The sequence below is a fragment of the Moschus berezovskii genome, chromosome X (assembly GCF_049115385.1).
Source record: "Moschus berezovskii isolate FMDL1 chromosome X, NW_MosBer_1.0, whole genome shotgun sequence".
Classification (NCBI taxonomy): Eukaryota; Metazoa; Chordata; class Mammalia; order Artiodactyla; family Moschidae; genus Moschus; species Moschus berezovskii.
This window is the reverse complement of record NC_142488.1, coordinates 136,201,560-136,345,738: the sequence shown is the minus strand read 5'-3', so window position 1 is coordinate 136,345,738 and position 144,179 is coordinate 136,201,560.

The following is a 144,179-nucleotide window of genomic DNA, read 5'->3' as shown; positions in this document are numbered from 1 at the left end:
AAACCTCTGACAAAGCAACCCAAAAGCAGAGATAAATAATGTACTAGGTAAAGAGTCTGAAGAATTAGTAATAATAATGCTAACTGAACTAGAAAAAAATAGAGAAAAACAGTGAAAATTCTAAGAAGAAATGAGAAAATATAAAAAACAACCAGACAGAGCTGAAGAATACAGTAACTAATATGAAAAACACACAAGAATAAAGAGCAGACAGGATAATACGCATGACCCAGAGGGATGATATGGGGATGGAGGTGGGAGGGGTGCTCAAGATGGGGAACACAAATACACCCGGGGCAGATTCATGTCAATGTATGGCAAAACCAATACAATATTGTAAAGTAATTAGCTTCCAATTAAAATTAATAAATTTAAAAAAAGAATGCATAATATTGGAAATCACTCAATCAGAACAGCTAAAAGAAAAACAAAGATTAAAACAGTTTAAGAGATCTATGGATAACATTCAGCATATCAGAATTCATATTATCAGAATCTAGAACAAAATAGAAAGAAGATGGTAAAATGTGTTTGATGAAATTATGGCTGAAAACTTCCCAAACTGGAAGAAGGAAACATTTCCATGAACACAAAGCACCAAACAAGATGAACCAAAACAAACCCATACTAAGATACAGTAAAATTAAAATGACAGAGGTTAGAAATCAAAAGAGGATTCTAAAGTCAGCAAGAGACACCACAGAATCACATAAAAAGGAACTCCTTTAAGGCTATCTGATTTTTGTACAGAAATTTTGCAGGCCAGAAGGGAGGGCATGATATATTGATATTTAAAGTGTTGAAAGAGAATTAGTTACAAACTGGAAAATCTATCCAGTAAGATTATCATTCAGAATTGAAAAGGAAACTAAGAAATTCTCAGACAAGCAAAGATTATTAGAGTTCATCAATATTAAACCAACCCTGAAAGAAATGTTAAAGGATCTTCTCTAAAGAGAAAAGAAGTAAGAATTGGTAGGAAAGGAAAAATTCTACTAGTAAAGATACTAGCCAAAATATGGAAGCAAACCAATTGCCCATCAACAGATAAATGGATACAGAACCAGTATTAAATACACAGACACGTGCACACACATGCAATGAGATATTACTCAGCCACAAGAAAAGAATGGAAATATGCTATTTTCAACAACATGGATGGACTGGTGAGGAATTTTCTTTAGCAAAATAAATAAATTAAGGAAAGACAAACTGTAATATCATTTACATGTGGAATCCAAAAATACACCAAACTAGTGAATGTAGCAAAGAAGAAGCTGGCTTAAAACTCAACATTTAAAAAATGAAGATATAGGCATCTGGTCCCATCATTTCCTAGCAAATAAATGGGGAAAAAATGGAAACAGTGACAGACGTTATTTTCTTGGACTCAGATCACTGCTGATGGTGTCTGCCACCATGAATTTAAAAGACCTATGCTCCTTGAAAGAAAAGCTATGACAAACCTATAAAATGTATTAAAAAGCAGAGATATTACTTTGACGACAAAGGTCTCTTTAGTCAAAGCTGTAGTTTTTCCTGCAGTCATGTATGGTTGTGAGAGTTGGACCATAAAGAAAACTAAACACTGAAGAACTGATGCTTCTGAACCGTCGTGTTGGAGAAGACTCTTGGTAGTCCCTTGGACTGAAAGGAGATCAAACCTGTCAATCCTAAAGAAAATCAGTCCTGAATATTCATTTTAAGGACTGATGCTGGAGCTGAACTTCGAGTACTTTGGTCACCTGATTCAAAGAACTGACTCATTGGAAAATATCCTGATTCTGGGAAAGATTGAAGGCTGAGGAGAAGGGGACAACAGAGGATGAGATAGTTGGATGGCATCACCAATTCAATAGACTTGAGTTTGAGCAAGTTCCAGGAGTTGGTGATGGACAGGAAAGCCTGGCATACTGCAACCCATGGGGTCACAGTGAGTCAGACATGACTGAAAAACTGAACTGAACTGATGGTGATACAGAGAATACTAGGAGTACAAGTTGTTCACATGTCTCAAAGTAGAACAGAAAGAGTTGTTGCTTTTACATGAAAGGATAAGCAGGGCAAACAGAAACTCTGTGTGTGTGTGTGTGTGTGTGTGAGATGGGACAAGTGGTGGGGATGAATGAGCAGACAGTATGACGGAGTAGTTTAACAGCAAGTGTTTTCCTCTGTAGTAAGTTGATTCTCAAAATGAGCTGTTAAGGGAGAGAGAAATGTCTGAATCTTAGTGCTTACGCCCAGCCCCGGCAAACCTTCATCTAGAAGAAGGGGCTTGTTTTGGAACCCATCTTCACAAGTGCATCAGGCCTTGAAGGAAACACAGGCATTCACACGTGTTCCTACCATGGCTATTCTTTACTGTTGCTCAAACGTGGTGAAAGGCTGAAGCTCAAATGACAGACGTTTGGATAAAGTTTAGCCAAGCCAAGTCAGTGGGTATCTTATGGATAATTGTGAGCACTTGGCCAGTCTCTGCTGTTGTTTAAAAGAGGCAACATCTGTCCTTAGACAGTACTATTGTTGCTGAAATGGCAAGTACATGTGCCTGACTCAGAGTGAGGCCGGTCTAACTAAACGTTAGCCTTTGGAACAGGGAAAGATTTATTACAGATTCATTCAAGGAGATGGGTGGCTAATGCCCTACAAACCCAAAGATACTGAAAGTTTTCAACAAATTCCTTTAAAAGCAATTGTAAGAGATGGGTGTGGTTAGTTGTTGCAGGCTTCTTGGTTTCAGACCCTTTGTTCTTAAGGTCAGGTCATAGTCAGGTAATGATTTTCCTGTAAATCTCTACCAGATGAATGTTATTTTCTGTCCTGACAAGAATGGGCAGTTTCAAGGCTCAGCTTTCAGCCTGCAATGTTCCAGTCCTGGTTAAAGGGAAGCAGATCTCAGTTGGCAGCTCTTTCAGGGCCAGGTTCCCACATTCTGCCCAGCTGTCATCCCTGATGGAGCCAGGACCTCAACCCAATAGGTCTTCAGTCTCCTCAGGATGCCCAAACGGGGAGACTAGTTCTCACAGACTGAGACCCACACTGTTAGTAGGTCCAGAGACAGGTATGGGGGAGAGGTTCACTGCTCCTCAAGGACTGGGCCAAAGCTAGTGGAGGACCTGAATGAGGGCTCTGGAATGCTACAGGATGTAGTCCCCAGGCTGTTCCCTCTGCCCTTCAACTCACCCCCTGGCCCAAGGCTGGGTGAGCTCCAGGGCCTCCAGAAGAAGTCCCATATCTGCCTCTTTTCTCACTCTCCACCTGATGACATCCACACCACCCTTGACTCAATCACTTCCACAATGGTTGCTCACTGATAGTAATTTGTGAGCAGGGCTCTCTGTGGTGCTGACCAATAGCTGAGCAGGACAATTAATGGTCACTCATTGACAATTTGTTCCTTGTGGATGGGGCTCTCTCAAGCATCAAGCAAGGCTGAGCAACACCTGTTACCTAGGAACAGGGTGTAGAGAAATGAAGCACCCAATGGCTACCTGTTAAGGGCTGTGCTCATCCTGCTCTCTTACACTGTGAATAGAATAAGAATCACTGTGAGGTTAAGATTGGTCAAAATAGTTTTCAAGGTGGGCTGGCCTTCACATTCTTGTTGGCTTTTAACTATTAACTATACTATATGCTGAGCATGTGGTCAAGTGACAGCTGTTGGAATGGCATAGAGACAAGCACTGGTGACAGGTATGCTTGGGTATACAGTGAAAAGAATCAGCAAAAGATAAATAAGCGTGCAAAATCAAAATTATGAGGTTTGAAAGGAGTCAATCAAAATGATTCCAGCACACTGGACCCAAAACATCAATGCGTAACAGCACAATGAGCATAGCCCTTAGCAGGTGGACCTTGGTGTGCTTTATTACTCTGCATCCTGTTACTAGGCAACAGGTCTTGCTCAGCCATTGGTCAGTGCTTCACGGGGCCTGGCCCACAAGCAACCAACTATCAATGAGGAATCTACTGGTATTTGTCCTCCTCAGCTGTTGGTCAGCACTGCAGTGTGCCTGGTCTACTGGTAGCTGTCAATGAGGGACCATTGTGAAAATGATTCAATCAAGAGTTAGAAATGTGATAGTGACCCCCTTTCATTGTCCCCTTAATATATATATATTTTTTAATTAAAAGGAATACATTTCTGGTAGTGGGGTAAGTTGAGTTTCTCTGTCCATCACCAACCCATGGAGCTTGTTCAAACTCATGTCCATCGAGTCGGTGATGCAATCCAACCATCTCATCTTCTGTCATCCCCTTCTCCTCTGGCCTTCATTCTTTCCCAGCATCAGGGACTTTTTAAATGAGTCCATTCTTTGCATTGAGTGGCCAAAGTATTGGAGCTTCATCCTCAGAATCACTCCTTCCAATGAATGTTCAGGACTGCCATCCTTTAGGATTGACTAGTTTGATCTCCTTGCAGTCCAAGGGACTCTCAAGAGTCTTCTCCAACACCACAGTTCAAAAGCATCTTCAGCCCTCAGCTTTCTTTATAGTCCAACTCTCATATCCACACAGGACTATGTGAAAAACTTTAGCTTTGACTAGATGGACATTTGTTGGCAAAGTAATGTCTCTGCTTTTTAATATGCTGTCTAGTTTGGTCATAGTTTTTCTCCCAAGGAGCAAGTGTTTAGATTTTCTTCCAAGGAGCAAGCGTCTTTTAATTCATGGCTTCAGTGACCATCTGCAGTGATTATGGAGCCCAAGAAATAATCTGTCACTGTTTCCATTGTTTCCACATCTATTTGCCATGAAGTGATGGGACCGGATGCCATGATCTTAGTTTTCTCAATGTTGAGTTTTAAGCCAAGTATTTCACACTCCTTTTTCACTGTCATCAAGAAGCTCTGTAGTTCTTCTTCCCTTTCTGCCATAAGGGTGGTGTAATCTGCACATCTGGGGTTATTGATATTTCTCCCCGCAGTCTTGATTCCAACTTGTGCTTCTTCCAGTATTCTGCATGATGTACTCTGCATATAAGTTAAACAAGGCTGACAGTATACAGTCTTGACATACTCCTTTCCCAATTTGGAACTAGCCCATTGTTCCATGTCTGGTTTAACTGTTGCTTCTTGACCTGCATGCACATTTCTTAGCAGGCAGGTAAGGTGTTCTGTTATTCCCATCTCTAAGAATTTTTCAAAGTTTGTTGTGATCCACACTATCAAAGGCTTTGACGCAGTCAATAAAGCAGAAGTAGATGTTTTCTTTGGAACTCTCTTGCTTTTTTTTTTTTATTATCCATTGGATGTTGACAATTTGATCTCTAGTTCCTCTGTCTTTTCTAAACCCAGCTTGAACATCTGGAAGTTCACGGTTCAGGTACAGAAGCCTGGCTTGGAGGTATCGCCCCCCCCCCACCACGGTAATGTAATTGGAGATTCATTCCCTATTGATTTAAACTCCAAGATGTTACTAGGAAGACAATTAAGGGAGGATGCTTGGCCCTACCAAGACCTTGTATCTCTCGTTTCTGAAGAAGTCAGGACACCTCCCTCCACTACACATGCACAGAAAAGGCTCTTTACAGGCTGAAAGAGGAATAATGTCAAGGGATGCTCTCTCTACTCAGACGCATTTTAAGTAAAATCCATATTGGCTAAGAGAAGCGTACATACACTTGGGAGGATCCTGAGATATACCAAAAGGTACTGTGAATCAGGCAAACCAGAATGATTGGCTCAAAGGAAACCCAGAAGAAATGCCCCATAAAAGTAATTCAAACTACCATGAGGGCACAAACTCAGGAACACTCCTTCTGTGTCTGCTTTGTGCACGTCCACACATACTCTATGCTTTTCCTCTTAATCTGCATTCGAGTCACTCTTTAACAACTGAGCCACGTGGGAAGCCCAGATACATGTACATGTAAAGCTGAATCCCTTTGCTGTACCTCTGAAACTAACTTAACATGGTAAATCTACTATACTCCATAAGAAAAAGAAAAAAAAAAAGGAAGGAACAAGATGCTGGAGGAGTAGGTGAACAAGGAGTACATCTCTCTCCAGAGATACATCAGGAATACACCTTCAGACACAGAAGTGATTGTAGAACACTAGCAGAGGGCAGGCAGGAGTACCCAACCACTGGAAAAGAATATATAGAGCCACACAAACTTTGGTAGGAGGAAGGAACTAGGGAGGAAAACAGGAGTGTTAGTAGGACTGGACCTGTTCCCCCATGTGTTACCTTAGCAGGTGGGGGAACTGTAGCAGGGGTCTGATCCTCAAATGAAGGCAATTTTGTGGGTCAGAGGAGAAATATTTGAGTCTGAGAATGAAACAGCTGATCTGTGACAGCATAAATGGAATGAGAATCAGACAGTTCTTACAGCAGACATATATATATATATATCAGGCAGGGACCCAGGAACTCTAGAAGGCACAACAGCTGGGAGCTGGAGTGTAGGGATTGTGGAGCAATCCCAGGGCAAGAGCTGCTGCTGACTTCTGGAAGTTGGACCAAGGGGATGTGAGGGCGGAGACTATGGAGGGAAATGCCTGTATAGGAAAGTCAGTGAGCAAGGAAAACATGGTCATACTTCTGAGTCATGTAGGGGGTTGGAGCCAACACCATAGCCACTCTCTCCTCACGTGCTAGCACAGGCAGCTGAACAATAGAGAGGCTGGCCCACCAAGTGCCTGAGACAGATTAGGACCCCACCCAGGATGTCCCTTTAAGTGTCTGAGGTGCAGAACAGCAGAGTAGTATCCCAGCAAGGGGGGGAATCACTTTATGTTCCTGACATGCCAAACGACAGAGAAGGACCCCAGGCAGTGAAACCCTCTTAAATTCCTGAATGGGCGGAGCTACCGAGTAAGATGTTAGCAAGTAAGTAAGTAAGCAAGGCCAAAGAGGCCTGCTGATCACCAGCTGCCAGGGGATTAAAAAGACTCTAATAGGGCCATAACTCCTGTGGCTGAGGCAGTCTGTGTCCCTGTACACTCGGTGTCACAAGGTTCCCCACGACGCAAGTAGATATGATACCTTCACACTCAACCCTCACTTGGGCAGAGCTGCCACAGGCAAAAAAAGCCTTGCATCTATGCACCCAGGATCACTTCTGTCATGTTCAACTCTTTGAGACCCTGTGGACTCTGGCCAGCCAGGTTTATCTGTCAGAGGAGTTCTCCAGGCAAGAATACTTGAGTGTATTGGCCAATACTGATTGCCATACCCTTCTAGAGCACTCTATTTCCTGCTGCCCTAGCTGCCATCTCCCCGGAGTACTTGGTGGTGCCAGAACCCCTGCGACCCAAGCAGCTGCACCACCTCCAAACCTGGCCCTCACTGGGGCAGACCCAAGTCCTCCAGGGCAGCCTCAGAAGAAAACCCCAGTGGACAACCCACATGCAGAGGTAGAGATAAAACCACAATTGAAACCCAGGGGCAGTGTGGCTAAGGAAGAGGACCCAAAACCTTCCCACCAGCTGTACAAGCTGCAGATTAAATCCACAAGATCAGCCAGACAGACTCTGTGTCTATGGAATATATAGAAGGACACTGAGAGCTCCGACAAAAGCAAACACACTAGTTCTGACAGCTGTGGACATTGGAGGCAAGAACACACAGGAGTAGGACCAGATTAGAGTGTGAGCTGCCCCCGCAGCAGAGCCAGAGTCCAGCGCATGTTGGAAAGCATCCTAGGGAGTTAAGGTGGACTATGACTCCCAGCGAGGGAAAGGGCACTGACAGCAGAGACTCAAGTAAAACATGTATTATTCATATATTTTGACTTGCTCTGTAGTTTCTTTGGATCTTTTATTAATTAATTTATTTATTTCATTCTTTTTTTCTCCCTCCAACACTCTGTTGTACTTCTCGATTTTATTAGCACTATGAAAACTATTTAAGATTTTGAGATTTTTTTTTTTTTTTTTTTGTCGAATCACATTTTTTATTATGTTATAAACTTCTACCCCGAGTTTGGCCTTTTGCAGTTCTGTAGAGTTTTCCTTTTTTCTTTTTTCTTTTCTTTTATTTATTTATTTTTATTGGAGGCTAATTATTTTACAATATTATATTGGTTGGTTTTGCCATACATTGACATGAATCCTCCCTGGGTGTACATGAGTTCCTCTTCCTGAACCCCCCTCCCACCTCCCTCCTCCCTTTATCCTCCCTCTGGGTCATCCCCACACACCAGCCCCGAGCATCCTGTAACATGCAATGACCCTGAACTGGCGATTCGTTTCACATATGACAACATACATGTTTCAATGCCATTCTCCCAAATCATCCCACCCTCACCCTCTCCCACAGAGTCCCAAAGACTGTTCTACACATCTGTGTCTCTTTTGCTGTCTCGTATACAGGGTTATCATTTGCATCTTTCTAAATTCCATATATATGCGTTAGTATATTGTATTGGTGTTTTTCTTTCTGGCTTACTTCACTCTGTATAATAGGCTCCAGTTTAATCCACCTCATTAGAACTGGTTCAAATGTATTCTTTTTAACCGCTGAGTAATACTCCATTGTGTATATGTACCAAAGCTTTCTTATCCATTCGTCTGCAGATGGACATCTAGGTTGCTTCCATGTCCTGGCTATTATAAACAGTGCTGCAATGAACATTGGAGTACATGTGTCTCTTTCAATTCTTGTTTCCTCGGTGTGTATGCCCAGGAGTGGGATTGCTGGATCATATGGCAGTTCTATTTCCAGTTTTTTGAGGAATCTCCACACTGTTCTCCATAGTGGCTGTACTAGTTTGCATTCCCACCAATAGTGTAAGAGGGTTCCCTTTTCTCCACACCCTCTCCAGCATTTATAGCATGTAGACTTTTGGATAGCAGCCGTTCTGACTGGTGTGAAATGGTATCTCATTGTGGTTTTGCTTTGCATTTCTCTGATTATGAGGGATGTTGAGCATTTTTTCATGTGTTTGTTAGCCATCTTTATGTCTTCTTTGGAGAAATGTCTGTTTAGTTCTTTGGCCCATTTTTTGATTGCGTCATTTATTTTTCTGGAATTGAGCTGCAGGAGCTGCTTGTATATTTTGGAGATTAATCCTTTATTAGTTGCTTCATTTGATATTACTTTCCCCCATTCTGCAGGCTGTCTTTTCACCTTGCTTATAGTTTCCTTTGCTGTGCAGAAGCTTTTGATTTTAATTGGGTCCCATTTGTTTATTTTTGCTTTTATTTCCAACATTCTGGGAGGTGGGTCTTGGAGGATCCTGCTGTGATTTATGTCGGAGAGTGTTTTGCCTACGTTCTCCTTTAGGAGTTTTATAGAATCTGGTCTTACATTTAGCTCTCTAATCACTCGCTCCCCCACAAATTCATCTAAAGAACATTTGAACGCAGAGTAAAGTCCACAAAATAACTTCTGAATGCTGGCAGAGGTCATCAGGCACCCAGAAAGGCAGCCCATTGTCTTCGAAAGCAGGCAGGAAAAAACATAAAAGATAAAATGAGAGACAAAAGAAGTAAGGATGGAGCTCCGTCCCGGGATGGGAGGCTTTAAAAAGAGTGAAGTTTCCGAAGACCAGGAAACACTCTCACTGACGAATCTGTGGTGAGCCTTGGAACCTCAGAGGGTCACATAACTGGGAGGACAACGAAAGAAATAATTAAAACCCACAGATTACCCGCCAAACAGTAACTCCCAGTGGAGAAGCAGTGCAGACTCCTGCATCCGCCATTAGCAAGTGGGGGCTGGGCAGGGAGGAGCCGGCTGAACTGCTTAGAGAGAGCACTGGGCTTGAATGCTGCAAGAACAATCTGAGAGATCTAACAGGGGATAGCAAAGCAGACTGGGATAGATTCCCCACGAAAAGGCGGAAAGCTCTAACCTAAGACTCCGCCAGCCCTGCTCACAAAACAAAGGACTGAGCGAGCCAACTGCAGTCGGCCCATCCCCCATCCCCTGCTGAGACAGACAAGGGAGGGCAGCTAGAGCTGGAGCGGCCAACCACGGCCCCAGAAAGGCATCCAACACCAAACTGCAAACAGGCTTCATTGCTAATCAAGACTTCTTGGGCTCGGGCCGGTCGATATCCGCCTGAGAAGGTGTGCCAGTTGTACACCCAGGAAACCGAGTGGCAGGGACTGGGGAGGCGATAAGTCACAGCGATCCCGCTCGCCAAACACCTGGTCACCTGAGCTGCTCGGACCGGGGAAGGCACAAAACACAGGCCTAACCAAGTCTGCGCCTTTGTGGAGTACCCAAGAACCTGAACTTGAGCTGCTCAGACCTGGGAAGTGCATACAACCCAGCGCCAGGCTCGGATAGTCCCTGGCAGAGCAACCTAGAGCCTGTGCAGTATAGACTGGGACAACACACGTGCTGTGAGCGGGGGCAAACCCAGTGTGGCCAAGACACTGCGAGCACTCCCCACAGACACCAGAGATATTTGTCTGCAGTGTTCCTCACTTCCCAGAACAGGACTGAAAAACTGAGCCTTTAAAAAGTCTCCTCGCGCACCCTGGTGTCAGGGCAGAAATTAGACACTGAAGAGACCAGCAAACAGAAGCTAAAACAGAGGGAACCACCTTGGAAATGACAGATAGAGAAGTCTAAACGCTACTCCAAGAATAAGACCAAAAACCAGAGGCAAGAGGCTTAAACCCAAATCCTGAGAGCACCAGAGAACTCCTGACTCCAGAGAACATTTTCTCTTTTTTAAACTTTAATTTTTAAAATTTTAACTTATTATTAATTTTTCTAAGCTGATTTCTTTGTTTGCTTTTCCTACTCTTGTTTTCCCCTTGTACTTAATCTTTAATATATGTAAATCTTTATCTACCACTATTTAACTTTGTATTTCTATTCTTTCTTTTCTTCCTTTCCTTTCTTTTTCTCATGATATTTGTTAGTTTTTTTTCATTGTTTTTTTCCCCAGTTGGTACCTTATTTTAGTTTTGTTTTCCAGTTTGTACTTTAGTTAGTTTTGTTCTTAACTGGTGGATATCATTTTGGTTTCCTTTGTTCACCAGATCAAACTACTGTACTTTATTTTCATTAGACTATTTTCATTTTGCTTATGGGTGTATGTGTATGTGCATATATTACATTATTTTAATTATAATTTTCCTGATTTTGTAATTGCCATTTGTCTGGAGTTCATCTTTGGTTTCTCATTTTTGGGTATTTGTTTTGATTTAATGCCAGAACAAATCACCTGTGGAATCTCCTTCCAGGACAGAGATCAAGCCCTGAACCTGTGGAGTAGGAGCACTGACTCCAAGACCCTAGACTATCAGAGAATTCCTAACCCTAGGGAGTATCAAATAGTGAGAATTCCCACAAAGGCAACCACTTGTATACAAGACCCAGCATCATCCAACTACCAGTAGCACACTGTGCAGGATGCCTCATCCAAACAACAAAAGGACAAAAATACAAACCCAAACATCAGCAGATAGTGTTACCATCTCACTCAGCCCTGCCCATCAAAGGTGGGGGGGGAAGCTAACCTCCTCCCACCTGAATGCAAGAACAAGTCACACCGTACATGAAGCTTACACAAACCACTTTATCAAACTTATGAGGGAAGAAAACAAAAGAGAGAAAGAATTCAACTTTGAAAGCTGGGGAAAGGAGACCTCAAACACCATAAGTTTAAAAGAAATAATGAAAAGGCAGGGAAATGCTGCACAAATGAAAGAACAAACTAGAAATGCACAAGTCCAAATAAGTGAAGAGGAAATAGGCAAACTACCTGAAAAAGACTTCAGAATAATGATAGAGAAGATGATCCAGAACCTTGAAAATAAAATGGAGAAAATGGAAGAATCAATTAACCAAAACCTAGAATAATTAAAGAATCATACAAACAACACAATTACTGAAATTAAAAATACTCTAGAAGGAATCAATAGAAGAATATCTCAACCAGAAGAATGGATCATTGAGCTGGAAGATAAAGCGGTGAAAATAACTGCTGAAGAGCAGAATAAAGTAAAATGAATGTAAAGAACTGAGGATAGATAGTCTCAGAGACCTCTGGAAAAATATTAAATGCAAAAAAAATCAAATTATAGGGTTTCCAGAAGAAGAGAGAAAGAAAGGGTATGAGAAAATTTTTGAGGAAATGATAGTTGAAAATTTCCCCAACATGGAAAAGGAAATAGTCAATCAAATTCAAGAGGTGCAAAGAGTCCCATACAGGATAAACCAAAGGAGAAACATGCCAAAACACATATTAATCAAACTAACAAAGACTAAACACAAAGAAAGAATATTAAAACCAGCAAGGGAAAAGCAACAAGTAACATACAAGGGGAATCCCATATGTTTAGAACCTGTTCTTTCAGCTGAAACTCTGCAGGCCAGTAAGGAATATCATGGTATATTTAAAGTCCTGAAAGGGAAAAGTATACAACCAAAATTACTCTACCCTGCAAGGATCTCATTCAAAACTCGTGGTGAAATAAAAATGTTTACAGACAAGCAAAAGTTAAGAGAACTCACTACCAACAAACCAGCTTACAGCAAATGTTAAAGGGACTTATATAGTCAGGAAACGCAGGAGAAGAAAATTATCTACAAAAACAAACCTTAAACAATTAACAAAATGGCAAAAGGAACATATATATCAATAATTACTTTAAATGTAAGTGGATTAAATGTTCAAACCAAAAGACACAACCTGACTTAATAAATACCAAAAAGACCCATATATATGCTGTCTACAAGAAGCCCATTTCAGACCTAAAGACACTATAGACTGAAAGTTAGAGGATGGAAAAATATATTCTATGAAAAGGGGAAGCAAAATAAACCTGGAGTAGACATCCTCATATCAGAAAAAATAGACATTAAAATAAAGAAGATTATAAGAGTTAAGGAAGGATACTACATAATGATCAAGGGATCAATCCAAGAGGAAGACATAACAATTGTGAATATCTATGCATCCAACATAGGAACACCTCAATACCTAAGAAAGGACTAACAAATATAAGAGGAGAAGTTGAGGGTAACACAATAATAGAAGGAGACTTTAGCATTTCACTCACACCAATGGGCTGATCATCAAAAGAGAAAATTCATAAGGAAACAGAAGTTTTAAATGATACATTAGAAGAGATGGATCTCACTAATATCTTCAGGATGTTCCTTCCAAATGCAGTAGGATACACATTATTCTCAAGTGCACATGGAGTATTCTGCAGGATAGATCACATCTTGGGTCCCAAAGCAAACCTCAGCAAATTTAACAAAATGCGAATCACATCAGGCATCTTTTCTGACTGCAACACTGAGACTAGACATCAATTACAAGAAAAAAACAAAAAACTGTAAAAAGCCACAAAAACATGGAGATTAAGCAATATGTTTCTAAATAATGAACAGGCTACTGAAGAAATCAAAAGGTAAATCAAAAAATTCCTAGAAACAAATGAGAATGAAAGCACGACAACTCAAAACCTACCAAGCACTTCAGTTCAGTCGGTCAGTCGTGTCTGACTCTGCGATCCCATGAATCACAGTACACCAGGCAAATTTGGCTTATTTTTTAATTTGTATTGATATCCATCACAGTGTGTAGTCAACATACTATTATCTAATTCTCTCCCCAAAGAGGAAAATTATAGAAAAATAGAGATACAGTTATCTGTATACTAACAAGCTGTGTAATTCTTAAATACTCATTTGTTGCATAGCTTCAAAGGGATGGATTGTGGTGCTTCCCCGGTGGCACAGTGGTAAAGAATATGTTTCCAATGCAGGAGATTCAAGAGATGCGGATTCGATCGCTGGGTTGGAAAGATGCCCTGGAGAAGGAAACAGCAACTCACTCTTGCCTGGAGGATCCCATGGACAGAGAAGCCTGGCGGTCTACAGTCCATGGGATCACCAAGTGTTCAGGCACAACTGAGCACACATATATATGAAGGGATAGATTATTAGAACAACTGTTTTCTGATTAGAACATGACCTTACATGATAAGAAGATGCATTGCTTTATTTCATTCTCATATATTTTGTCCCTATGGGCTTTTCTCTTATGATTTAAGATGAACTACAAAGATTCATCTATTTATGTTAGGATCTCTGTAAACAAAGCCCCACATAAAATACCGGATGTAAGTACCTGAAGCATTCTGACTCTTATACAAATTCCAGCATCTAAGATGATATATTTGCCCTTAAATACTGGAAGAGTAAAGAAGATTTCTATTAAATCTTTCATTGCCTATTAAATCCTAAAAAATTGAACAGGCAGGACTGTGGCTCTGCTTGGTCATTTTCCCATTTGCTTTTAGAAATTTTCTTCACTAAAATATAGCATCATCATTCCTGTAACAAGAACAATGCCTTTTCCTGACATTATCCAGAAAGTCAAACAGAAAATTAGGTTATAAACTTGGCCGAGCTTTCTCTTAGACATATGATATTCGCAAGTCATTTGACTGCTCTAGGGCTCAGTTCCTTATGTAAAATAATTTTAAAATATATAATTATCAAGAGGATTAAGTAAAAGTCTGTTGCATAACATGTAAGATATTAACTCTCTGCAACACAGTTCCACAATACCAGGAGTTATTCTCTATTGATCCGATTGATGTGCCCAGGAGAATCTTTGGCACAAAGTACGTAATCAATAAATATGTCTGGAATAGATGAATTAAGTTGATATTATTTAACCTGACTTTAACATCTTTCAAGTTGCAAACTAAACAAAAAGCAAAAAAAAAAAAGACATACAGAAAAATGTTTACATCAATAAAAATAGTTAAAACTATTTCATTGTAGACATGAGATCACAATATCGTAATTTTGAATGGGAAACACAAATCAGACCAAGTAGAAAATCTTAAAATATGAAAAAGAGGAAACACTCTGTATCATAATTTCTATTCATCTCAGTTTTTAAATAAGCTTACAGTAAGAAACAAAAACAAAATGAACTTTCACCAGGAGGTAGGAGTTTTGAATATTTTTAATGCATTCTTATGTGTAGTCTCTGAACTGTCTACTCTCTTCAATTAGTTTCATAAGCTAACACCAAGTTTTGCCATTACCAAGTATGTCCCACCCTCAACTATGCCACCTGTGGTCACTGTGCTGCTGGTGTTTTTAATGAAGAAGGCTTAAATGTTAGGACCATTCTTTTTATGAATGAATGTTGCAAATAGGTCTATAGTTTCTGTGTATCAGACTGGAGATTCCCACATTATTTTACAAATCTCTTTCCCTTTCCATAAATTGACTTCTTTTCCACTTGCTTTTGGTTAAACATTAGCTGCATGTTCTTTTTAAAATGCCTCTATGTTTTAGTGATTCAAATATTTTACCCTGAATTAATTTCAACTTTTCCTCATCCACTGAAGTCTAATACACTTCCTGAATAATTTAGTGGTTGCCAAAGAGTCTGCAATATAAATTTACTACTGATCCAATTCACCTTTCAAATAACACTATAGCATTCCGTGGATAAAGAAGGTAGCATAACAGATGTAACATTTTTCGTTCTTGCCCCTTATAACATTGCTGTTATTCATTTCACTTATCTGTATGCTATAAGCACCTAATACATTGTTAGCATTATTTCTTTGAGTAGTTATATAGAAGATCAATGAAGAAGAAGGAAAATGTTTTGTTTTCTCTTCATGTATTCTTTCTCTGATGGTTGCTTTCCTTCAGTTCAGTTCAGTTCAGTAACTCAGTCGTATTTGATTCTTAACGTTCATGGGGTTCTCAAGGCAAGAATATGGAAGTAGTTTGCCATTCCCTTCTCCAGTGTATCACATTTTGTCAGAACTCTCCACCATGACCCATTCGTTTTGGGTGGCCCTGCACAGCATGGCTCATTGTTTCATTGAGTTAGACAAGCTTGTGGCCCATGTGACCAGATTAGTTAGTTTTCTGTGATTGTGGTTAAGCACAATGAAGGCCAACTCTTAAGGATGTTTTGTTATTAATATTTTCCCTATTTATTCCCTCAGCAACCTGAACAAGCAAAACAAAACCTGCATTTTTGCTTTTGTCATGCCACATTCCCTGCACACACACACATTCACACACAAAAATGCCAAAATGAGGGCAAGTGGGACAAGGGCTGTTTTAGCTGGAACTCTCTTCAAAGACATGACATTTGAACAGAGTCTGGAAGGACGCAAGAGGGAGTCCATTGTGAGATCTGCTGATGGTGTCCCAGGTAAAGAGAACTCCAATGGCAAAGGCTGGGATAAGGGGAAGTGCTTGGCACATTCAACTCTGTGCCTAGGAGGCAGAAGGCAAGGGGACAAGAGAAGGAGGCGTGGCCAGAGGTGGTCCCCCAGGACACAGCATCAATCACTGACTGAGCACCTGGTTTGAACCATGCTTTTCCTGAATATGAGCTCACATTCCAAATTCAGAGACAGATCATCCATAGGATCTAAGCAAATGACCAAGAGAATCCTGATGACAACAGAATAAGAGTAAGGCAGGAGAGACTGGGGGCGATTTTCTACAGGGTAACCAGGGTACTCATGCGAAATGCAAGGCTGGATGAAGCACAAGCTGGAATCAAGACTGCCAGGAGAAATATCAATAACCTCAGATACGCATTGACACCACCCTTATGGCAAAAAGCGAAGAAGAACTAAAGAGCCTCTTGATGAAAGTGAAAGAGGAGAATGAAAAAGTTGGCCTAAAACTCAACATTGAGAAAACTAAGATCATGGCATCTGGTCCTATCACTTCATGGCAAATAGATGGGGAAACAATAGAAACAGTGACAGACTTTATTTTCTTGGGCTCAAAAACCACTGCATATGATGACTGCAGCCATGAAATTAAAAGACACTTGCTCCTTGGAAGAACAACCTAAACAGCATATATAAAGCAGAGACATTACTTTGCCAACAAAGATATGTTTAGTCAAAGCTATGTTTTTTTCAGTAGTAATGTATGGATGTGACAGTTGGACTATAAAGAAAGCTGAGTGCCGAAGAATTGATGTTTTAGAACTGTGGTGTTGGAGAGGACTCGAGAATCCCTTGGATTGCAACGAGATCCAACCAGTCAATCCTAAAGGAAATCAGTCCTAAATATTCATTTTAAGGGCAGATGCTGAAGCTGAAACTCCAATACTTTGGCCAACTTATGTGAAGACCTGACTCATTTGAAAAGACCCTGATGTTGGGAAAGATTGAAGGCAGAAGGAGAAGGGAATGACAGAGAATGACATGGTTGGATAGCATCACTGACTCAATGGATGTGAGTTTGAGTAAGCTCTGGGAGATGGTGAAGGACAGGGAAGCCTGGGGTGCTGCAGTCCATGGGGTCGCAAAGAGTCAAACATGATTGATCGACTGAACTGAACTGAACTGAACTGAGGAAGGCTTCTCCAAGGGGGAAACATTGGAGTGAGCCTGGAAAAAAGTGAAGGATGAAACCATGTGGAAAACTAATGAAAAAAAAAAAAAAGAGGGAGAGTAATTCCTGATTTCCATCAGGGTTGTGGTCAGATTAAACGAGATGACTGAGACTGGTGTATGTGTACATCCAAAGGGACACTTGGCTTCATATTATAGCTTCATGAACTTGCAGAGTACATCATGAGGAACGCTGGGCTGGAAGAAGCACAAGCTGGAATCAAGATTGCTGGGAGAAATATCAATAACCTCAGATATGCAGATGACACTACCCTTATGGCAGAAAGTGAAGAGGAACTCAAAAGCCTCTTGATGAAAGTGAAAGAGGAGAGTGAAAAGGTTGGCTTGAAGCTCAACATTCAGAAAACAAAGATCATGGCATCTGGTCCCATCACTTCATGGGAAATAGATGGAAAAACAGTGGAAACAGTGTCAGACTTTGTTTTTTTGGGCTCCAAAATCACTGCAGATGCTGATTGCAGCCATGAAATTAAAAGACGCTTGCTCCTTGGAAGGAAAGTTATGACCAACCTTGATAGTATATTAAAAAGCAGAGACATTACTTTGCCGACCAAGGTCCGTCTAGTCAAGGCAATGGTTTTTCCCGTGGTCATGTATGGATGTGAGAGTTGGACTGTGAAGAAAGCTGATCGCCGAAGAATCGATGCTTTTGAACTGTGGTGTTGGAGAAGACTCTTGAGAGTCCCTTATACTGCAAGGAGATCCAACCAGTCCATTCTAAAGGAGATCAATCCTGGATGTTCATTGGAGGGACTGATGCTAAAGCTGAAACTCCAATACTTTGGCCACCTCATGAGACGAGTTGACTCACTGGAAAAGACTCTGATGCTGGGAAAGGTTGGGGGCGGGAGGAGAAGGGGACGACGGAGAATGAGATGGCTGGATGGCATCACCGACTCTGTGGACATGAGTTTGAGTGTACTCCGGGAGTTGGTGATGGACAGGGAGGCCTGGCGTGCTGTGATTCATGGGGTCGCGGAGAGTCGGACACGACTGAGCGACTGAACTGAACTGAACTGAACTGAACTTGCATAAGGACTCAATCTCTCAGTCCCCTTTGGGGACTGTGCCTCAAAGTCCTCCTCTGTCTAATGGGTATAAAAATAGTACCCATCTTATAGGGCTGTTGTTGGTTTGAAACATGTACATGGCAAGTGCTAAATATCAGCTTTTATTGTCCACAGGATTAGCACTTTGGTGAATGCTTTTGGTGTGAATAAGGTAATGAACTTTTGAAAATGTGGGTGGCTTTCTTACTTTTTACGAGTTTAAATGAATGTGGTATTTCAGACTTTTGATTTTATTTAAATATTTATAGGTACGGTAACTTTTCCAACCGTTACTAAGAATTTGCCTACATTTAACTAGTTAAATCCATAAGCTTTAAATATCTTTTGTGTGTTTTTGCCTTAGAGAAATGTTTAAAGAAGCAATTATTTCATAAGTAAATTCTGGAGAATGTGTCTGAACAGGCCAGTGGGACACTAACTCTTTTAGCACTGCTGATGGCCTGGTGCATGTTCATCCCCAAATGTCAGCCCACTCAAGGAAATTTCCATCGGAACACTAGATCACTAATCCTGCCAAGGGGCTTGTTGTGGTGGAGGAGCTGACACACTAATCTGGCCTGGCTGATGCTTCTCTTGTTCCCAGGGAGTAGATTCACTGTCTTACTGAGTCCACACGGCAATGAACATAGACCATTCCCTAGCTCCGGCTCCTGACACACGTGGGCCTCGCTTCCCTCAGGTAACAGCCAGAAGCACTGGGACTGAGGGCCCCTCCCTCCTGGTGGCAGTTTTGGGGCTGCCCACCTGAGGTATCTAACCTTCAGTCCTTCCGTCACTTCAGGCCCACTTGAAATAACCTTAAGATCCCCTCCCCTAAATCTGATCCCCTGACTGTGCCGAGGTCCGCATCTAAAATTCTCTGAATATCTCCAGCCTAGACCCCTGCTAAAACTGCAGACGTGCTTGTCCAGGTGTCTATGTGACACACACACACACACACTTTTGAACATCTCAGAATCACCACATCCAAAATTCAACCTCTGACCCTCCAACACACAACCAGCTCCCTCCACCCAACTTCTCCATCTCCATTCTCCCAGAAGTTCAGGGGGAAAAAATAAAGGAAGAGAAAGAAAAAGAAACAAATAGAAAACAATCTTCGGATGGTCCTTTACTCCCTTCCTTCTTCCTTCACAGTATCTGATACAGCAGGGAACCCTGAAGGCTTGGCTCTCCTCCCTGCCATCACTTTGGCCTGGCCCAGCCAAACTGCCAGCAGCCTCCTCTTTGGTTTCCCTGCCTCCAACTTGATTACTGCTCCCTCCACCTCCCTATCTTCCCTGAGCAACTCTTGGAAACTTTGAAAATATTAACCCAGATTGTGTCCCTTTTCTGGTCACAACTCCCTAGGGCCTGCAGAGCCCTAGGAATGAAGGTTCCAGATGTGACTCCTCCCCTCACGCTTAATTCCTTGCAGAAGGCACACGGATCCTAGGTTTGCCAGATGCTCCCAACTCAGTCACACAGCCAACCCTTTGCACATGCTGGTCCCTCTGCTTGCAGCTGTCCCACATCTTTTCTCACTGGCTGTCAGGAGGGGATATCACTCACGAGCACTGCTCTGTACTGGACACGGTCGCCTGCACTTCAGTGACCTGAGCAGGCACTTTCATCTAGGTGCATTAGGATTTGGGTGATGATATGGGAATGGCAGCACCCACCTGAACTGGTCCATCAGCGCAGAGGCCGCCACCAGAGCCAGCAGAGGCAAGTGAAAAGGGTAGCGAACCAGGATTTGTAGTTCCCAGTCCGGGACATGGGCAGCAATGCTGCCAAGCCTCAGACCCGCCTCTGTGCAGTGCAGGCCATGTTTTCTCTTCCGCCACCTTGGCTGTGACACTGCTTGGGAACCTCTAAGCCCTGGGACCAAGCCAAGAACAGATAAACCACCTGGAGAACTCAGCCAGAAGCCCAGCCCCAAAGTGGCCCAAAAGGCACAGAAACATCCCTCCCCGGCCTCCTCATTGGTTGAACTATGCTCAGGTGCAGCCCTTTCTGGGTGATATAGTTCCCACAGCACCAGGCTTAGGCCTTTGGTCTGGAATTCACAGACCAATACGCATAATCCTAAGGGTGAGAGTTTTGTGAAGTTCAGTATTTTCAGTCAGTGCAAAAAGACTACAGACAGGACCGTGGTGGTGAATATGGAGGAGGTGTAGACGAAGAAAAACACACAACCTAAAATTTGTGAGTTATGTTTTGACTGTACTAGAGCTCAGGAAGCAGCCTCTCAGAGGGCTCTGAGGAACTGTTCAAAGAGGCAAGGGAGGAGCCAGGGTATATAGGAATTTTTGGTGGAATTAAGAAAGCATGTAATGGAACAAGAAAATGTTACCACTAAGCACAAAACGAACATCCCTGGTTAAGTAATTTAGCGCTTTTCTTTCTATGGAAAGATTCAAAAGCCTGGGTTCATGGAAATCATTCCTTTAATGTTCATCTCAGCGACCTAGGGCCAGAAACACGGTGTTTCCCACCCTGGGTCCTTCAGTGTGTACCTTCAGGGACGGTTTCAGTGGCTGCTGACTGGCTGGCCAAAACATCCTTTGTTGGCTGAATTGGCAGGTGAGGTTGTTTGTCCACAGAGGCATGCTAAGTCTTCCTGAAGCTGGTAGGCAAAGGCAGCTCCTGCCTCTGCTTCCGTCAAAAAATAAAATCTCCCCTGTATAATTGTAAATTGTGTCGCACACCAGCGAACAATACTGTTGTATCCAGGTACAATTCTTTTTAGGAATATGAGAACTATCTCGGAAAAAAAGTGACTTACCAAGTGCCATTTCCTGTGGGGATAGTGGCTGCACTGGTCACAGTCAACAGGTATGGAAAGCGGCCATTTGAGCCCTGAGTAAAAGTTGGGGACACCACAATCTCACTCCCTTTCTGGAAAGTGATTATAATTTCCCCTGATATTTTAGTGATAGTGTCGGTGTTGTGTAGGGAACTGAGATTATCTCAGAAAAACGGTTGTGAAATAGCTGCTTATTTAACACTAATTAGGTAGTTCGTCTAAGACAGTAGCAGAAAGAGCTCTGGGTAAACATGTTAGTGATATTTGTAAAGGTTAAGATCTCAGTGAAGTTTGACCAGGGAACTCTGAAGCCTGAGAAGCTGAGGTCATGGTTACACTGGAAACTTGGCTATCCTGAGGCTTTGACTTTCTAAAGTTGATGTTTTTATCATTCTTGAGCTCACTGAGCAATACTGTTTAAGAAACCAGTAATCGAGAAACCAAATAACACACTTGGAGAGTTGGAGAACTCAGATTTATTATGCCAGCAGGCCCAGAGGAGTTAACACTCCAGCTCTGAGACCTGAACAAAGGGGTTATAGGGTTTTTATAGACAGACTATAGTGGGCAACACTGCCTGTTAACAGAATAGTTTAAACTAAGGGGTTTCATGTGCATGGGAACAGTGGTCAAGATGAGGAGGGGGATGCCTGGCCTGGACAGGCATGATTAAGCAGGTTTGCTGGGGCTGGATGATTGCAAAGAGCAGGCCAAGGGTGAGTGAGATAAACTCCAGTTCCTAGTATTGCAAGTACCCACTTTCTGAGACTACATGACCTACGTGATCCAGACTTTGCAAGGAGCAAGCTGAGTTACAGAGGCAGAACAAGCAGGAGGTTACGTGAAATTTTAATTTTTCCTCTTCATTGCCAACATCAAGAGAGAGGCAAAGTGGGAATTCAGAAAGAGTTTTCGAAACAGTAATGTCTCACAGTTAGTTTCTCAGATCTTACCCATTGGTTTGTCTACTAAAAAATGCACAATGCGAAAATTGAGAATTATGTTTTATTTGCTGGACAAAACTGAAGATTTAGGCCCCGGAGACATCCTCTGAGATGGCTCTAAGGGACTGCTCCAAAGAGGTAAGGGAGGAGCCAGGATATATAGGAGTTGTGCAACGAAAACCAGGTAGCCAGAACATCAAAAGATGACTGTTAATTAAAGAAAACCAGACATCTCAAGTTAATAAATGTAGCACTTTTCTGTGTATAGGCAGATGCAAGAGTCTGTGCTCGTTGAAGTCATTGAAATCATTCTTTTGAATGCATCTTAACTATCTAGGGTCAGAATCATGCTTTTCTCCCTCTCGAATCACCTCAGGGTGCACAGCGTTGGGAGGGTTTGGCTGCTGGCTTAATGGCTGCTGCATCCTTTGTTTACTGATGCAGCTGCCAAGTTTTCATCCACAGGTTTGACCAAATGTTATTCAGGCTTCTCTCCACAGACCCCACATTTTGGCTCACCCTCAAGCTTAAGCAAGCACTAAGATGCAGCTCACGGCTGGCTGTCCACAAGACAAACATTTCCTGTTAAACTTCCCTACTCATGCTGCCTTCTCACCCCCCAAATCCCCTCACATTCCAGCAAAGTTCCTGCTAGCCCTACTTATCCCTCTTAAAAAAAAAAAAAGCAAAAACAAAAACAAACAAACAAAAAAAACCTTTTCTGTTTGATTTTGAGATGCCCCTGGATTTTGTGGTCAGTGGACTTTCCCTATTACAATTGTCTTTTTGACTGAAGTCTTTCTGACTTAAGTCTGGATTTTTTTTTTTTTTTGTCAGTTTCATATGGCCAGGAGTTGGCTCAGGATTGGACTTTCCATATGGAACTCTGTCATTCCTGCCCAGATACTAACTGCACCTTGAAGATCCTTTGAACTCATTTGTTAATGACTTTGGGAATCCAAAGAGTGCTGTGGAAGTCATGTCTGTTACAACATAATAAGGAGCTATTTTGATTCTTTTGAATAAAGAAGTTTTTCTCTGGCATTTTAAGTGGAGGCTCATTCCTTAACTCTTGACCAGGAAACTTTCCCTACTCTTCAGTATGAAGACTCTAGTGGTTTTCCTTGACTCACCTAATGGGAATTGGGGGAGGAAATATTTTTGTCACTTCAGACAGGGACTGTACAAAGAAATAATCGAGAGGACTTTTTCCAGGCTCCTTTAAGGTCTTATCTCTGATTAGATTAATAAATCTGATCTCTGGTAGCCTGGGCCTGCAATAACTTGAAGTGGGGCTTTGGTTCCCAGCTAGAGATTGAGGCCAGGTCACAGATGTGAGAGTACCAGATCCTAGCCAGTAGATCAGTGGTCAGTGACAAGGGCCTGGCCCTTAGGCTGTGAAGAAAATAATTCCCATAAAGACAAAAATTAGTAAAACATGTAAATTAATTATTAACAGCAAAAATATAGCGTATGTGTGGATAGGCACAAAGGCAGACACAGAGGGAGAGTTCCTGAGTTTGTGCCCTCATGGTAGTTTGAATTACTTTTATGAGGCATTGCTTCTAGGTTTCCTTTGGGCCAGTCATTCTGATTTTCCTGGTTCACAGTCCATTTTGGTATATCTCAGGATCCTCTCACGTGTGCACACACGTCTCTTAACCAAGTGCACTTTACCAAAAAGGAATCTGGGTAGAGAGATCGTCCCTTGATATTGTTCCCCATTCAGCCTGCAAGGAGCCTTTTCTGTGCCTGTGTCGCAAAGGGAGGTCTCCTGATTTCTTCAAGAATGGGAGATATATGGTCTGGGCAGGGCCCAGCCTCCTCCCTTAATTGTCTTCCTATTATCCTCTTGAAGTTTAATTCAATAGGGAATTAATCTCCAATTGCTTTACCCTAGGAGGCCCATCAATACGAACAAAGCTAGTGGACGTGATGGAATACCAGTTGAGCTATTTCAAATCCTGAAAGATGATACTGTGTAAGTGCTGCACTCAATATGCCAGCAAATTTGGAAAACTCAGCAGTGGCCACAGGACTAGAAAAAGTCAGTCTTCATTCCAATTCCAAAGAAAGGCAATGCCAGAGAATGCTTAAACTACCGCAAAATTGCACTCATCTCACACGCTAGTAAAGTCATACTCAAAATTCTCCAAGCCAGGCTTCAGCAATATGTGAACCATGAACTTCTAGATGTTCAAGCAGGCTTGAGAAATGGTAGAGGCACCAGTGATCAAATTGTCAACATCTGCTAGATCATGGAGAAAGCAAGAGAGTTCCAGAAAAACATCTATTTCTGCTTCATTGACTATGCCAAAGCCTTTGACTGTGTGGATCACAATAAACTGTGGAACATTCTGAAAGATATGGGAATCCCAGACCACCTGACCTGCCTCTTGAGAAACCTGTATGCAGGTCAGGAAGCAACATTTAGAACTGGACATGGAACAGACTGGTTCCAAATAGGAAAAGGAGTAAGTCAAGGTTGTATATTGTCACCCTGCTTATTTAACTTATATGCAGAGTACATCATGAGGAACGCTGGGCTGGAAGAAGCACAAGCTGGAATCAAGATTGCCAGGATAAATATAAATAACCTCAGATATGCAGATGACACCACCCTTATGGCAGAAAGTGAAGAGGAATTAAAAATACTCTTGATGAAAGTGAAAGAAGAGAGTGAAAAGGTTGGCTTGAAGCTCAACATTCAGAAAACAAAGATCATGGCATCTAGTCCCATCATCTTCATGGGAAATAGATGGGGAAACAGTGGAAACAGTGTCAGACTATTTTTTTTTTTTTGGACTCCCAAATCACTGCAGATGTTGACTGCAGCATGAAATTAAAAGATGCTTACTCCTTGGAAGGAAAGTTATGACCAACCTAGATAGTATGTTAAAAAGCAGAGACATTACTTTGCCAACAAATATCCACCTAGTCAAGGCTATGGTTTTTCCCGTGGTCATGTATGGATGTGAGAGTTGGACTGTGAAGAAAGCTGATCGCCGATGAATTGATGCTTTTGAACTGTGGTGCTGGAGAAGACTCTTGAGAGTCCCTTGGACTGAAAGAAGATGCAACCAGTCCATTCTAAAGGAGATCGATCCTGGGTGTTCATTGAAAGGACTGATGCTAAAGGTGAAAGTCCAATTCTTTGGCCACCTCATGTGAAGAGCTGACTCACTGGAAAAGACTCTGATGCTGGGAAAGTTTGGGGCGAGAGGAGAAGGGGACGACAGAGAATGAGATCGCTGGATGGCATCACCGACTCGATGGACATGAGTTTCAGTGAACTCCGGAAGTTGGTGATGGACAGGGAGGCCTGGCATGCTGTGATTCATGGGGTCGCAAAGAGTCGGTCACTACTGAGTGACTTCACTGAACTGAACTGAACTGAGGAGGCCCATCAACCTCCTGACTCAAATCCTGGTGGCAAATCCTTACTCTATTCTCTTTGCTCCCTTTTGTTTCTCTGCTCTACCAGTATGCCCTTAAGTCAGTTGAAAATCTTTAAAAAGTGGCAAAAGGTTTTGCTAAAGACAATTTAGAATTCCGTTGGCCTGGACTGTCTGAGGAGACTGAGGACCTATTGGGTAGGGCGCCTGGATCCGTCAGGCATTATAGCTGGGCAGAATGTGAGAAATGGCCCTGAAGGAGCCGCTGACTGAGATCTGATTCCTCTTAACCAGGACTGGGATATTGCTGGGTGAAAACTGTGGCTTGAGATTTCCCTTTCTTGTCAAAACAAAGAATAACATTCATCTAATAGAGATTTACAGGAACATCATTACCTGACCATGACCTGACCTTAAGAACAAAGGATCTGACACCAAGAAGTCTGCAACAAGTAACTATGCCCCACTCTCACACCTGCTTTTGAAGGGACTTGCTGAAACTTTGGGTTCTTAGGGCATGAGCCACCCTACTCCATGTAGGCATCTGTAATAAGCCTTTCCCTGTTCCAAACTCTACTGTTTAGTTTTCATGGGTCTCACTCTGTGTCAGGCACATAGACTTGTGATTTCAGTAACAACAATTGTGTCTAAGGACAGACATTGCCTCTCTTAAATAGCAGCAGAGACTGGCCAGTTCAGTTCAGTTCAGTCGCTCAGTTGTGAATGACTCTTTGTAACACCATGGACTGTAGCACGCCAGGCTTCCTTGTCCATCACCAACTCCCAGAGACTGCTCAAGCTTATGTCCATCAAGTCGGTGATGCCATCCAATCATCTCATCCTCTGTTGTCCCCTTCTGCTCAGACTTCAGTCTTTCCAGCATCAGGGTCACTTACAATCAGTCAGTGCTTTGCATGAGTTGGCCAAAGTACTAGAGCTTCAGCTTCGGTCCTTCGAGTGAATATTCAGGACTGATTTCCTTTAGGATGGACTGGTTGGATCTCCTTGCTGTCCAAGGTACTCTCAAGAGTCTTCCCCAACACCACCGTTTAAATCCATCAATTCTTTGGTGTTCAGATTTCTTTATGCTACAACTCTTGCATTCATACATGACTACTGGAAAAAACATAACTTTGACTATATGGAGCTTTGTTGGCAAAGTAATGTCTCTTTAATATATTGTCTAGGTTTGTTCTATTTTTTCTTCTATGGAGCATGTGTCTTCTAATTTCATGGCTGTAGACATCATACGCAGTGATTTTGAGCCCAAGAAAATAAATTTTCTCACTGTTTCCTTTGTTTCCACATCTATTAGCCATGAAGTGATGGGACCAGATGCAATGATCTTCATTTTTTGACTGTTGAGTTTTAAGCCAGCTTCTTTTTTGTTACATTCACTAGTTTGTTGCATTTTTAGATTCCACATACTGATGATATTAAAGAGTATTTGTCTTTCTCTTTCTCTAATTTGACTTATTTTACTAAGGAAAATTCCTCACAAGTCCAACCAGTTCAGTTCATTTCAGTCACTCAGTCGTGTCCGACTCTTTGTGACCCCATGAATCACAGCATGCCCGGCCTCCCTGTCCATCACCAACTCCCGGAGTTCACTCAAACGCACATCCATCGAGTCGGTGATGCCTTCCAGCCATCTCATTCTCTGTCGTCCCTTTCTACTCCTGCCCCCAATCCCTCCCAGCATCAGAGTCTTTTCCAGTGAGTCAACTCTTCGCATGAGGTGGCCAAAGTATTGGAGCTTCAGCTTTAGCATCAGTCCTTCCAATGAATACCCAGGACTGATCTCCTTTAGAATGTACTGGTTGGACCTCCTTGCAGTACAAGGGACTCTCAAGAGTCTTCTCCAGCACCACAGTACAAAAGCATCAATTCTTCAGCGACCATCTTTCTTCACAGTCCAAGTCTCACATCATACATGACCACGGGAAAAGCCATAGACTTGACTAGACGGACCTTGGTTGGCAAAGTAATGTCTCTGCTTTTTAATAGGCTATCTAGGTTGGTCATAATTTTCCTTCCAAGGAGTAAGTGTCTTTTAATTTCATGGCTGCAATCAGCATCCGCAGTGATTTTGGAGCCCCCCAAAATTAAGTCTGACACTGTTTCCACTGTTTTCCCATCTATTTCCCATGAAGTGATGGGACCAGATGCCATGATCTTAATTTTCTGAATGTTGAGCTTCAATCCAACTTTTTCACTCTCCTCTTTCACTTTCATCAAGAGGCTTTTTTGTTCCTCTTCACTTTCTGCCATAAGGGTGGTGTCATCTGCATATCTGAGGTTATTGATATTTCTACCGGCAATCTTGATTCCAGCTTGTGCTTCTTCCAGCCCAGCGTTCCTCATGATGTACTCTGCATATAAGTTAAATAAGCAAGGTGACAATATACAACCTTGATGTACTCCTTTTCTTATTTGGAACCAGTCTATTTTTCCATGTCCAGTTCTTACTGTTGCTTCCTGACCTGCATACAGGTTTCTCAAGAGGCAAGTCAGGTCCATCCATGTTTTTGCAAGTAGCAAATTTTCATTCTTTTTTGTGACTGAGTAATATCCCATTGTGTGTGTGTGTGTGCATGCAGCTGTGTATACAACATTGCTTCTTTATTCATTTATCTGTTTATGAGCATTTGGTTTGCTTTCATATCTTGGCTAGTGTCTTTACTAGTGGGATTTTTTTCTCTCCCACAAATTCTTTCTTCTTTTCTATTTAGAGAAGATCGTCAAACATTTATTTCAGGGTTAGTTTAGTATTGAGGAACTCTTTTAATTTTTGCTTGTCTGAGAAGCACTTTATCTCTCTTTCAATTCTGAATGATAATCTTACTGGGTATATATTCAGGTCTTAAGTATTTATCTTTCAACACTTTAAATTTCAATATATATTGTCACTCCCTCTGGCCTGCAAGGTTTCTACACAAAATTTAGCAGATAGCCTTACGGGATTTCCCTTATATGTGATTCTGTGATTTATCTTGCTGCATTTAGAATCCTCTGTTTATTTCTAACTCCTGCCATTTTTATTATACTGTATATTAGTGTGGGGTTGTTTTGGTTTATCTTGTTTGGTGCCCTGTGTGATTTCTGTACTATCTTCTTGTTTGGGAAGTATTCAGCCATAATTTCACCAAATACAATTTACCATCTTCTCTCTCTTTTGTCCTTTTGAGACATCTATAATATGATTGCTAATAAGTTATGACCAGCCTAGATAGCATATTAAAACTCAGAGACATTACTTTGCCAACCAAGGTCCGTCTAGTCAAGGCTATGGTTTTTCCCATGGTCATGTATGGATGTGAGAGTTGGACTGTGAAGAAAGCTGATAGCCGAAGAATTGATGCTTTTGAACTGCGGTGCTGGAGAAGACTCTTGAGAGTCCCTTGGACTACAAGGAAATCCAACCAGTACATTCTAAAGGAGATCAATCCTGGGTGTTCATTGGAAGGACTGATGCTAAAGCTGAAACTGCAATACTTTGGCCATCTCATGCGACGAGTTGACTCACTGGAAAAGAGTCTGATGCTGGGAGAGATTGGGGGTGGGAGTAGAAAGGGACGACAGAGAATGAGATGGCTGGATGACATCGCCGACTCGGTGGACATGAGTTTGAGTGGACTCCGGGAGTTGGTGGTGGACAGGGAGGCCTGGCGTGCTGTGGTTCATGGGGTCTCAGGGAGTCGGACACGACTGAGCGACTGAGCGACTGAACTGAACTGAACTGAACTGAACTGAATAAGCTTAATGTTCTCCATAGGTCTCTTAAACTGCTCTCATTTTTTTCGGGGGAGGTTTCTTTTAGCTATTCTGATTGGATATTTCCATTATTATTCACTCCTGTGTTGGTCTGTGGTTAATTCTTGTTTGTTTTTCATTTCTGTTAGTGTATTTTTCAGCTCTGTCTGGTTCTTTTTATATTTTCTGGTTCCTTGTTAGAATTTTCACTCCGTTTGCCTATATTTTCTAGTTCAATTAGCATTATTATTACTAATTCTTTGGACTCTTTACCTAGTTAATTACTTATCTCTGTTATTTAGTTGTTTGGTCAGAGGTTCATACTATAGCAAAACTGCACTCATCTCACATGCTAGTAAAGTAATGTTCAAAATTCTCCAAGAGAGGTTTCAGCAATACATGAACCGTGAACTTCCAGATGTTCAAGCTGATTTTAGAAAAGGCAGAGGAACCAGAGATCAAATTGCCAACAACCACTGGATCATGGAGAAAGCAAGAGAGTTCCAGAAATACATCTTTTTCTGCTTCATTGACTATGCCAAAGCCTTTGACTGTGTGGATGACAATAAACTCTGGAAAATTCTGAAAGATATGGGAATACCAGACCACCTGCCATGCCTCTTGAGAAATCTGTATTCAGGTCAGGAAGCAACAGTTAGAACAGGACATGTAACAACATACTGGTTCCAAATAGGAAAAGGAGTACATCAAGGCTGCATTTAGTCACCCTACTTATTTAACTTATACGCAGAACACATCATGAGAAACTCTGGGCTGGAGGAAGCACAAGCTGGTGTCAATATATTGCTGGGAGAAATATCAATAACCTCAGATATGCAGATGCCACACCCCTTATGGCAGAAAGTGAAGAAGAACTGAAGAGCCTCTTGATGAAAGTGAAAGAAGAGAGTGAAAATGTTGGCTTAAAAACTAAGACCATGGCAACTTGTCCCATCACTTCATGACAAATAGATGGGGAAACAGTGGAAACAGTGGCTGACTTTCTTTTTCTTGGCTCCAAAATCACTGCAGATGGTGACTACAGCCATGAAATTAAAGGAAGCTTACTCCTTGGAAGGAGAGTTTTGACCAACCTAGAGAGCACATTAAAAAGCAGAGACATTACTTTGCCAACAAAGGTCCATCTAGTCAAGGCTATGGCTTTTCCAGTGGTCATGTATGGATGTGAGAGTTGGACTATAAAGAAAGCTGAGCATCAAAGAATTGATGCTTTTAAACTGTGGAGTTCGGGAAGACTCTTGAGAGTCCCTTGGACTGCAAGGAGATTCAACCAGTCCATCCTAAAGGAGATCAGTCCTGGGTGTTCGTTGGAAGGACGGATGTCGAAACTGAAAGTCCAATATTTTAGCCAACTTATGCAAAGAGCTAACTTATTGTAAAAGACCCTGATGCTGGGAAAGACTGAGGGCAAGAGGAGAAGGGGACGACAGAGTATGAGGTGGTTGGATGGCGTCACCAACTCAATGGACATGGGTTTGGGGGGACTCCAGGTGTTGGTGATGGACAGGGAGGCCTGGCATGCTGCGGTTCATGGGGTTGCAAAGAATCAGACATGACTGAGGGGCTGAACTGTCTTTCTCTCAGTCTTTCAATGGAGACCAGTCCTTCTGTCTTCCCATTTATCTCTGCCTCTCTGAATTTAAATGCATCACTTATCTATTATGGTCTTGAAGGGGTGATCTTCTGTGGGATAGTCACTGTACAGTCTGTACCATACTCAGGGTGTGGTGGGGGAGGGGTGGAGTTGGATTTGATGGACCACAAGTCATGTCTTTCCTTAGGGTGTGCCAGCAGCTATCGCCTGGGGAGTTCGGTGGTGCCAGGTCTGCAGCCAGATGTGAGGGAGAGTTCCTTTTTCTCAGTGGCTTTCACTGTCCTATTGGGGGCAGGGCGGGGTTCCAAGTTTCTGGAGCATAAACCCTGATTGCCAGGCCAGATCTGGCTGTGTTCCCTCAAGTATACACACGCCCCTCTCCCAGCACTGCAACCCTTGCCACAGAGGGACAAGAAGAGCATGTTCTGGTTAGAAAAACCGGATCAAATCTACAGGCTGGCTGCTTACAGAGGTCCACGCTACCTCCAACTCACCATCTGTGCCAGCACCAGCAGTAGTGTCTCCTCCCCTGCTTAAACATAGCTTCTTGTCTAAGACCCCTTGGTCCCTCAGAGCTGATCACTTCCCCCAGCCTCTGCTATCCCTGCCCTGTTGAAGAGGGGTGCTATTGGGCAGGTGAGGCCCTCATGGTCTCCGGGCACATACTGGGTCATCTTCTGTGGCAGTCATCAGAGATCAGGACTTCTCCTGATGCGCTGCCTATGTAAGTGCCCTCCATGAGCATGGCCCTCGCTGTCCCACCCTGATGCTGCCCTGTGCCAGATGCACCTCTGTTTCCCACATCTCAGCTCTCTGCCTCGTCATGGCAGTCCCTGCTCCAGTGCAGATCAGCCACACAAAGTAAGCAGGGCGTGTATAGGGGTGGGTAGTTGTGGGGGAAACAGGCATCCACAAATGCGGTCTCAATATTTCCTCTTCATTGTGGCTTGGGAGCAAGCCCCTGAGCACATGCTCCTGGAGGGGAGAGTCCAGGCTTCCCACAGCCCTCCTGTTGGGCCACATGGCCCTGCAACCAGCTAAGGGTGTTTGTCTTCCCTGTGTCAGACCCCAGAACTGGTGTGTCCAATATATGGCTCGAACCACTCACAGCCAGGGCATATCTCCAGCCGTGTAATCTTCCTTATATTCTGAGTCCTCTCCCATGGGCACAGTTCAGGACTTGAATGATCCTTGTCCCTTCCTACCCTATTCCCCGTGGATCTTTATTTGAGCCTAGGTTTAGGAATATTTCTGCATTTTCTGATTAGTTTTTTGAGCTAATTGTTCTACACGTTGATGTATCCTTTTTATTTTTTTTATTATTGGAGTATATTTGATTTACTATGTTTTGTTAGTTTCAAGTGTACAGTAAAATGATTCAACTTTACATATACATGTATTTGGGCTTCCCACTTGGCTCAGTTGTTAAAGAATCACCCTGCAATGAAGGAGATTTGGGTTCAATCCCTGGGTTAGGAAGATATGCTCACAGGGTCATGACAAGCCACTCCAGTATTCTTGCCTGGAGAATCTCATGGACAGAGGAGCCTAGCAGGCTAGAGTCCATAGGGTCACAAAGAGTAGGGCACATCTGAAGCAACTGAGCTTGCGCAGGCACACATACATATACCTATTACTTTACAAATTCTTTTCCCATTTATGTTGTTACAGAATATCTAGCAGAGTTGCCTGTGGTTTGTAGTAGGCCCTTGTTGGTTATCTATTTTATATATAGTGGTGTCTATATGTTAATCCCCAACTCCCAACTTATTCCTCCCCCCTACAACTTCCCATTTGGTAACCATCAGTTCAGTTCAGTCGCTCAGTCGTGTCCGACTCTCCACGACCCCATGAATCACAGCACGCCAGGCCTCCCTGTCCATCACCAACTCCCGGAGTTCACTCAAACTCATGTCCACAGAGTCGGTGATGCCATCCAGCCATCTCATTCTCTGTCGTCCCCTTGTCCTCCCACCCCCAATCCTTCCCAGCATCAGAGTCTTTTCCAGTGAGTCAACTCGTCTCATGAGGTGGCCAAAGTATTGCAGTTTCAGCTTCAGCATCAGTCCTGCCAATGAACACCCTGGATTGATCTCCTTTAGAATGGACTGGTTGGATCTCCTTGCAGTAAAAGGGACTCTCAAGAGTCTTCTCCAACACCACAGTTCAAAAGCATCGATTCTTCGGTGATCAGCTTTCTTCATAGTCCAACTCTCACATCCATACATGAGCACGGGAAAAACCATAGCCTTGACTAGACGGACCTTTGTTGGCAAAGTAATGTCTCTGCTTTTTAATACACTATCAAGGTTGGTCATAACTTTCCTTCCAAGGAGCAAGTGTCTTTTAATTTCATGGCTGCAATCAGCATCTGCAGTGATTTTGGAGCCCAAAAAAATAAAGTCTGACACTGTTTCCTCATCTATTTCCCATGAAGTGATGGGACCAGATGCCATGATCTTTGTTTTCTGAATGTTGAGCTTCAAGCCAACCTTTTCACTCTCCTCTTTCACTTTCATCAAGAGGCTTTTGAGTTCCTCTTCACTTCATCAGTTTGGCTTTTATGTAGATGTGTTTTTGATGTTCTTTGGGGGAGGCAGTTTAATTATTTGATTTAGTCCTACTTTTCTAATTTTGCATTTGTTGCCTATGCTTTTGGTGTCACATACATAAAATCACTTCTAAGTCCAATGTTTACAACTTCTCCAGTATGTTTTCTTCTGGTAGATTTATAGTTTCAGATATTACATTGAAATCTTTAATCAACTTTGAGTTTAGTATTTTATATGATATAATGTAAGGGTCCAATTTCAGTCTTTTGCATTCAGATTTCTAGTTGCCCACTGCGATTAATTGAAGAGATGGCAAGGTGAAATTTAATCATGATCATCTCAAGGCAGAAATGGGTGACAAAGCTTTAGGAAAGGCACTGGAGTGAGGGACCTGGCCAGGAGCATGTAAAGCTTGGGGACTCCTACTGAGAAGTGGATGTGATCCTGGGCAGATGGGTTCTGACTCTTGGCACATAGATTTACTCTTGACCTATGCCAAGCAAGAGAAGCCTCTGGGTCATCAGTATTGTGTGCTTATCATGAGTCCAGGGGCACTGCTTTGGCTTTTGCATTTGGTGTCATGCAACTGGGTGTTGTTAATACAAAGACTTAGAGTTCCTCTTGACTACTGATGAAAGAAGCTTCTCATTTAAGTTCCTTTAACTTCTTATCCACTCTCTAGTTTATGGTTTTTACTATATTTTCAAACAGATTCTTAGACATACTTGGCAGAAGAGAGTGCTTCTCTCCCTTACAGTCTTAGATAATTCAACTTCTGATAATATTTTATATCACCACACTGTTGATTTCTGATCCATTTACCTCTCTGGCATGCATTTCTGATAAGATACATACTAAAAAACTATCATCCGAGCTGCATGCAATAAACAGCATGTGATTAGAGAATGTGAAAAAAATTAAAATTCAAGAGAATGATTAAGAAAATTTATTTAGGAGGTGACCATTAGACTGAACTCAGATGGTTGCTAGTTTCTGAGACACAGAAGATAGGATAGACACAGGCATAGAGGAAAGCAGAAGGTCTTAGGGAAATCATTGTATTAGTGAATGGAGATTGTTATGGACACAGCTAGAGAGGTCAGTTGGAAACTATGCTAATGAGCAAACAACGCTGCTCGACATAAAACACAGCTTTTGCAATAGGACTTCACCTGTCTGAGTCACAATATACTGTCCTTTTCCAGTAGAGCTACAAGCGTCTGATATTGATTTATTGCTGTTGATCTACTTGGATATACCCTTTCTCAAGTCGTGACTTATTATTTATGCTTTTATTTTTTAACCCAAGTGTCTTTAGATCCTTTTTAAACTCTATACATCCTCACGTCTCTCTGCAAGGTGGAAGTCTATCCATGGATATTTAAATATGTACTCACGCTACTTTAGGGAACATCCACTTTTGGTCCACCTCAGGCCTTCCCTGGTAACTCAGTTGGGAAAGATTCTGCCTGCAATGCTGGAGACATTAGTTCAGTTCCTGGATAGGGAAGATCTGCTGCAGATGGGATAAGCTACCCACTCCAGTATTCTTTGGCTTCCTTTGTGGCTCAGCTGGTGAAGAATATGCCTGCAATGTGGGTTTGATCCCTGGGTTGGGAAGATCCCCCAGAGAAAGGAAAGGCTACCCACTCCAGTATTCTGGACTGGAGAATTCCATGGACTGTATAGTCCATGGGGTCACTAACAGTCAGACACGACAGAGCAACTTTCACTTTCAGCTCTTCAGGCCTAGAAATTTGTTACCTTCCCCTAACAGCAAGTATTTCAGTGAGTCCTACAACGGGGCATTAAAGTGTGATAGAGTTAAATGGTGATAATATATACAGATCTGGAATCACAGCACTGACCTATATAGACATAAGGTCTCTCTGTCCATAACATCCTGGTAGCTGCTTTAGCTGATTAATTTTCGGCAGGCAGGGATGATAGTTCTCCCACTTCCATTGAAAGGACAGCAAACCCAGGGTGTTCATTCTTACTGATTTTAAATCACATTCAGTGACTGACTTTGGTCATCAACTGTGTCTCTCAGGAGTTAAAGTACCAGAAAAATTTAATTGGGGAGCTGCAGTCCAGATGAAAAATACCATATCATTGACTTAAAATCTGAACTTAACTCTTGATGCTGATGTTGAAACTGTGTTTTAGTTGTTTCTAAAATGTTTTCTGAAGACACCTGGGATTCCTCTGGTAGAGACTCTGCCTTATAAATTTCCATATTTGATTGATTACTCCTTGAATATTTTTAAATATTTCAAAATGAAAGTTAACACCAAATTAAATATTCCATACTCTTGCTTTTAAACCACGAAAATTAGCAGAACTTGGACTAACAAAATACTTTATTGGGGAAGAATGATTTACGACTTCAGTTACTTAGAAATACTAGTGGATGGTGATAAATAAAAGATGAGATTTCACTCAGTTTTATATTAATACTTGTACCAAATGTCTCTGTCCTGACTTCTCTTTCTGTCCAGTGGTTAGGAATCCATGCTTTCACTAGAAGGGGAACCGATTCAATCCCTGGTCAGGGAACTAAGATCCCACAAACTGCATGGTGCCCCCGACCCAAGAAAATTATCTGTCTGTGGTGATCCTGTTTGCCATATGCACCGGGATTGGGCCAGCTCCACTGCCCTGCCCTTGGGAACACACTGCTCCCACCAATTTCTTAGGATAACAGTGGACTAATTGATATTTGGTCTGTCCCCCCAAACATTATTTTAATCTTTGGGAGTGCTAGCTGTGGGTTTTAGTTGTTTCAGCATTTTGTGCCTCCTGAGCACCTTTAGCTGACAGCATAGGCGAGTAATTCAACAAAGCCCATTATGACATAGGTGGCCAGGAGTTGATTTCTGCCTGCTTTACTCAGGGGAAGTATGACATTCACCATTCCCATGTGAAACCCTCTTCCCATCTGGGTTCTGGCAATCCAGACCCTAGTGTCATTCACACCCCCAAACAAAGGCAGTAACACCACACCACTAATCCTTGCCGCTGAGATCATTTTTTAAGCAGGGTTGTCCATCTTCAGTGCAGACTCCTGACCCAGTCCAGACCTCTAATCTCTGGCTAACTGGGGGCCTGAGGGTCTGTTCCCCAATCTCCCGGGACTCCACACCCCTCCCCACTCAGGTGCCCACCTCTTCTCTCCCTTCCCTCCCTTCCCATCAGAAAATTCACACACACACACACACACACACAGACACAGATATCATTTTTACACCATTTGATGTTTATTTTAATGGCAGCCATCAGCTTAAGATGTTAGTGTAAGAGTCAGTCTTTTCCTGGTTGGCCATTTGTAAGAAAGCAGACCTCTGGAGACACAATCCTAAACTGTCTGACCTTTGATATTCAGTTACTGGCTACCCAGGTTGTACTTCTCCAGGGTCTCTCATTCTTGGGCAGCTGAGCTTATCTTCTCTGTCTATTCTGCCTCCTTCATGGACTCTGCCTCATATTTTGGTACATTTTTCGGCATTGATTCAGTGTCTAACGTGCATAGGAACCGAAAAAACAGATTGGTTTTCTTGTTTTCTTGACCTTCTTCGACTGAGTGGCATATGACCGGATTTTCTTTCTCAATGTCCCTTGTAGAGGTCTTCTGACCATCATGGTCATATTTCGTGCCTGGAAAGAAAAGAGAAGGGTATTAGTTTTGAGGAAAGAGTTTAACAACTGAGTTGGAAGGGAGATTTCATGGAAAGGGATGTGGACTGATTAGAGCTTTTGTGCCAGGCAAGGGTAGTGTAGAGGTCTTGGGCAGCAAATTCAATGGAGAACATGGGGAGAATAGATGGAGTCATCTTACCTTCACACTGACTCAGTATCTCCATTGACAAAGGGTCGTCTTTCTTCCTTTCATCCTTGAAGCAAACCACATTGCAACTCTTCTTGGTTTCTGTGGCTTCCTGGTTACCTTAGTCATGATGATACCATGAAGTGTCCTAACCCAGAATCTCTGTCTATGGCACCCTATATATACCTCCTCAAGACAATGAAGAGCCACACCCTTCAATCTGATTGGTGAGCTAGGCACTCCCCCAGCCAAAGGTGGCCTTGGGGTCTTAGACATCACAATGTACCACTTTGCCCATCAACATGGGCTAGTGGATACTGAGGGAGGCCATGATACAACTTACCCACTGCTGACACCTCTGTTTGTCTGATTCTGGGGAGTGGTGATTCAGGGGCATGGTGTTTCTGCTCATGACCTTCAGACTTTCCTTCAATACCCTTTCTTCTTTGACTTATATGCCCCCCTTCAACACTCCTGCCTCTTCCATCCCCGTATGAAGACTTTTCATCCTATTTCAGCACTTCAGAGTCCTCTAGTCACTTCATCTCTAGACCACCCTCTTCCTATTGGGGGTTATTGAGGGACTTAAGGAACTTAAGAGCAAGCACTTAACAAGGAAAAAGGTAACTAAGAATATTTTGTATGTTTTTTCTACTCCAATGAGCTTTAGATACCCCAAGATTTGGTGAATCCTCAGTCTGTTGCTCCAAGGTCAATACACCGTCTCCATAAGATTACACATCAGAGCAAGTGAAGTGAAGTGAATTGAACTCGCTCAGTTTTGTCCAACTCTTTGCGATCCCATGGACTGTAGTCTACCAGGCCTCTCTGTCCATGGGATTTTCCAAGCAAGAATACTGGAGTGGGTTGCCATTTCCTTCTACAGGGGATCTTCCTGACCCAGGGATCAAACCCAGGTCTCCTGTATTGCAGGCAGAGGCTTTACCCTCTGAGCCACTAGGGAAGCCCCGACACATCAGAGCAAAGGAAGTGTTAAATGTTTCCTCCACTAATATTGTTGGGGACACTTCAACTCTCATATTGAGTAGGGAACCTCAACTTGCCCCATCTACCAGAAATGCATTCCTGATTTTAAAAAAAAAAGGAAAAAAAATGTAAAAAAAAAAAAGTAAGGTGGCCAAAGGCAAGAGTCACATGACCACTGCACCACTGACTCGACTGAATCACTTCCCCAGTGGTCCCTCACTAACAGTTATCCTCAGGTAGGGCCCACTTTGTAGCTGACCAATAACTGAGCAGGAGACATACCAGTAGGTACCTCATTGATAGTTGGTTGCTTATGGGCGGGGCCCAGGGATGCACTGTCCAATTTCTGAGCAAGAGCTGTTGCTTAGTAACAGGATGGGGAGTAAAAAGGCACAGAATGGCTATCTACTAAGGGCTGTGCTCATGCTGCTCTGTTACATAAGGATACTTTGGGTCCAGTATGCTGGAATCATTTTGATTGACTCCTCTCTAACCTCAAATTTTGATTTCCCATGCTTGTTTAACTTTTGTACAGCATTCTTTTCATTGCATTCCCAGGCATGCCTGTCAGCAGTGCTTATCTATATGCCCCTCCAACAGCTGCCCCTTGATCACATGTTCCGCATATCAGTTCAGTTCAGTTCAGTTCAGTCGCTCAGTCGTGTCCGACTCTTTGCGACCCCATGAATCACAGCATGCCAGGCCTCCCTGTCCATCATGAACTCCTGGAATACACTCAAACTCATGTCCATGTAGACAGTGACGCCATCCAGCCATCTCATTCTCTGTCGTGCCCTCCTCCTCCAGCCCCCAATCCTTCCCATCACCTGAGTCTTTTCCAGTGAGTCAACTCGTAACATGAAGTGGCCAAAGTATTTCAGTTTCAGCTTTAGCATCAGTCCTTCCAATGAACACCCAGCATTGATCTCCTTTAGAATGGACTGGTTGGATCTCCTTGCAGTCCAAGGGACTCTCAAGAGTCTTCTCCAACACCACAGTTCAAAAGCATCAATTCTTCGGTGATCAGCTTTCTCCACTGTCCAACTCTCACATCCGTATATGACCACGGGAAAAACCATAGCTTTGACTAGACGGACTTTGTTTGGCAAATTTATATCTCTGCTTTTTAATATGCTATCTACGTTGGTCATAACTTTCCTTCCAAGGAGTAAGCGTCTTTTAATTTCATGGCTGCAATCAGCATCTGCAGTGATTTTGCAGCCCAAAAATATACAGTCTGACACTGTTTCCACTGTTTCCCCATCTATTTCCCATGAAGTGATGGGACCAGGTGCGATGATCTCTGTTTTCTGAATATTAAGCTTCAAGCCAACATTTTCACTGTCCTCTTTCACTTTCATCAAGAGGCTTTTGAGTTCCTCTTCACTTTCTGCCATAAGGGTGGTGTCATCTGCATATCTGAGGTTATTGATATTTCTCCCGGCAATCTTGATTACAGCCTGTGCTTCTTCCAGCCCAGCATTCCTCATGATGTACTCTGCATGTAAGTTAAATAAGTAGGGTGACAGTATACAGCCTTGACGTACTCTTTTTCAGTCTGTTATAGTATAGCTAATATTTAAAACCCAACAAGAATGTGAAGGCCAGCCAACATTGAGAACTACTTTGACAAACCTTAACATCACTCTGATTGTTATTCTACTCACAGTATAACAGAACATGATAATTTAAATTCAAAAAGCATAAAAATGAAATTAGAGGACACCAATAACTATGTCAATATACACTGTTAATATTTTATCTTTGGTGTTCTATCTAAATGTTTATGTATTATATATATTAAAATATATAATGTATATATTATACGTTATATATATTAATTATATATTATAAATATATTTATATATTTTAATATTTATAATGTATTTTAATATTATAGTAGATTATGTATATTGTATTTTATAATGTATATTATATTTTAAATATATTTATATAATAAATGTATTATATTTTTGTAATATTTTTATTATATATAATTATTTATTTTATTTATTATATGTATTATATAATGCTAGAATATATAATACACATATATTTGGATGAGCATATATACAGCAGTGAATTTTATTTTTAATTTATAGAAATTGACTCAAACTTCATGCACTATTGTTGCCCTCGTTTTCTATACAATATGCTGGAAACATTTTTCCATCTCAACGAACATGTGTCTGCCATTATTTCTAAGGATTACTATAGTGTTTAAATGCTTGCTTATCCCATAATTCATGAAAGTGCTTTGAAGACAGGAATCATGTGTGCTTTGTTCACTAGTTGCTTCCATATCTTTTCTATTGTAAATAGGCTGTAATAAACATTGGAGTTTATGTATCTTCTCAAATTAGTGTTCATTGACTTCTGATATATACCTCGGAGTGGAATTCCTGGGTCAATTGGTAGTTCTTTTTCTTAGTTTTTTGAGAAACTTTCATGATGTTTTCCATAGTGACTGTGAAGATTTACATTCCCACCAATTAATTACAAAGGCTTCCTTTTCTTCACATCCTTGCTAACCTTTGTTATTTTCAGACTTTGATTTGATGATAGCCATTATGATGAGTGTGAGGAGATATCTCCTTGTGATTTTGGTTTTAATTTCTCTGAAAATTAGTGATGTTCAGCATTTATTCATGTGCCTATTAGCCATCTGTATATCTTCTTTGGAGAAAATCAGAGATCTTCCCATTGTTTTTTTTTTTTTTTAATATCAAGTTGAATAATTTCTTTTTATAGTTTGGATATTAACCCCTTATACTCACATCATTTGCAAATACTTCAGTAGGTTGTCTTTTCATTTTGTCAGTGTTTTCCTTTGCTGTGCAAAAGCTTTTAAGTTTAATTAGATCTCATTTTTTTCCTTTGCTTCCGGAGACAGGTGAAAAAAATGTTGCTATGAATTATGTCAAAGAGTGTTCATCCTACATTTACTTCCAGGGGTTTCATAGTTTCCTGTCTTTCATTTAGGGTTTTAATTCATATTGATTTCATTTGTTTAATCATTTTTTGTGGTGGTTTATAGCTTTCTGTATAGAATATCATGTCAACTGCAAGTAGTGACAGTTTTACTTCTTCCTTTCAATTTGGATGACTTTTATTTATTTTCCTTGAATGACTGCTGTGCCTAGTACTTCTAGTATTTAGAAGTGGCAAGAGTGGGCATCTGTGTCTTGTTCCTGATTTGGAGGTAAAGCTTTCAGCTTTTTGCCACTGAATATGATATCATCACTGGAAAAGACTCTGATGCTAGGAAAGTTTGGGGGCGGAGGGAGAAGGGGACGACAGAGAATGAGATGCTGGATGGCATCACTGACTCTGTGGACATGAGTTTGAGTGAACTCCAGGAGTTGGTGATGGACAGGGAGGCCTGGCATGCTGTGATTCATGGGGTCGTGGAGAGTCAGACACGACTGAGCGATTGAACTAAACTGAACTGAACTGATGATATCATCTCTGTTTGTTATAAATCACCTTTATTATTTTCAGATGACCACATGGACTATACAGTCCATGGAATTCTCCAGACCAGAATATTGGAGTAGGCACAGTATGACTTCCACTTTCACTTTCATTATGTTCAGATATATTCCCTCCATATCAGATATGGGGAGAGTTTTTGAATTGAATGAAGGTTGAATTTTGCCAAATGCTTTTACAGCATGTCTTCAAATGATCATGTGATTTTTGTCCTTCTCTTTCCTAAAGTGGTGTACCACATTGACTAATTTGCAGATATTGAACCATCCTTGTATCCCTGGAATAAGTCCATCTTGATCATGCTATATCATGATTTCAATGAGGTGTTGAATTTGGTTCTCTAATAATTTGTTAAGAACTTTCACATCTATATTCAGAAATATTGGCATTTAGTTTTCTTTTTTGTGGTGTCTTTGTCTGGTTTTGGTCTTAGGAAAATAATAGCTTCATAAAATAATTTGGGAGTACTCCATTTTCTCAATTTTTTGGAATAGTTTGAGGATGTTAGGTATAAGCTATTCTATATATGTTTGTAAAAATTCTTCTGTGAAGCTGTGTGGTTCTGAACTTTATTTTAGTAAGAGATTTTTTATATAAACTCAATTTCACTACTAGTGTTTCAACAATTCAGATTATACATTCCTTCCTGATTCAGTTTTGAAAGATTGTATGTTCCTAGAGATTTGTCAGTTTCTTTTAGGTTGTCCAATTGTTTGGCATATAATTATTTGTAGTATCCTCTTATTATTTTTTCCTATTACTGTGATGTTGGCAGTAATGTCTCCTTTGCATTTGTTTATTTGAGTCATCTATCTTTTATTTTTGATGAACCTGGCTAAAGACTTAATTATTTTGTTTATCTTTTCAAAAAATATTTTTTCACTCAACTGATATTTTTTTACTTCAGGAAAGGGGAAGTCTCAATTTTATTAATGTCCTCTCTGATCTTTATTTTTGCCTTCATTGTGAGTATTTGGAGCTTTATTTATTCTTCTTTTTCTAATTCATTTATAAAGTAAGTTAAGCTGTTTATTTCAGTTCCCCCCCCCCCCTTGAGGGAAGCATCTATCACTATACAATTTCCCCTAGAACTGTTTTGCTAAATCCAAAATATTTTGGAAAGTTGGTGTTTTTATTAGTCTCAAAGTACTTTGAGATTCCCTTTTTGATTTCTTCATTAGCTCATTAGTAGCATGCTGTTTAGTCTCCATATGTTTGTGTTTGTCCCATATTCCCCTCCTGTAATTGATTTCTTATTTTGTACCATTCTGGTCAGAAAAAGTGCTTGATGTAATCTCTTGTCTTCTCAAATGTGTTGAGACTTGTTTTGTGGCCTAGAATTTGATCATTCCTGGAAAAATGTCCTGTGCGTACTTAAAGGTGTGTGTTCTGCTATTTTGGGATAGACTATGAAGGTGACTGAGAGGTAAAGAATCTGCCTGCAACGCAGAAGATGCAGATTTGATCCCTAGATCAGCAAGATCCCCTGGAAAAGGAAATGCAATAAACTCAAGTGTACTTGCCTGGGAAATCCCATGGACAGAGGAGCCTGGAGGGCTACAGTCCATGGGCTTTCAAAAGAGTCAGACAACTTAGTAAATGAAGAACAACAACAAATGCTGTAGGCATCTATTAAGTTCAAATACTCTAACCTGTAATTTAAGACTACAGTTTTCTTATTGATTTTCTATCAGGATGCTCTGTCCATTGATGTAATAGGGTGTTTAATGTTGCTAGCGTTTAATTTGTAATTCATTTGTCTTTTAATTTTCATACTAGATTATCTACTTGGTTGATCCACAGCCTTTCTTATGTGTTTGTGTGTACTGGTGGGAATTTTTCCCTTCTCTGTAGATTTTTACTTCTTTTTCCACTTAGAGAAGACTCTTTAATATTTCTTTCCGGGTTGGTTTAGTATGGATAAGCTCTTAGTTTTTGCTTATCTGAGAAGTTCATCTCTCTAATTCTGGAGGCTAATCTTTCTGGGTAGAGTATTATAGGTTGCAAGTTTTTCCCTTTCAGCACGTGAAATATATATTTTTGACCCCTTTTCTCTCTCTTTTCCTTCTACGACACCAATAAAGTGAATGTTAGCATACTTGATATTGTCTAGAAGTCTCTTAAACTGTTCTCCCTTTTAACTTGCTTTTCATTTTGTTTTTCCTATTGGATGATTTCCATAATTTTACTTTCCAGACTAATTTTGCTTCTTATGTACTGGCAACTCTCACTTTGGTGAGAGGTGGGGCTAGAGATAGAGGGGCCAGAACCAGTGCCAGGTATGAGCCCGGATTTCTCCTGTGCTCAGTAGCCAAACCTGCCTATTGGGGAATTAGGTTGGGTATCCAGTTGATGGTACAGAAGCCCTGAGTTTCAGGTCCATGCTGATTCCATTTCATGTAAGTGTGTGCTGTATCCCCTTCGAGCATTGGAAATTTTGCCCCAAAAGAAAGAAGTGCTGGAGCAAGAAGGGGTGCCCAATATGGGCTTGGGTGCATACTAGGACAGTCCCAGCACACCAGTCAGTGTTCCAGATACTCCCAATGTGCTGGCTCCATTCCTGGCACCTGTACATTCTTCTCAGCCATGGAAGCCTTTGCCATACTTGTGGGAAGGGTGTTCTATGAAATAAGAGGGGCTGGACGAGGCATTCAGAGTGGGTTAGGTCATCACCTGGCATTGTTATGGGGAAAGAGCCAGCATCCTGTGTAATTTCAACATGTTTCCTCTGCCTTGTTTTGTGAGTAAACAAACATGTGGTTGCCTCCACACACTCTTCACATATAGAGTCTAGATTTCTTACAGCCTTCTTGTTAGTTCCAGTGGTTTTCAAATCAGCTAAGGGCACTCATTTTCCCAGTTTCCGACTCCAGGGTGGGATTTCCAAGATGTAATTTGAACTGCTCACGCCCCAGGAGTTTCTCTGAGCCTGTGAAGTCTCCCACTCCTATGCATCCCCTCCCAGGAGTGCAGATCCTAAGCTGATGGCTTCTTTTCCCTTCCTACCCAACTCCTTGTAGACCTTCTTCTATAGCCTTGGTTGTCTAAGTTTCTACCTGTCAGACTCCAGGTTTTCAGTGAGCATAGATATGTTTGATGTGTCATGGTGGGAAGTGAGCTCAGTATCCACCAAATTCATCATCTTGCTTTCTTCACGTGTATGTTATTTCTAAGACTTTTAATATGAATTGCCAAACCATCTTTCAGAAAATATTTTATTTCCAATTAGCAGTCTAACAAAAAATAGATGAGAATGTAATTTTCCTCAATATTTGCCAACCCAAAATATCAATTTCTGCAAATGATATGTGAAAAGTTAATCTCATGTTAAAACATGTATATATGTGATAACTTGTTGTTATTCAGTCACTCAGTCAAGTCCCACTCTTTGTGAGCTCATGGACTGCACCATGCCAGGCTTCCCTGTCCATCACTATCTCCCATAATTTGTTAAAACTCATGTTCATTGAATCGGTGATGCCACCCAACCGTCTCAACCTCTGTCACCCCCTTCTTCTCCTGCCTTTAATCTTTGCCAGAATTAGGAACTTTTCCAATGAGTCAGTTCTTAGCACGTGGTGGCCAAAATATTGGAGCTATAGCATCAGTCCTTCCAATCAATATTCAGGCTTGATACCCTTTTGGATTGAAAGAGAAAAATATTTTGATATTTTATTGACATTTATCACTTGTGCTTTTTTTCTTTTGTGAATTACTTGATCACATCCTTTGCTATTTGTCATTTTGCTTTTGTCTTTATCTTTTTTATAATAGCCTTTTATTTTTTATTTTTTTCATATTTGAACCAACTATTTTTAAATTTCTATTACACAGTAAATTAAAATAAAAGCCATTATATATTTATTCAGCATTCCAATTTCTATAGACTTTCTAATTAGGTTATTTCTATTAACTGAATGGATTTTTAATGAACAATAAATTTATCTCAGGGAACAGATAGTTATCAAATGACTTTATTCCTAAATTTTTTTTTTCTTATAAATCATATTTTAATATATTTACCTTGAGTTTTATTTCTAGCCCTAGTTTTACCACACAGGAAAATTTGGGGTATTGTATGAATGAGAATCCATTTTTATCTGTTATTTTATTCTTATACTTTAATGATTTGGATAAGCTCAGCCTGAGAAACAAGGTACCTTGGCATTTCCCCTAGTCCTCATATCTTCTTTTATTTTAATTTTTTTTAAATGTATTTATTTTAATTGGAGGCTAATTACTTTACATTATTGTATTGGTTTTGCCATACATTGACGTGAATCTGCCCCAGGTGTACATATGTTCCCATCTTGAGCTCCCCTCCCACCTCCCTCCCCATCCCATCCCTCTGGTTCATCCCAGTACACGAGCCCCGAGCATCTTGTATCATGCATCGAGCTTGGACTGGTGATTCATTTCACATATGATAATATACATGCTTCATAAAAGAAATTATTGTCTGGTTTTCTAGGCAGCAAATATTGGAGTTGCTTCTACAGCATTAATTTTACCCTGTCCAAATTGTATAGCATTTACATGATTTCAAACTGATTAGTCCCACACCCAGTTCCAGTAATAGACCTGGATTGTCCTAAACTATAAGGAATAATTCCATTGTCTTTCCTCAGTGATTAGTCCAGGAACTGGTACCTAACTGAGCCCAAAGAGAATCAGTGATTTGTTCAGAGGTGGCAAGTAGCACTCCCATGGAAGAACACTAAACTAAGGAAATTGGGGTAATTCCATGGTATAGTCCACAGGGATAGGCATTCAGTTCAGTTCAGTTCGGTTCATTCGCTCAATCATGTCTGACTCTTGCAACCTCTTGAATCAGAGCACGCCAGGCCTCCCTGTCCATCACCAACTCCCAGAGTTCACTAAAACTCATGTCCATCGAATCGGTGATGCCATCCAGCCATCTCATTCTCTGCCGTCCCCTTCTCCTCCCGCCCCCAATCCTTCCCAGCATCAGTCTTTTCCAATGAGTCAACGTTTCACATGAGGTTGCCAAAGTATTGGAGTTTCAGCTTTAGCATCAGTATTTCCAAAGAACACCCAGGACTCATCTCCTTTAGAATGGACTGGTTGGATTTCCTTGCAGTCCAAGGGACTCTCCAGAGTCTTCTCCAACACCACAGTTCTAAAGCATTAATTCTTCAGCGATCATCTTTCTTCACAGTCCAACTCTCACATCCATATGTGACCACTGGAAAAACTGTAGCCTTGACTAGACGGACCTTTGTTGGCAAAGTAATGTCTTTGCTTTTGAATATGCTATCTAGGTTGGTCAAAACTTTCCTTCCAAGGAGTAAGTGTCTTTTAATTTCATGGCTGCAATCAGCATCCGCAGTCATTTTGGAACCCAAAAATTAAGTCTGACATTGTTCCTACAGTTTCTCCATCTATTTCCCATGAAGTGATCGGACCAGATGCCATGATCTTAGTTTTCTGAATCTTGAGCTTCAAGCCAAATTTTTCACTCTCCTCTTTCACTTTCTTCAAGAGGCTTTTTAGTTCCTCTTCACTATCTGCCATAAGGATAGGTATTAGCTCAGGCTTAATGTGGAGGAATAACTACAGAATGAGTGAAGAGATGGAGCCAAAGCAAAAGCAACACCCAGTTGTGGATGTGACTGGTGATAAAAGCAAGGTCTGATGCTTTAAAGAGCAATATTGCATCAGAACCTGGAATCATATGTCCATGAATCAAGGCAAAATGGAATGGGTCAAACAGGAGATGCCAACAGAGAACGTGGATATTTTACCAATCAGTGAACTAAAATGGACTGGAACAGGTGAATTTAACTCAGATGACGATTATATCTACTACTGTGGGCAAGAATCCCTTAGTAGAAATGGAGTAGCCCTCATAGTCAACAAAAGAGTCCAAAATGCAGTCCTTGGATGCAATCTCATAAATAACAGAATGATCTCTGATCATTTCCAAGGCAAACCATTTAATATCATGGTAATCCAAGTCTATGCCCGGACCAGTAATGTGGAAGAAGCTGAAGTTGAAGGGTTCTATGAAGATGTAGAAGAACTTTTAGAACAAACACCCCCCAAAAAGATGTCCTTTTCATTATAGGGGACTGGAATGCAAAAGTAGGAAGTCAAGAAACACCAAGAGTAATTGCAAAATTTGGCCTTGGAGTACAGAATGAAGCAGGGCAAAGGCTGATAGAGTTTTCCCAAGAGAACACACTGGTCATAGCAAACAGCTTCTTCCAACAACACAAGAGAAGACTCTACACATGAACATCACCAGATGGCCAACATCAAAATAAGACTGATTATATTCTATGCAGCCAAATATGGAGAAGCTCTATATAGTCAACAAAAATAAGACTGGGAGCTGATCATGAAAGCCTTATTGTCAAATTCAGACTTAAATTGAAGAAAATAAGGAAAACCACTAGACCATTCAGGGGTGACCTAAATCAAATCCCTTATAATTATACAGTGGAAGAGAGAAACAGATTTAAGGGACTAAATCTGATAGAGAGAGTGCCTGAAGAACTATGGACTGAGGTTCATGACACTGTAAAGGAGACAAGGATCAAAACCATCCCCAGGGAAAAGAAATGCAAAAAAGCAAAATGGCTGTCTGAGGAGGACTTACAAATAGCTGTGAAAAGAAGAGAAGTGAAAAACAAAGGAGAAAAGGAAAAACATACCCATTTGAATGCAGAGTTCCAAAGAATAGCAAAGAGATAATACAATCTTCCTCAGTGATCAGTAAAAAGAAATAGAGGAAAACAATAGAATGGAAAAGACTAGAGATCTCTTTAAGAAAATAAGAGATACCAAGGGTACATTTCATGTAAAAATAGGCTTAATAAAGGACAGAAATTGTATGGACCTAACAAGCAGAAGATATTAAGAAGAGGTGGCAAGAATACACAGAAGAACTGTACAAAAAAGATCTTCAAACCCCAGATAATCACAACGGTGTGATCACTCACCTAGAGCCAGACATCCTGGAATGTGAAGTCAAGTGGGCCTTAGGAAGCATCACTACGAACAAAGCTAGTGGAGGTGATGGAATTCCAGTTGAGCTATTTCAAATCTTGAAAGAGGATTCTGTGAAAGTGCTGAACTCGGTAAGACAGCAAATTTGGAAAACTGAGCAGTGGCCACAGGACTGGAAAAAGTCTGTTTTCATTCCAATCCCAAAGAAAGACAATTCAAACATTCCTCAACCTACCTGACAGTTGCACTCATCACCCTCACGAGTAAAGTAATGCTAAAAATTCTCCAAGTCAGGCTTCAGCAATATGTGAACGGTGAACTTTCAGATGTTCAAGCTGGTTTTAGAAAAGACAGAGGAACCAGAGGTCAAATTGGCAACATCCACTGGATCATCGAAAAAGCAAGAGAGTTCCAGAAAAACATCTATTTCTGCTTTATTGACTACACCAAAGCCGTTGACTGTCTGGATCACCATAAACTGTGGAAAACTCTGAAAGAGATGGGAATACCAGACCCCTAGACCTGCCTCCTGAGAAATCTGTATGCAGGTCAGGAAGCAACAGTTAGAACTGGACATGGAACAACAGACTGGCTACAAATAGGAAAAGGAGTACTTTAGGACTTCCCTGGTATTCCAGTGGAAAAGGAGTACGTCAAGGCTGTATATTGTCAGCCTGCTTATTTAATTGCATTCAGAGTACATCATGAGAAATGCTGGACTAGATGAAGCACAAACTAGAATCAAGATTGCTGGGAGAAATAGCAATAACCTCAAATATACAGATGACACCACCCTTATGGAAGAAAGTGAAGAAGAACTAAAGAGCATCTTGATGAAAGTAAAAGAGGAGAGTGAAAAAGTTGGATTAAAGCTCAATATTTATAAAACTAAGATCGTGGCATGTGGTCCCATCACTTCATGGAAATAGTTGGGGAAACAGTGAAAAGAGTGTCATACTTTATTTTCTGGGTCTGGAAAATCACTGCAGATTGTGACTGCAGCCATAAAATTAAAAGATGCTTGCCCTTGTAGGCAAGTTATGACCAACCTAGGCAGCATATTAAAAAACAGAGGCATTACTTTGCCAGCAAAGGTCCATCTAGTCAAGGCTATGGTTTTGCTAGTAGTCATATACGGATGTGAGAGTTGGAGTATAAAGAAAGCTGAGAGCTGAAAATTTGATGCTTTTGAACTGTGGTGTTGGAGAAGTCTCTTGAGAGTCCCTTGGACTGCGAGGAGAACCAACCAGTCCATCCTAAAGGAGACCAGTCCTGAGTGTTTATTGGAAGGACTGATTTTGAAGCTGAAACTCCAATCCTTTGGCCACTGATGTGAAGAACTGACTCATTTGAAAAGACTCTGATCCTGGGAAAGATTGCAGGCGGGAGGAGAAGTGGACGACAGAGGATGAGATGGTTGATGTCATCACTGACACAATGGACATGTGTTTGGGTAAATTCCGATGGACAGGGAGGCCTTGTGTCCTGTGGTCCATGGGGTCACAAAGAGTCAGACACGACTGAACAACTGAACTGAACTGAACTGAAGTGAAACAGGTGATGGAAATAGCCCCTGAACAGAGTGTTTGAATTTAAGAGTGATCTAATCAGAACTAATATTAGGTTGTTTTTTTTGATAGTTATGAGAAATAGAATATTTTTTCCTCTTGGAATAAAAATGGGATAATACAGCCCCAGTTGCCAGTCACAAACATCTTATGATTTTGAAAGAAGCCAAATTGAGGACGAAGCCAACACTAGAAATTTTATGGAATCGAGAAAAATGATTAGACCCAGAGCTGGGATATAACCATGCTAGCAATCTCCTCAAACTTAGAAAATATAATTAAAAAAAATATTTTAAAGCAGTGTAATTTGTGCTGTCACTCATAACTAAAACCACCTGATTGTTGTAATCTTATAATTTTCATTTTATAAGTTCTTCTTTGTCACTTTGTTCATGATAATTTCTTAATGTTTTACCATTTATTCAAATATATTATTTTTGGTGTATTTTTAAAACTATGACATTTGTCCTAGTTGTCATACAAAGTCAGTGCTAAGTCTCAAGACCCACACAACATTTCAAGGTGTCATTTTTTTATTACCATTCTACGCATACCGAAATGTATAATATTTATTTCTCAGGATTCATGTCCTTTACCCAATAGAAGTCATATGATCTCCATATATCCTTACTTTTCTAATTCTGTGGCTTTTATTTTATGATTCCCATTAAAGAACTTTGACTGTGGACTTCTTTTGAGACATTGTTGGCCCCTTGAGTGAGACAGAATACACTTTCTAAATACTATTAATTTTCCAAATTGCAATTTTGTGTATAATTGTTGCTGTTATTTTAAGAACATATTCTAAAATTGAACAACATATTGTGAACATCAGAGCTACTGAATTATTTTTGATGTTTCAGAAGGTTTTATTGACAATCATTCACATTCAAGTTGTATACTATACAGGCAACTTCTGATATATTTCTGTTTTAATTTTGATTTTTTAACATCAAAATCAGTTTGTATTGGGGTATACATGATTAACAATGTTGTGGTAATTTTAGGTGAAGAGTGAAGCAACTCAGTTATATATATATACCTGTATTCATTCTTCCCTCATTTCTTCTTTTTTAAAAATTATTTTATTTATTGAAGGATGATTGCTTTAAGAATTTTGCTGTTTTCTGTCAAACCTCAGCAAGAATCAGCCATAGATATACATATATCCCCTCACTTTTGAAACTTCCTCCCTCCTCACTTTTGAAATCACCTCTCTAGTTTGCTACAGAGCCCCTGTTTCAGTTTCCTGAGCCATATAGCAAATTCCCATTGGCATTTATTTTACATATGGTGATGTAAGTTTCCATTTTACTTTTTCCATACATCTCGCCCTGTCCTCCCCTCTCCCCATGTCTATAAGTCCATTCTCTATGTCTGTTTCTCCATCGTTTTCCTGTAAATAAATTCTTCAGTACCACTTTTCAAGATTCTGTATATATGTGTTAGGATACGATATTTATCTTTCTCTTTCTGACTCACTTCACTCTGTATAATAGGTTCTAGTTTCATCCACCTCATTATAACTAACTCAAATGCATTCCTTTCTATGGCTGAGTAATATTCCATTGTGTATATGTACCAAAACTTCTTTATCCATTCATCTGTTGATGGACATCTACGTTGGTTCCATATTGTAGCTACTGTAAAGAGTGCTGCAATGAAAAATGGAATACGAGTGTCTCTTTCAATTTTTGATTCCTCAGGGTATATGCCTAGGAGTGGGAATGCTGGGGCAAATGGTGGTTCTATTCCTAGTTTTTTTTGTTTTTTTTTGTTTTTTAAGGAATCTCCATACTGTCTTCCATAGTGCCTGTATCAATTTACATTGCCACCAACAGTGCAAGTGGGTTGTCTTTTCTCCACACCCTTTCCAGCATTTATTGTTTGTGGACTTTTTGATGATGGCCATTCTGATTGGTATGAGATGATATCTCATTGTATTTTTGATTTGCATTTCTCTAATAATAAGCGATGTAGAGCATCCTTTCATGTGTTTGATAGCCATCTGTATATCTGCTTTGGAGAAAGTGGGTTTAGATATTTCTCCCACTTTCTCATTGGGTTGTTTGTTTATCTGGTCCTGAGTTGTATGAACTGCTTGTATATTTTGGAAATTAGTCCTTTGTTAGTTATATCATTTGCTACTTATTTCTCCCATTAGGAGGGTTGTCTTTTCGCCTTGCTTATAGTTTCCTTTGTTGTGCAAAAGCTTTTCAGTTTAATGAGGTCCTGCTTGTTTACTTTTGTTTTTGTTTCCATTACTCCATGACGTGGGTCATAGAGGATCTTGCTTTGATTTATGTCATTGAGTGTTCTGCTGATGTTTTCCTCCAAGAGTTTTATACTTTCTGGTCGTACATTTATGTCTTTAGTCCATTTTGGGTTTATCTTTGTGTATGGTGGTAAGAAGAGTTCTAATTTCATTCATTTCCATGTAGTTGTCCGGTTTTCCCAGCACCATTGATTGAAGAGGCTGTCTTAGGCCCATTGTATATTCTTGAATCCTTTGTCAAAAATAAGGTACCCATAGGTGCATGGGTTTATTTCTGGGCTTTCTATGTCATTCCATTGTTCTATCTTTCTGTTTTTGTGCCAGTACCATACTTTCTTGATGGCTGTACCTTTGTAGTATAATATGGAGTCAGGACGGTTGATTCCTTTCTTCTTTCCCAGGATTATTTTGGCTATTCAGGGTCTTTTGTGTTTTCATATGAATTGTGAAATATTTAGTCCTAGAACTGTTAAGAATGCCATTGGTAATTTGATTGGGATCAGATTGAATACGTAGATCGCATTTGGTAACATAGTCATTTTTACAATATTGATTTTTCCTACCCAGGAACATAGAATATTTCTCCATTTGTTTATGTCATCTTTGATTTCTTTCATTAGTGTCTTATAATTTTCTGTGTAAGTTTTTATCATTCAGTTCAGTTCAGTCGCTCAGTAGTGTCTGACTCTTTGCGACCCAATGAATCACAACACGTCAGGCCTCCCTGTCCATCACCAACTCCCGGAGTTCACTCAAACTCATGTCCATGGAGTCGGTGATGCCATCCAGCCATCTCATTCTCTGTCGTCCCCTTCTCCTCCTGACTGCAATCCCTCCCAGCATCAGAGTCTTTTCCCTTTGCATGAGGTGGCCAAAGTATTGGAGTTTCAGCTTTAGCATCAGTCCTTCGAATGAATACCCAGGACTGATCTACTTTCAAATGGACTGGTTGGTCTCCTTGCAGTCCAAAGGACTCTCAAGAGTCTTCTCCAACAGCACAGTTCAAAAGCAGCAGTTCTTCGGTGATCTGCTTTCTACACAGTCCAACTCTCACATCCATACATGACCACTGGAAAAACCATATCCTTGACTAGACGGACTTTGGTTGACAAAGAAATGTCTCTTCTTTTTATCCTTAGGTATGTTTATACCTAGATACTTAATTCTTTTTGTTGCAATTGTTATTGGGATTGATTCCTTAATTTCTCTTTCTGATTTTTCATTGTTAATATATAGGAATGCAAGTAATTTCTGTGTATTGATTTTGTATCCTGCAGCTTTGCTAAATTCACTGATTAGCTCTAGTAATTTTCTCATAGTATCTTTAGGGTTTTCCATGTACAGTATCATGTCATCTGCACACAGTGAGAGCTTTACTACTTTTCCCATCTGGATTCTTTTCATTCATTTTTCTTCTCTGATTGCTGTAGCTAGGACTTCCAGAACTATGTGGAATATTAGTGACAAAAGCGGACATGTTTGTCTTGTTGCTGATCTTAGGGGGAATGCTTTCACTTTTTCACCACTGAGAATATTGTTTGCTGTAGGCTTATCATACATGTCCTTTAATCTGTTGAGGTAGGTTCCTTCAATGCCATTTTTTGAAGAGTTTTAATCAAAAGTGGGTGCTGAATTTTGTCAAAAGCTTTTTGTGCATATATTGGGATTATCATATGGTTTTTATCTTTTAATTTCTTGATATCACGTTGTTTGATTTGTGTATATTGAACAATCCTTGCATCACTGGAATAAACCCAACTTGATCATTTTGCATGAGCTTTTCATGTGTTGTTGAATTCTCTTTGCTAAAATATTGTTGAGGACTTTTGCATCTATTTCCATCAGTGATATTGGCCTGTAGTTTTCTTTTGGTGTGGTGTCTTTGTCTGGTCTTGTTATCAGGGTGGTGGTGGCTTTGTAGAATGAATTTGGAAGTGATTCTTCCTCTGCAATTTTTTTCAAAGAATTTTAGAAGAATAGGCATTAGCTTTTCTCTAGATATTTGATAGAATTCTCCTGTGAAACCACCTGGTCCTGTTTGTTTTTAGGGGATTTATAATCACAGCTTCAATTTCAGTGCTTGTATTTGGGTTGTTCATAATTTCAACTTCTTCCTGCTTCAGTCTTGGAAGACTGAGGTTTTCTAAGAATCTGTTCATTTCTTTCAGGTTATCTATTTTATTACCATATAATTTTTCTAAATAGCCTCTTAAAATCTTTTGTTTTTCTATGTTATCTATTGTAAACTCTTTTTCACTTCTAATTTTGTTGATTTGATTCTTCTCTCTATTACTTGATGAGTCTGGCTAAAGATTTGTCAGTTTTGTTTACCTTCTCAAGCTTGATTTCTTTATCCTCAGATAATTATGATTTCTTTCATTCTACTAATTTTGAGGTTTTGTTGTTCTTTTTCCAGTTGTTTTAGGTGTAAACTTAGGTTGTCTGTTCTGTGTTTATCTTGTTTCTTTAAGTAGGATTGTATTGCTATAAACTTCCTTCTTAGAACTGCTTTTGCTGCATCCCCTAGCTTTTGAGTTGTCGTGTTTTCATTGTCATTTTTTTTTCCAGAAATATTTTGATTTCCCTTTGGATTTCTTCATTAACCTGTTGGTTATTTAGAAACATGTTGTTTGTCTCCATGTGTTTGTGTTTCTTATACTTCTTTTTTCTTGTAATTGATATCTAGTCTCGTAGTATGTGATAGAAGATGCTTAATATTATTTCAATTTTCTTAAATTTACTGAGGCTTGATTTGTGACCCAAGATGTGATCTAGCCTAGAGAATGTTCCCTGTACACTTGAGAAGATGTATTCTTCTGCATTTGGATGGAGTGTCCTGAAGATATCAATGAGATCCATCTCATCTAATATATCATTTAAGACTTGTGTTTCTTTATTAATTTTCTGTTTTTATGATCTGTCCTTTTGTATGAGTGGGGTGTTAAAGTCTCCTACTATTTTTGTGTTACTGTCAACTTCTCCTTTTATGTCTGCTAGTGTTTTCCTTATGTATTGAGGTGTTCCTATGTTGGGTTCACAGATATTTACAATTGCTATGGCTTCCTCTTGGATTGATCCCATGATCATTATGTAGTATCCTTCCTTATCACTTGTAATTAATCTTCATTATTTTAAGGTCTATTTTTTGTGATATGAGGACTGCTATTCCAGCTTTCTTTTGCTTACCATTTGTATGGAATATAGTTTTCCATCCTCTCACTTTCAGTTTATATGTGTCTTGAGGTCTGAAATGGGTTTCTTGTAGACAGCATACATAAGGCTCTTGTTTTTGCTTCCGTTCAGCCAGTGAGTGTCTTTTGCTTCTAGCATTTAATTCATTTACATTTAATGTAATTATTGATATATATGTTCATATTGCCATTTTTTACTTTCTTGGGGTTGATTTTGTAGATCTTTTTCCTTCTCTTGTATTTCTTCACTCTATAAGGCCCTTTAACATTTGCTGTAAAGCTGGTTTTAGTGGTACTGAATTCTTTCAACTTTTGCTTGTCTGAAAAGCTTTTTATTTCTCCCTCAATTTTGAATGAGATCCTTGCTGGGTACATTAATCTTGGTTGCAGATTTTTCCCTTTCAGTACTTTAAATATATCCTGCCATTCCATTCTGGCCTGCAGATTTGCTGCTGAAAGATCAGTTGCTGAGTATATGGGGTTTCCCTTGTATGTTACTTGTTGATTCTCTGTTGCTGCTTTTAATATTCTTTCTTTGTGTTTCGTCTATTTTTAGTTTGATTAGTATGTGCTTTGGTGTGTTTCTCCTTGCGTTTATCCTATATGGACTTGATTGACTATTTGTTTTCCCATATTGGGGAAATTTTCTACTATAATCTATTCAAAAATTTTCTCATACCCCTTGTTTTTCTCTTCTTCTTCTGGAACCCCTATAATTTGAATGTTGGTGTGTTTGATATGGTCCCAGAGGTTCCTGAGACTGTCCTCAGCTCTTTTCATTCTTTTTACTTTATTCTGCTCTTTAGAATTTATTTTCACCTTTTAATCTTCCAGCTCACTGGTTCTTTCTTCTGCTTCAGATATTTCTGCTATTGATTCCTTCTAGAGTATTTTAATTCAAATAATGGTGTTTTATGTGTTGCATTGTGTGATTATTCCTTAACTCTTCTGGGTTTTTGTTAACTGATTCTTGCATTTCTCCATTTTGCTTTCAAGGTTTTTGATCATCTTCAGTTCGGTTCAGTTCAGTTCAGTTCAGTCACTCAGTCGTGTCCGAATCTTTGCGACCCATGAATCAGAGCATATCAGGCCTCCCTGTCCATCACTAACTCCCGGAGTTCATTCAAACCCAGCTCCATCGAGTCGGTGATGCCATCCAGCCACCTCATTCTCTGTCGTCGCCTTCTCTTTCTGCCCCCAATCCCTCCCAGCGTCAGAGACTTTTCCAGTGAGTTAACTCTTCGCATGAGGTGGCCAAAGTATTGGAGTTTCAGCTTTAGCATCAGTCCTTCCAATGAACACCCAGGATCGATCTCCTTTAGAATGGACTGGTTGGATCTCCTTGCAGTCCAAGGGACTTCTCCAACACCAAGAGTCTTCTCCAACACCACAGTTCAAAAGCACCAATTCTTCAGCGATCAGCTTTCCTCACAGTCCAACTCTCACATACAAACATGACCACGGGAAAAACCATAGCCTTGACTAGATGGACCTTCTTTGGCAAAGTAATGTCTCTGCTTTTTATATGCTATCTAGGTTGGTCATAAATTTCCTTCCAAGGAGTAAGCGTCTTTTAAATTCATGGCTGCAATCAGCATCCGTAATGATTTTAGAGCCCAAAAGCTAAAGTCTGACATTTTTTCCACTGTTTCGCCATCTATTTCCCATGAAGTGATGGGACGAGATGCCAGGATCTTAGTTTCCTGAATGTTGAGCTTCAAGCCAACTTTCTCACTCTCCTCTTTCAATTTCATCAAGAGTCTTTTTAGTTCCTCTTCAATTTCTGCCATAAGGGTGGTGTCATCTGCATATCTGAGGTTATTTATATTTCTCCCAGCAATTTGATTCCAGGTTGTGATTCTTCCAGCCCAGCGTTCATCATGATGTACTCTGCATAGAAGTTAAATAAGAAGGGTGACAATATACAACCTTGACGTACTGCTTTTCCTATTTGGAACCAGTCTGTTGTTCCATGTCCTGCTTCCTGACCTGCATACAGGTTTCTCAAGAGGCGTGTCAAGTGGTCTGGTATTCCCATCTCTTTCAGAATTTTCCACAGTTCATTGTGATCCACACAGTCAAAGGATTTGGCATAGTCATTGAAGCAGAAATAGATGTTTTTCTGGAACTCTCTTGCTTTCTCCATGATCCAGCTGATGTTGGTTCTTTGATCTCTGGTGCCTCTGCCTTTTCTAAAACCTGCTTGAACATCTGGAAGTTCATGGTTAACATATTGCTGAAGCCTGGCTTGGAGAATTTTGAGCATTACTTTACTAGCGTGTGAGATGAGTGCAATTGTGCGATAGTGTGAGCATTCTTTGGCATTGTCTTTCTTTGGGATTGGAATGAAGAGTGACCTTTTCCAGTCCTGTGGCCACTGCTGAGTTTTCCAAATTTGCTGGCATACTGAGTGCAGCACTTTCACATAATCATCTTTCGGGATTTGAAATAGCTCAACTGGAATTCCATCACCTCCACTAGTTTGTTCATAGTGATGCTCTCTAAGGCCCACTTGACTCCACATGTAGAGGTGGAAATAAAACCACAGTTGAAACCCAGGGGCATTGTAGCTAAGGAAAAAGACTCAAAACCTTCACACCAGCTGTACACGCTGCAGATTAAATCCACAAGATCAACCAGACAGATTCTGTGTCTATGGAATATATAAAAGGCCATTGAGAGAGCCCACAAAAGAAAACACACTAGCTCTGATAGCTGTGGCCGTTGGAGGCAAGAACACATAGGAGTAGGACCAGATTAGAATCTGAGCTACCCCCACAGCAGGTCCAGAGTTCATCAGAGTGTTGAAGAGCAATCGAGGGAGGTAAGGTGGGCTGTGATTCCCAGTGAAGGAAAGGTCTCTGACAACATTGACTCAAGGAGAACATTTACTATTCTTATTTTTTGACTTGCTCTGTAGATTCTTTCAGAGTTTATTTTTTCTTTTTTCCCCCCTTATCCCCCCTCTGTTATGGTTGTCAATTTTATTGGAGCTAAGAAATTCAATTTTTTGAGCTTTTCCTTTTTCTCAGTCACATTTTTTTTTATTGGTGTCAAAAGCCTCTGCCTCTCCTTTGGGCATTTGCAGTTCTGCGAAGTTTTCCTCTTTTTCTTCTTATCTCTTTTTTTAATTTTTTAAACCTGTTACTATTTCTTCTACGTTTATTCCTTTGTTTGATTTTCCTACTGTTCTTTTCCCCTTGCAGTTAATCTTTAATATATATAAATCTTCTTTATCTACCTCTATTTATCTTTGCGTATCTATACTTAATTTCTCTCCTTTCCTCTCAAAATAAATGTTACTTTTATTTTCATTGCATTATCCCCCAACTGATTCCTTGCTTTAGTTTTGTTTTCCAGTTTGTGCATTAATTTGTTTTATTCTGGTAGATATAATGTTTGATTTTCTTTGTTCACTGGCTCAATCTATTGTACTTAATTTTTGTCAGACTCTCCTGATTTTGCTTATCAGTGTATATGTTTATGTGTATATGTTTATGTCACACTTTCTATTGCTGTTGTAAACCTCTGCCTCTACATTGGGCTTTTGCAGTTCTGTGGAGTTTTCATTTTTTATCCTTTTTCCTTTCTTCTTCCATTTTTTTCTTTTGTCTTATAATTTTAAGTTTTAATTTTTTAAAACCATTATATTTATTCTACATTTATTCCTTAGTTTGCCTTTCCTACTGTTCTTTTCCCCTAGCAATTAATCTTTAGTGCATATAAATCTTCTTCATCTGTCTCTATTTAACTTTGCATATCTATTCTTTCTTTCTTTTCCTTTTTCTTTCCTTTCCTCTCAACATATTTCTTAGTTTTGTTTTCATAGCTTTATTCCCAACTTGGCACCTTGCTTTAGTTTTGTTCTCCAGTTTGTGTTTAAGTTAGTTTTGTTCTTTACTGGTAAATATAATTTTTGATTTCCATTGTTCTCTGGATCAGGCTACTGTACTTTATTTTGTTTGGGCTGTTTTCACTTTGCTCATGGGTGTATATGTATTAGTGTATATTCCATTATTTTAATTAGTATTTGCCTGATTTTGTAACTCCCATTTGACTGGAATTTATCTTTGGTTTCTCATTTTTTGGATATTTGTTCTAATCTCACTTAATTCCATAACAAGCCACTTGTGGAATCGTCATTCCTGACAAAGACCAAGTCCTGAGCCTTTGGAGTGGGAGCACCGACTCCAAGACCCTATACTACCAGAGAACTAACTCTAAGAAGTATCAAATAGTGAGAACTCACAATAAGGGAACAACTTGAATACAAGACCTGGCAAAACCCAACCACCAGTAGCACCCTGTGCAAGATGTCTTATCTATACAACACTCAAAATAAAAATACAAACCCAATCATTAGCAAACAGGATTGCCACGTAATTCAGCCTGGCCCATCAAAGGAAAAACAAACATACAAAAACATAGTACAAATTTCACCCTATACAAAACTCACACAAACCACTGGACCAACCTTAGGAGGGCAGAAAAGAAAAGGAAGAAAGGATTCAGTCTTCTTCAAGAAAATAATTCCAGTTTCTTTGAAGCCTAAGAAAAGGAGACCTCAAACACAATAACTGAAAAAAAAAAAGAAAAGGCAGAGAAATGCTGCATAAATGAAGAAACACAGAAGTCCAAATAAATGAAGAGGAAATAGGCAAATTACCTGAAAAATAATTCAAAATAATGATAGCTAAGATGAACTTCCAGATGTTCAAGCTGGTTTTAGAAAAGGCAGAGGAACCAGAGATCAAATTGCCAACATCCGCTGGATTATGGAGAAAGCAAGAGAGTTCCAGAAAATCATCTATTTCTGTTTCATTGACTATGCCAAAGCCTTTGACTGTGTGGATCACAACAAACTGTGGAAAATTCTGAAAGAGATGGGAATACCAGACCATCTGACCTGCCTCTTGAGAAACCTGTATGCAGGTCAGGAAGCAACAGTTAGAACTGGACATGGCACAACAGACTGGTTCCAAATAGGAAAAGGAGCACATCAAGGTTGTATATTGTCACCCTGCTTATTTAACATATATGCAGAGTACATCATGAGGAACGCTGGGTTGGAAGACGCACAAGCCGGAATAAAGATTGCTGGGAGAAATATCAATAACCTCAGATATGCAGATGACACCACCCTTATGGCAGAAATTGAAGAGGAACTCAAAAGTCTCTTGATGAAAGTGAAAGAGGAGAGTGAAAATGTTGGCTTGAAGCTCAACATTCAGAAAAGAAAGATCATGGCATCTGGTCCCATCACTTCATAGGAAATAGATGGCGAAACAGTGTAAGCAGTGTCAGACTTTATTTTTTGGGGGTCCAAAATCACTGCAGATGCTGATTACATCCATGAAATTAAAAGACGCTTACTCTTTGGAAGGAAGGTTATGACCAACCTAGATAGCATATTTAAAGCAGAGATATTACTTTGCCAAGCAAGATCCATCTAGTCAAGGCTATGGTTTTTCCTGTGGTCATGTATGGATGTGAGAGTAGGACTGTGAAGAAAGCTGATCGCCGAAAATTGGTGCTTTTGAACTGTAGTGCTGGAGAAGACTCTTGAGAGTCCCTTGGACTGCAAATAGATCCAACCAGTCCATTCTAAAGGAGATCAATCCTGCGTGTTCATTGGAAGGACTAATGCTAAAGCTGAAACTCCAATACTTTGGCCACCTCATGCGACGAGTTGACTCTTTGGAAAGACTCGCCTGCTGGGAGGGATTGGGGGTGGGAAGAGACGGGGACGACAGAGAATGAGATGGCTGGATGGCAAAACCGACTCGATGGACATGAGTTTCAGTGTACTCCGGGAGTTGGTGATGGATAGGGAGGCCTGGCGTGCTGTGATTCTTGGGGTCACAAAGAGTTGGACACGACTGAGCAACTGAATTGAACTGAACTGAACTGAACTGCATGTGTCTCGGCCACTGGCGTATAGCTTCTGAGGCTGCCCTCGAGGGCTTGAATTTTCCCCTGTGAGGGCCAGCAGTGGAGGTGGTTCAGCTGCTTGTGCTGCAGGGGTTCTGGCAGCACAAGGTACTCAGGCATATTGGCAGCTAGGGCTCAGGAAATAGAGTGCTCTAGAAGGGAATCGCAACCAGTATTGGCTAATATGCTCTAGTATTCTTGCCTGGAGAACCCCCTCTATGACAGAGAAGCCTGGCAGATCACAGGTCGCAAAGAATTGGACATGACTGAAGTGACTCTGCATGCATATATACAAGACTTTTTTGCCTGTCGCTGTTCAGCCCCAGTGGGAGGTAAGCGTGAAAGTGGCACAGCTGCTTGACTTTCGGGGACCCACGTGGTGCCAATTTTGCAGGGACATGGACTGCCTCTGCCATAAGAGTTATGGCCCTGCTGTTGCTGCTGCTAAGTCGCTTCAGTTATATCCAACTTTGCACGACCCCATAGATGGCAGCCCACCAGGCTCCCCCATCCCTGGGATTCTCCAGGCAAGAACACAGTCAAAAGCTTTGGCATAGTCAAAAAGCAGAAATAGATATTTTTCTGGAACTCTCTTGCTTTTTCCATGATCCATCAGATATTGGCAATTTGATCTCTGGTTCCTCTGCCTTTTCTAAAACCACCTTGAACATCTGGAATTTCACAGTTCACGTATTGTTGAAGCCTGGTTTTGAGAATTTTGAGCATGACTTTCTTTATTAGCGTGTGAGATAAGTGCAACTGTGCGGTAGTCTGAGCATTCTTTGGCATTGACTTTCTTTGGGATTGGAATGAAAATTGACCTTTTCCAGTCCTGTGGCCACTGCTAAGTATTCCAAATTTGCTGGCATATTGAGTTCAGCACTTACACAGTATCATCTTTCAGGATTTGAAATAGCTCAACTTGAATTCCATCACCTCCACTAGCTTTGTTCATAGTGATGCTTTCTAAGGTTCACTTGACTTCACATTCCAGGATGTCTGGCTCTAGGTGAGTGATCAGTTCAGTTCAGTTCAGTCGCTCAGTAGTGTCCGACTCTCCGTGACCCCATGAATCACAGCACGCCAGGCCTCCCTATCCATCACCAACTCCCGGAGTTCACTCAAACTTAGGTCCACAGAGCAAGTGATGCCATCCAGCCATCTCATTCTCTGTTGTCCCCTTCTCCTCCTGCCCCCAATCCTTCCCAGCACCAGAGTCTTTTCCAGTGAGTCAACTCGTCACATTAAGTGGCCAAAGTATTTGAGTTTCAGCTTTAGCATCAGTCCTTCCAATGAACACCTAGGATTGATCTCCTCTAGAATGGACTGGTTGGATCTCCCTGCAGTCCAAGGGACTCTCAAGAGTCTTCTCCAGCACCACAGTTCAAAAGCATCAATTCTTTGGCTATTAGCTTTCTTCACAGTCCAACACTCACATCCAAACATGACCATAGGAAAAACCATAGCCTTGAATAGACGGACCTTGGTTAGTAAAGTAATGTCTCTGCTTTTCAATATACTATCAAGTTTGGACATAACTTTCCTTCCAAGGAGTAAGGGTCTTTTAAATTCATGGCTGCAATCAACATCAGCAGTGACTTTGGAGCCCCCCAAAATAAAGTCTGACACTATTTCCACTGTTTCCCCATCTATTTCCCATGAAGTGATGGGACCAGATGCCATGATCTTTGTTTTCTGAATGTTGAGCTTCAAGCCAACACTTTCACTCTCCTCTTTCACTTTCTTCAAGAGGCCTTTGAGTTCCTCTTCACTTTCTGCCATAAGGGTAGTGTCATCTGCATATCTGAAGTTATTGATATTTCTCCCAGCAATCTTGATTCCAACTTGTGCTTCTTCCAGCCCAGCGTTCCTCATGAGGTACTCTGCATATAAGTTAAATAAGCAGGGTGACAATACACAGCCTTGACGTACTCCTTTTCCTATTTGGAACCAGTCTGTTGTTCCGTGTACAGTTCTGACTGTTGCTTCCTGACCTGCATACAGGTTTCTCAAGAGACAGGTCAGGTGGTCTCGTATTCCCATGTCTTTCAGAATGTTCTACAGTTTATTGTGATCCACACAGTCAAAGTCTTTGGCATAGTCAATGAAGCAGAAATAGATGCTCTTCTGGAACTCTCTTGCTTTCTCCATGATCCAGCGGATGTTGGCAATTTGACCTCTGGTGCCTCTGCCTTTTCTAAAACCTGCTTGAACATCTGGGAGTTCACGGTTCACTTATCACACCGTTGTGATTTTCTGGGTCGTGAAGATCTTTTTTGTACAGTTCTTCTGTGTGTTCTTGCCACCACTTCTTAATATATTCTGCCTCTGTTAGGTCTATACCATTTCTGTCCTTTATCGAGTTCATCTTTGCATGAAATATTCCCTTCGTATCTCTAATTTTCTTGAAGATATCTCTTGTCTTTCCTATTCTGTTGTTTTCCTCTATTTCTTTGCATTGATCGCTGAGGAAGGCTTTCTTATCTCTTCTTGCTATTCTTTGGAAATCTGCATTCAGATGCTTATATCTTTCCTTTTATCCTTTGCTTTTCACTTCTCTTCTTTTCACAGCTATTTGTAAGGCATCCTCAGACAGCCATTTTGCATTTCTATTCCATGGGGATATTATTGGACCCTGTCTCCTGTACAATGTCATGAACCTCCTTCCATAGTTCATCAGGCACTCTATCTATCAGATCTAGACCCTTAAATATATTTCTCACTTCCACTGTTTAATCATAAGGGATTTGATCTAGGTCATATCTGAATGGTGTAGTGGTTTTCCCTAATTTCTTCAATTTCAGTCTTAATTTGGCAATAAGGAGTTCATGAACTGAGCCACAGTCAGCTCCTGGTCTTGTGTTTCCTAACTGTATAGGGTTTCTCCTCTTTGCCTGCAAAGAATGTAATCAGTCTGATTTCGGTGTTGACCATCTTTGATGTCCATGTGTAGAGTCTTCTCTTGTGTTGTTGCAAGAGGGTGTTTGCTATGACCAGTGAGTTCTCTTTGCAAAACTCTATTAACATCTGCCCTGCTTCTTTCTGTACTCCCAAGCCAAATTTGCCTGTTACTCCAGGTGTTTCTTGACTTCCTACTTTTGCATTCTGGGCCCCTATAATGAAAAGGACATCTTTTTTGGGTATTAGTTCTAAAAGGTCTTGAAGGTATTCATAGAACCATTCAACTTTGGCTTCTTCATCGTTACTGGTTGGGGCATAGGCTTGGATTACTGTAATATTGAATGGTTTGCCTTGGAAACGAACATGTATAGCCGTCTCCATTCTCAACATTTTATCCAAGATGGTAGAGTAAAATACATGTGCTCAACTTCTCCTGAAAGAAGTCCAAAATTACAACTTGCTGCTTAATGACCGTCAAGAGAAAAATGTTGGATCCCACCAAAAAAATATACCCCATATCCAAGGGCATAGAAGCCCCAACTAGACTGTGGGACAGGCAAAATTGCATTTAGAATCAAACCCCATACCCATCAGAGACCCTCTGAGGGCTCAAACAAACCTTGTGTGCACCAGGACCCAGAGCATCCACAAGGACTTAGACGGAACTGTGTTTGAATGTCTCCTGCAGAGGTACGGGTCAGCTGTGGACTGCTGCAGAGGCTGGGTCTCTGGGTGCAGTAGACCTGGTATGGTATAAGCCCTCTTGTAGGAGGTCACCATTATCCCCATCATAGAGTTTCCAGAACTTACACAAGACTGGGGAAACAGACTCTTGGAGGGCACAAACAAACGTGTGTGTACCAGGACCCAGGAGAAGGAGCAGTGACCCCAAAAGAGATTGACCCAGACTTGCTTGTGAATGTCCTGGAGTCTCTGCAGAGGCATGGTTCAGCGGTGGCCTGCTGCAGTGTTGGGGGCACTGAGTTTAGCAGTGCCTGCATGGGACCTTTTTAAGGAGGTCCCATTATCTTCATTACCTCTACCATATTTGGCCTCAGGGCAAATAACAGGGAGGGAACATGCCCCACCCTTGAACAGAAAATTGGATTAAAGATTTACTGAGCATGGCCCTGCCAGTCAGAACAAGACCCAGATTCCCCCTCAGTCAGTCTCTTTCATGAGGAAGCTTCCACAAGCCTCTTTTCCTTCTCCATCAGAGGGCAGACAGACTGAAAACTTCCAACACCAGTCACATTCACAACTGGATGCTGTTTTTGGTTTGGATCCATTTCTTCATTCTTTCTGGAGTTAGCTCTCCACTGATCTCCAGTAGCACCTGCAGACCTGGGGAATTTATCTTTCAGTGTCCTATTTTTTTGCCTTTTCATACTGTTCATGGGGTTTTCAAGGCAATAATACTGAAGTGCTTTGCCATTTCTTTCTCCAGTGGACCACGTTTAGTTGGAGCTCTCCTACCTGACCTGCCCGTGTTGGGTGGCCCTAAACTGCATGGTTCATAGTTTCATTGAGTTAGACAAGGCTGTGGTCCATGTGATAAGATTGGTTAGTTTTGTGTGATTGTCAGTTTCATTCTCTCTGCCCTCTGATAGAGAGGAATAAGAGGCTTATGGAAGCTTCTCAATGGGAGAGACTCACTGAGGGAGAACCTGGGTCTTGTTCTGATGGGTGGGTCCATGCTCAGTAATTCTTTAATCCAATTTTCTGATGAAGGGCAGGACTGTGTTTTCTCCCTTTTATTTGACCTGAGGCCAAACTATGGTAGAGGTAATGAAGATAATGGGACCTCCTTCAAAATGTCCCTTGCTTGCACAGCTGCAATCAGTGTCCCCAACCCTGCAGCAGGCCACCACCGACCCAGTTTTTCCTCTGGAAACTCCTGGAGGCTCATGGGCAAGTCGGTCATTTACCTTCTGCAATTTGTTGTATTCTTATATTCCACATATAAATGATATTAGACAGTATTTGTTTTTCTTTTTCTCTAATTCGACTTATTTCACTAAGAAAATTCCTCAGAAGCCCATCCATGTTGTCGCATGTAGCCGAATTTCATTCTCTTTTGTGTCTTAGTATTATCCCATTGTGTATGTGTGTGTGTGTGTGTGTGTGTGCCTGATCTTGGCATGCTGCAGGCCATGGGGTCGGTATGACAGGGACACGACTGAGCAACTGAACTAAGTAGTTCTTTCTCTCTCTTTCAATTCTGAATTGAAAATCTTACTGGGGAGATAAACTCAGTTGTAAGTATTTCTCTTTCCACAATTTAAATATCAATATATCATGCCACTCCGTTCTGGCCTGCAAAGTTTTTATACAAAATTCAGCAAATGGCCTTACAGGAGTTCCCTTTTATATGATTCTGTGTTGTCTCTTGTTGCCTTTCAAATACTCTATTTACTTTTTACTTCTGCCATTTTAATAATACTATATATACTATATGCTAGTATATACTATATGTTAGTATATATTATATGTTAGTATATACTATATGGGTTTGTTTTGGTTCACCTTGTTTCATACCCTGTGTGGTTTTTGTACTTGGTTGGTCCCTTCTTCTGGTTTGGAAAGTTTTCAGTCATAATTTTATCAAATACATTGTACCATCTTCTCTCTCTTTTGTCCTTCTGACATACCTATAATATGAATTATGATATGCTTAATGTTATCCATAGGTCTCTTAATGTGTTCTCATTTATTTGTTGGATTTTCTTTTAGCTACTCTGGTGATTTCCATTATTATGCAATCTTATGTATTATCTGGTCTTCTATTTACGTTTTGTGTTTCTCATATCAGTTACTGTATTCTTTAGCTCTGGTTCTTTTTTCTATTTTCAAGTTCCTTGTTTGAATTTTCACGGTGTTCCTTTTTTTTTTTTTTCTAGTTCAGTTAGCATTATTACTAATTCTTCTGAATCTTTACCTAGTACTTTATATACCTCTGTTTTTTATTGTTTTGTCAGAGGTTGTCTCGCAGTTTTTCAATGGAGACCAGTCCTATTGTCTTCCCATTTTTCTCAGTTCAGTTCAGCTGCTCAGTCATGTCCAACGTTTTGCAACCCCATGACTGCAGTATGCCAGGCCTCCCTGTCCATCACCAACTCCCAGAGTTTACTCTGACTCGTGTCCATTGAGTCAGTGATGACATCCAACCATCTCATTCTGTCGTACCATTCTCCTCCTGCCTTCAATCTTTCTCAAAATCAGGGTGTTTTCAGATGAGTCAGTTCTTTGCATCAGGTGGCCAAAGTATTAGATTTTCAACTTCAGCATCAGTCCTTCCCATTTTTTTTCTGCATCTGTGAATTTAAGTGCATCAATTATCTATTATGGTCTTGATGGGATGTTCTTGTGGGGGAGCATGATTTTATAGTCTGTGCAGTACCCAGAGTGGGGCTGGATATGATGGACCGCAAGTCACATCTTTCCTCAGGGTGTGCCATCAGCTATCGCCTTGGGAGGAGATCTGTGGTGCCAGAGATAAAGCCAGATGTGAGGCACAGACTTCTCCAATTTCAGTGGCCTTCTCAGCCATATTGTGGGCAGGGTGGGGTCCCAAGTTTCTGTAGCAGAGGTCCTGATTGTCAGGCCAGACCTGCCTGTGTTCCCTCTAAGTGTGTGCCCTCACCTCTCCAAGCACTGCAACCCTTGCCACAGAGGGACAAGAGGGGCCTGTGCACATTGGAAAAAAGGAGCCAGTCTATAGGGTGCCTGCTGATAGAGGTCCATGCTACCTCCAATGTACCACCTGTGCCAGCACCAGAAATAGCTTCTCCCACCCTGGTTAGACATAGCTTCTGGTCTGAGACCCCTTGGTCCCTCACAACTGATCAGTTCACTCTACCTCTGCTGCCCTGCCCTGTTGCAGAAGTTTTCCATTGGGCAGGTGAGGCCTGCATGGGCTCGGAGCAAGTTCTGGGTCATCTGCGGTGGCAGTCTGGCCTCCATCAGAGTTCAGGACTTGTCCTGATGGGCTGCCTGTGTAAGTGCCCTCCATGAGCATGGCCCAGTCTGTCCCACCTTGATGCTGCCCTGGGGCAGATGCACCTCTGCTTCCCACCTCCCAGCTCTCTGCCTCATCATGGCAGCCCCTGCTCCAGTGCAGAGCAGCCACACTAATTAAGCAGGGCATCTGTAGTAGTGGGTAGTTGTGGGGAAAACGGAAAGCCACAAGTGTGGTCTCAATCAGTCCTCTTCACCCTGACTTGGGAGCAAGCCTTGAGCACATGCTCCTGGAGAGGGGAGTCCAGGCTTTCCACAGTCTTTCTGTTAGTCCACATGGCCCTGTAACCAGCTAAGGGTGCTTGCTTCCCTATGTCAGACCGCAGGACTAGCTTGTCCAATATATGGCTCAAACCACTCACATCCATGGCAGATATCCACCCATGTAATCTCCCTTATATTTTGAGTCCTCTCCCATGGGCACAGGTCAGGATTTGAATGCTCCTTTTCCCTTCTTACCTACTCCCTGTGGATCTTTATTAGAGCTTAAGTTTAGGAATCTTTCTCCATTGTACAATTAGTTTTTTGAGCTAACTGTTCCACATGTTGATGTATTCTTTTTTTTTTTAACTTGAGTATATTTGATTTACCATGTTGTGTTAGTTTCAGGTGTACAGCAAAGTGATTCAGCTTTACATATACATGTATTTGGGCTTACCAATTGGCTCAGTTGGTAAAGAATCTGCCTACAATGCAGGAGATGCAGTTTCGATCCCTGGATCGGGAAGATACCCTCAGGTGGCCATGACAACCGGCTCCAATATTCTTGCCAGGAGAATCCCATGGAGAGTGGAGCTTAGCAAGCTGTAGTCCATAGTGTTGCAGAGAATCAGACATGAGTGAAATGATTGAGCACAGGCATGCATGCATACATATACCTACTCCTTTACAAATTCTTTACGCATTTATGTCATTATAGAATGTTGAGCAAAGTTTCCTATGGTTTTGTAGTAGGTCCTTGTTGGTTATCTATTTTAAATGTAGTGGTGTGTATATGTTAATCCTTAACTCCTGATTTATCCCTCATCCCTCCAAACTTCATTTTTGGTTTCTATCAGTTTGGTTTCTATGTAGATGTGTTTTTGGTGTGTTCTTTGGGGGAGGCAGCTTTTTCCAGGAGTCATGTATGGATGTGAGAGTTGGACTGTAAAGAAAGCTGAGCACCAATGTATTGATGCTTTTGAACTGTGATGTTGGAGACGACTCTTAAGAGTCCCTTGGACAGCAAGGAGATCCAACCAGTCCACTCTAAAGGAAATCAGTCCTGAATATTCATTGGAAGGGCTGATGCTGAAGCTGAAACTCTGATACTTTGGCAACTTGATGGGAAGAACTGACCTATTTGAAATGACCTTGATGCTGGGAAAGATTGAAGGCGGGAAGAAAGGGGACGACAGGCAATGAGATGGTTTGATGGCACCACAGACTCAGTGGACAGTAGTTTGAGTACACTCCAGGAGTTGGTGATGGACAGGGAAGCCTGGCATTCTGCAGTCCATGGGGTCACAAAGAGTCAGACACGACTGACCAATGGAACTAAACTGAGTCCTACTTTTTCTATTTTTCATTTTGTTGCCTGTGTTTTGGTGTCACATACAGTAAATAATTTCTAAGATGGATGCTATATAACTTCTCCAGTATGTTTTCTTCTAGTAATTTTATTTATTTATTGTTATTTTTAAATTTATTTAATTGGAGGCTAATTACTTTACATTACTGTATTGGTTTTGCCATACATTGCCATGAATCTGCCCCGGGTGTACATGTGTTCCCTATCTTGAACCCCCCTCCCACCCCCCTGCCCATCCCATCCCTCTGGTTCATCCCAGTATACCAGTCCCGAGCATCCTGTATCAAGCACCGAACCTGGACTGGCTATTCCTTTCACATATGATAATATACATGTTTCAATGCCATTCTCCCAAATCATCACACCCTCACCCTCTCCCACAGAGTCCAAAAGACTGTTCTATACATCTGTGTCTCTTTTGCTGTCTCGTATACAGGGTTATCATTATCATCTTTCTAAATTCCTTATATATGCGTTAGTTTACTGTATTGGTGTTTTTCTTCCTGGCTTACTTCATCTGTATAATAGGTTCTAGTTTCATCCACCTCATTAGAACTGATTCAAATATATTCTTCTTAATTGCTGAGTAATTTTCCATTGTGTGTATGTACCACAGCTTTCTTATCCATTTGGCTGCAGATGGACATCTAGGTTGCTTCCATGTCCTGGCTATTATAAATAGTGCTGCGATAAACATTGGAGTACATGTGTCTCTTTCAATTCAGGTTTCCTCGGTGTATATGCCCAGGAGTGTGATTGCTGGGTCATATGGCAGTTCTATTTCCAGTTTTTTAAGGAATCTCCACACTGTTCTCCATAGTGGCTGTACTAGTTTGCATTCCCACCAACAGTGTAAGAGGGTTTCCTTTTCTCCATACCCTCTCCAGCATGTATTGCTTGTAGATGTTTGCATAGCATCCATTCGGACTGGCGTGAAATGGTACCTAACTGTGGTTTTGATTTGCATTTCTCTGATTATGAGTGATGTTGAGCATCTTTTCATGTGTTTGTTAGCCATCTGTATGTCTTCTTTGGAGAAATGTCTGTTTAGTTCTTTGGCCCATTTTTTGATTGAGTCGTTTATTTTTCTGGAATTAAGCTGCAGGAGTTGCTAGTATATTTTTTAGATTAGTTCTTTGTCAGTTTCTTCATTTGTTATTATTTTCTCCCATTCTGAAGGCTGTCTTTTCATCTTGCTTATAGTTTCTATTGCTGTGCAGAAACTTTTAATTTTAATTAGGTCCCATTTGTTTATTTTTGCTTTTATTTCCAATATTCTGGGAGGTGGGTCATGAAGAATCCTGCTGTGATTTATGTCGGAGAGAGTTTTGCCTATGTTCTCCTCTAGGAGTTTTATAGTTTTTGGTCTTACATTTAAATCTTTAATCAACGTTGAGTTTAGTTTTGTGTATGGTATAAAGTAAGGGTCCAATTTCATTATTTTGCATTCAGATATCTAGTTTGCCCACTGTGGTTAATTGAAGAGATGGCAAGGTGAAATTTAATCATGATCATCTCAAGGCAGAAATGTGTGACAAGTCTGTAGAAAAGGTAAGGGGGTGAGGGACCTGCCAGGACCATGGAGAGTTTGGGGACTTCCACTTGATTCCTGCTGATATGTGGATGTGGTCCTGTGTAGATGTGTTCTCACTCTTAGAATATAAGCCTCTGCAAAGCAAAAGAAGCCTCTGGGCCAGCAGCATTGTGCTCTTATCAAGAGTCCATGGGCACTCTTTCGGCTTTTGCCTTCGGTGTCATTCAAATGGGTGGACTTAATACAAGGACATGATGTTCCTCTTGACCACTGATAAAAGAAGCTTCCCATTTAAATTCTTTAACTTCTGATCCACTCTCTAGTTTATGGTTTTTACTATATTTTCAAACAAATTCTTAGACATATTTGGCAGAAGAGAGTGATTCTCTCCCTTACAGTCTTAGATAATTCAACTTCTGATAATACTTTATATCACCACATAAGATACATACTCAAAAAGGTATCATAAAAGCTGCATGTAATAAACAGTAAGTGATTAGAAAACATGAAATAATTAATACTCAAGAGAATGACTGAGGAAATTTCTTTGGGATGTGATCATTAGGCTGGCCTCAGATGGTTGCTAGTTTCTGAGTCATAGAAGATAGAATGGATACAGGCAAAGAAGAAAGCAGAAGGGAAATCACTGTATTAGTCAATAGAGGTTGTTATGGACACAGCTAGAGAGGTCAGTTGGAATCTATTCATAGGGAACCTGTAAAAGTGGAAGTCTAAAGAGATTGTATTACTCTTTGTAAGTGTTAATGAGCAAAAAACTGCCACTGCAAAACACAAAACAGCATTTGCAATAGGACTTGACATGTCTGTAGCTCTTTTCCAGGAGAGCTACAGGCATCCTATATTGATATTTTCTGTTATCCTACTTGGATATATCTTTTCTCAGCTCATGACTTATTATTTATATTTTTCTGTTTTAACCCTAGGTTTCCTTGGATCCTTTTTAAACTTTATGCATCCTCACCTCTTTCTGGAAAGTGACAGTGTATCAGTGTATTTTTAAATATATACCAGGGCTACTTTGGGGAAAGAAGGCCCTCTAACATCTGTTTTTGGTCCACCTCACTGCTGCCCTGTTAGCTCAGTTGAGAAAGAATCCACTTGCAATTCTGGAAATCCCAGTTCGATTCCTGTGTCAGAAAGTTCCGCTGGAGAAGTGATAGGCTTCCCATTCCAGTATTCTTTGACTTCCCTTGTGGCTCCTTAAGAATCCATCTGCAATTTGGGAGACCTGGTTTAGATCTCTGGGTTTGGAAGATCCCATGGAGAAAGGAAAGGCTACCCACTCCAGGATTCTTGCCTGGAGAACTCCATGGACTGTATAGTCCATGGGCTTGCCAACAGTCCGACAGGACTGAACGACTTTCATTTTTAGCTCTTCAGGCCTAGTAATCGGTTACCTTCCCCTATAACAGCAAGCATTTCAGTAAGTCCAACAGCAGGGTGTTAAAGTGTGAATGTTAAATGGTGATTATATATGCAGATCTGAAATCACAGTACTGACCTATATGTAGATATATGGTCTCTCTGTACATATCATCCTGGTAGCTGCTTTAGGTAATTAATTTTCTGCAGGCAAGGCATGAAAGTGCTCCCACTTCCTCTGAAAGGACAGCACACCCAGGGTGTCTTTCATTCTTATTGATTTTAAATCACATTCAGTGACTGACTTTGAATCATCAACTTGCTCTCCCAGAAGATAAAGTGCCAGAAAGATTTAATTAGGGAGCTGCAGTCCAGATAAAAGGTAACATATCATTGACTTTAAAATCTGAACTCATCTCATTTGATGCTGATGGTGAAACTCTGTGTTTTAGTTTTTTCTAAAATATTTTCTGAAGACACACAGGATTCCTCTGGTCAGAGACTCTGCCTTATATATTTCCACATTTGATTGACTACTCCTGGAACCTTTTTAAACATTTCAAAATGAAAGTTAACACCAAATTAAATATTCTATACTCTTACATTTAAACCATGATAATCTCGTAGAACATGGACTAACAAAAGAATTTATTGGGGAAGAATGCTTTACCACTATCGTTATTTAGAAATTCTAGGGTATGGTGATAAATAAAAGACCAGTTTTTACTCAGTGTTATATTAATACTTGTATCAAATGTCTCTGTACAAACTTCCGTGGCTTTCCAGTGGTTAGGACTCCGTGTTTTCACTAGAAGAGGAACAGGTTCAATCCCTGGTCACGGAACTATGATCCCACAACCTGCATAGTGCACCCCCCCCAAATAAAAAAAATTCTCTGTGGGTGGTGATCCTGTTTGTCATCTGCACTGGGATTGGGCCATACCCACTGCCCTGCCCTTGGGAACACACTGCTCCCACCAGTTTCTTAGCATAACAGTGGCCTAATCGAATTTGACTTGTTCCCTTCAAACATCATTTTAGTCCTTGGGAGTGCTAGATGTGGGTTTTAGTTGTATCAGCATTTTGTGCCTTCTGAGCACCTTTAGCTGGCAGCATAGGCGAGTGATGCAACAAACACCATTATGAGGTAGGTGGCCAGGAGGTGATTTCTGCCTGCTTTTCTCAGGGGAAGTATGACATTGACCATCCCCATGTGAAACCCTCTTCCCATCTGGGTTCTGGCAATCCAGACCCTAATGTCATTCCACACCCCCAAACAAAGGCAGTATACACCACACCACTACTCCTTGCTGCTGAGATTTATTGTTAAGCAGGGTTGTCCATCTTCAGTGCAGACTCCTGACCCAGTCCAGACGTCTACTCTCTGGCTAACTGGGGACCTGAGGGTATATTTCCCAACCTCTTGGGTCCTCATATCCCTCCCTTTTCAGGTGCCCACCTCTTCTCTTCTTTCCCTCGCTTTATTCATACTATTCACACACACACAAATATCATCTTTTCACTGTTGGATCTTTATTTTAATCGCAGCCATCAGTTTACTACATTAGTGTGAGAGTCAGTCTTTTCCTGGTTGTCCATTTCTAAGAAAGCAGACCTCTGGAAACACAATTCTAAACTGTCTGACCTTTTCTATCCAGTTACTGGCTGCCCAGGTTGTATTTCTCCAGGGTCTCTCATTTCGGGGCTGCTGAGCTTATCTTCTCTTTTAATTCTGCCTCCTTCTTTGACTCTGCCTCATATTTTGGTAACGTTTTTTGCCTTTATTCAGTTTCTTACATGCACAGGAATAGTAAAAAGTTTGGTTTTCTTGTTTTCTTCACCTTCTTCAGTTGATTGGCGTATGATTGGATTTTCTTTCTCAGGGTTCCTTGTAGAGGTCTTCTGAACCTCATGGTCTTCTTTCATGCCTGTAAAGGCAAGGAAAGGTTACTAGTTCTGAGGAAAGAGCATAAAAATTGAATTAGAAGGGAGATTTCATGAAAAAGGGATGTGGGCTGATGAGGGCTTTTGTGCCAGGCAGGGGCAGTGTAGAGGACTTCGGCAGAAAAGTCAACAGATAACATGGGGACCATAGATGGAGTCATCTTACCTTCACACTGCCTTTGTATCTCCGTTGCCAAAAGGTCTTCTTTCTTCCTTTCATCCTTGAAGGAAGGTGCATTGCAACTCTTCTTGGCTTCTGTGGCTTCCTGGTTACTTTAGTCATGATGATACCATGAAGTGGCCTAATCCACAATCTCTGCCTCTGACCTGACCCTCTCAGGACAATGAGGAGCCACACCCTTCAATTTGATTGGTCATCTAGGCACTCCCGCAGCCAATGGTGGCTTGGGGGAATTAGACATCACAATGTACCACGTTGCCCATCAACATGGGCTAGTGGATGTTAAGGGAGGCCATGATATAACTTTTCCAATCCTGACACCTCTGTGTGTCTGATTCTGGGGAGTGGTGTTTCAGGGGCATGGTGCTTCTTCTCATAATATTCAGACTTTCCTTCAGTTCCCTTTATTCTTTGACTTATATGCTTGCTTCAACACTCCTGACACACATCCCTCTATGAACCTCTGAAAAACACTTTCCATCCCTCTTCAGAAATTTAGAGTCCTCTAGTCACTTCAACTCTAGACCACCCTCTTCTTGTTGGGTATTCTTGAGGGGATTAAGGAACTTAAGAGCAAGAGCTTAAGGTGAAAAAGGTATTTAAGAACAGATTGGATGTTTTTCTACTCCAATGAGCTTTGCTGCTGCTGCTGCTGCTAAGTCGTGTCAGTCGTGTCTGACTCTGTGTGACCCCATAGACGGCAGCCTACCAGGCTTCCCCGTCCCTGGAATTTTCCAGCCAAGAACACTGGAGTTGGTTGCCATTTCCTTCTCCAATGCATGAAAGTGAAAAGTGAAAGTGAGGTTACTCAGTCATGTCCGACTCTTTGCGACCCCATAGACTGCAGCCCATCAGACTCCTCCGTCCATGGGACTTTCCAGGCAAGAGTGCTGGAGTGGGGTGTCATTGCCTTCTCTGCCACTGAGCTTTAGAGACACCCAGACTTGGTGAATCCTCAGTCTGTTGCCCCAAGGTCAATACACAGTCTTCATAAGATTATACATCAGAACAAAGAAAGTGTTAAATGTCTCCTCCACTAATATTGTTGTGGACACTTCAACTCTCATATTGTGTAAGCAAACTCAACTTGCCCCATCTACCAGAAATACATTCCTGAATTTTTTTTAAAAAAACGTAAGGTCCTCAAAGGCAAGAGTCAGGTCATCACCGCACCACTGATTCTTGACTGAACCACATCCCCAGTGGTCCCTCATTGACAGTTACCAGTAAGCAGGGCCCACTGCAGTGCTGACCAATAGCCGAGCAGGACAAGTACAAGCAGGTAGCTCACTGATAGTTGGCTGCTTGTGGGTGGGGCCCAGTGAGGCACTGATCAATAGCTGAGCAAGACCTGTTGCCTAGTAACAGGATGCAGAGTAATAAAACACAGTGATGGGTACCTGCTAAGGGCTGTGTTCTTGCTGATCTGTTACATAAGGACACTTTGGGTCCGGCATTCTGGAATCTTTTTGATTGACTCATTTTCAACCTCAGATTTTGATTTCACATGCTAATTTAACTTTTCATATCATTCTTTTCATTGTATTCCCAGGCATACCTGTCACCAGTGCTTATCTCTATGCCCCTCCAAAAACTGTCACTTGACCACATTCTCAGGATGTAGTATAGCTAATAGATCAAACCCAACAGGAATGTGAAGGCCAGACCACCTTTAAAACTATTTTGACCAACCTTAACCTCACAGTGATTCTTATTCTGTTCACAATTGAACAGAACAGGATGAGCACAGTCCTTAGAAGATAGACTTTGATGTGCTTCCTTTCAATCCACCCTGTTCCTAGGCAACAACTGTTGCTCAGCCTTGCTTAGTGCCTCAGAGGGCCCCATTCACAAGTAGCAAATTGTCAGTGAATGACCATTAGTTGTCCTGTTCAACTATTGGTCAACACCACATTTGGCCCTATCCACAAATTACTGTCAATGAGGGACCAGTGGGGAAGATGATGTTCCTGTAAAATCTCTATCTGATGAATGTTATTCTCTGTCCTGACAAGAAAGGGCAAAGTCTCAAGGCACTATTTTCACCCTGAAAAGTCTCAGGTCTGGTTAAGGGGAAGCAGATCTCAGTCAGCAGCTCCTTCAGGGCCAAGTTCCCACATTCTCTCCAGATCTCATTCCTGAGGGAGCCAGTCACCAAGAGTGACTGGTGAATCAAGGGTGGTGTGGTGGTCATCAGGTGGGGAGTAAGATAAGAGGCAGACTCAGGCTTTCTTCCAGAGGCCTTGGAGCTCATCCAGCTTTGCACCAGCAGGTGAGCTTGAGTGCCCAGGGAACAGACTGAGGACTATATCCTGTAGTGCTCCAGAGCCCTCACTAAGGCCCTCCACTAGCCTTGGCCCAGGCCTTGAGGAGCGATGAAGCTCTCCCTCATCCCTGTCTCTGTGACCTACTAGCAGTGGACGTCTTTCTGGGTCTCCGTTTGTGAGAACTGGTCTCCCTATTTGGACAGCCTGAGGTGACTGAGGACCTATTGGGTTGGGTGACTGGCTCCATCAGGAATGAGAGACTTTGCCCTTTCTTGTCAGGACAGAGAATAACATTCATCAGATAGAGATTTACAGGAACATCATTACTTGACCATGACCTGACCTTAAGAACAAAGAGTCTGACACCAAGAAGTCTGCTACAACTAACCTCAACTCTCTCTAACATTTGTTTTTGAATCGATTTACTGAAAACGTTCAATAACTTTGTGGTCTTAGGGCATAAGCCACCCATCTCCTTGTACGAATTTGTAATAAACCTCTCTGTTCCAAACTCTATAACGTTTAGAAATGAAGGGACTCATTTTGCATCAGGCACATGGACTTGCCATTTCAGTAACAACAATATAGTCTAAAGACAGACTTTGCCTCTTTTAAACAATAGCAGAGTGACTCTCGAACAAGATGGCAGAGGAATAGGACGGCGAGACCACTCTCTCCCCCACAAATTCATCAAAATAACATTTGAATGCGGAGTAAAGTCCACAAAACAAATTCTGAATGCTGGCAGAGGACATCAGGCACCCAGAAAAGGAGCCCATTGTCTTCGAAAGGAGGTAGGAAAAAACGTAAAAGATAAAAAGAGAGACAAAAGAAGGATGGAGCTCCATCCCGGGAAGGGAGGCTTTAAAAAGAGAGAAGTTTCCAAACACCAGGAAACACTCTCACTGGCGAATCTGAGGCTAGGCTTGGAACCTCAGAGGGTCACATAACCCTCTTTTTTTTAAAGATTTTTTTAAAACCCACAGATTACCTGCCAAATGGTAACTCCCAGTGCAGAAGCAGCGCAGACGCCTGCATACGCCATTAGCAAATGGGGGCTGGGCAGGGAGGAGCCGGCTGAACTGCTTAGAGAGAGGACTAGGCTTGAATGCTGCGAGAACAATCTGAGAAAACTGGGGATAGCAAAGCAGACTGGGATAGCTTCCCCATGAAAAGGCGGAAAGCTCTAACCTAAGACTCTGACAGCCCCACTCACAGAACAAAGGACTGAGCAGAGTGAGCCAGCTGCCGTCGGCCTATCCCCCATCTCCCGCTGAGACAGGCAGGGAGGACAGACAGAACCGGAGGGGTCAACCGTGGCCCCAGAAAGGCATCCGATACAAACTGCAGGCAGGCTTGTTGCTAATCAGGACTTCTTGGGCTCGGGCCGGTCGATATCACCCTGAGAAGGTGTGCCGGTTGTACACCCAGAAAACCGAGTGGCAGGGACTGGGGAGGCGATAAGTTGCAGTGACCGCGCTTGCCAAACACCTGGTCAACTGAGCTGCTCGGACTGAGGAAGGCACAAAACGCAGGCCCAACCAAGTCTGCACCTTTGTGGAGTTCCCGAGAACCTGAACTTGAGCCGCTCAGACTTGGGAAGTCTGTCTTCCCAAGGTTGCTCATACAACCCAGCACCGGCCTTAGACAGTTCCCGGCAGAGCAACCTAGAGCCTGTGCAGTGTAGACTGGGACAACACACGTGCTGTGAACTGGGGCAAACCCAATGTGACCGAGATGCTGCGAGCACTCCACAGATGCCAGAGATATTTGTCTGCAGCATTCCTCCTTTCCCAGAACAGGACTGAACCACTGATCCTTAAAAAGTGTCCACCCACCCCCTAGTATCAGGGCGGAAATTAGACACTGAAGAGACCAGCAAACAGAAGCTAAAACAGAGGGAACCACCTTGGAAATGACAGATAGAGTAGTCTAGAGGCTACTCCAAGAATAAGACCAAAAACCAGAGGAAAGAGGCTTAAGCCTGAATCCTGAGAACACCAGAGAACTCCTGACTCCAGGGAACATTAATCGATAGGAGCTCATCAAACTTTTCCATACCTACACTAAAACCAAGCACCACCCAAGGGTCAACAAGTTCTAGGGCAAGACATACCATGCAAATTCTCCAGCAACACAGGAAAATAGCCCTGAGTTTCAATATACAGGCTGCCCAAAGTCACTCCAAAGCCACTGACATCTCATAACTCATTACTGGACACTTCATTGCACTCCAGAAAGAAGAAATCCAGCTCCACCCACCAGAACACCGACACAAGCTTCCCTAACCAGGGAACCTTGACAAGTCACCCGTCCAACCCCACACACAGCAAGGAAACTGCATAATAAAGAGAACTCCACAAACTGCCAGAAGAGGGAAAGGCCACCCCAAGCAAAGCAATATAAGCAAGATGAAGAGGCAGAGAAATACTCAGCAAGTAAAGGAACAAGATAAATGCCCACCAACACAAACAAAAGAGGAAGATAGAGGGAATCTACCTGATAAAGAATTCCGAATTTTGGTGGTGAAAATGATTCAAAATCTTGAAAGCAAAATGGAGTTACAGATAAATAACCTGGAGAAAAGGATTGAGAAGATGGAAGAAAGGTTTAATAAGGACTTAGAGGAAATAAAAAAGAGTCAATATACAATGAATAATGCAATAGATGAGATCAGAAACACTCTGGAGGGAACAAACTGTAGAATAACAGAGGCAGAAGACAGGATAAGCGAGCGAGGAGATAGAATTATAGAAATAAATGAAACAGAGAGGAAAAAAGAAAAACGAATTAAAAGAAATGAGGACAATATTAGAGACCTCTGGGACAATGTGAAACGCTCCAACATTCGAATCATAGGAGTCCCAGGAGAAGAAAACAAAAAGAAAGACCATGAGAGAATACTTGAGGAGATAATAGTTGAAAACTTCCCTAAAATGGGGAAAGAAATAATCACCCAAGTCCAAGAAACCCAGAGAGTCCCCAACAGGATAAACCGAAAGCGAAATACTCCAAGACACATATTAATCAAATTAACAAAGATCAAACACAAAGAACAAATATTAAGAGCAGCAAGGGAAAAGCAGCAAATAACGAACAAGGGGATTCCCATAAGGATAACAGCTGATCTTTCAGCAGAAACTCTTCAGGCCAGGAGGGAATGGCAAGACATACTTAAAGTGATAAAAGAAAATAACCTACAGCCCAGATTACTGTACCCAGCAAGGATCTCATTCAAATATGAAGGAGAAATCATAAGCTTTACAGACAAGCAAAAGCTGAGGGAATTCAGCATCACCAAACCAGCTCTCCAACAAATGCTAAAGGAACTTCATCAGACAGGAAACACAGAAAGGGTGGATAAACTCGAACCCAAAGCAATAAAGAAAATGGCTACTGGATCGTACTTATCAATAATTACCTTAAACGTAAATGGGTTGAATGCCCCAACCAAAAGACAAAGGCTGTCTGAATGGATACAAAAACAAGACCCTCATATATGTTGTCTGCAAGAGACCCACCTCAAAACGAGGGACACATACAGACTGAAAGTGAAGGGCTGGAAAAAGATATTCCATGCAAATAGAGACAAAAGAAAGGAGAAGTAGCAATATTCATATCAGATAAAATAGATTTTAAAACAAAAGTCTGTGAAAAGAGACAGAAGGAAACAATATAATGATCAAAGGATCAATCCAAGATGAAGATATAAAATTAGAAATATTTATGCACCCAACATAGGAGCACTGCAATATGTAAGACAATTACTAACAAATATGAAAGGGGAAATTAACAACAATGCAATAATAGTGGGAGATTTTAGTACCCCACTTACATCTATGGATAGATCAACTAAACAGAAAATTAACAAGGATACACAAACTTTAAATGATATAATAGACCACCTAGACCTAATAGATATCTATAGGACATTTCACCCCAAAACAATGAATTTCACCTTTTTCTCAAGCGCACACGGAACCTTTTCCAGGATAGATCACATCCTGGGACATAAATCTAGCCTTGGTAAATTCAAAAAAATGGAAATCATTCCAAGCATCTTTTCTGACCACAATGCAGTAAGATTAGATCTCAATTACGGGAGAAAAACTATTAAAAATGTCAACATAGGAGACTGAACAACACACTGCTGAATAACGAACAAATCATAGAAGAAATCAAAAGAGAAATCAAAATATGCATAGAAATGAATGAAAATGAAAACACAACAACTCAAAAACTCTGGGACACAGTAAAAGCAGTGCTAAGGGGGAAGTTCATAGCAATACAGGCACACCTCAAGAAACAAGAAAAAAGTCAACTAAATAACCTAACTCTACCTCTAAAGAAACTAGAAAAGGAAGAAATGAAGAACCCCAGGGTTAGCAGAAGGAAAGAAATCGTAAAAATTAGGGTAGAGATAAATGCAAAAGAAACAAAAGAGACCATAGCAAAAATCAACAAAACCAAAAGCTGGTTCTTTGAGAAGGTGAATAAAATTGACAAACCACTAGCCAGACTCATCAAGAAACAAAGGGAGAAGAAACAAATCAATAAAATTAGCAATGAAAATGGAGAGATCACAACCGACAACACAGAAATACAAAGGATTATTAGAGAATAGTATCAGCAATTATATGGCAATAAAATGAATACCCTGGAAGAAATGTACACATTCCTAGAAAAGTACAACTTTCCAAAACTGAATCAGGAAGAAATAGAAGATCTGAACCGACCCATCACAAGCACAGAACTAGAGGCTGTAATCAGGAATCCTCCAGCCAACAAAAGCCCAGGTCCAGATGGCTTCACAGCTGAATTCTACCAAAAATTTAGAGAAGAGCTTGCACCTATTCTACTCAAACTCTTCCAGAAAATTGCTGAGGAAGGGAAACTTCCAAACTCATTCTATGAGGCAACCATCAACCTAATCCCAAAACCTGGTAAAGATCCCACATAAAAAGAAAACTACAGGCCAATATCACTGATGAACATAGATGCAGAAGTCCTTATCAAAATTCTAGCAATCAGAATCCAACAACACATTAAGAAGATCATACATCATGACCAAGTGGGCTTTATCCCAGGAATGCAAGGATTCTTCAATATCTGCAAATCAATCAACGTAATACACCACACTAACAAACTGAAAAATAAAAATCATATGATTATCTCAATAGATGCAGAGAAAGCCTTCGACAAAATTAAACATCCATTTATGATAAAAACCCTCCAGAAAGTGGGAATAGAAGGGACATACCTCAACATAATAAAAGCTATATATGACAAACCCTCAGTAAACATTATCCTCAATGGTGAAAAAGTGAAAGCATTTCCCCTAAAGTCAGGAACAAGACAAGGGTGCCCACTCTCACCGCTACTATTCAACATAGGTCTGGAAGTTTTGGCCACAAAAATCAGGGCAGAAGAAGACATAAAAGGAATACAAATTGGAAAAGAAGAAGTGAAACTTTCACTATTCACTGATGACATGATCCTCCACACAGAAAACCCTAAAGACTCTACCAGAAAACTACTAGAGCTAATCGATGAATACAGTAAAGTTGCAGGATATAAAATCAACACACAGAAATCCCTTGCATTCCTATACACTAATAATGAGAAAATAGAAAGAGAAATTAAGGAAACTATTCCATTCACTGTTGCAACGAAAAGAATTAAATACTTAGGAATATACCTACCTAAGGAAACAAAAGACTTGTACATAGAAAACTATAAAACACTAGCGAAAATAATCAAAGAGGACACTAATAGATGCAGAAATATACCGTGTTCGTGGATTGGAAGAATAAATATTGTGAAAATGAGTATACTACCCAAAGTAATTTATACATTCAATGCAATCCCTATCAAGCTACCAACGATATTTTTCACAGAACTAGAACAAATAATCTCACAATTTGTATGGAAATACAAAAAACCTCGAGTAGCCAAAGCAAACTTGAGGAAGAAGAATGGAACTGGGGGAATTAACCTGCCAGACTTCAGGCTCTACTACAAAGCCACAGTCATCAAGACAGTATGGTACTGGCATAAAGACAGAAATATAGATTAATGGAACAAAATAGAAAGCCCAGAGATAAATCCACTCACCTGTGGACACCTTATCTTTGACAAAGGAGTCAAGAATATAAAATGGAGAAAAGACAGTCTCTTTAACAAGTGGTGCTGGGAAAACTGGTCAGCCACTTGTAAAAGAATGAAACTAGAACACTTTCTAACACCATACACAAAAATAAACACAAAATGGATTAGAGCGCTAAACGTAAGACCAGATCCTATAAAACTCCTAGAGGAGAACGTAGGCAAAACACTCTCCGACATAAATCACAGCAGGATCCTCCAAGACCCACCTCCCAGAATATTGGAAATAAAAGCAAATATAATCAAATGGGACCTAATTAAAATCAAAAGCTTCTGCACAGCAAAGGAAACTCTAAGCACGGTGAAAAGACAGCCTTCAGAATGGGAGAAAATAATAGCAAATGAAGCAACTGATAAAGGATTAATCTCCAAAATATACAAGCATCTCCTACAGCTCAATTCCAGAAAAATAAATGACCCAATCAAAAAATGGGCCAAAGAACTAAACAGACAATTCTCCAAAGAAGACATAAAGATGGCTAACAAACACATGAAAAAATGCTCTACATCCCTCATAATCAGAGAAATGCAAAGCAAAACCACAATGAGTTACCATTTCACACCAGTCAGAATGGCTGCTATCCAAAAGTCTACATGCAATAAATGCTGGAGAGGGTGTGGAGAAAAGGGAACCCTCTTACACTGTTGGTGGGAATGCAAACTAGTACAGCCACTGTGGAGAACAGTGTGGAGATTCCTCAAAAAACTGGAAATAGAACTGCCATATGATCCAGCAGTCGCACTCCTGGGCATACACACCGAGGAAACCAGAATTGAAAGAGACACATGTACTCCATGTTCATTGCAGCACTGTTTATAATAGCAAGGACATGGAAGCAACCTAGATGTCCATCTGCAGACGAATGGATAAGAAAGCTTAGGTACATACACACAATGGAGTATTATTCAGCCGTTAAAAAGAATACATTTGAATCAGTTCTAATGAGGTGGATGAAACTGGAGCCTATTATACAGAGTGAAGTAAGCCAGAAAGAAAAACACCAATAGAGTATACTAATGCATATATATGGAATTTAGAAAGATGCAAATGATAACCCTGTATACGAGACAGCAAAAGAGACACAGATGTATAGAACAGTCTTTGGGACTCTGTGGGAGAGGGTGAGGGTTGGATGATTTGGGAGAATGGCATTGAAACATGTATGTTGTCATATGTGAAACGAATCGCCAGTTCAGGGTCAATGCATGTTACAGGATGCTTGGGGCTGTTGTGCGGGGATGACCCAGAGGGAGGATAAAGAGAGGAGGGAGGTGGGAGGGGGGTTCAGGAGGGGGAACTCATGTACACCTGGGGCGGATTCATTTCAATGCATGGCAAAAACAACCAATATAATATTGTAAAATATTTAGTCTCCAATAAAAAATAAATAAATAAATAAAATAGAAAAAAATAAACAACAGCAGAGACTGGCCAAGTGATCACAAAGATCCATAACATACTCACTGACTTGGCATGGCTAAACTTTAGCCAAGCTTCTCTCCTCTGAACTTCAGCTTTCCCATAAGCTTTAGCAAGCACTAAGAGTCAGACTTTTCTGTCTCCCTTAGTAGCTCATTTTGGCAATCATCTCACTAAAGAAACACTTCCTGTTAAACTGCTCCATCATGCTGTCTTCTCATCCATCCCCATCACTTGCCCCGTCACATACACACACACACATACACACACAGCGAGAGTTGCTGCTTGTTCTGCTTATCCTTCCATGTTAAAATAACATAATTTTCTCTTTTATTTTGAGGCAGGTGAAGAACTTGCAGTCAAAGCGTTGTCCCTTTTGCAAATAGTTCAGTTCAGTAGCTCAGTTTTGTCTGACTCTCTGTGTAACATGGACTGCAGCACACCAGGCTTCCCTGTCCATCACCAACTCCTGGAGCTTGCTCAAACTCAAGTCCATCGAATCGATGATGCCATGCAACCATCTCATCCTATGTCATCCTCTTCTCTTCCTCTTCTCTGGCCTTCAATCTTTCCCAGAATCGGGAGCTTTTCCAATGAGTCAGTTTTCACATTAGGTGGCCAAATTACTGGAGATTCAGTTCCAGCATCAGTCCTTCCAATGAAAATTCAGGACTGATTTCCTTTAAGATTGGCTGGTTTGATTTCCTTGCAGTCCAAGGGACTCCCAAGTGTCTTCTTCAGCAGCACAGTTCAAAAGCATCAATTCTTTGGCACTCAGATTTCTTTATCGTCTAACTGTCACATCAGTTGTTACTGCTAAGTCACATCAGTACATGACTACTAATAAAACCTTAGCTTTGACCTTCAGACCTTGATCAGTAAAGTAATGTCTGTGCTTTTTAATATGCTATCTTGGTTGGTCATAGCTTTTCTTCCAAGGAGCAAGCATCTTTTAATTTCAAGGCTGCTCTCACCTTCTTCAGTGATTTTGGAGTCCAAGAAAATAAAGTCTGCCACTTTTCCCATTGTTTCCCCATCTATTTGCCATAAAGTGATGGGACTGGATGCCATGATCTTCATATTTTGAATGTTGAGTTAAGCTAGCTTTTTCACTCTCCCCTTTCACCCTCATCAAGAGGCTCTTTGCTTTATGCTTTAAGAGTGGTGTCATCTGCATATTGAGTTTATTGATATTTCTCCAGGCAATCTTCTTTCCATCTTGGGCTTCACCCAGTCCAACATTTTGCAGGATATACTCCTCATGTAAATTAAATAAACAGGTTGACGATATACATTCTTGATGTACTCCTTTCCCAGTTTGGAACTGGTCTGTTGTTTGATACCTGGTTCTAACTGTTTCTTCTTGCCCTGCATACAAATTTCTCAAGATTGCCCTGCATACAGGTAAGATGGTTTTGTATTTCCATCTCTTTAAGAATTTTTCACAATTTCTTGTGACCCATACAGTCGGATGGTTTAGTGTAGTCAGCGAAAGAGATATTTTTCTGCAATTCTCTTGTTTTTTCTATGTTCCAAAGGATGTTGGCAATTTGTTCTCTTTTTCCTCTGTCTTTTCTCACTGCATCTTGAACATCTGAAAGTTCTTGGTTCAAGTATTGTTGAAGCCTGTCTTGGGGAATTTGCAGCATTACTTTGGTAGTATGAGACATTACCCTATCACCAAAGTCATTTCAAATCAATTTATTTTTATATTAGTCTGGATTTGCTTTTATTAAATGGTAAAAATGGACATAAATTCTTTGGTGTAATGTTTATTTCCAACTTGACATGTATTAATTAACCCCCTGCAATGTTTCAGGCACTGTTGTGGGTACAAGGGGCGCATCGCTAACCAATATCCATGACCCTCCTCTCATGGGGCTTACATTCAGGTCAGGGAAGATGGAAGGTTAACATTAACGACAAAATAGTGAATTATAATGTATAGAGAGAACCTTATGAGTTATGAGTAATGGCGAGTTTTTCCTCCCCAATCCTTAGTGAGGGAAGGCCTTTTAAATCCAGGACATTTGAGCAAAGACTTAATTAAAGACTTGAGGGACTGACCGTGTGGTTATCTTGGGGAAATAATTCTAGAGAGATGAAATAGCCAGGGCAAAAGTCAGTGATTGGTATTATCTGTGTCCTTTCAATAGAACAAGGAGGCTGGTGTAAGTGGGACCAGGTGAGTGAGGAAAAGATTAGGAAGTGATGAGCTGCTGTTGAGAGAGAACAGGGCAGAAAAAGGAGGAAAATAATATTAAACTTATCATTCCATTTATGTAATGAATTGATTCACAGTACACAAAACACACTGGGCTTTGGTGGTAAAGAGGAGAGTCATTTGTCATAGTCTGATGGCAAGGAGGTGGGGGAAGAGTTCAGTTCATTTCAGTCGCTCAGTTGTGTCCGACTCTTTGTGACCCCGTGAATCACAGCACACCAGGCCTCCCTGTCCATCACCAACTCCCGGAGTTCACACAAACTCATGTCCATCGAGTTGATGATGCCATCCAGCCATCTCATGGTCTGTCGTCCCCTTCTCCTCCCACCCCCAATCCTTCCCAGCATCAGAGTCTTTTCCAGTGAGTCAACTCGTCGCATGAAGTGGCCAAAGTATTGGAGTTTCAGCTTTAGCATCAGTCCTTCCAATGAACACCCAGGATTGATCTCCTTTAGAATGGACTGGTTGGATCTCCTTGCAGTCCAAGGGACTCTCAAGAGTCTTCTCCAACACCACAGTTCAAAAGCATCAATTCTTCGGTGATCAGCTTTCTTCACATTCCAACTCTCACATCCATACATGAATTTTAAGTAAAGATACCCAAGATGAAAGCTGAACCACCTAAAGTAGATAGATCACCAAGTGAAAAGGTGTGAAAGTGCTTCCCAGAGAGTGGGAGAAAAAATGCAAAGGCACTGAGACCTAAGAAAGCTAGTGATACATACATTGAATATGACTGGAATAAGGTATGATAGGGAAATTGTGAAGAAACATGGCCTTGGAGGTAGAGAGAACTTAAAAGGACAGCTGTGCATATGTTAATTTAGTGTCTGGGTTACTCTGCTTTGAAGGAGCATTATTAATGTTTTCTAACTGTAAATAAATACTTGAGGCAAATGCATAATATGGAAATTATGGAATGCAAATATGGACATGCATAAAGAAGTATAAAAATTAAGTTAGAGAACGTGTATCAATAGAAATATATACTGTTAATGTTTTTTTTTGTTCTAGCTAAATACTTATAACATATATTATATATGTTGTATAATGCTAAATATATATGTAATACACTTATAATTGGATGAGCATATATACATCAGTGAATTTTTTTTAAATTTATACAAGTTGAATCAAGCTATATGCTATATTGTAGCCATCCTTTTCTATACAATATTCTGGGAGAATTTTTCCATCTCAACGAACATGTATCTGCCATTATTTCAAAGGATTACTACAGAGTTCAAATGCTTACTTATCCCATACTAATGCTATGAAGACAGGAACCATGTATGTCTTGTTCACTGGTTGCTTTCATATCTTTTCTATTGTAAATATGGCTGTAATAAGCATTGGGATTCATGTATCTTTTCAAATTAGTGTTCATTTTCTTCTTATATTTACCTAGGAGTGGGATTGCTGGGTCATATGGTAGTTTTATTTTTAGTTTTTTGAGAAACTTCCATGATGTTTTCCTTAGTGACGGCACAAATTTACATTCTCACCATTTAAGTACAAGGACTTCCTATTCTCCATATCCTTGCCAACATTTGTATTTTCAGACATTTTGATTTGATGATAGCCATTCTGATGGCTGTGAGGTGATATCTTCTTGTGATTTTGATTTCCATTTCTTTGATGTTTAGTGATGTTCAGCAGTTTTTCATTTGCCTATTCGTCATCTGCATATCTTCTTTGGAGAAATTCAGATTTTCCCATTGTTTAGGTTTTTTTTAATTATTTTAAATATTGAGTTGTATAATCTGTTTATATATTTTGTATGTTGACCCCTTACTGTCATGTCATTTGTAAATATTTACTCCCATTCAGCAGATTGTTTTTTCATTTTGTCAATGTTTTTGCTTGCTATGGAAAAGCTTTTAAGTTTAATTAGATCTCATATTTTTCTTTGTTTCCTTTGCCTTAGGAGACAGATGAAAAAAATATTGCTATGAACTATGTCAAAGAGTGTTCTCCCTACATTTTTCTTCTAGGAGTTTCATAGTTTCCCGTCTTTCATTTAGGGCTTGAATTCATTTTGAGTTCATTTATTAATTCTAATAGTTTTTGGTGGTGGGTTATAATTTTCTGCATATAGTGTCATGTCAACTGAAAGTAGTGACAGTTTTACTTCTTCCTTACAATTTGGATATCTTTTATTTCTTTCTATTGAATGATTACTGTGGCTAGAACACCCAATATTTTAGAAGTGGCAAGAGTGGGCATCCTTGCCTTGTTCCTGATTTTAGAGGAAAAGCTTTCAGCTTTTTGTCACTGAAAATGATATTGTGTTTGTTATAAATGACTTTTATTCTATTCCCTCCATTTCAAGTATGATGAGAGTTTTTGTAATGAATGAATATTGAATTTTACCAAATGGTTTTACAGCATCTATTTGGATAATCATGTAATTGCTGTCCTTCTATTTTGTAATGTGGTGTATCACATTGATTGAATTTCAGATATTGAACAATCTTTGTACCCCTAGAATAACTCCAACTTGATCATGGTGTGTGATGGTTTCAATGTGTTGTTTAATTTGGTACTCTAATATTTTATTAAGAATTTTATCATCTGTATTCTGGAGAAATATTAGCATTTAATTTTCTTTTTTGATGGTGTCTTTATCTGGTTTTGGTGTCAGGATAATGGTGACTTTGTAGAAAGAAGTTGGAAGTACTCCATCTTCTCAGTTTTTTTGGAATAGTTTGAGAACTTTGGATATAAGCTATTCTTTATATGCGTGGAAAATTCTGCTGTGAAGCTGTATGGTCCTGAATTTTATTTTGCTAAGAGATTTTTAAATGTAAGTTCAAATTCACTACTAGTGGTTCATCTGTTCAAATTATACACTTCCTCCTGATTCAGTTTTGGAATATTGTGTGTTCCTAGAGATTTGTCAATTACTTCTAGGTTGTCCAATTTGTTGGACAAAAAAAGTACTCTAAATATTTATAGTATTCTCTTGTGACTTTTTTCATATTGCTGTGATATTGTTATTAATCTATCCTTTGCATTTATTATTTTTTTTAGTTCAGTCATCTCTCTTTTATTTTAGATTAACTTGGCTAAGGACTTCTTATTATGTTCATCTTCCCCAAAAAATATCTCTTTGTTTCATTGATCTTTTTTTATTTTAGGGATGGGGGGCTCTCTATTTTATTAATGCCCCTCGATCTTTATTATTGCCTTAATTCTGAGGATTTGGGGCTCCACTTATTCTTTCTTTTCTAATTCATTTATACATTAGGTTAGGTTGTTTACTTACAGCATCAGACTTTACTTCCATCCCCAGTCACATCCACAACTGGATGTTGTTTTTGCTTTGGCTCCGTCTCTTCATTCTTTTTGGAGCTATTTCTCCATTGATCTTCAGTAGCATATTGGTCACCTGCCAACCAGGGGAGTTCATCTTTCAGTGTCCTATCTTTCTGCCCTTGCATACTGTTCATGGGGTTCTTAAGGCAAGACTATTGAAGTGGTTTGCTATTCCCTTTTCCAGTGGACCATATTTTGTCAGGGCTGTCCACCATGAACTGTCCACCTTGGGTGGCCATACATGGCATGGCTCATAGTTTAATTGAGTTGGACAAGGCTGTGGTCCATGTGATCAGATTGATTGGTTTAATATGATTGTTGGTTTCATTCTGTCTGCCCTCTGATGGAGAAGGATAAGAGGCTTATGGAAGCTTCCTGATGGGAGAGACTCACTGAGGGAGAACCTGGGTCTTTTCCTGATGGTAGGGGCTATGCTCAGTAAATCTTTAATCCAATTTTCTGCTGAAAGGCTGTGTTCCCTCCCTGTTATTTGACCTTAGGCCAAACTATCCTAGAGGTAATGAAGATAACGGGACCTCCTTCAAAAGTTCCCTTGCTTGCACTGCTGCACCCAGTGCCCCGAACCTTGCAGCAGGCCACGACTGACCCACACCTCCACCACAGACTCCTGAAAATTCACAGGAAGTCTGGGTCAGCGTTTTATAGGGTCACTGGTCCTTTCTCCTGGGTCCTGGTGCACACAAGATTCTGTTTTTGCCCTCCAAGAATCTGTTTCCCCAGACCTGTGCAAGTTCTGGTGGCTCTTTGTTGGGGTTAATGGTGACCTCCTCCAAGAGGGCTTATGCCAAATCCAGGTCTACTGCACCCAGAGACCCTGACCCGACAGCAGTCCACTGCTGACCTGTACCTCCTCAGGAGACACTGAAACACAGTTCTGTCTAAGTCTCTGTGGGGTGTCTGGATCCTGTTGCACACAAAGTGTGTTTGAGCCCTCTGAGCGTCTCTGACAGTTATGGGGTTTGTTTCTAAACGCAATCTCGCTCCTCCTACCATCTTTCTGGGGCTTCTCCTTTGCCCTTAGATGTAGGGTATCTCCTCAAAGTCACTCCAGGGTTATGACTTTGCCACTCCAGTGCCATGCACCAGTGCTCAAGTGCCTACAGTCTTTCTGGGGCTTTTCTGTCCTTGGACATGGGGTATCTCCTCACAGTCATTCCAACACTGCATAACTGCTGCTCCAGCGCTGAGCAGGAGGTTTGGGGTATCTGCTCACAGTCCCTCCAGTGCATTGCAGCTACCCTCCAGCACTGAGCAACATGTGTGTGGTGTCTCCTCAGAGTTGAAACAACATGGCACAGTAAAGTCCAATGTTATGAAAGCAATAATGCATAGAAACCTGGAATGTTAGGTGCGTGAATCAAGGCAAATTGGAAGTGGTCAAACAGCAGGTGCCATTGAGTGAACATCGAAATTTAAGGAATCAGTGAGCTAAAATGGACTGGAATGAGGGAATTTAACTCAGATGACCATTATATCTACTAGTGTGGGCAAGAATCCCTTAGAAGAAATGGAGTAGCCATCGTAGTCAAGAACAGAGTCCGAAATGGAGTACTTGGAGGCAATCTCAAAAGCAACAGAATGAACTCTGTTCATTTCCAAGGCACACCATTCCATCTCACAGAAATCCAAGTCTATGCCCCGACCAATAATGCTGAAGAAGTTGAATTTGAATGGTTCTATGAAGACTTACAAGACCTTTTAGAACTAACAACTAAAAAAGATATCCTTTTTATTATAGGGGACTGGAATGCAAAAGTAGGAAGTTAGAAACACCTGGAGTAACAGGCATGCTTAGCCTTGAATACATAATGAAGCAGGGCAAATATAACATAGTTTTGCAAAAGGAACGCACTGGTGGTTGCAAACACCCTCTTCCCACAACACAAAAGAAGATTCTACACATGGACAGGACAAGATGGTGAATACCGAAATCAGATTGATTATATTCTTTGCAGCAAAAGATGGAGAAGCTCTATACCGTCAACAAAAACAAGACCAGGAGCTGACTGTGGCTCAGATCATGAACGCCTTATTGCCAAATTTAGACTTAAATTGAAGAAAGTAGGGGAAACCATTAGACCATTCAGGTATGACCTAAATAAAATTCCTTATTATTATACAGTGAGAGTGACAAATAGACTCAAGGGATTTGATTCTGATAGAGTGCCTGAGGAATAATGGATAGAAGTTTCTGATATTATACAGTGATCAAGACCATCCCCAAGAAAAAGAAATGCAAAAAGTCAAAAAGGTGGTCTGAGGAGGCCTTACAAATAGCTGAAAAAAGAAAAGATGTGAAAGGCAAAAGAGGAAAGGAAAGACATAACCATTTGAATACCAAGTTCCAAAGAACAGCAAGGAAACATAAGATCAGTGCAAAGAAATAGAGGAAAACAATAGAATGGGAAATACTGGAGATCTTTCCAAGAAAATTAGAGATACCAAGGGAATTTCTCATGCAAAGATGGGCTACATAAAGTACAGAAATGATATGGACCTAACAGAAGCAGAAGATATTAAGAAGAGGAGGAAAGAATACAAAGAAGAACTATACAAAAAAGATCTTTACAAACCAGAAAATCAAGAGAGTCTGATACTCACCTAGAGCGAGATATCCTGGAATGTGAAGTCAAATGGGCCTTGGGAATCATCACTATGAACAGAGCTGGTAGAGGGGATGGAATTCCAGTTGACCTTTCAGTTCAGTTCAGTTCAGTCCAGTCGCTCAGTCGTGTCTGACTCTTAGCGACCCCATGAATCACAACATGCCAGGCCTCCCTGTCCATCACCAACTCCCGGAGTTCATTTAAACTCATGTCCATCGAGTCGGTGATGCCATCCAGCCATCTCATTCTCTGTCGTCCCCGTCTCCTCCTACCCCGAATCGCTCCCAGCATCAGAATCTTTTCCAGTCAGTCAACTCGTCACATGAGGTGGCCAAAGTATTGGAGTTTCAGCCTCAGCATCAGTCCCTCTAATGAACACCCAGGATTGATCTCCCTTAGAATGGACTGGTTGGATCTGCTTGCAGTCCAAGGGACTCTCAAGAGTCTTCTCCAGCACCACAGGTCAAAAGCTTCAATTCTTTGGCGATCAGCTTTCTTCACAGTCCAACTCTCACATCCATACATGCCCACGGGAAAAACCATAGCCTTGACTAGACGGACCTTGGATGGGAAAGTAATGTCTCTGCTTTTTAATATGCTATCTAGGCTAGTTATAACTTTCCTTCCAAGGAGTAAGGGTTTTTTAATTTCCTGGCTACAATCAGCATCTGCAGTGATTTTGGAGCCAAAAATGTAAAGTCTGACACTGTTTCCACTGTTTCCCCATCTATTTCCCATGAAGTAATGGGACCAGATGCCATGATCTTCGTTTTCTGAATGTTGAGCTTCAAGCCAACATTTTCACTCTCCTCTTTCACTTTCATCAAGAGGCTTTTGAGTTCCTCTTCACTTTCTGCCATAAGGGTGGTGTCATCTGCATATCTGAGGTTATTGATATTTCTCCCGGCAATCTTGATTCCAGCTGGTGCATCTTCCAGCCCAGCGTTCCTCATGATATACTCTGCATATAAGTTAAATAAGCAAGGTGACAATATACAATCTTGACGTACGCCTTTTCCTACTTGGAACCAGTCTGTTGTTCCATGTCCAGTTCTAACTGTCGCTTCCTGAGCTGCATACAGGTTTCTCAAGAGGTAGGTCAGGTGGTCTGGTATTCCCATCTCTTTCAGAATGTTCCACAGTTTATTGTGATCCACACAGTCAAAGGCCTTGGCATAGTCAATGAAGCAGAAATAGATGTTTTTCTGGAACTCTCTTGCTTTCTCCATAATCCAGTGGATGTTGGCAATTTGATCTCTGGTGCCTCTTCCTTTTCTAAAACCTGCTTGAACATCTGGGAGTTCACGGTTCACATATTGCTGAAGCCTGGCTGGGAGAATTTTGAGTATGACTTTACTAGCGTGTGAGATGAGTGCAATTGTGTGATAGTATGAGCATTCTTTGGCATTCCCTTTCTTTGGGATTGAAATGAAGACTGACCTTTTCCACTCCTGTGGCCACTGCTGAGTTTTCCAAATTTGCTGGCATATTGAGTGCAGCACTTCCACAGCATCATTTTTCAGGATTTGAATTAGCTCAATTGGAATTCCATCACCTCCACTAGCTTTGTTCGTCGTGATGCTCTCTAAGGCCCACTTGACTTCACATTCCAAGATGTCTGGTTCCAGGTGAGTGATCACGCCATAGTGATTATCTTGGTTGTGAAGATCTTTTTTGTACAGTTCTTCTGTGTATTCTTGCCACCTCTTCTTAATATCTTCTGCTTCTGTTAGGTCCATACCATTCCTGTCCTTTATCGAGCCCATCGTTGCATGAATTGTTCCCTTGATATCTCTAATTTTCTTGAAAAGATCTCTTGTTTTTCCTATTCTGTTGTTTTCCTCTATTTCTTTGCATTGATCGCTGAGGAAGGCTTTCTTATCTCTCCTTGCTATTCTTTGGAACTCTGCATTCAGATGCTTATATCTTTCCTTTCCTCCTTTACTTTTCACTTTTCTTCTTTTCACAGCTTTGTAAGGCCTCCTCAGACAGCCATTTTGCTTTTTTGCATTTCTTTTCCATGGGGATGGTCTTGGTCCCTGTCTCTTTTATAATGTCACGAACCTCCGTCCAGAGTTCATCAGGCGCTCTATCTATCAGATCTAGTCCCTTAAATCTATTTCTTACTTCCACTGTATAATCATAAGGGATTTGATTTAGGTCATATCTGAACGGTCTAGTGGTTTTCCCTACTTTCTTCAATATAAGTCTGAGTTTGCCAATAAGAAGTTCATGATCTGAGCCACAGTCAGCTCCTGGTCTTGTTTTTGCTAACTGTATAGAGCTTCTCCATCTTTGGCTGAAAAGAATATCATCAATCTGATTTCTGTGTTGACCATCTAGTGATGTCCATGTGTAGAAGCCTAAATGATCGTGCTGTGAAAGTGATACACTCATATGACAGCAAATTTGGAAAACTCAGCAGGGGCCACAAAACAGCAAAAGGTCAGTTTTCATTCTAATCCCATAGAAAGGCAATGCCGAAAGTGCTCAGACTATCACACAATTGCACTCATCTCACACGCTAGCAAAATAATGCTCAAAATTCTCCAAGCCAGGCTTCAACAGTGCATGAACTGTGAACTTCCAGATGTTAAACTGAATTTAGAAAAGACAGTGAAGCCAGAGATCAAATTCACAAAATCCACTGGATCATAAAATGAAGGAAGAGAGTTCCAGAAAAATATCTACTTCTCCTTTATTGACTATGCCAAAGCCTTTGATTCTGTAGATCACAACATACTGTGGAAAATTCTTAAGGAGATGGGAATACCAGACCACCTCACCTGCCTCTTGAGTAATCTGTATGCAGGTCAAGAAGAAACAGTTAGAACTGGACTTGGAATAATAGACTGGTTCCAATTCAAGGAAGGAGTATGTCAAGGTTGTATATTGTCCAACTGCTTAATTGACTTATATGCAGTGTACATTAGGAGAAATGCTGGATTGGAGGAAACACAAGCTGGAATCAAGATTTCTAGGAGAAATAGCAATAAAGTCATATATGCAGATGACACCACGCTTAAAGGCAGAAAGTGAAGGAGATCTGGAAAACCTCTTGATGAAAGTGAAAGAGGAGAATGAAAAATCTGGCTTAAAACTTAACATTCAAAGAAATGAAGATCATGGCATCATGGCATCTGGTCCTATCACTTCCTGGAAAATAGATCGGGAAACAATTGAAAAAGTGACGGACATTTTCTTGGCCTCCAAATTCACTGCAGATGGTGTCTGCAGCCATGAAATTAAAAGAGGCTTGCTCCTTGGAAGAAAAACTATGACAAACCTAGACAGCATATTAAAAAGCAGAGACATTACTTTGCCAACAAAGGTCCATCTAGTCAAAGCTTTGGATTTTCCCATATTCCTGTATGGATGTGAGAGTTGGACTGTGAAGAAAGCTGAGCACCAAAGAATTGATGCCTTTAAACTGTGGTTTTGGAGAAGACTCTTGTGAATCCCTTGGACTGCAAGGAGATCCAACCAGTCCATTCTAAAGGAGACCAGTCCTGGGTGTTCTTTGGAAGGACTGATGCTAAAGCTGAAACTCCAGTATTTTGGCCACCTCATGTGACGAGTTGACTCACTGGAAAAGACTCTGACGTTGGGACGGATGGGGGGCAGGAGGAGAAGGGAATGACAGAGAATGAGATGGCTGCATGGCATCACCAACTCGATGGACATGAGTTTGAGTGAACTCCGGGAGTTGGTGATAGACAGGGAGGCCTGGCATGCTGTGGTTTACAGGGTCTCAAAGAGTCAGACACGACTGAGCAACTGAACTGAACTGAACTGAACTGAAGTTTAAACAAATATTGGGATGCCTAAGCAAATAAATGAATCTTGGAGCAACACTCCCAATTGGATCCCTCTTGAGAATATGTGGACTATCAGGCAAAACATTTTTGACTCTAGTTTCCTGTCACAGCATCTTATGAACAAGAACATCATATAAATTATCTGATCTTGCCACTGGTTCATGTCACTCTTCCACAAACAATTTTTTCCAACCTTGTTAACTTCTTGTTACAAAAATAAAATTCCTTTCTGGCTGACTAGGAGACACTTTCAGATTTTGTTCATTATACATATTGTAATCATCTTTTCAAATCAACTCCCTCATTACTTTAGAGCATATTTGTTTTTATCCAACAAAGCTGACAGTAAAGGGCAATTTATAAACCTCAGTCCATGTCATGGTTAACTTTATTTGTCAACTTGACTTAGCCATAGTGCCAGGATATGTGGTCAAATGTGTGAAGTTCATGTAACTACCAGCACAGTCAAGATGCAGAGCTATTTCATCACCAAAAAAGAACTTCTTTTTGCTTCTGTTTTATACTTTCACTACCCCTGCAACCTGAGAGAGAATGGGTGAATTTAAAGTAGAAGAGTGGAAAGATTGAAGAGCAGTCAACTGGATCAAGGACATATCTTATCCAACTTTCGGTGCCCTAGAAGACTTAGACAAAGTAAGTGACCCGTGAATATATATTGTTTATTTGTTTCATTTTAGGGTCATTATTTTTAGGGCAGTTTTAGATTCATGGCAAGATTTTGAGGAAGGTGTAGATATCCCCCATATATTCCCTGTGTCAACACATGTATAGCCTTCTCCATTCTCAACATTTTCTCCAAGAGGGCAGACTTGAAGGACATATGTTCAACTTCACCTGCAAGAACTCCACAATTACAACTCGCTGCTTAACAACCATCAACAGGAGGAATGTTGGATCCCATCAAAAAAGTTACCCCATGTCCAAGTGCAAAGAGGAAGCCCCAGCAAGATGGTAGCAGGGACGAAATCACGTTTAGAATCAAACTGCATACCCACCAGAGGCTTTGTAAGGGCTCAAACAAACCATGTGCGCACCAGGACCCAGAGATCCATATAGACTGAGACAGAAATGTGTTTGAGTGTCTCCTCCAGAAGTATGGGTCAACAGTGGACTACTGTGGGGGCAGGCGCTCTGGGTATAGTAGACCAGGGTATGGCATAAGCCCTCTTGGAGGAGGTCTCCATTAACCGCACTATAGAGCTGCCAGATGTTACACAAGACTGGGGAAACAGACTCTTGGAGGGCACAAACAGAAACTTGTGTGTACCAGCACCCAGCAAAAGGAGCAATGGCACCAACAGAGATTGACCCATACTTGCTTTTGAGTGTCCAGGAGGCTTTGGCAGAGGTGTGGTTCGGTGGTGACCTGCTTCAGGGTTGGGGGCACTGAGTGTAGCAGTGCCTGAATGGGACATTTTGAAGGAGGTCCCGTTATCTTCATTACCTCTAGGATAGTTTGGCCTCAGGTCAAATAACAGGGAGGGAACACAGCCCTTCAGCAGAACATTGGATTAAAGATTTACTGAGCATAGCCCCTACCATCAGAACAAGACCCAGGTTCTCCCTCAGTGAGTCTCTCCCATCAGGAAGCATCCATGAGTCTTATCCTTCTCCAGCAGAAAGCAGATAGAATGAAAACCACAATCACAGAAAACTAACCAATCTGATTTAAACTATGAGCCATGCCATGTAGGGGCACCCAAGGCAGATAGCTCATGGTGGAGAGCTGTGATAAAACATGATCCACTGGAGAAGGGAATGGCAAATGACCTGATTTTCTTGTACTTTGCACCCCATGAACAGTATGAAAAAGCAAAATGATAGGACACTGAAAGATGAACTCACCATATTGGTAGGTGCCAAATATGTTATTGGAGATCAGTGGAGAAATAACTCCAGAGAGAATGAAGAGACAGAGCCAAAGCAAAAACAACAACCAGTTGTGGATTTAACTGATGATGGAAATAAAGTCTGATGCTCTAAAGAGCAATATTGCATAGGAACCTGGAATGTTAGTTCCATGAATCAAGTCAAAATGGAAGTGGTCAAACAGGAGATTGCAAGAGTGAACATCAACATATTAGTAATCAACGAAATAAAATGGACTGGAATGGGTAAATTTAACTCAGATGACCATTATATCTACTACTGTGGGAAAGAATCCCTTAGAAGAAATAAAGTAGCAATCATAGTCAACAAAAGTTTCAGAAATGCAGTATTGGATACAATCTCAAAAATGACAGAATGATCTCTGTTCGTTTCCAATGCAAATCATTCAATATCACAGTAATCCAAGTCTATGCCCCGACCCGTAATGCTGAAGAAGTTGAAGTTGAATGGTTCGCTGAAAATGTACAAGACATTCTAGAACACCCAAGAAAGATGTCCTTTTCATGATAGGGGACTGGAAAGCAAAAGTAGGAAACCAAGAGATACCTGGAGTAACAGGCAAATTTTGCCTTGGAGTACCAAACAGAGCAGGGCAAAGGCTAACGGAGTTTTGCCAAGAGAACACACTGGTCTTAGTAAACACCCTCTTCCAAAAATACAAGTGGAGACTCTACACATGGACATGACCAGATGGTCAATACTGAAATCACATTGGTTGATTATATTCTATGCAGCCAAAGATGGAGAAGCTCTATACAGTCAGCAAAAATAAGACTGGTAGCTGACAGTCATTCAATTCATGAATTCCTTATTGATAATTAAAACTTAAGTTGCAGAAAATAGGGAAACTACTATGCTTGAATAGACCATTCATGCTTGAATAGACCTTTCGAGCATGACCTGAATCATATCCTTTCTGATTATTCAAGGGAATAGATCTGATAAACAGAGTGCCTGAAAAACTACAAACGGAGATTTGCAACATTGTACAGGAGGCAGTGATTCATATTATCCCAAGAAAAAGAAATGCAAATGGCAAAATGATTGTCTGAGGAGGCCTTACAAATACTGAAAAAAGAAAAGAAGTGAAAGGCAAAGGAGGAAAAGAAAGATATGCCCATTTGAATTCAGTGTTCCAAAGAATAGCAAGGAGAGGTAAGAAAGCTTTCCTCAGGGATCAATACAAAGAAATAGAAGAAAGCAATAGAATGGGAAGGCTAGAGATCTCTTCAAGAAAATTAGAGATAGGAACAGAAAATTTCATGCAAAGATGGGCTCAATAAAGGACAGAAACAGTGTGGACCTAACAGAAGTGGAAGATATTAAGAAGAGGTGGCAAGAATACACAGAAGAACTACACAGAATAGATCTATATGACCCAGATAAACATGATGCTGTGATCACTGACCTAGAGCAAAGCATTCTGGAATGTGAAATCAAGTGGGCATTAGGAAGCATCACTATGAACAAAGCTAGTGGAGGTGATGGAACTCCAGTTGAGCTATTTCAAAGCTTAAATGATGATGCTGTGTGAGTGCTGCACTCAATATGCCAACAAATTTGGAAAACTGTGCAGTGACCACTGGACTGCAAAAGATCAGGTTTCATTCCAATCCCAAAGAAAGGAAATGCCAAAGAATGTTCAAACTACTGCACCATTGCACTCATCTCACAAGCTAGCAAAGTAATGCTTAAAATTCTGCAAGCCAGGCTTCAACAATATGAGATTGGTGAACTTCCAGATGTACAACCTGTATTCAGAAAAGACAGAGAAACAAGAGATCAAATTGTGAACATTTGTTGGATCATCGCAAAAGCAAGAGAATTCCAGAAAAACATCTACTTCTGCTTTCTTGAATATGCCAAAGCCTTTGGTTGTGTAGATAACAGAATACTGTAGAAACTTCTTAAAGAGATGGGAATGCCAACCATCCTGACCTGCGTTCAGAGACATCTGTATGCAGGCAAAGAATAAACAGTTAGAACTGGACATGGAACAACAGACTGGTTCCAAATTGGAAAAGGAGTACAAGAAGGCTGTATATTGTCACCCTGCTTGTTTAGCTTATATTCAGATTACATCATGGGAAATGCCTGGCTGGATGAAGCACAAGCTGGAATAATGATTGCCGAGAGAAATATCAATAACCTCAGATATGCAGATGACAGAAAGTGAAGAAGAACTAAAGAGCCTCTTGATGAAAGTGAAAGAGGAGAGTGAAAATGTTGGCTTTAAGCTCAACATTCAGAAAACTAAGATCATGGCATCTGGTCCCAACACTTCTTGGGAAAGAAATTGGGAAACAATGGAAACAATGACAGACTTTATCTTTTTGGGCTCCAAAATCACTGCAGATGGTAACTGCAGCCATAAAATTAAAAGAGGCTTGCTCCTTTGAAAAAAAGTTATGAACCAACCTAGACAGCATATTAAAAAGCAGAGACATTACTTTTCCAATAAAAGTCCATCTAGTTAAAGCTATGGTTTTTCCAGTAGTCATGTATGGATGTGAGTGTTGTACTATAAAGACAATGGAGCACCTAAGAATTTATGCTTTTGAACTGTGGTGTTAGAGAAGACTCTTGAGGGTCCCTTGGACAGCAAGGAGATCCAACCTGTCTACCCTAAAGGAAATCAGTCCTAAATATGTTGGTGTTGAAGAAGATACTTGATAGTCCCTTGGACAGCAAGGAGATCCAACTTTTCTATCCTAAAGGAAATCAGTCCTAAATATTCATAGGAACCATTAAAGGCAGAAGGAGAAGGTGGCAATAGAGTGAGGTGGTTGAATGGCACCACCGACTCAATGGACATGAGTCTTAGTAAACACTAGCAGTTGGTGATGGACAAGGAAACTTGGTTTGCTGCAGTCCATAGCATTGCAAAGAGTCAGAAACAAGGCAATGGAACTGAAATGATTCTCAACACCGCCTACAAGTGTGGTACATTTGTTCCAATTGGTGAATCTGCATTGGTAGATCATTTTCACCCGAATTCCTTAGTCTACATTAAGGTTCACTCTTAGTATTTCATAGTCCATGGATTTGGACTCCTGTATAATGACATGACTTCACTTTCACTTTTCACTTTCATGCATTGGAGAAGAAAATGGCAACCCACTCCAGTGTTCTTGCCTGGAGAATCCCAGGGATGGGGGAGCCTGGTGGGCTGCCGTCTATGGGGTCACACAGAGTCGGACACTACTGAAGGGACTTAGTAGCAGCAGCAGCAGCATAAGGACATGTATCCATCGTTATAGTATAATACAGTCTAATTTCACTGACCTAAAAGTTTTCTGTGTTCTACCTCCACACCCCTCTGTTACCACTGATCTTTTCACTCTTTATAATTTTGCTTTTTTTCATAATGCTCTATAGCTTGAATCATACAGTAGGTGGCCTTTTCACATTGGCTTGTTTCACCTAGTAATATGCATTTAAGATTTCCCCATGGCTTTCATGGCTTCATTGCTCATTACTTTTTAGGACTGATTAATATATCATTATTTGAAAGTACCTATTTGTTGCCTCCAAGTTTTCACAATTATGAATAAGTATTTCAGAATATTTGTATATAAAATATTTTTTATGGACTTAAGTTTTCAACTTCTTGAGATAAATACCAATGAGCACAATTGCTTGACTGTATGTTAACATATGCTTGGTTTTGTAAGAAACATGACTGTCTTCTAAGGTGACTGTATTGTGTTGCGTTTTCACCTGTAGTGAATAAGACTTTTGGACTCTGGGAGAAGGTGAGGGTGGGATGATTTGAGAGAATAACATTGAAACATTATTTTACCATATGTGAAGTAGATGACCAGTCCGAGTTCGATGCATGAAGCAGGGCACTCACAGCTGGTGCACTGGGACAACCCAGAGGAATGGGATGGGGAGTTAGGTGGAAGGGGGTTCTGGACAGGGACACAGGTACACCCGTGTTGATTCATGTCAAAAACCAGCACAATACTGTAAAGTAATTAGCCTTCAATTAAAATAAATTAATTTTAAAAAGAGTGCTTATTGTTTTACACCCTTACTTCACATCCTTTGGTGTTGTCAGTGTTTTGGATTTTGGTCGTTCTAATAGGTGTGTAATGGTATCTCACTGTTGTGTTATTTTGCATTACTCTGATGACATATTCCCTGATGTGGAGTCTCTTTTCATATTTTTTTTCCGCTTCTATATATCTTCTTCAGCTAAGTGTCTGTTAAGATCTTTGATTCATTTTGTAATCAGATTTTTTTCTTTTATTTTTGAGTATTAAAGGTCACCTGTATGCTTTAGATAACAGTCCTTTATCAAATGTGGCTTTTGCAAATATTTTCTCCCAGTCTGTGGCTTGTCTTCTCATGGTCTGGACATTGTATTTTATAGAACAGAAGTTTTTCACCTTAATGAAGCCCAAATTATCAATACTTCATTCAAGGTTCATGAAATACATGCAACATAATATATATAGTCCATAACATTTTATGGGAAAACCTGAATGAATGTTTTGGTCTGTCTACCTGGGGAACTCTGATTAACATATTCCATATTACCTGATATATCATCTACATTTCAACAAAACAATACAAAGCACCCTAAAAGGCAAGACAAAAACACAGTCTAACGAGACTAATAAATCTTCACAATAAGATTCAAGTATGATACAGATTTTGGAAGTTTCAGACAGGGAATTTAAAATAAATATAATTAAAATATTAACATCTCTAATAGAAAAAGTGGACAATGTGCAAGAACAGATGAGCAATGTTAGTAGAAATATAGAAATGCTAAGAATATATTAAAAGAAAATGACAGAAATCCAGCATACTGTAATAGAAATGAATAATATCATTGTTGGACACATAAATAAATTGAACAGAGCCAAGGAAAAAATTAGCAAGCTTAAAGATGCATCAATAAAAGAAGTTTTCTAAACTGAAATGCAAAGAAAAAAGAAGAAAAAAAGAAACAGAACAGAACATCCAAGAACTATGGAATAATCTCAAAAAGTATAACATGCACATAATTAGAATATTAGAAGTAAAGTAGAGAATGGAGTAGAAGAAATAATTGAAGTAATATTGGCTGAGAACTTTTAAAAATTAATGACCGACACTAAACCACACGCAAAAAAAAAAAAAAAAAAATGCTCGGAGAACACCAAGCAGGATAAAGTCCAAAATTACATACATATATATCTTATATGCCTATATACGTATATATATTCTTATATGTATTTAGAAGCATACCATATGTATACACATGGCTGATTCACATTGTTGTGCAGCAGAAACTAACACAACATTGTAAAGCAATTCTATTCCAATAAGAAAGCACCATAATGTACATATTTCAATGCATTCTCCCAAATCATCCCACCCTGGCAGTCTCCCAGATTCATGTCAATGTATGGCAAAACTAATACAATAATATAAAGTAATTAGCCTCCAATTAAAATAAATTAATTAAAAAAATAAAAAAGAAAGCACCATAAAAAAGAATATGATATTAAAACTTGAGAAAACCAAGGATTAAAGGAAAACTTGAAAGACCTAAAAGGTAAAAAAGCCTAAACTACTGAGGAACAAGAACAAGAACTGTACAGAGGACTTCTCATAAAAATACACACAAACAGAGAGTAGAGGGAAATATTAAAATGTTTAAAGAAAGTGGATACCAACCTAATATTCCATATCCTGCAAAATAATTATTTAAAAGTGAAGAGGAAATATAGTCTGATTCATTAAAATAGAAGGAATTTATCTCCAAAAGTTTTGCCTGTTAGTAATGTTAAAAGTTTATCGAGGAGAAGAAAGATGATGTGGGTCATAAGTTTAGATCTATGTAGGAAATGGAGTAGCCATTATAGTCAACAAAAGAGTCTGAAATTCAGTCCTTGGATGCAATCTCAAAAACGACAGAATGATCTCTGTTCGTTTCCAAGGTAAACCGTTAGGTATCATGGTAATCCAAGTCTATGTCCCAAACAGTAATGCGGAAGAAGCTGAAGTTGAATGTGTCAATGAAGACTCATAAGACCTTTTAGAACTAATACCCAAAAAGATGCCCTTTTTATTATAGGGGACTGTAATGCAAAAGTAGGAAGTTAGAAACACCTGGAGTAACAGGCAAATTTGGCCTTGGAGTACAGAATAAAGCAGGGCAAAAGCTAATAGAATTTTGCCAAGAGAATGCACTGGTCATAGCAAGCACCCTCTTGCAACAACACAAGAGAAGACTATACACTTGGATATCACCAGATGTCCAACACAAAAATAAGATTGATTACAAGATGGAAAAGCCCCATAAAGTCAGAAAACAAACAAAAAAAAGACCGGTAGCTGACTGGCTCAGATCATAAACTCCTTCTTTTCAAATTCAGACTTAAATTGAAGAAAGTAGGGAAAACCACTAGACCATTCAGGTATGACCTAAACCAAATCCCTTAAGATTATACAGTGGAAGTGACAAATAGATTAAAGGGGCTAGATCTGATAGACAGAGTGCCTGATGATCTATGGACAGACGTACATGAATAGTACAGGAGATAGGGATCAAGATCATCTCCAAGAAAAAGAAATGCAAAAAAGCAAAATGGCTGTCTGAGGAGGCCTTAAAAATAGTTGGGAAAGAAGAGAAGTGAAAAGCAAAGGAGAAAAGGAAAGATATACCCATTTGAAGGCAGAGCTCCAAAGAATAGTAAGGAGAGATAAGAAAGCCTTCCTCAGTGACCAGTACAAAGAAATAGAAGAAAACAATAGACTGGGAAAGTCTAGCAATCTAGTCAAGAAAATTAGAGATACCAAGGGAACATTTCATGCAAAGATGGGCACAATAAAGGACAGAAATAGTATGGTCCTAACAGAAGCAGAAGATATTAAGAAGAGGTGGCAAGAATATACAGAAGAACTATACAAAAAAGATATTCACGACCCAGATAATCACGACGGTATGATCACTCACCTAGAGTCAGACATCCTGAAATGTGAAGTCAGGTGGGCCTTAGGAAGCATGACTGCAAGCAAAGCTAGTGGAAGTGATGAAATTCCAGTTGGGCCATTGCAAAGCCTAAAAGGTGATTCTGTGAAAGTGCTGCACTCAATATACCAGCAAGTTTGCAAAACTCGGCAGTGGCCACAGGACTGGAAAAGTTCAGTATTCATTCCAATCCCAAAGAAAGGTAATGACAAAGAATGCTCAAACTACAGCATGATTGCACTCATCTCACAGGCTAGTAAAGTAATGCTGAAAATTTTCCAAGCTAGGCTTCAGTAACATGTGAACCGTGAACATCCAGATGTTCATGCTGGTTTCACAAAAGGCAGAGGAACCAGAGATCAAATTGCCAATAATTGCTGGATCATCAAAAAAGCAAGAGAGCTCCAGAAAAAAGATCTATTTCTGCTTTATTTATTTATTAAAGCAATTGATTGTGTGGATGACAATAAAGTGTGGAAAATTCTTAAAGAGTTGGGAATATCAGACCACCTGACCTGGCTCTTGAGAATCCTGCATGCACGTCAGGGGGCAACAGTTAGAACTGGATATGGAATAACAGACTGGTTCCAAATAGGAAAAGGAGTATGTCAAGGCTGTATATTGTCCTCCTGCTTATTTAATTATATGCAGAGTACATCATGAGAAATGCTGGGCTGGATGAAGCACAAGCTAGAATCAAGATTTCTGGGAGAAATATCAATAACCTCAAATATACAGATGACACCACCCTTATGGCAGAAAGTGAAGAAGAACTAAAGAGCCTCTTGATGAAAGTAAAAGAGGAGAGTGAAAAAGTTTGCTTAAAGCTTAACATTCAGAAAATTAAGATCAATGGAATCCTGTCCCATCACTTCATGGGAAATAGATGGGGAAAAAGTGGAAACAGTGGCAGACTTTATTTTGGCAGCTCCAAAATCACTGCAGATGGAGACTGCAGCCATGAGATTAAAAGACGCTTAATCCTTGGAAGGAAATTTTGACCAACCTAGACAGCATATTAAAAAGCAGAGACATTTTGTGAACAAAGGTCCATCTAGTCAAGGATATGGTTTTTCCTGCAGTCTTGTATGGATGTGAGAGTTGGATTATAAAGAAAGCTGAGCATCGAAGAACTGATGCTTTTGAACTGTGGTGTTGGAGAAGACACTTTAGAGTCCCTTGTACTGCCAGGAGATCCAACCAGTCCACTCTAAAGGAGATCAGTCCTGGGTGTTCATTGGAAGGACTGATGTTGAACCTGAAACTCCAATAATTTGGCCACTTGATGCGAAGAGATGACTCATTTGAAAAGACATGGCCCTGGCGGCGCAGATGCGAGAGACGCCGGTCCAGTGCAACTGACCACGCAAAGAGGCGTGGCCGAGAGGAGCTACCCAAGGCCTCAGGCCAGGGCCAGTGGCCGAGAGGAGCTAATCCACGTTCAAGGTCAGGAGGGGAGGCCTTGAGGAGATACCACTCGTCCAAGGTAAGGTGAAATGACTGCACTTTCTTGGAGCAGCTGTGAAGAGATATCCCATGCCCAAGGTAAGAGAAACCCAAATAAGACAGTAGGTATTGTGATGGGGCATCAGAGGGCAGACACACTGAAATCGTAATCACAGGAAACTAGTCGATCTGATCACATGGACCACAGCTGAATGTGGTACACTGGAGAAGGGAATAGCAAAACACTTCAGTATACTTGCCTTTAGAACCCCATGAACAGTATCAAAGAGCAAAATGATAGGATACTGAATGAGGAATTCCCCATGTCGGTAGGTGCCCAGTATGCTACTGGAGATCAGTGGAGAAATAACTCTAGAAGGAATGAAGGGATGGAGCAAAAGCAAAACCAATACACAGTTGTGGATGTGACTGGTGATAGAAGCAAGGTCAAGTGCTGTAAAGAGCAATATTGCATAGGAACCTAGAATGTTAGGTCCATGAATCAAGGCAAATTGGAAGTGGTCAAACAGGACATGGCAAGAGTGAACATAGACATTCTAGGAATCAGTGAACTAAAATGGACTGGAATGGGTGAATTTAACTCAGATGACCATTATATCTACTACTGTGGGCAGGAATCCCTTAGAAGAAATGGGGTAACCATCATGATAAACAAAAGAGTCCGAAATGCAGTACTTGGATGCAATCTTAAAAACAACAGAATGATTTCTGTTCGTTTCCAAGGCAAACTATTAAATATTACAGTAATCCAAGCCTATGTCCCAATCGGTAATGCTGAAGAAGCCGAAGTTGAATGGTTCTATGAACCTACAAGATCTTTTAGAACTAACACCCAAAAAAGATTTCCTTTTCATCACAGGGTACTGGAATGCAAAAGTAGGAAGTCAAGAAACACCTGGAGTAACAGGCTAATTTGGCCTTGGAGCACGGAATGAAGCAGGACAAAGGCTAATAGAGTTTTGTCAAGAGAATGCACTGGTCATAGCAAACACACTCTTCCAATAACACAAGAGAAGACTCTACACATGGATATCACCAGATGGTCGAAACCGAAATCAGATTGATTATATTCTTTGCAGCCAAAGATGGTGAAGCTCTATACAGTTAGCAAAAACAAGACCAGGAGCTGACTGTGGCTCAGATCATGAACTCCTTATTGCCAAATTCAGACATAAATTGAAGAAAGTAGGGAAAACCACTAGACCATTCAGATATGACCTAAATTAAATCCCTTATGATTATACACTGGAAGTGAGAAATATATTTAAGGGACTAGATCTGATAGATAGAGTGCTTGATGAACTCTGGACGGAGGTTCATGACATTGTATAGGAGACAGGGACCAAGACCATCCCTAAGGCAAAGAAATGCCAAAAAGCAAACTGGCTGTCTGAGGAGGCCTTAAAAATAGCTGTGAAAAGAAGAGAAGCAAAAAGCAAAGGAGAAAAGGAAAGATATAAGCATCTGAATGCAGAGTTCCAAAGAATATCAAGGAGAGATAAGAAAGCCTTCCTCAGCGATCAATGCAAAGAAATAGAGGAAAACAACAGAATAGGAAAAACAAGAGATCTCTTCAAGAAAATTAGAGATTCCAAGGGAACATTTCATGCAAAGATGGGCTTGATAAAGGACAGAAATGGTATGGACCTAAGAGAAGCAGAAGATATTAAGAAGAGGTGGAAAGATTACACAGAAGAACTGTACAAAAAAGATCTTCACGAACAAGATAGTCACGATAACATGATCACTGACCTCTAGCCAGACATCTTGGATTGTGAAGTAAAGTGGCCCTTAGAAAACATCACTAAGAACAAAGCTAGTTGAGGTGATGGAATTCCAGGTGAGCTACTTCAAATCTTGAAAGATGATGCTGTGAAAGTGCTGCACTCAATATGCCAGCAAATTTGGAAAACTCAGCAGTGGCCACAGGAGTGGAAAAGGTCAGTCTTCATTCCAATCCCAAAGAAAGGCAATGCCAAAGATTGCTCAAACTACCACACAATTGCACTCATCTCACACGCTAGTAAAGTCATGCTCAAAATTCTCCCAGCCAGGCTTCAGCAATATGTGAACCGTAAACTCCCAGATGTTCAAGCAGGTTTTAGAAAAGGCAGAGGCACCAGAGTCAAATTACCAACATCTGCTGGATCATGAATAAAGCAAGAGAGTTCCAGAAGAGCATTTATTTCTGTTTTTATTGACTATGCAAAGGCCTTTGACTGTGTGGATCACAATAAACTATGGAAAATTCTGAAAGAGATGGGAATACCAGACCACCTGACCTGCCTCTTGAGAAACCTGTATGCAGGTCAGGAAGCAACAGTCAGAACTGTACATGGAACAACAGACTGGTTCCAAATAGGAAAAGGAGTACATCAAGGCTGTATATTGTCACCTTGCTTATTTAACTTATATGCAGAGTATATCATGAGGAACGCTGGGCTGGAAGAAGCACCAGCTGGAATCAAGTTTGCCGGGAGGAATATCAATAACCTCAGATATGCAGATGACACCACCCTTATGGCAGAAAGTGAAGAAGAACTCAAAGGCCTCTTGATGAAAGTGAAAGAGGAGCGTGAAAAGGTTGGCTTGAAGCTCAACATTCAGAAAACAAAGATCAATTATTTTGGGCTCCAAAATCACTGCGGATGCTGATTGTAGCCATGAAATTAAAAGACGCTTACTCCTTGGAAGGAAAGTTATGACCAACCTAGATAGTATATTAAAAAGCAGAAAAACAAAAAAATAAAAATAAATAAATAAAAAGCAGGGACAATACTTTGCCAACCAAGGTCCGTCTAGTCAAGGCTATGGTTTTTCCCTTGGTCATGTATGGATGTGAGAGTCGGACTGTGATGAAAGCTGATTGCTGAAGAATTGATGCTTTTGAATTGCGGTGCTAGAGAAGACTCTTGAGAGTCCCTTGTACTGTAAGGACTTCCAACCAGTCCATTCTAAAGGAGATCAATCCAGGGTGTTCATTGGAAGGACTGATGCTAAAGCTGAAACTCCAATAGTTTGGCCACCTCATGCGATGAGTTGACTCACTGGAAAAGACTCTGCTTCTGGGAAAGGTTGGAGGCGCGAGGAGAATGGGACTACAGAGAATGAGATGGCTGGATGGCATCACCGACTCGATGGACATGAGTTTGAATGAACTCCGGGAGTTGGTGATGGACAGGAGCCCTGGCGTGCTGTGATTCATGGCGTCACAGAGTGTCGGACACGACTGAGTGACTGAACTGACTGATTGATTGATGCTGAGAAAGATTGAGGGCAGGAGGAGAAGGGGACGACAGAGGATGAGATTGTTGCATGTCATCACTGACTCAGTCGACATGGGTTTGGGTGGACTCCAGGAGTTGGTGATGGATAGGGAGTCCTGGTGTGCTGTGGTTCATGGGCTCGGAAAGATTCAAACACAACTTAGCGACTGAACTGAACTGAAGAAACAAAAACAAAATAAACTTTCACCAGGAGGTAAGAGTTTTGAATATGTTTATTGCATTCTTATGTGTACTTTCTGAATTATCTATTCTCCTCAATTAGTTTCACAAGCTAACACCACAGTTTTGCCATTACCAAGTATGTCTCACCCTCAAGTATGCCACTGGTGGTCACTGTGCTGCTGGTGTTTTTAATGTAGAAGGCTTAAATGCTTCCCTGGTGGCTCAGATGGTAAAGCGTCTGCCTCCAATGTGGGAGACTTGGGTTCGACCCTGGGTTGGGAAGATCTCCTGGAGAAGGAAATGGCAATCCACTCCAGTACTCTTGCTTGGAGAATCCCATGGACGGAGAAGCCTTGTAGGCTACAGTCCATGGGGTCGCAGTGTCAGACACGACTGAGCGACTTCACTTTCACTTTTAAATGCTAGGGCAATTCTTTTTCTGAATGAATGTTGCAAACAGGTCTATTTTTTTATTTATCTGTATATCAGACTGGAGATCTTCACTCATTTTAAAAATCTATTTCCCTTTCCATAAATTGATTTCTTTTCCTCTCGCTTTTGGTTAAATATTAACTACACGTTCTTTTAAAAATGCCTCTATGTTTTAGTGATTTAGAGATTTTGCCCTGAATTCCTTTCAATTTTTCCTCATCCACTGAAGTCTAATGCACTTCCTGAATAATTTAGTGGTTTCCCAAAAGTTTGCAATATATATTTACTACTGATCCAATTCACCTTTCAAATAACACTATAGCACTTCATAGATAATGATGGTTACATAACAAATGTACCCAATTCTTCCTTCCTGTCCCTTATAACATTGCTCTCATTCTTTTCACTTATCTGTATGCTATAATCACCTAATAAATTTTTGGTATTACTACTTTGAAAAGGTATATAACAGATCTAAGAAGACTTAAAATATTTTAATTTCCCTTCATGTATTCCTTCTCTGATGATTGCTTTCCTTATACAGATCAAAGTTATGACCCAAATCATCTCTCTTCTCCTTGAAGAACTTTTCACGTTACCAGCAGGACAAACTTGTTGGAGATAAATTCCTTCTCATTTAATGAATCAGACTATATTTCCTCTTCACTTTTAAAGAATAATTTTACTGAATATAAAATATTAGATTGGTGTCCATTTTCTTTAAACATTTTAATATTTCACTCTACTCTTTTTGTTTGTAAGTATTCATCTGAGTAGTTCTCTGTACAGTTCTTGTTCTTGGGCCTCTATAGGTTAGGCTTTTTTCCCTTTAATTTTTTTCAAGTTTTCGCATACTCTTTGGTTTTCTCAAGTTTTATTATCATATGCTTTTTTGCACATTTGTATTGGAATATAATTGCTTTATAAAGTTGTTTTAAATTCTGATATACAGCAATATGAATCAGCCACATGTACACATATGGTATGCTTTTAAATATATACAAGAATCATTTCAGTCGCTCAGTCCTGTCCGACCCTTTGCCACCCCATGGACTGCAGCACACCATGCCTCCCTGTCCGTCACCATCTCCCAGGGTTTACTCAAATTCATATCCATTGAGTCAGTGATGCCAGCCAACCATGTCATCCTCTTTCCTCCCCTTCTCTTCCTGCCTTCAATCTTTCCCAGCATTAGGGTCTTTTCAAATGATCCAGTTCTTCACATCAGGTGGACAAAGTATTGGAGTTTCGGCTTCAACATCAGTCCTTCCAATAAATATTCAGGACTGATTTCCTTTAGGAAGGACTGGTTGGATCTCCTTGCAGTCCAAGGGACTCTCAAGAGTCTTCTCCAACACCATAGTTCAAAAGAATTAATTCGCTGGTGCTCAGTTTTCTTTATACTCCAACTCTCACATCCATATATGACTACTGGTAAAACCATAGCCTTGACTAGATAGACATTTGATAGCAAAGTAAGGTCTCTGCTTTTTAATATGCTGTCTAAGTTGGTCATAACTTTCCTTCCAAGGAGTAAGCGTCTTTTAATTTCATGGCTGCAATCAGCATCCACGGTGATTTTGGAGGCCAAAATAATAAAGTCTGCCACTGTTTCCCCTTCTATTTGCCATGAAGTTATGGGACTGGATGCCATGATCTTAGTTTTCTGAATGTTGAACTTTAATCTAACTTTTTCACTCTCCTCTTTCAGTTTTCAAGAGACTTTTTAGTTCTTCTTCACTTTCTGCCAAAAGGGTGATGTCTTCTGCATACCTGAGGTTATTGCCATTTCTCCCGGCAATCTTGATTCCAGCTTGTGTTTCATCCAGTCCAGCGTTTCTCATGATGTACTCTGAATAGAAGTTAAATAAGCAGGCTGACGATATCCAGCCTTGAGGTACTCCTTTTCCTATTTGGAACCCATGTGTTGTTCCATGTCCAGTTCTAACTGTTGTTGCCTGACCTGCATACAGGTTCAAGAGGAAGATCATTTGGTCTGGTATGCCCATCTCTTTCAGAATTTTCCACAGTTTATCATAATCTACACAAAGGCATTGGCTTTGTTAATAAAGCAGAAATATAGATTTCTTTTTTCTGGAATTCTCTTGCTTTTTAGATTATCCAGTGGATGTTGGCAATTTGATCTCTTGTTCATCTGCCTTTTTTAAAACCAGAATGAACACCTGGAAGTTCACGGTTCACCTATTGTTGAGCGTGGCTTGAAGAACTTTGAGCATTATTTTACTAGCATGTGAGATGAAAGAAATTTTGCGGTAGTTTTAGCATTTTTTTGGTATTGCATTTCCTAGGGATTGGAATGAAAAGTGACCTTTTCCAGTCCTGTGGCCCCTCCTGAGATTTCAAAATTTGCTGGCGTATTGAGTGCAGCACTTTCAAAACACCATCTTTTAGGATTTGAAATAGCTCAACTGGAATTCTATCGCCTCCACTAGCTTTGTTCATAGTGATGCTTCCTAAAGCCCACTTGACTTCATATTCCAGGATGTCTGGCTCTAGGAGAGTGATCACACCATCGTGATTATCTGAGTTTGAGAATCTTTTCTGCATAGTTCTTCTGTATGTTCTTGCCACCTCTTCTTAATATCTTCTGCTTCTATTAGGTCATACCTTTTCTGTTCCTTATTGAGCCAGTCTTTGCGTGTAGTGTTCCCTTTGTATCTCTAACTTTCTTGAAGAGATCTCTAGTCTTTCCCATTCTATTGTTTGCCTCTATTTCTTTTCATTGATCACTGAGGAAGCCTTTCTTATCTCTCCTTGTTATTCTTTGGAACTCTGCATTCACATGGGTGTGTCTTTCCCTTTCTCCTTTGTTTATCATTTCTCTTCTTTTCGCAGCTATTTGTAAGTCCTCCTCAGAGAACCATTTTGCTATTTTGCATTTCTTTTCTTTGGGATAGTTTTGATCACTGTCTCCTGTATGTCACGAATCTCTGTCCATAGTTCATCAGACACTCTATCAGATCTAGTCCCTTAAATCTATTTGACATTTCCACTGTATAATCATAAGGGATTTGATTTAGGTTATACCTGAATTGTCTAGTGGTTTTCCCTACTGTCTTCAATTTAAGTCTGAATTTGGCAATAAGGAGTTCATGATCTGAGCCACAGTCAGCTCCTGGTCTTGTTTTTGATGACTGTATAGAGCTTCTCCATGTTTGGCTGCAAAGAGTATAACCATCTGATTTTGATTTGACCATCAGGTGATGTCCATGTGTACAGTCTTCTCTTGTGTTGTTGGAAGAGGGTGTTTGCCATGACCAGTGCGTTCTCTTGGCACAACTCTATTAGCCTTTGTCCTGATTCATTCTGTAATCCAAGGCCAAATTTGCCTGTTACTCCAGATGTTTCTTGACTTCATACTTTTGCATTCCAGTCCCCTATAATAAAAAGGACATCTTTTTTGGGTGTTAGTTCTAAAAGGTCTTCTAGGTCTTCATAGAACCCTTCAACTTCAGCATTACTGTTCAGGGCATAGATTTGGGTTACCATGACATTGAATGGTTTGCCTTGGAAAAGAATAGAGATCATTCTTTCTTTTTTGAGATTGCATCCATGGACTGTATTTTGGACTCTTTTGTTGACTATGAGGGCTACTCCGTTTCTTCTAAGGGATTCTTGCCCACAGTAGTAGATATAATGGTCATCTGAGTTAAATTCACCCATTCCAGTCCATTTTAGTTCACTGATTCCTAAAATGTCGATGTTCACTCTTGCCATCTCTTGTTTGACCACTTCTAATTTGCCTTGATTCATGGACCTAATATCCCAGGTTCCTATGCAATATTGCTCTTACAGCCTCGGACTTTACTTCCATCACCAGTCATATCAATAACTGGGTGTTTTTTTTGCTTTGGCTCCCTCTCTTCATTCTTTCTGGGGTTATTTTTCCACTGATCTCCAGTAGCATATTGGGCACCTACCGACCTGGGTAGTTCATCTTTCAATGTCCTACTTTTTTGCCTGTTTGTAATGTTCATGGGGTTCTCAAGGCAAGAATGCTGAAGTGGTTTGCCATTCCCTTCTTCAGTGGACCACATTTTGTATATGTATATATGTGTGTGTGTGTATATATGAATATATATACATATATAAGCATATATTGTCTTTATCTATATGTATGGAATTTTGGACTTTATCCTGCTTGCAATTCTCTGAACTTTTTTCTATTTTCTGAAATTATCCCAGAGTTCTTAGATGTTATGTTCTGTTCCTTTACTTCTTTTTTTCTCTTTGCATTTCAGTTTATAAAGCTTCTTTTACTGACACATCTCTAAGCTTGCTAATCTTTTCCTTGGCTCTATCCAACCTATTTATGTGTCCATCAATGATATTATTAATTTCTATTACAATAAGATACCACTACACACCTATTAGAATGTCAAATCCAAAACACTGACACCACCAAAGGATGTGAAGCAAGGACGTAAAGCAACAAGCATTCTTATTCACTGCTGGTGAAAATGCAACAGAATACAACCTTAGAAGGCAGCTTTGTATTTCTTACAAAACTAAGCATACTTTTTCCATACACTCCAGCAATTGTGCTCATCAGCATTTATCCAAAAGAGTTGAAAACTAATGTCCATAAAAATAACTTATATAAAAATGTTTGTGGCAGACTTACTCATAATTGTGAAAACTTAGAGGCAGCCAAGAGGTCCTTCAGTAGGTCAATGGATAAACTGTTGTACATTCAGATAATAAAATATTAATCAGTCCTACAAAGTAATAAGCAATGAAACCATGAAAGACATGGGGAAATCTTAAATGCGTATTACTAGGTGAAACAAACCAATGTGAAAACAAACCAATGATACCTACTGTATCATTCCAACTATACAGCATTATGAAAAAGGAAAAATTCTAAAGACAGCAAAAAGATCAATGGTTAAAAAGGGGTGGGGAGGGATGAATAGGAAGAGCACAGAGGATTTTTAGGTTAGTGTAATTAGATTGTATGATACTATAACGATGGATACATGTCATTATACATTAGTCCAAATCCATGGACTATGCAACACCAAGATTGAACCCTAATGTAAGCTAGGGACTTCAGGTGAAAATGACCTATCAATGTAGATTCATCAATCAGAACAAGTTTAGCACACTTGTAGGGGATGTTGAGAATGATTTGTTATATTTGTTTAAGCATCCCAAAATTTGCTTAAATTTAGGGGTGAGTCCAAGTTCAGAATCATATACACAAAAGAGAAACTTTAAAATTTGGTTAAGCCACTGTTCTCACAGATCACTGGAGCAAACAGTTCAACTAACTAATCATGTATAAGACAAACAATGGTAAATTTGAGGGTCTATGCCTGAGTTGTTCTTGGTAAACAAGGGGAAGACCTATAAATCCTAGCTAGGTCATAAAGGGAAGAGTGACACTTCATTGAAGGCTGTTTCTCAGGCCACAAAACATGGTGGAATTTCTTTAATAGTAACTGTTTTCGAGGATCACAGGGCTCTGGTAAAGCTCAACATTGCCAGCTTTTATATTAATCTGATTATGAGTTGGATTTATTTAAGGTTTCCTATAGCTATAGTTGCCAGAGGCTTCAAAGTCCTCTACTTCTACTGTCTTTAGGTTTCCCTAATAAAAGCAGAGACATTACTTTGCCAACCAAGGTCCGTCTAGACAAGGCTATGGCTTTTCCAGTGGTCATGTATGGATGTGAGAGTCGGACTGTGATGAAAGCTGATTGCTGAAGAATTGATGCTTTTGAACTGTGGTTCTGAAGAAGACTCTTGAGAGTCCCTTGGACTGCAAGCAGATCCAACCAGTCCATTCTAAAGTAGATCAATCCTGGGTGTTCATTGGAAGGACTTATGCTAAAGCTGAAACTGCAGTACTTTGGCCACCTCATGCGACGAGTTGACTCACTGGAAAAGACTGATGTTAGGAGGGATTTGGGGGTGGGAGGAGATGGGGACGACGGAGAATGAGATGGCTGGATGGCATCACTGACTCGATGGACATGAGTTTGAGTGAACTCTTGGAGTTGGTGATGGACAGGGAGGCCTGGCGTGCTGTGATTCCTGGGGTCGCAAAGAGTCGGACACGACTGAGTGACTGAACTGAACTGAACTGAATAATGCTTTCTTAAATAATAGAGGCAAATTACAAATTTGAGCTATAATCCACTGTTGATTGGGTGTTAAGTTATTCAGTTCAATTACTCAGCTGTGTCTGACACTTTGCAACCCCATGGACTGCAGCATGGCAAGATTCCCTGTCCAACACCAACTCGCGGAGCTTGCTCAAACTCAACTCCATTGAGTTGGTGGTGTTATCCAACCATCTCACCCTCTGTCAGCACTTTCTCCTGTGGCCTTCAATCTTTCCCAGGGTCAGGGTCTTTTCCAATGAGTCAGTTCTTCATATCAGGTGGCCAAAGTATTGGAGCTTCAGCTTCAGCATCAGTCCTTCCAATGAATATTCAGGGCTGATTTTCCTTTAGGATTGACTGATTGGATCTCCTTGCAGCCCAAGGGACTCTCAAGAGTATTCTCTAACACCACAATTCAAAAAAAATCAATTCTTCAGCACTCAGCCTTTTTTATGGTCCAACTCTCACATCCATACATGGCTACTGGAAAAAACAAAGCCTTGACTAGATGGACCTTTGTTGGAAAAGTAATGTTTCTGCTTTTTAATATGCTATGTAGGTTGGTCATAACTTTCCTTCCAAGGAGTAAGTGTCTTTTTTTTTTTTTATTTCATGGCTGCAGTCACCATCTGCTGTAATTTTGGAGCCACCAAAAATAAAAGTCAGTCACTGTTTCACTGTTTCCCCATCTATTTGCCATGAAGTTATGGGACTGGATGCCTGATCTTTGTTTTTGGAATGTAGGGTTTTAAGCCAGCATTTTCACTCTACTCTTTCCCCCTCATCAGTAGACTCTTTAGTTCTTCTTTGCTTTCTGCCATAAGGTGGTGTTATCTGTATATTCGAGGTTATTGATATTTCTCCCAGCAATCTTGATTCCAGCTTGTGCTTCATCAGCCCGACATTTCACACGATGTACTCTGCATACAAGTAAAATAAGCAAGTTGACGATATATAGTCTTGATGTACTCCTATCCCAATTTGGAACAAGTCCATTGTTCTATGTTTATTCTAACTTTTGCTTCTTGACCTGCATACAGATTTCTCAGGAGACAGGTAAGGAGGTCCGGTATTCTGATCTGTTTAAGGATTTTCCACAGTTTGATGTGGTCCACACAGTCAAAGGCTTTGACTTAGTCAATACAGAAGAAATAGATGTTTTTCTGGAATTCACTTGCTTTCTTTATGTTCCAAAGGATGTTGACATTTGGATCTCTCGTTCCTCTGCCTTTTCTCAATACACCTTGAACATCTGGAAGTTCTTGGTTCACGTACTATTGAAACCTTCCTTGGAGAATTTTGAACATTTTTTTGGTAGCATGTGAAATGAGTGCAATTGTTTGGTACTTTGTATATTCTCTGGCATTTCCCTTCTTTGGGGTTGGAATGAAAACTGAACTTTTCCAGTCCCGTGGCCATTGCTGAGTTTTCCAAAATTGCTGGCATATTGAGTGCAGCACTTGAACAGCATCATCTTTTAGGACTTGAAGTAGCTCAGCTGGAATTCCATCACATCTATTACCTTTGCTTGTAGTGGTGTTTCCTAAGGCCCACTTGACTTCATTCTCCAGGATGTCTGGTTCTAGCTGATTGATGACATCATCATGGTTATCTGGGTCAATTAAGAACTTTTTTGAGTAGTTCATCTGTGTATTCATGTCTCTTCTCTTTTTTTTTATGAAGCATAAACTTTTTTTAAAAATAGTTCTTATTTTATTTTTACTATAAAATAATGTATTGGTTTTGCCATACACTGACATTAATCCACCGCGGGTGTACATGTGTTCCCCATCTTGAACCCCCCTCCCACCTCCTTCCCTATATCATCCCTCTGGGTCATCCCAGTGCACCAGTCCCGAGCATCCTGTATCATGCATCAAACCTGGACTGGCGACTCATTACACATATGATAATATACATGTTTCAATGCCATTCCCCCAAACCATCCCACCCTCGCCCTCTCCCACAGAGTCCAAAAGACCGTTCAATACACCTGTGTCTCTTTTGCTATCTCACATATGGGGTTATCATTACCATCTTTCTAAATTCCATATATATGCGTTAGTATACTGTATTGGCGGAGAAGGCAATGGCAAGCCACTCCAGTACTCTTGCCTAGAAAATCCCATGGATGGAGAAGGCTGGTAGGCTGCAGTCCGTGGGGTCGCTAAGGGTCGGACACGACTGAGCGACTTCACTTTCACTTTTAACTTTCACACATTGGAGAAGGAAATGGCAACCCACTCCAGTGTTCTTGCCTGGAGAATCCCAGGGATGGGGGAGCCTGGTGGGCTTCCGTCTATGGGGTCACACAGAGTTGGACACGACTGAAGTGACTTAGCAGCAGCAGCATACTGTATTGGTGTTTTCCTTTCTGACTTACTTCACTCTGTAAAATAGGCTCCAGTTTCATCCACCTCATTAGAACTGATTCAAATGTGTTCTTTTTAATTGCTGAGTAATAGTCCATTGTGTATATTTACCACAGCTTTCTAATCCATTCATCTGCAGATGGACATCTAGGTTGCTTCCATGTCCTGGCTATTATAAACAGTGAAGTGATGAACACTTGAGTGCATGTGTCTCTTTCAATTCTGGTTTCCTCGGTGTGAATGCCCAGGAGTCAGATTACTGGGTCGAATGGCTGTTCTATTTCCAGTTTTTTAAGTAATCTCCACACTGTTCTCCATAGTGGTTGTACTAGTTTGCATTCCCACCATCAGTGTAAGAGGGTTCCCTTTCTCCACACCCTCCCCAGAATTTATTGCTTGTAGATTTTGGATAGCAGCCATTCTGACTGGCATGAGATGGTACCTCATTGTGGTTTTGATTTGCATTTCTCTGATCATGAGTGATGTTGAGCATCTTTTCATGTGTTTGTAAGCCACCTGTATGTCTTCTTTGGAGAAATGTCTGTTTAGTTCTTTGGCCCTTTTTGATTGGGTCCTTTATTTTTCTGGAATAAAGCTGCAGCAGGTGCTTGTATATTTTTGAGATTAATTCTGTGTCAGTTGTTTCATTTGCTATTATTTTCTCCCATTCTGAAGGCTGTCCTTTCAGCTTGCTTATAGTTTCCTTTGCTGTGCAGAAGCTTTTAATTTTAATTAAGTCCCATTTGTTTATTTTTGCTTTTATTTCCAATATTCTGGGAGGTGGGTCATGGAGGATCCTGCTGTGATTTATGTGGAAGAGTGTTGCCTATGTTCTCCTCTAGGAGTTTTATAGATTCTGGTCTTATGTTTAGATCTTTAATCCATTTTGAGTTTATTTTTGTGTGTGGTGTTAGGGACTGTTCTAGTTTCATTCTTTTACAAGTGGTTGACCAATTTTCCCAGCACCACTTGTTAAAGAAATTGTCTTTTCTCCATTGAATATTCTTGCCTCCTTTGTCAAAGATAAGGTGTCCAAGGGGCGTGGATTTATCTCTGGGCTTTCTATTTTGTTCCATCAATCTATATTTCTGTCTTTATGCCAGTATCATACTGTCTTGATGACTGTGGCTTTGTAGTAGAGCCTGAAGTCTGTCAGGTTGCTTCCCCCAGTTCCATTCTTCTTTCTCAATATTGCTTTGGCTATTTGAGTTTTTTTGTATTTCCATACAAATTGTGAAATCATTTGTTTTAGCTCTGTGAAAAATACCGTTGGTAGCTTGATAGGGATTGCATTGAATCTATAGATTAATTTGGGTAGTATACTCATTTTCACAATATTGATACTTCCAATCCAAAAACACGTTATATTTTTCCATCTATAAGTGTCCTCTCTGATTTCTTTCACCGGTATTTTATAGTTTTCTATATATAGGCCTTTTGTTTATTTTGGTAGCTTTAATCCTAAGTATTTTATTCTTTTCGTTGCAATAGTGAATGGAATTGTTTCCTTAATTTCTCTATTTTCTCATTATTAGTGTATAGGAATGCAAGGGATTTCTGTGTGTTGATTTTGTATCCTGTAATGTGGACATGGGTTTGAGTGAACTCCGGGAGTTGGTGATGGACAGGGAGGCCTGGCGTGCTGAGATTCATGGGGTCGCGAAGAGTCTGACATGACTGAGTGACTGAACTGAACTGAACTGAACTGAATTTTACTATATTCATTGATTAGCTCTAGTAATTTTCTGGTAGAGTCTTTAGGGTTTTCTGTGTAGAGGATATTGTCACCTTCAAACAGTGAGAGTTTTACTTCTTCTTTTCCAATTTGGATTCCTTTTATGTCTTTTCCTGCTCTGATTGCTGTGGCCAAAACTTCCAAAACTATGTTGAAAAGTAGTGGTGAAAGTGGGTACCCTTGTCTTGTTCCTGACTTTAGGGGAAATGCTTTCAATTTTTCAGCATTGACGATAATGTTTGCTTTCAGTTCAGTTCAGTTCAGTTCATTTCACCACTGGCTCAGTCGTGTCCGACTCTTTGCGACCCCATGAATCTCAGCACGCCAGGCCTCCCTGTCCATCACCAACTCCAGGACTTCACTCAAACTCATGTCCATCGAGTCAGTGATGCCATCCAGCCATCTCATTCTCTGTCGTCCCCGTCTCCTCCCACCCGCAATCCCTCCTAGCATCAGACTCTTTTCCAGTGGGTTTGTCATATATAGCTTTTATTATGCTGAGGAATGTTCCATCTATCCCTGCCTACTGGAGGGTTTTTATCTTAAATGGATGTTGAGTTTTGTCAAAGGCTTTCTCTGCATCTATTAACATAATCATATAGTGTTTTTTTTTTTCAGTTTGTTAATGTGTTGTATTACATTGATTGATTTGCGGATATTGAAGAATCCTTGCATTTCTGGGATAAAGCCCACTTGGTCATGATGTATGATCTTTTTAATGTATTGTTGGATTCTGATTGCTAGAATTTTGTTAAGGATTTTTGTATCTATGTTTATCAGTGATATTGGCCCATTGTTTTACTTTATTTTGGCATCTTTGTCAGGTTTTGGTATTAGGGTGATGGTGGCCTCATAGAATGGGTTTGGAAGTTTACCTTCCTCTGCAATTTTCTGGAATAGTTTGAGTAGAATAGGTGTTAGCTCTTCTCTAAAGTTTTGGTAGAATTCAGCTGTTAAGCAGTCCAGACCTGGGCTTTTGTTTGCTGGAAGATTTCTGATTACAGTTTCAATTTCTGTGCTTGGGATGGGTCTGTTAAGATTGGCTATTTCTTCCTAGTTCAGTTTTGGAAAGCTGTACATTTCTAAGAATTTGTCCATTTCTTACAAGTTCTCCATTTTATTGGCATAAAACTGCTGATAGTAGTCTCTTATGATCCTTTGTATTTCTGTTTTGTCTGATGTATTTTCTCCATTTTCATTTCTAATTTTATTGATTTGGTTTTTCTCCCTTTGTTTCATGATGAGTCTGGCTACTGGTTTCTCAATTTTCTTTACCCTCTCAAAGAACCACCTTTTGGCTTTGTTGAGTTTTGCTATGGACTCTTTTGTTTTTTTTGCATTTATTTCTGCCCTAATTTTTAAGACTTCTTTCTTCTACTAACCCTGGAGTTCGTCATTTCTTCCTTTTCTAATTGCTTTAGGTGTTCAGTTCAGTTCAGCTCAGTCCAGTCGCTCAGTCATGTCCGACTCTTTCTGACCCCATGAATCACAGCATGTCAGGCCTCCCTGTCCAACGCCAACTCCCAGAGTTCACTCAAACTCATGTCCACTGAGTCGGTGATGCCATTCAGGAATCTCATACTCAGTCGTCCCCTTCTCCTCCTGACCCCAATCCCTCCCAGAATCAGAGTCTTTTCCAGTGAGTCAACTCTGCGCATGAGGTGGTCAAAGTATTGGAGCTTCAGCTTTAGCATCATTCCTTCAAATGACCATCCAGGATTGATCTCCTTCAGAATGGACTGGTTGGACCTCCTTGCAGTCCAAGGGATTCTCAAGAGTCTTCTCCAACAGCACAGTTCAAAAGCACCAATTCTTCGGTGCTCAACTTTCTTCACAGTCCAACTCTCACATCCATACACGACCACTGGAAAAACCATAGCCTTGAATAGACGGACCTTGGATGGGAAAGTAATGTCTCTGCTATTTAATATGCTATCTAGGTTGGTCATAACTTTCCTTCCAAGGAGTAAGCATCTTTTAATTTTATGGCTGCAGTCAGCATCTGCAGTGATTTTGGAGCCCAAAAGAATAGAGTCTGACACTGTTTCCACTGTTTTTCCATCTATTTCCCATGAAGTGATGGGACCAGATGCCATGATCTTCGTTTTCTGAATGTTGAGCTTCAAGCCAACCTTTTCACTCTCCTCTTTCACTTTCATCAAGAGGCTTTTGAGTTCCTCTTCACTTTCTGCCATAAGGGTGGTGTCATCTGCTTATCTGAGGTTATTGATATTTCTCCCAGCAATCTTGATTCCAGCTTGTGCTTCTTCTAGCCCAGCGTTCCTCATGATGTACTCTGCATATAAGTTAAATAAGCAGTGTGACAAGATACAACCTTGACGTACACTTTTTCCTATTTGGAACCATTCTGTTGTTCCATGTCCAGTTCTAAGTTTTGCTTCCTCACCTGCATACAGGTTTCTCAAGAGGCAGGTCAGGTGGTCTTGTATCCCCATTTCTTTCAGAATGTTCTAGTTTCTTTATTTGACTTTTTTTTTTTTGTTTGTTTCTTGAGGCTTGCCTTTATTGCTATGAACCTTTCACCTAGCACTGCTTTTACAGTGTCCCACAGGTTTTGGGTTGTTGTGTTTTCATTTTAATTCATTTCCATGCATATTTTGGTTTCTTTTTTCATTTCTTCTATGATTTATTGCTTATTTATCAGCATGTTGTTCAGCCTCCACATGTTGGAATTTGAAATAACTTTGCTCTTGTAATTGAGATCTAATCTTACTGCATTGTGGTCAGAAAAGATGCTTGGAATGATTTCAATGTTTTTGAATTATCCAAGGCTAGATTTATGGCCCAGAGAAGGCAATAGAAAGCCACTCCAGTACTCTTGCCTAGAAAATCGCATGGACAGAGGAGCCTGGTGGTCTGCAGTCATTGGGGTCGCTACTAGTCAGACACGACTGAGAGACTTCATTTTCACTTTTCACTTTCACGCATTGAAGAAGGAAATGGCAACCTACTCCACTGTTCTTGCCTGGAGAATCCCAGGGACGACGCATCCTGGTCGGCTGCCATCCATGGGGTCGCACAGAGTCAGACACAACTAAAGCGACTTAGCAGCAGCAGATTTATGGCCCAGGATGTGATCTATCCTGGAGAAGCTTTCATGTGCTCTTGAGAAAAAGTTGAAGTTCATTGTTTTGGGGTGAAATGTCCTATAGACATCAGTCTTAATTCCAATCCCAAAGAAAGGCAATGCCAAAGAATGCTCAAACTACCGCACAATTGCAGTCATCTCACATGCTAGTAAAGTCATGCTCAAAATTCTTCAAGCCAGGCTTCAGCAATATGTGAACCATGAACTTACAGATGTTCAAGCAGGTTTTAGAAAAGGCAGAGGCACCAGAGATCAAATTGCCAACATCCGCTGGATCATAGAGAAAGCAAGAGAGTTCCAGAAAAATATATATTTCTGCTTCATTGAGTATGCCAAATCTTTTGACTGTGTGGATGACAGCAAACTGTGGAAAATTCTGAAAGAGTTGAGAATACCAGACCACCTGACATGCCTCTTGAGAAACCTGTATGCAGGTCAGGAAGCAACAGTTAGAACTGGACATGGAACAACAGACTGGTTCCAAATAGGAATAGGAGTACGTCAAAGTTGTATATTGTCACCTTGCTTATTTAACTTATGTGCAGTGTACATCATGAGTAACGCTGGGGTGGAGGAAGCACAAGCTGGAATAAAGATTGCTGGGAGAACGGCTTCACAGCTGAATTCTACCAATAATTTAGAGAAGAGCTAACACCTATTCTACTCAAACTCTTCCAGAAAATTGCTGAGGAAGGGAAAATTCCAAACTCATTCTATATGGCCACCATCACCCTAATCCCAAAACCTGGTAAAGACACAACAAAAAAAGAAAACTACAGGCCAATATCACTGATGAACATAGATGCAAAAATCCCTAACAAAATTCTAGCAATCAGAATCCAACAACACACTAAGAAGATCATACAATATGACCAAATCGGCTTTATCCCAGGAATGCAAGGATTCTTCAATATCCGCAAATCGATCAACGTAATACACCATATTAACAAACTGAAAAATAAAAATCATGTGATTATCTCAATAGATGCAGAGAAAGCCTTTGACAAAGTACAACATCCATTTATGATAAAAACCCTCCAGAAAGTGGGAATAGAAGGGACATATCTCAACATAATAAAAGATATATATGACAAACCCACAGCAAACATTATCCTCAATGGTGAAAAACTGAAAGCATATCCCCTAAAGTCAGGAACAAGACAAGGGTGCCCACTCTCACCACTACTATTTAACATAGTTCTGGACTTTTTGGCTACAGAAATCAGAGCAGAATAAGACATAAAAGGAATACAAATTGGAAAAGAAGAAGTAAAACTTTCACTATTCGCTGATGACATGATCCTCTACACAGAAAACCCTAAAGACTCAACCAGAAAACTACTAGAGCTAATCATTGAATACAGTAAAGTTGCAGGATATAAAATCAATACACAGAAATCCCTTGCATTCCTATACAATAATAATGAGAAAATAGAAAGAGAAATTAAGGAAACTATTCCATTCACTGTTGCAACGAAAAGAATTAAATACTTAGGAATATATCTACCTAAGGAAACAAAAGACTTGTACATAGAAAACTATAAAACACTAGTGAAAATAATCAAAGAGGACACTAATAGATGCAGAAATATACCGTGTTCGTGGATTGGAAGAATAAATATTGTGAAAATGAGTATACTACCAAAGTAATTTATACATTCAATGCAATCCCTATCAAGCTACCAACGATATTTTTTACAGAACTAGAACCAATAATCTCACAATTTGTATGGAAATACAAAAAAAAACCTCAAATAGCCAAAGCAATCTTGAAGAAGAAAAATGAAACCGGAGGAATTAACCTGCCGGACTTCAGGCTCTACTACAAAGCCACAGTCATCAAGACAGTATGGTACTGGCATAAAGACAGAAATATAGATCAATGGAACAAAATAGAAAGCCCAGATAAATCCACACAAGTATGGACACCTTATCTTTTACAAAGGGGGCAAGAATATAAAATGGAGGAAAGACAGTCTCTTTAACAAGTGGTGCTGGGAAAACTGGTCAGCCACTTGTAAAAGAATGAAACTAGAACACTTCCTAACACCATACACAAAAATAAACTCAAAATGGATTAGAGAGCTAAATGTGAGACCAAATTCTATAAAACTCCTAGAGGAGAACGTAGGCAAAACTCTCTCCGACATAAATCACAGCAGGATCCTCCAAGACTCACCTCCGAGAATATTGGAAATAAAAGCTAAAATAATCAAATGGGACCTAATTAAAATCAAAAGCTTCTGCACAGCAAAGGAAACTAAAAGCAAGGTGAAAAGACAGCCTTCAGAATGGGAGAAAATAATAGCAAATGAAGCAACTGATAAAGGATTAATCTCCAAAATATACAAGCAGCTCCTGCAGCTCAATTCCAGAAAACTAAGTGACCCAATCAAAAAATGGGCCAAAGAACTAAACAGACATTTCTCCAAAGAAGACATAAAGATGGCTAAGAAACACATGAAAAAATGCTCAACGTCCCCCATAATCAGAGAAATGCAAATCAAAACCACAATGAGATACCATTTCACGCCAGTAAGAATGGCTGCTATCCAAAAGTCTACAAGCAATAAATGCTGGAGAGGGTGTGGAGAGAAGGGAACCCTCTTACACTGTTGGTGTGAATGCAAACTAGTACAGCCACTGTGGAGAACAGTGTGGAGATTCCTCAAAATACTGGAAATAGAACTTCCATATGATCTAACAATCACACTCCCGGGCATACACACCGAGGAAACCAGAATTGAAAGAGATACATGTACTCCAATGTTCATTGCAGTACTGTTTATAGTTTATAATAGCCAGGACATGGAAGCAACCTAGATGTACATCTGCAAATGAATGGATGAGAAAGCTTTGGTACATATACACAATGGAGTATTTTTCAGCCATCAAAAAGAATGCATTTGAATCAGTTTTAATGAGTTGGATGAAATTGGAGCCTATTATACAGAGTGAAGTAAGCCAGAAAGAAAAACATCAATACAGTATACTAATGCATATATATGGAATTTAGAAAGATGGTAACCTTAACCCTGTATACGAGACTGCAAAAGAGACGTGGGTATATAGAACAGTCTTTGGGACTCTGTGGGAGAGGGTGAAGGTGTGATGATTGGGGAGAATGGCATTGTAACATGTATATTATCATATGTGAAATGAATCACCAGTCCAGGTTCAACGCATGATACAGGATGCCTGGGGCTGTTGCACGGGGATGACCTGGAGGGAGGATATGGGGAAGAGGGAGGTGGAAGGGGGGTTCAAGAAAGGGAACACATGTACACCAGGAACGGATTCACGTCAATGTATGGCAAAACCAACCAATATATTAATGTAAGGTAATTTGCCTCCATTAAAATAAATTAAAAAAAAAACAAGGTTGCTGGGAGAAATATCAATAACCTCAGATATGCAGATGACACCACCCTTATGGCAGAAAGTGAAGAGAAACTCAAAAGCCCCTTGATGAAATTGAAAGAGGAGAGTGAAAAGGTGGGCTTGAATTTCAACATTCAGAAAACAAAGATCATGTCATCTGGTCCCATCAATTCATGGGAAATATATGGGGAAACAGTGGAAACATTGTCAGACTTTATTTTCTTGGGCTACATAATCACTGCAGATGTTGATTGCAGCCAGGAAATTAAAAGACTCTTACTCCTTGAAAGGAAAGTCATGACCAACCTAGAAGCCATGTTAAAAAGCAGAGACATTACTTTGCCAAGCAAGGTCCGTCTAGTCAAGGCTATGGTTTTTCCCATGGTCATGTATGGATGTGAGAGTTGGACTGTGAAGAAAGCAGATCGCCGAAGAATTTATGCTTTTGAACTGTGGTGCTGGAGAAGACTCTTGAAAGTCCCCTGGACTGCAAGGAGATCCAACCAGTCCATTCTAAAGTAGATCAATCCTGGGTGTTCATTGGAAGGACTGATGCTAAAGCTGAAACTCCAATACTTTGACCACCTCATGCGAAGAGTTGACTCACTGGAAAAGACTCTGATGCTAAAAGGGATTTGGGGGTGGGAGGAGACGGGGACGACAGAGATTGAGATGGCTGGATGGCATCACCGACTCAATGGACATGAGTTTGAGTGAACTCCAGGAGTTGGTGATGGACAGGGAGGCCTGGTGTGCTGTGGTTCATGGGGTCGCAAAGAGTCGGACACAACTTAGCGACTGAACTGAACTGAACTGAATGTTTGTGTTTCCTTGTTAATTTTCTGTTTAGTCAATCTATCCATAGTTGTGAGTGAGGTAATAAAGTCTCCCACTTTTATTGTGTTATTGTTAATTTCCCCTTTCATAATTATTAACATTTGTCTTACTTATTGCGGTGCTCTTATTTTGGGTGCATATATATTTATAATTGTTATATCTTCTTTTGGGATTGATTATTTGATCATTACGTAGTATCCTTCTTTGAGTCTTTTCACAGCCTTTGTTTTAAAGTCTATTTTATCTGATATGAGTATTGCTACTCCTGCTTTCTTTTGGTCTCTGTTTGCGTGCAATATATTTTTCCAGCCCTTCACTTTCAGTCTGTATGTGTCCCTCGTTTTAAGGTGGCTGTCTTGTAAACAACAAATATAGGGGTCTTCTTTTTGTATACATTCAGCCAGGCTTTGTCTCTTGGTTGGGGCATTGAACCCATTTACTTTTAAGGTAATTATTGATAAGTATGATCCCATTGCCATTTACTTTATTATTTTGGGTTCAGGTTTATATACCCTTTCTCTGCTTCCTGTCTAGAGAATGTCTTTTGGCATTTGTTGGAGAGCTGGTTTGGTGATGATGAATTCTCTCAGCTTTTGCTTGTGTGTAAAGCTTTTTATTTCTCCTTCATATTTGAATGAGATCCTTTCTGGATACAGTAATCTGGGCTGTAATTTATTTTCTTTCATCATTATAAATATGCCCTCCCTTTCCCTCCTGGCCTGAAGAGTTTCTATTGAAAGATCAGCTTTTATCCTTATGGGAATCCCCTTGTGTGTTATTTCTTGCTTATCCCTTGCTGTTTTTATTTTTTTTCCTTGTGTTTTATTTTTGTTAATTTGATTAATATGTGTCTTGGGCTATTTCACCTTGGGTTTATCCTGTTAGGGACTCTCTGGTTTTCTTGGACTTGGATGATTATTTCCTTCCCCATTTTAGGGAAGTTTTCAACTATTATCTCAAGTATTTTCTCATTGTCTTTCTTTGTCTTCTTCTTCTGGGACTCCTCTGATCGAATGTTGGGGCATTTAACATTGTCCCAGAGGTCTCTGAGATTGTCCTAATTTCTTTTAATTAATTTTTCTTTATTCCTCTCTATTTCATTTATTTCTAGCATTCTATCTTCTAGCTCACTTATCCTATCTTCTGCCTCCATTATTCTACTGTTGTTTCCCTCCAGAGTGTTTTTGACTCTTCTATTGCATTATTCATTGTATATTGACTCTTTTTTATTTCTTCTAGATCCTTGTTAAACCTTTCTTGCATATTCTCAATCCTTGTCTCCAGGTTATTTATCTGTAACTCCAGTTTGTTTTCAAGATTTTGGATCATTTTCACTTTGATGATTTGGAATTCTTTATCAGGTATATTCCCTAAGTCTTCCTCTTTTTTTTGTGTTGGTAGGCATTTATCCTGTTCCTTTACTTGCTGGATATTTCTCTGCCTGTTCATCTTGCTTATATTGCTGTGTTTGGGGTGGCCTTTCTGTCTTCTCGCAGTTTGTGTAGTTCTCTCTACTGTGGAGTTTCCTCACTGTGGGTGGGGTTGGACGGGTGGCTTGTCAAGGTTTCCTGGTTAGGGAAGCTTGTGTCGGTGTTTTGGTGGGTGGAGCTGGATTTCTTCTCTCTGGAGTGAAATGAAGTGTCCAGTAATGAGTTATGAGATGTCGATTCGTTTGAAGTGACTTTGGGCAGCCTGTATATTGAAACTCAGGGCTATGTTCCTGTGTCGCTGGAGAATTTGTGTGGTATGTCTTGCTCTGGAACATGTTGACCCATTGGATGGTGCTTCGTTTCAGTGTAGGTATGGAGGCATTTGATGAACTCCTATAGATTAATGTTCCACGGAGTCAGGAGATCTCTGGTGTTCTCAGGATTTGGACTTAAGCCTCTGCCTCTGGTTTTCAGTCTTATTCTTGGCAGTAGCCTCAAGTCTTCTCCATCTGTCACTTCCAAGGCGTTTCCTTCTCTTTTAGCTTCTTCTGTTTGCTGGTCTCTTCAGTGTCTAATTTCCTCCCTGACACAAGGGGGCGGTGGTGGTCACTTTTTTAGGCTCACTTGTTCAGTTGTGCTGTGGGGAGGGAGGAGCGCTGAAGACAAGTATCTCTGGAGTCTGTGGGGAGTGCTTGCAGTGTCTCGGCCACATTGGGTTCGCCCCCCACTCATGGCGTGTGTGCTTTCCCTGTCTATACTGCTCAGGCTCTAAGTTGCTCTGCTGGGAACTGTGTGAGGTGGGCCCTGGGTTGCATACACTTCCTAGGTCAAAGCCGCTCAGGTTCAGGTACTCCACAAAGGTGAAGACTCGGTTGGGCCTCCTTTTTGTGCCCTTCCCCAGTCCAAGCAACTTAGGCAAGTGTGGTCACTGCGATTTATCTCTTCCCTGGTCCCTGATGCTCGGTTTTCTGGGTGCACAACCGGCGCACCTTCTCAGGTGGATGTCAACCGTCCAGAATCCCAAGAAGTCTTGGTTAGCAATGAACCCTGCTTGCAGTTTGATAGATGATGCCTCTTGGGGGCCGCAGAAGGGATTGCCCCCTTCCAGCTCTGGCTGCCCTCCCCTGCCTATTTCCGTGGTGGATGGACCGTCTGCAGCCAGCCAGCTCTGCTCAGTTCTTTGTTCTGTGAGCGGGTCTGGTGGTGTCTTAGGTTAGGGCTTTTCACCTTTTCACGGGGTAGTTATCCCCACAGTCTGCTTTGCTATCTCAAGTTAACTCTGTCAGATTGCCCTCGGGGCATTCAGGCCCAGACCTTACTCTAAGAAATGCAGCCTGCTCCTCCCTGCCCAGCCCCTGCTTTCTAGTGGGGGATGCAGGCATCCCCGCTGCTTCTCTGCTGGGAGTTACTGTTGGGCACGTAATCTGTGGGTTTTAATTATTTATTGATTTTTCCTCCCGGTTACGTTGCCCTCTGAGGTTCCAAGGCTCGCCACAGACTCGCCAGTGAGAGTGTTTCCTGGTGTTTGCAAACTTCTCTCTTTTTTAAGCCTTCCTTCCCAGGACGGATCTCCATCCCTACCTCTTTTGTCTCTCTTTTTATCTTTTATATTTTTTCTTACCTCCTGTCGAAGACAATGTGCTGCTTTTCTTGGTGCCTGATGTCCTCTGCCGGCATTCAGAAGTTGTTTTGTGGAATTTACTCAGCGTTCCAATGTTCTTTTGATGAGTTTGTGGGGGAGAAAATGGTCTCCCCGTCCTATTCCTCCATCATTTTCCTCCCTCCTCCTCCGCCTCTTTTCTTAATATCTTCTGCTTCTATTTGGTCCATACAGTTCTGTCCTTTGTTGATCTCATCTTTGCATGAAATGTTCCATTCTTATCTCTATTTTGCTAGAAGAGATCTCTAGCCTTTCCATTCTATTATTTTCCTCTTTTTCTTTGCATTGATCACTGAGGAAATGTTTCTTATCTCTCCTTGCTATAAGGTATGGTACATCAAAGTTCTTTAATCTCATTAAATCTGTCTTTTAGTGTGTTCCTGGGCTGTGACCTTGACAAGAGAATTTACTTTTCTCCTTCTCCTGCCAGAGACTTAAAATCCTGCACCCCATGAAAGCATGGAGGCCTTCTTAAATTTTGCAGTCCCTAGAAGTTTCTGACACTCACTCTAGTCCATACTCACACTATGGAAATTCATCAAAATTTCTGTTTGAGTGGACTTACCAGTTTGTGTCTCCAGCGTCATCCATTTCAGGTAAGCAGATCTGAGCTGTGGTTCTCTGTATTTTCCTGTTACCAAGATTTGCGAGTGGGTTTTGTTCTGTGACTTCAGTTCTCTGATGGCTTCAGGAAGTCATTTATTTTCAGTTTTTTTCAGGTCTTTTCTTTCTTGAAGGGTGGGAGTTTTGACTTTTAAGCCCTTTCCATGTCAGAGCTGAAACCAGACGTCCTCAATATCATTATTTTTTATGATTAAGAATCACTGTGCAAAATTTAAAGTGCATAAAATCAAATGCACTAATTAAATTTTTCTTGTATATTTATCTTAGTTTATATTTATCCTTGTGAAAGACTTGTTGTTTTCACTGACATAAACTGTGGAATTTTATATATATTTTTTATCTACACAATCAAAAGTGGAAGGAAATTCTAATTTTCTCAATTTGGATATAAAATGTGCATATCTCTCATATAACTTTACTGATAGATTATTTTACTTCTTATATATACCTGCTTTTATTTTTTAAAGCCCATTCATGAATATAAAGTTATTTATTCTTAAAAATTAAAATTAAATAGCTCGGGAGAAGAAGATGGCAGAGGAGTAGCTGGATATGCAGTACACCTCTCTCCACGGATACATCAGGAATACACCTTCAGTCCCAGAAGAGCATGCAGAACACCAGCTGAGAGTGGACAGGAGTACCTGACGAGTGGAAAAGAATATATAGGACCATGAAAAACTTGGTAGGATGAAGCAACTAGTGGGGGAAACAGGAGTGTTAGTAGGACTGTACCTACCCTCCGCTGGCAGGGGAACTGAAGCAGGGATCCAATCCCCATAGCAGGGCAATTGTCTGAGTCAGAGGAGAAACATTGAAGGCTAAGAGTGAGGAAGCTGATCTGTGGGAGCCTAAACAGAATGAGATCAGACAGTCGTTGCCATAGCCATACATACCCTGGACAGGAACGCTGGTCTCCTGGAAGGGGCAGCAGCTATGAGCTGGAGTTTAGGGATTATGGAACAAGCCCAGGGCGGGGGAGCTGTTGACTGTGGAGAGACCGATCACGGGGATGTGAGGGAGGAGATCGTGTTGGGAAATGCTGGTGGAGGAAAGTCAGGCAGCCATGGAAGCAAGGTGATACTGCTGAGTCACGTGTTGGGGTGGAACCATAACCATAGCCCCTCTCTCCCCACATGCCAGCATTGGCAGCTGAACAATAGAGAGGCGGCCCATCAAAGGCGTGACGCACTGAACTACAGTGAAGACCCCACCCAGGGTGCTCCTTTCAGTGACTGATGCTCCCAACCACAGAGTAGGACCCCACCCAGGGTGCCCCTTTAAGTGCCTGATGTGCCCATCTACAGAGTAGGACTCCAGCTAAGGGGTCCCCTCTATGTGCCTGACATGCTGAAAAACAGAGAAGGACCCCAGGCAAGGGAGCACTCTAAGTACCTGAATGGGTGGAGCTATGGAGAAAGACTGGCCAAAGAGGACATCTGATCACCAGCTACAAGAGGCTGGAAAAAATGACTCTGATAGGGCCATAACTGGAGGAGGCAATGGCAACCCACTCCAGTACTCTTGCCTGGAAAATCCCATGGACAGAGGAGCCTGGTAGGCTGTAGTCCATGGGGTCGCTAAGAGGCGGACACGACTGAGTGACTTCACTTTCACTTTTCACTTTCATGCACTGGAGAAGGAAATGACAACCCACTACAGTGTTCTTGCCTGGAGAATCGCAGGGATGGGGGAGCCTGGTGGGCTGCATCTATGGGGTCGTGCAAAGTTGGATATAATTGAAGTGACTTAGCAGCAGCAGCAGGGCCATAACTCGTGAGGCAGAGGCAGTCCATGTCCCTGCAAACTTGGCACCGTGAGGGTCCCCGAAACTCAAGCAGCTGTGCCACATTCACGCTTACCTCTCACTGGGGCTGAACTGCCACAGGCAAAAGAGTCTTTTATATATGTATGCAGAGTCACTTCAGTCGTGTTCAATTCTTTGTGACCCTGTAGACTGTGACCTGCCAGGCTTCTCTGTCAGAGAGGGGATTCTCCAGGCAAGAATATTGGAGCGGATTAGCCAATACTGGTTGCCATACCCTTCTAAAGCACTCTATTTCCTGCTGCCCTAGCCGCCAATACCCCTGAGTACCTCGTGCTGCCAGAACCCCTGAAACCCAAGCAGCTGCACCACCTCCACACCTGGCCCTCACAGGGGAAAACTCAAGCCCTTCAGGGCAACATCAGAAGCTATACCCCAGTGGATGACCCACATGCAATTCAGTTCAGTTCAGTTCAGTCAAGCAGCCATGTTCGACTCTTTGTGACCCCATGAATCACAGCACGCCAGGCCTCCCTGTCCATCACCAACTCCCGGAGTACACTCAAACTCATGTCCATCGAGTCGGTGATGCCATCCAGCCATCTCATTCTCTGTCATCCCTGTCTTCTCCTGCCCCCAAACCCTCCCAGCATCAGAGTCTTTTCCAGTGAGTCAACTCTTCGCATGAGGTGGCCAAAGTATTGGAGTTTCAGCTTTAGAATCAGTCCTCCCAATGAACACCCAGGATTGATCTCCTTTAGAATGGACTGGTTGGATCTCCTTGCAGTCCGAGGGACTCTCAAGAGTCTTCTCCAACACCACAGTTCAAAAGCATCAATTCTTCAGCGATCAGCTTTCTTCACAGTCCAACTTTCCATACTTGACCATGGGAAAAACCATAGCCTTGACTAGATGGACCTTGGTTGGCAAAGTAATGTCTCTGCTATTTAATAGGCTATCTAGGTTGTTCATAACTTTCCTTCCAAGGAGTAAGCATCTTTTAATTTCATGGCTGCAATCAACATCTGCAGTGATTTTGGAGCCCCCAAAAATAAAGTCTGACACTGTTTCCACTGTTTCCCCATCTATTTCTCATGAAGTGATGGGACCAGATGCCATGATCTTAGTTTCTTGAATGTTGAGCTTCAAGCCAACTTTCTCACTCTCCTCCTTCACTTTCATCAAGAGGCTTTTTAGTACCTCTTCACTTTCTGCCATAAGTGTGGTATCATCTGCCTATTTGAGGTTATTGATATTTCTCCTGGCAATCTTGATTCCAGCTTGTGCTTCTTCCAGCCCATCCTCATGATGTACTCTGCATATAAGTTAAATAAGCAAGGTGAAAATATACAACCTTGACGTACTCCTTTTCCTAGTTGGATCCAGTCTATTTTTCCATACCCAGTTCTAACTGGTGCTTCCTTACCTGCACAAAGGTTTCTCAAGAGGCAGGTCAGGTGGTCTGGTATTCCCATCTCTTTCTGTATTTTCCACAGCTTATTGTGATCCACACAGTCAAAGGCTTTGGCATAGTCTCTGAAGCAGAAATAGATGTTTTTCTGGAACTCTCTTGCTTTCTCCATGATCGAGCCGATGTTGGCTATTTGATCTCTGGTGCCTCTGCCTTCTCTAAAACCTGCTTGAACATCTGTAAGTTCATGGTTCACATATTGCTGAAGCTTGGCTTGGATAATTTTGAGCATGACTTTACGAGCGTGTGAGATGAGTACAATTGTGCGGTAGTTTGAGCATTCTTTGGCATTGCCTTTCTTTGGGATTGGGATGAAAACTGACATTTTCCAGTCCTATGGCCACTGCTGAGTTTTCCAAATTTGCTGGCATATTGAGTGCAGCACTTTCACAGCATCATCTTTCAGGATTTGAAATAGCTCAGCTGGAATTCCATCACCTCCACTAGCTTTGTTCTTAGTGATGCTCTCTAAGGCCCACTTGACTCCACATGTAGAGGTGGAAATAAAATCACAATTGAAACCCAGGGGCATTGTAGCTAAGGAAAAAGACTCAAAACCTTCACACCAGCTGTACACGCTGCAGATTAAATCCACAAGATCAACCAGACAGATTCTGTGTCTATGGAATATATAAAAGGCCATGGAGAGAGCCCACAAAAGAAAACACACTAGCTCTGATAGCTGTGGCCATTGGAGGCAAGAACACATAGGAGTAGGACCAGATTAGAATCTGAACTGCCCCCACAGCAGGTCCAGAACTCAACAGAGTTTTGAAGAGCAATCGAGGGAGGTAAGGTGGGCTGTGACTCCCAGTGAGGGAAAGGTCTCTGACAGAATTGACTCAAGGAAAACATTTACTATTCTTATTTTTTAACTTGCTCTGTAGACTCTTTCAGAGTTTTTTCCCCCCCTTATCCCCCCTCTGTTATAGTTGTCAATTTTATTGGAACTAAGAAATCCAATTTTTTGAGCTTTTCATTTTTCTCAGTCACATTTTTTTTTTATTGTTGTCAAAAATCTCTGCCTCTCCTTTGTGCATTTGCAGTTCTGTGGAGTTTTCCTCTTTTTCTTCTTATCTCCTTTTTTTAATTTTAATTTTTTAAACCTGCTACTATTTTTTCTACGTTTATTCCTTTGTTTGATTTTCCTACTGTTCTTTTCCCTTGCAGTTAATGTTCAATATATATAAATCTTCTTTATCTACCTCTATTTAACTTTGCATATCTATACTTACTTTCACTCCTTTCCTCTCAAAATAAATGTTACTTTTATTTTCATTGCGTTATTTCCCAATTGATTCCTTGCTTTAGTTTTGTTTTCCAGGTTGTGCCTTAATTTGTTTTATTTTTTTTAAAATTTTTTCTTAATTAGTTTTATTCTGGTAGCTATGTTTGATTTTTTTTTTTGTTCACTGGATAAATCTATTGTACTTTATTGTTGTTCAACTCTTCTGATTTTGCTTATTGGTGTATATGTTTATGTGTATATTCAGTCACCCTTTCTATTGCTGTTATAAACCTCTGCCTCTACATTGGTTTTTTGCAGTTCTGTGGAGTTTTCATTTTTTATCCTTTTCCTTTCTTCTTCCATTTTTTTTCTTTTCTCTTATAATTTTAAGTTTTAATTTTTTAAACCCATTATATTTATTCTACATTTATTCCTTTGTTTGCCTTTCCTACTGTTCTTTTCCCCTTGCAGTTAATATTTAGTGCATATAAATCTTCTTCATCTATCTCTATTTAACTTTGGATATCTATTCTTTCTTTCTTTTCCTTTTTCTTTCCTTTCCACTCAACATATTTCTTAGTTTTGTTTTCATAGCTTTATTCCCGACTTGGCACCTTGCTTTAGTTTTCTTCTCAAGTTTGTGCTTAAGTTAGTTTTGTTCTTAACTGGTAAATATAATTTTTCATTTCCTTTCTTCTCTGGGTTAATCTACTCTATTTTTGTTGGACGGTTTTCACTTTGCTCATGGGTGTATATGCATAAGTGTATATTCCATAATTTTAATTAGTATTTGCCTGATTTTGTAATTGCCATTTGTCTATAATTTATCTTTTGTTTCTTGTTTTTGGATATTTGTTCTTATCTCACTTAATTCCATAACAAGCCACCTGTGGAATCATCATTCCTGACCAAACAACAAGTCCTGAGCCTTTAGAGTGGGAGCACCGACTCCAAGACCCTATACTAAAAGAGAACTAACCCTAGGAAGAATCAAATAGTGAGAACTCACAATAAGGAAATCACTTGAATACAAGACCCGGCAAAACCCAACCACAAGTAGCACCATGTGCAAGATGTCTCATCTAAACAACACACAAAATAAAAATACAAACCTAATCATTAGCAAACTGGATTGCCATGTACTTCAACCTGGCCCATCAAAGGAAAAACAAACAAACAAAAATATAGCACAAATTTCACCCTGTACAAAACTCACACAAACCACTGGACCAACCTTAGGAGGTCAGAAAAGAAAAGGAAGAAACAGTTCAATCTTCTTCAAGAAAATAATTCCAGTTTCTTTGAATCCTAAGGAAAGGAGACCTCAAACACAATAACTGAAAAAAAAATTAAAATAAAAAAGGCTCCAGTTTCATCCACCTCATTAGAACTGATTCAAATGTATTCTTTTTAATGGCTGAATAATACTCCATAGAGTGAAATAAGCCAGAAAGAAAAACACCAATACAGTATACTAGCGCATATATATGGAATTTAGAAAGATGCAAATGATAACCCTGTATACGAGACAGCAAAAGAGAAACAGATGTATAGAACAGTCTTTGGGACTCTGTGGGAGAGGGTGAGGGTGGGATGATCTGGGAGAATGGCATTGAAGCACGTATGTTGTCATATGTGAAACGAATCACTAGCTCAGGGTCGATGCATGTTATAGGATGCTCGGGGCTGGCATGCGTGGATGACCCAGAGGGAGGATAAAGGGAGGAGGGAGGTGGGAGGGGGGTTCAGGAGGGGGAACTTATGAAACCCGGGGCAAATTCATGTCAATATATGGCAAAACCAACCAATATAATATTGCAAAATAATTTGCCTCCAATAAAAAAATAAATTAATTACTTAAAACAAAAGGCAAAGAAACACTGCATAAATGAAGAAACACAGAAGTCCAAATAAATGAAGAGGAAATAGGCAAATTACCTGAAAAAGAATTCAAAATAATGATAGCTAAGATGAATTTCCAGTTGTTCAAGCTGGTTTTTAAAAAAGCAGGGGAACCAGAGATCGAATTGCCAACATCCACTGGGTCATGGAGAAAGCAAGAGAGTTCCAGAAAATCATCTATTTCTGCTTCATTGACTATGCCAAAGCCTTTGAATGTGTGGATCACAATCAACTGTGGACAATTCTGAAAGACATGGAAATACCAGACCACCTGACCTGCCTCTTGAGAAACCTGTATGCAGGTCAGGAAGCAACAGTCAGAACTATACATGGAAGAACAGACTGGTTCCAAATAGGAAAAGGAATATGTCAAGGCTATATATTGTCACGCTGCTTATTTAACTTATATGCAGAGTACATCATGAGGAACGCTGGGATGGAAGAAGCACAAGCAGGAATAAAGATTGCTAGGAGAAATATCAATAACCTCAGATATGCAGATGACATCACCCTTATGGCAGAAATTGAAGAGGAACTAAAAAGACTCTTGATGAAAGTGAAAGAGGAGAGTGAGAAAGTTGGCTCAAAGCTCAACATTCAGGAAACAAAGATCATGGCATCTGGTCCCATCACTTCATGGGAAATAGATGGGGAAACAGTGGAAACAATGTCAGACATTAGTTTTTGGGCTCCAAAATCACTGCAGATGCTGATTGCAGCCATGAAATTAAAGGACTCTTACTCCTTGGAAGGAAAGTTATGATCAACCAAGATAGGGTATAAAAAGCAGGGACTACTTTGCCAAACAAGGTCCGACTACTCAAGGCTATGGTTTTTCCCGTGGTCATATATGGATGTGAGAGTTGGAATGTGAAGAAAGCTGATCGCCGAAGAATTGATGCTTTTGAACTGTGGTGCCGGAGAAGACTCTTGAGAGTCCCTTGGACTGCAAGGAGATCCAACCAGTCCATTCTAAATGAGATCGATCTTGGGTGTTCATTGGAAGGACTGATGCTAAAGCTGAAACTCCAATACTTTGGCCACCTCATGCGACGATTTGACTCACTGGAAAAGACTCTGATGCTGGGAAGGATTGGGGGTGGGAGGAGATGTGGACGACAGAGAATGAGATGGCTGGATGGCATCACCGACTCGATGGACATGAGTTTGAGTGAACTCCGGGAGTTGGTGATGGACAGGGAGGCCTGGCATGCTGTGATTCATGGGGTCACAAACAGTCAGACATGACTGAGCGAATGAACTGAACTGAACTGAACCGAACCGAACTGAAGATGATCAAAAACCTTGAAAGCAAAATGGAGAAATGCAAGAATCAGTTAACCAAAACCTAGAAGAATTAAAGAATAATCACACAATGCAACATATAAAACACAATTATTGAAATCAAAATACTCTAGAAGGAATCAATAACAGAATATCTGAAGCAGAAGAGAGAATCTGTGTACTAGAAGATAAAACAGTGAAAATAAATTCTGAAGAGCAGAATAAAGTAAAAATAATGAAAAGAGCTGAGGACAGTCTCAGGAACCTCTGGGACCATATAAAACACACCAACATTCAAATTATAGGGGTTCCAGAAGAAGAAGAGAAAAACAAGTGGTATGAGAAAATTTTTGAATATAGTTGAAAATTTTCCCAACATGGGAAAACAAATAGTCAATCAAGTCCAAGAGGCACAAAGAGTCCCATATAGGATAAACGCAAGGAGAAACGCACCAAGGCACATAATAATCAAACTAAAAAAAGACGAAACACAAAGAAAGAATATTAAAAGCAGCAACAGAGAATCAACAAGTAACATACAAGGGAAACCCCATATACTCAGCAACTGATCTTTCAGAAGCAAATCTGCAGGCCAGAATGGAATGGCAGGATATATTTAAAGTACTGAAAGGGAAAAAATCTGCAACCAAGATTAATGTACCCAGCAAAGATCTCATTCAAAATTGAGGGAGAAATAAAAAGCTTTTCAGACAAGCAAAAGTTAAGAGAATTCAGTACGACCAAACCAGCTTTACAGCAAATGTTAAAGGGCCTTATATAGTGAAGAAATACAAGAGAAGAAAAAAATCTACAAAATCAACCCCACCAAGTAGAAAATGGCAATACAAACATATATATCAATAATTACATTAAATGTAAATGAATTAAATGCTCCAACCAAAAGACACTCACTGGCTGAACGGATGCAAAAACAAGAGCCTTATGTATGCTGTCTACAAGAAACCCCTTTCAGACCTCAAGACACATATAAACTGAAAGTGAGAGGATGGAAAACTATATTCCATACAAATGGTAAGCAAAAGAAAGCTGGAGTAGCAGTCCTCATATCACAGAAAAATAGACCTTAAAATAATTAAGATTACAAGCTATAAGGAAGGATACTACACAATGATCATGGGATCAATCCAAGAGGAAGCCATAGCAATTGTAAATATCTGTGAACCGAACATAGGAACACATCAATACATAAGACAAACACTAACAGACATAAAAGGAGAAATTGACAGTAACACAATAATAGTAGGAGACTTTATTACCCCACTCATACAAACGGACAAATCATCAAAACAGAAAATTAATAAGGAAACACAAGTCTTAAATGATATATTAGATGAGATGGATCTCATTGATATCTTCAGGACATTCCATCCAAATGCAGAAGAATACTTCTTCTTCTCAAGTGCACAGGGAACATTCTCTAGGCTAGATCACATCGTGGGTCACAAATCAAACTTCAGTAAATTTAAGAAAGTTGAAATAATATTAAGCATCTTCTCCTATCACATACTATGAGACTATATATCAATTTCAAGAAAAAAGATGTATAAGAAACAGAAACACATGGAGACAAACAACATGCTTCTACATAACCAACAGGTTAATGAAATCCAAAGGGAAATCAAAACATTTCTAGAAAAAAATGACAATGAAAACACGACAACTCAAAAGCTATGGGATGCAGCAAAAATTGTCCTAAGAAGGAAGTTTATAGCAATACAATCATACCTAAAGAAACAAGAAAAACACAGAACAGACAACCTAAGTTTACACCTAGAACAACTGGAAAAAGAACAAAAAAACCCCACAATTATTAGAATGAAAGAAATCATAATTATCTGAGGATAAAGAAATCAAGGTTGAGAAGGTAAACAAAACTGACAAATCTTTAGCCAGACTCATCAAGAAATAAAGAGAGGAATCAAATCAACAAAATTAGAAGTGAAAAAGTGTTTACAATAGATAACACAGAAATACAAAGCATTATAAGAGGCTATTATGAAAAACTATATGGTAATAAAATAGATAACCTGAAAGAAGTGGACAAATTCTTAGAAAAGCTCAGTCTTCCAAGACTGAACTAGGAAGAAATCGAAATTATGAACAACCCAAATACAAGTACTGAATTTGAAGCTGTGATCATAAATCCCCTAAAAACAAACAGGACCAGGTGGCTTCACAGGAGAATTCCATCAAATATCTAGAGAAGAGCTAATGCCTATCCTTCTAAAACTCTTTCAAAAAATTTCAGGGGAAGAAACACTTCCAAATTCATTCTACAAAGCCACCATCACCCTGACACCAAGAACAGACAAAGATAACACACAAAAAGAAAACTACAGGCCAATATCACTGATGAACATAGACGCAAAAATCCTCAACAAAATATTAGCAAAGAGAATTCAGCAACACATGAAAATCTCATGCAAAATGATCAAGTTGGGCTTATTTCAGTGGTACAAGGATTGTTCAAAATACACAAATCAAACAATGTGATATACGATATCAACAAATTAAAAGTTAAAAACCATATGGTAATCCCAATATACGCACAAAAAGTTTTGATAAAATTCATCACCCACTTATGATTAAAACTCTTCAAAAAATGGCATATAAGGAACCTAACTCACCAGAGTAAAGGCCATATATGATAAGCCTACAGCAAACAATATTCTCAATGGTGAAAAACTGAAAGCATTCCCCCTAAGATCAGCAGCAAGACAAAGTTGTCTACTTTTGTCACTAATATTTAACATAGTTCTGGAAATCCTAGCTACAGCAATCAGAGAAGAAAAATGAATAAAAAGAATCCAGATGGGAAAAGAAGAAGTAAAGCTCTTAATGGGAGCAGATGACATGATACTGTATGTAGAAAACCCTAAAGATAGTATGAGAACATTACTAGAGCTAATCAGTGAATTTAGCAAAGCTTCAGGATACAAAATCAATACACAGAAATTACTTGCATTCCTATATACTAACAATGAAAAATCAGAAAGAGATATTAAGGAATCAATCCCACTGACGATTGCAACAAAAAGAATTAAGTATTTAGGTATAAACATACCTAAGGATAAAAAGCAGAGACATTCCTTTGCCAACCAAAGTCCGTCTAGTCAAGGCTATGGTTTTTCCCATGGTCATGTATGGATGTGAGAGTTGGACTGTGAAGAAAATTGATCACCAAAGAATTGATGCTTTTGAAATGTTGTGTTGGCGAAGACTCTGAGAGACCCTTGGACTGCAAGGAAATCCAACCGGTCCATTTGAAAGGAGATCAGTCCTGGGTGTACACTGGAAGGACTGATGCTAAAGCTGAAACTCCAATACTTTGGCCACCTCATGCAAAGTGTTGTCTCACTGGAAAAGACTCTGATGCTGGGAGGGATTGGGGGCAGGAGGAGAAGGGGACGACAGAGAATGAGATGGCTGGATGGCATCACCGACTCAATGGACATGAATTTGAGTGAACTCTGGGAGTTGGTGTTTGACAGGGAGGCCTGACATGCTGTGATTCATGGTGTTGCAAAGAGTTGGGACGATTTAGCGACTGAACTGAACTGAACTGAACTGAAGGATAAAAAATTATACAGAAAATTATAAGACACTAATGAAAGAAACAAAGATGACATAAACAGATGGAGACATATTCCATGTTCCTGGGTAGGAAAATTCAATATTGTAAAAATGACTATATTACCAAATGCAGTCTACATATTCAATCTGATACCAATCAAATTACCAATGTCATTTTTCACAATTCTAGGACAAAATATTTCACAATTCATATGGAAACACAAAAGACCCTATCGTGGACCTGCCTCAATATGGACCCAGGGTATCCTCGGGATGAACGGCATCAGCGTCAGCGAGAGAGAGAAAGAGAGAGAGAGAGACAGACAGAGGCTGATAATTCCTTGGTTTACACAGGAA